Genomic DNA, 144,179 nt, shown 5'->3' with positions numbered 1-144,179 from the left:
ATAAACATAGGTATATTTACTCAATTATTTATTCTTCATTCTAGACATACCAATGTGACTCTAGATTCTGAATTTGTCTGTAACGTTATATAATATACAGGGATAGTAGCGGAGGCGAAGACTTGTGAGTCGCAGAGCCACCGGTTCAAGGGGTTATGCTTCAATAAGTGGAAGTGTAGTTTCATTTGCAGTACGGAGAGGTTTAGCAGCGGTCATTGCGGTGGACTCCGTCACTGTTGCTTCTGCACCAAACAATGTTAATTAATTAAGATTTTTTATTGGAGTTATTATTAATTATAAGTTTTTTGCTATGTTATATGAATTAATGTCATGAAATAAATAAAATTAATTATCGACCATTTGAACCTCAAGAAATAGAATTTTTCTTTTTTCTTGTGGAGTTAATGGTTGCTATGATTAATGTTATTGTCAACTTTTGATTTCAAGTTTTTTTTTTTTTTTTTTAGTTTGAATGGTTATTATCTGTTGTAATATATTGTATTGTATTTGTTTGGATTGAATTTAAATTTTATTGTATTATATTATGTTATGTAAAAGCGTAAAATTTCATTTTATGTGAATATTGTCCCGATGAAAGCAATGGTTTTAGACCTTCAACTTTTTATGGTCTCATTTTAAATTAATATTCCCTTCGGTCATTGTATATGAAATAATTTCACTTTATATGGAGTTGGAGTTGGAGTTTAAGAAAGAAAACTATAGTTGAATTTTGTGACTTAAAGTAAATTATGGAATTCTGTGTGACGATAAATTATTTTATTAATGATGAAAAATACACTTAAAGTATAATGTTTTTTATGAATTTCATATCTGAATTATAAAATATGTAAATTTCGTATTTGAACTATCACTAAATGTTTATTAAAACACATCTCTTTGTTTTTAAATATAAAAATGCAAAAAATAATTATTCGTGTGCCTCAATTTATATGATTCACCTCAAATCAATTTATATAACTTTAGTTTTATTTTTAGCCAATTCTAAAAATATATCACATTTCTATATTTAATAATAATTTGACTTTAAAATTTTTATTCTATTCTTAATTAAAATAAAGAAAAGAATCAAATATACCATTGAACTTTGAGAAAATGATCATATATGCTATTTGTTAAAAACATTGGTTTATCTATGCAACTCCGTTTGACAAAACACTCATCCACACCATTATTTTTTAATTAAAAATAATATTGATTTTGCAAATTCACTTTTTATACGTGATCAATTATAATGCGGTCACGTCATTAAAAATGTTCAAATATGTCATTAAAAATAAGTTAGATGAAACTTCATATTTGAGCCTTTTTTCAATAAAAAAATAATTATATTATAACCACATAAATAACTTATTTTAGATCATAAATTTTGTTTTACATAATATAAAGGCAGAACGCATAAGCGGCCCCTTGAACTTGTAAGGATTTTTCGTATAGACACCTTAACAAGGACTCCTTCCTATTGAACACTTAAACCACTCAAAAAGTGTACCTATCAAACACACCTGGCTGACTTGGCACTTATCATGTGAGGCATTTGTTTTAAGGTGGAGCGCGTGACATTACACATCTCCTATGTGGAAAATCTAATCCTACGTGGTAATACACATCACAAAACACCCAATCCCTCAGTCATTTCTTTAAATCCCCAAAACGTGTTCCAAAAAACCCTAGATATTCTTTCAAGATTCCCGCTCAATATGTGGTCGATTCAAGAAAGTTGATCAATAATCTTCATGTTTTCATCCTACGGCGTGGTCGATTCAATAAAATAATTCTTGTTGTTGTGTTTTAGGGCTGATTCAAGAAAGCTAGGAAATTTTGTGTTAAATATTGTGAAGTAAGTTCATTTTCGAATCTTTATGACTATTGCTATCAATTTCCCCTTTAAATATAGTGTCTCTTTTTGTATATTACTACAGTGATGATGTTTTGTACATATGTGAATAAAATTTGAATTTTTTAGGGTTTCCTTGTCAGTAATTTGTCAGATTTATTTGATTTTTTTTCTAGGGAATCTTATGGATATTATTATAGTAACTCGCTTTCACCATGGTGGTAAATTTGTGGAAGACACATCTGGTGGAGGTCTCACTTACATAGGGGAAAATGAAGTGGAATATGTAGGTATCGATAAAGACCACTTTTCTTTAATGGAATTGTTTTTTTATACTAGATATCTGGGGTATGTTACTGTGGGTGAGTTTTATTTTAAAGACCCTACAGCCAATAACTTTGTCTTAGTGGATAACGATTTCAGCTTACTAAACCTTATAAAAGACCTAGGCGATGGTGACTTTTTGGACTTGTATGTTCAACATGTTATAGATGAGGTAGAAATTATTAAAGATGGGGTCCCTACAGGTTATCTTTGTGGGCCAACAGTTGGTGAAATTATTAATGAGGATGGGGTAGAAAACTCACATAATATTAATGTGGATGAAGGGTTACAACAAGGAGCTGCCCAATCTGAGAATATTAGTGTTGAAGTTGGTGTGGATGAAGGGTTACAACAAGGAGCTACCCAATCTGAGAATATTAATGTTGAAGTTGGTGTAGATGATGCATTAGATCTTGAAGGTGTTGAAACAGATTGGGATATTAGTGATGATTCACAAGAGTTTGCTATTCCAGATGATGATGACTCAGAGATTGATGAAGAGTTGAGAACTCTTAGAAATGAAAGAAGAACCAAATTGCAGAGGAAAAAACCTAATTCTACAGAGGAAATAATTCTTGGAGTAGCTGGTGTTGATAGAAGATTTGAAGACATTGGAAGGAACAAGGCTGCTAGGTATGTAGGAAGATTGGGGGGAGATGAGCAATATATTGATAGTTCAGAATTGGATAGTGATGACAGTAGGGATGAATTTGATCCTGAAGCTGTGGAAGGTGTTGATTTACCAGCTAGAAGAAAAAGTAAAAAGGTTAGATTTGATCCTGATTGTGTAGTTGCTATATTTGAGCTTGGTATGGTATTTGAAAATGCCATAGAATTTAGAAAGGTTGTGGCAGAGTATGCTGTGGAATATAAAGTCAAATTAAAATTGAGGCCTAATGAAAAACATAGAGTCAGAGTTAAATGTCAGCATAAGAAATGCAAATGGTTGTTGTATGCTAGTCTAGACAAAGACTCTGGTGACTTTATTGTTAAGAATTACTATCCTGTTCATCAGTGCCCTACCACAACCAAAAACAAGTTATGTACATCTAACTTTATTGCAAATAAGTTTAGGAACATAATAGTTTCTCAACCTTATATAAAATTGTGGGAAATTCAAGAGTTGGTGAGGAAGACGACAGGATTGTATGTTGGAAGAACTCTTTGTTATCGGGCAAAATTGATGATTCTCAAGGAGTTTATGGGTGATTGGAAGATGGAGTTTGCAAGGTTGTGTGATTATGCAGACATGATAAAACAGACTAATCCTGGTAGTTCATGTTGGGTGAGGACAGACAGGGAATCTACTCCAGGAAAGAATATGTTTGTTTACTTTTATGTTTGTTTTGATGCATTAAAGAGAGTTTGGTTGGAAGGATGTAGAAAAATCATTGGTTTTGATGGATGCTTTCTGAAGGGTGCTTGCAAGGGTGAATTATTAGTTGCAATTGGTAGGAATGGAAATCAACAAATGTTTCCAATTGCTTGGGCAGTTGTTGATCAAGAAACAAAGCACAGTTGGAGGTTCTTCATCAACTTCTTGATACAAGATCTAAACTTAGGCACTGGACATGGATTGAATGTGATGTCTGATATGCAAAAGGTTAGTTTAATGTTCATTTTATTTAATTTTGATCTCATTGTCTATTTATTTAATTATTATTAGTCATAAATTTCAATTATTATGATATGTAGGGTCTTGTAGCAGACATAATGGAGTTGCTGCCAGATTGTGAGCAGAGGATGTGTGCTAGACACATCTGGTCCAATTGGCAGAAGAATTGGAGAGGAGAAGAAAGAAGAAAACAATTTTGGAGATGTGCAAAATCAAGTTTTGAGGTAAAATTTCAAGATGAAATGGACAAACTTGATAAACTTGGTAATAAGATCTGTGGAGACTTGTTACATTATGAAAAAAAGACATGGTGTAAAGCATATTTTAAGGAGCATGCTAAGTGTGATGTTGTTGAGAATAATATATGTGAGACATTTAATTCTTGGATATTAGCTACTAGACATAAATCAATTATCACCATGTTAGAAGAAATTAGACATAAGATAATGGATAGAAATGTTGAGATGAGAAAATTTGTTGACACTTGGATATCAGACATTTCTCCTATGGCAAGTTTAGTACTTGAAGAAAACAAAGATTATGCTAGAGATTGTCAAGTTAGGTTCAATGGCCAATTTGGATATGAAATTTTAGATGGTCATTATAGGCATATTATTGATATCAGAAAGAAGACTTGTACTTGTAGAACCTGGCAGTTGAGAGGCATACCATGTCAACATGTTGTTTTGGCTTATCAGCATGCAGGCCAAGACCCTGAAGATCATGTTGTACATTGGTATAGAAAAGATACTTTCATGAAGGCTTATAATTACTCTATCCAGCCAATACCTAACATGAAAATGTGGCCTCACACTAGTGATATAGTGATTGAGCCTCCTGAACCAAAGCAAATGCCTGACAGACCACCAAAATGCAGAAGAAAGTCAAAGGATGAGCCAAGAAAGAAGTATGGAAAGTTGTCCAGGAGAGGTGTAAAAATGACTTGCTCCAAGTGTCATCAACAAGGCCACAATAATAAAGCCTGCAAATATATGGTAATACTCAAGAAAACCTTTAATTACTTCAATTAAATAGATAAAATGCAATACAATTTTTCTTCTTCTTATTTACACTATTAAATCTTCTGAAATGGGTCAGCCTGGAAGCTCAAGCCAACCTGCTAGCTCAAGTCAGCCTCAAAGCTCAAGGCAACCTACATGTTATAGCCAACCACCAAGCTCAAGTGTAGGTTCTAGCCAGCCACCAAGCTCAAGGCAACGAAGAAGCTGTAGCCAACCACCAAGCTCAGGCCAACCTGTTGGTTCTAGCCAGCCACCAACCTAGAGAACATCACAACATGTTAGCTCAGGCCAACAATCAACTTCTATCTGTGATGATACTTCAATTGTTAGAAGAGTTCAACAAGCTGGAAAAGGCAGGGGGAAAAGGCAGGGGGAGAGAAGGTGATGATACTTCAACTGTTACAAGAGGGCAACAAGCAGGAAGAGGTAAGGGAAGAGAAGGAGCATCAACATCAACACGAGGAAACAAAAGGCCTAAGACTGTGGGATTTGGCATCTACACTGATGATCTAAGTGGCAGACAAACATTAAATGTAAGAGTATAACCAGCTTCAATTATTTATAATCTACTTTTATAATATGCACTTAGTTTAGTTTCTTGTATACAGCCTGATACAACAGGTGAAAGAGTTGTTACTCCAGTTGTTTTCAAGTGTGCAACACCAACAAATATTGATATTGGTTATAAGCCTCGTAGACTGAAATGGAAGGGTAAAGATGTTGTCACCACTCCACAATTACAACGCATGAGTAAGTCCAAAGGGGGTGGATCTGCAAACGTCTAGTGCAACAAGAGCAAGAACAGATGGGTGTGACTACTTTAATATGTTTTGGGTGTTTTTGATGTACACTTGGGGGTTGTTTTATTTGAATCTGTAATGCAAGCAGGAAACAATACTGAGACTGCTTTAATATGTTTTGTGATGTTTTTTATGTACACTATAACTAGTGGTTTAAATGTGGATTTTCTTACAAGGAAATGCTAAGAATTTTTTTGTTAACTATGTTTTTGATGTACACTATAACGAGGGATTCCTAAATTGATTCAACAAAGCAAGTTTGAGGCAGAACACTCCGTGGAGTGCCCACGTCGCTGAGATGAGCAATTGTGTGCGAATGGAAATTTAAAGATGCCTCCGCGTTGCGGAGATGAGCAATATGATAGATTAATGAACAACTTATCTCCATTCCTTCTTCCAAAATCAGTACAACAGAAACACAAGACTACTAATACAATCACTCTAAGACTACTAACATAAATATTTCCATATAGCGAAAATCACGAGTGCAATAACGCATATGATCCCGATTTTTCTTGCTTGCTTCCTCTCTTGTTCATAGGATTTTATTCTTTTCAATAGACCCCATATGATCTTTTTTGCTTGAGGTGGTATTTCATCATCGTACCATCGAAAATAATCGCATCCACCTCTTCTCTACATAAATTATCAAAATAATTAAACTATAATTAGCGATTGACAACGATTTGTTTAACCAGATTAGAATAATGATAAAAAGCTTACCTTTGTGTTTTTGCAGCAAAAAAATCGACATCCTGTATTAAGTTGTGTCCATGAAACTTTCAATTCAGCATTGACCCCACATCGACAGAACACATTTGCATCTGAAGAAGTTGAAATCGACAAATTGGACATTTCCTTCGCTGTGAAGAAGACGAATGAAGAACTTTTTTTTATCTCAACTGTAGCAGCAACAATGGTGAGATGTGGAGAAGAAAGATATGAGAAATAAATAAAGGGGAAGAATCTAGGGTTGGATAAATAAAAGGGGAAGATTTTGACCGTATGTTAAAGTGTGCCAATCAGACACATCAACTTTTTTTTTCTCACTTCACGCGCTCAAAAGGAGTGCCTCACACGATAAGTGCCAAGTCAGCCAGGTGTGTTTGATAGGTACACTTTTTGAGTGGTTTAAGTGTTCAATAGGAAGGAGTCCTTGTTAAAGTGTCTATACGAAAAATCCTTACAAGTTCAAGGGGCCGCTTATGCGTTCTGCTTAATATAAATTAAGACGGAAAAGCGGAGTGAGACGAAGGGAGTAGTTGATTGACTATAGGAGAAATGGAGCAAAGGGTTAGTTCAGAACCGCCGGCAGAAAACCAGAAGAAGAAAAAGATGGCGGAAGATGAAGGGAAAACAATTGCAGAAGGAGAAAAAATTGAAGAGATGAAGCCATGGGAGCAGCATTCTGCTGTGATAAGCATCCCTCGTTTCGATTACAACGCTTCTTCTTCCTTACTCCGCCATTCGCATTCTGGGTTTCTCATTACATGCCCAATCAGTCAGTTTTCCTTACTTCGATTTTTCAATTTCTTGAGTATTTGGGATTAAAAGATTTTTCAATTTTGTTTATTTTAGAACCTCTGCTGAACTTGTATTGGATTGAAAAAATTCAGCTGATTGGATAGTTAGGGTACTGACAGTTTAGGATTGAGGAATAGTTGATAGATTGAAATTGATTTAGCTTTTCAAGTATGTCTATTAAGGGACTGGAATTGTGTGGAAAATGGTGTTCTGTTGAATAAAGATTCAGTAGATTTCTTCTTATATTGAAAAAAAATGGTGTCGCGAGCTGAGAATCATGAGCTCTTAAAGATCAAATATCAGCAAAAACACTAGGTGATTTCTTCTCATGTGTCCAAGTAGGTGACATAGTTACTCGTTACCTGTGCTAGTGGGAGATAGCAGGTACCCAAGGAATAATTGATCCAACTGATTCATGGATTGAGGAATAGTTGATTGATTGAAATTGAATTAGTTTTTCAAGTATATTAGTTAGGGGACTGGAATTGTGTGGCAAGTGATATGCTATTGAATAAAGATTCAGTAGATTTCTTCTCATATTGAAAAAAGAGAAGTATTCTTGCTGGATAAAATGTGTCCATTTTCCTGTACTCAAGGGTGTGGCGCTGAGGTTGTGAGCTGAGAATCATGAGGTAACAGGATCATTTCTCAACAAAAATACTAGGTAATTTCTTCCCATGTATCCCCAAGTAGCTGATAGGGTTACTCGTTACCTGTGTTGGTGGGAGATAGCAGGTATCCCAAGGAATAATTGATCCCAACTGATTTTGAAATGAGGAATAGTTGATTGATTGAAATTGATTTAGCTTTTCAAATAAATGAGTTTGGTAGTTGATATTGTGTGGCAAATGGTGTGCCGGGTGAATGAAGATTCACTAGATTCCTTCTTACACTGGAAAAGAATGTAACCTTTCTAGCTAAGATGTGTCCACTTCTCTTTATTCTTTTTGTTTTTAGCAGCTGCTTAAACTTTGGAAACTTTGGAAAGGTTTATGTGGTAGTATTTGTCTGTTAAAAAGCTACCTTTAGGTACCCTCCTCAGGTAGTTATTATGCAAATTTCTTCAAAAACTAGTTGTTAGTTGGGTACCGTTTGTTCAAAGTTAAAGGGCTTCGTTTTTGGGCCACATCTTTTGAACATGTGACATTATCTTGTTGGCCTTGAATTTGACAGGACTGTCATGTCACTTGACACATGGCATTAGTTTGGGCCTAAAGATGGAATGGACCTTGAGCTTGAATGTTTGAGTGCTTGTAGAACATAGAAGAGGTGAGAAAGCGAAACTTTCTTAAATTCATGAAGTTAAGCAACTTGTGGAGCTTGTTGGTTACACTGTTATGTTGGTGTGCTTTTGCCTCCTAGTATGAAGTTCATTAAAAATCATCTACTATTCTCAAGGAGAAAATTGTAAAATATACTTAACTAGACACTTTCGGCTCAAATTTTGGATTTTTTTCACGTGTTCTCAACCGCCTATTACGTAGATAAGTTAACCACTATAATATATTACCTCCTTTAATTTAACAAATCAGCGTAATTTGAACAAGCATGAGGTTTTACAACTTATTGAGACTAATGCATATAACTAAGGGATGCTTCAAGCTGTTGATTTATCTGTGGAATGGGCGCTTGACAACATGCGCAAAAGTTTTTCCAAACTTTAAGTTGGAAGTGTAGGAACACATCATCATCTAGTTAGGTGCTCAATCGAAACAACCTGTTGTTCGAGTGTCTAACTGAAATTAACTGGCAAGTTTTAGGGACTATCGATGTGTTCCGCCTTAGATAAAGAATGTGTCTCATGAGGTCTCGGGTTCAAATCCCAGCAAAGAAAGAAAATGTTGGGTGATTTCCTCCATATGTCCTTGTCTTTGGTGGACAAAGTCACCTGATTATTATTGTTGGTAGGAGGTATGCCTTGAAATTAGTCGAGGTCCGCAAAAACTGATCCAGACACCATGATATTAAAAAAAAAAGTGTCTTTAGTGCTCTATGACTAAAAGGTCTAATGTGTTGGATTTTAGTTAAAGGTAGGATTCTTTTCTTAAACTTTGAACTTATTTCTTAAAATGGATAAGTGAACAACTCCATTACTTGCCTGGTAATCACAGCTACTGTTTATAGTGTAGCATGTCATAATACAAAAAGTTTATTTGTTTACTCTTTGGTATTCCTAAGAGTTTTTTCCTTTTGTCCTCAGAGAGGGAAAAAAGTGCAACAAAAGAAGCTATAAGTATCCTTGAAAAGGTTATTTGTTTACCTTTTTTTTTTTGGTATTTTCAATTCTTTTATTTATTTTGTTTCAAAAAAGTTCTGGACAAGTGACCTTTGATTTTGTTTTTCCATTGGATCTGAAATATGCACCTTTCTGGTGACTTATAGCTGGCTATGGAAACCTTATTCATTTCTATTCAAATGGTCTTTAAGTTTCCATTAAAAATCCATGTTATTTTGTATTGCACCTATAAGTTGGTGTTAAATTATCTTTGTGACCCTTGTGTTGGAAAGAATGCTAAATATAGTTGTTGCCGTTTGCCTGTCAGTATATTGTTTCAAATCATGATGCTAAGCGAAGGAAAACATGCATGGATGATGCTAATGAAGAATGTAAAGGATCAAGAGAAGGTGCAGCTAATGAACATGTGAATTTGGGTATTAATGCTTCTTCAACATTTTGATATCTGTGTGGACTTTTTTTTTTGTTAGTGTTGATAGTAGGGTGTGTATGACACAAATTAGGGCAGAAGGTTAGTGGAAGCAGGGTTGTTAGCGTTTGGAGTAGACCTAGCCTTATGTTGTTTACTGCGTTTCACGCATCGCATTACTTTCTTGTTGTTACTGTCTCATTTGTTGATTATACGCTATCGTTTGTATTGGCTGTTATGTTTTATATATATCTCTCCTGTCACTTAGATTTGTTGTTCTTGAGCTGAGGGTCTCCCGGAAACAGCCTCTCTACCTCCACGAGGTAGTGGCAAGGTCTGCGTACAATTTACCCTCCCCAGACCCCACCTAGTGGGATTTCACTGGGCATGTTGTTGTTGTTGTTGTTGTTAGTATTGTCCCTATAGTTTCTTGTCCTTCGATTGCTGTTCCTATGTGTTGTGCCTTGTACCTCAATTATCGTATTATTTTGTTGTAGTTTATGTTTTGTTACTATTTGTTGTTTTTGTTATTATCTGTTGTTTCTTGTACTTCCGTTACTTTTAGTTCGGGACTGCTTTTGATTGTTTTTTCTTGAGCGGAGGGTCTATCTGAAATAACCTCTCTACCTCTGAGGTAGGGGTAAGATTTGCACACACTCTACCCTCCATAGACTCCACTTTTGTGGGACTATACGGGGTATGTTGTAGTGTTGATATCTGTGTGGACTTACTGATACAAAGGTTTACTAGGAAGTGTCAAACAGTTCTTTGTTTTCCCCATGCAGAATCTGGTACTTCTATGGAGAAAAGTGACATTCTCTCACTCGTTAAGTTAACGAGAAGCGGATTAGTTCTCTTTAAATTTCCATTCGACAAGTCTCCAGCAGTTGTTGACATCGTTTCGCAGATTTTTCAATCCCTAGAATCTGGAATATTGAAGTCTCCTCTGTGAGTTGCTCTCGATCAATTTTTGAGCTCTTATCTACATGTAATATTGCTTTATGTGGTTATGTTCGTGGTCTTTCTCATTATAGTAGGGCACAATTGTCTTTTCTTCTTTCTATCCTTTCTTGTCTCGAAGATTACTTCTAATACCGAAGAAACTAAGACGATCATGACTTTTATCATGTTATGCAGTTGGTGCAATCGGATATTACCAATTCAAGGTACATGCTGTTTAGATGAGAAGGAACTTAAGAAGATTGTGACAAAGCTTGTTGAGCAGTTTATGAACAATAGGCAGAAGGAGACAGGAAACACTGTTAAGGTAAATCTTGCCTTTCGTAACATTGTGGTACCAGCTAATCCCAAGTTCTCTTACATGAGTATTACGTTCAGTAGCTCAACCATTTTTTCTTGTTTTTCTATTACATCGAATTGAATTTGAGTAGTATGTTCAGTAGCTCAAGCATTCTGCTCTCTGTGGGTCGATCATTCTTATATAACTTGTAGAACTAATGACATTATAGTTTGCAGTTGGGTATAACAGGAGAGGGATTGAAGAAACCGAGATGAAGAATCTAAGAAACACTTCCAGTGATCCTGATATATTTGCTTTGTTGGATCGCAAGAAATGCTTTAGCGTCGTAGCAGCAGCAGTGAAAGAAGTCGTCCCAGATTCGATAGTGGATTTGAAAGATCCAGAGGTTAAAACTATTTTGTCGTCAATGACAAGTTATAAGCGTTTTACTTCCTCCGTATCTTAAATGTACTGAATGTAGCTCCTCTTTTGCAGATCTGTGTGCTTGTTGAGGTACTTCCACTGTCTGGAGTACCAGATAGGACAGCCATAGTTGGTGTATCAGTTCTTCCACGAGCACTTGTTACTACAAAGCCTCGACTCTGCATCAAGGCCTTAGTCTCGGATACAAAAGAAACGAATAAGAAGAAAAGATAACGGTCTCTTCAAGAACAGGACGTATATTTGAAATTTTCTCTCTGTTTTTGTTATTTTGCTAGTAGGAAGAGTATAGAGAACTTATAGTACTTTTTATTTTTAGTTGTGTTTAATAACTCGGTGTATGCCCTACTGTACTCTCTCCATACATAAATATCGTTAGTTCTTGTTTAAGCTTGAAGTTAGTAGTATGAATGATAAATTTGAGGTATCAGTTACCATATGATATTAGTTGAGGTGTGCGCAAGCTGTCCCAAACACCATGACATTATGTGCACTTCTACTGTATTGATATTTCTGCAATTTTCTCGTGCATGGATTAATGTTTGCTGTTTTATAAAGAAATAGCTTAAAACCTCCCTTAAGAAAATCTGTGTGTCTTTCAGGAGCATAGGATGCGCCTTGGACAGAAGGCTATATTTCATCTTGAAGGTATTGCATAACCTTTTAATTAGAAATTAACTGTGAGCATTATCAGAAAACAGCTTTGACTGGCTGCTTTGTAGTGATTGAGCTCTATTTTCTCAGATACTGATTTTTTATGTTACCTTTACTTGATCTCTCAGTTGTTTATGCTCTCATACATTGTTTGAAATATAAGTTGCTGTAAGTAACTTATAAACTACAATGGTGGATCTATTGTTCATGCTTCTGTGATTTTTTGTATGCTTTTTTAAATTTTTAAGTGAACTTAATTTTTGAATACTGGTGTTGTTCTATTCGCCTAAGAGCTTTGGAATGTTTCTTTTGAAAAATCTTCTACCACATATTTGATTTGTAGATAGGATTTGCACATGACTAGTTCAGTCTGAAGGGGTTAATAGGATGCTAGTATTAAAGGGATTTTATAGTTATATTTGGATAGTGAGCTGATCGGAGCAGAATCCTGGGAGAATATCACACGTAAAGAAGCAGTTGGATTATTTATTGTTCAAGTCGATAATCCAAGGAAATGGGCGACTGACGATGTATACAATGTCTTGTGTGATAAGAATGTGCCACCAAGGGGTAAAGGTAACATTTATAAAGTGATTGTCAGACCAATTATGTTGTATGGGGCATAGTGTTGGCCGGTCAAGAATTCACACATCTAGAAGATGCAAGTAGCAAAAATGAGAATGTTGAGATGGATGTGTGGGCATACTAAGAGAGATATGATTAGGAACCAAGAAATTCCGGGAGAGGTGAGAGCATGTGAAGTGGAGATGCACAGATGCCCCAGTGAGGAGATGCGAGACGTTGGCTATGGTAGGTATGAGGATAGGTAGAGGTAGGCCTAAGAAGTAGTGCAGAGAGGTGATTAGATAGGATATGATACACATGTAACTTACTGCATACATGATCTTAGATAAGAGGGTATGGAGGTCGAGGATTAGGGTAAAAGGTTGATAGGTAGTTGAACGTTGACTAGCTTTCCTTATCAGTATTGTTCCAATTATTACTTTTCTACTATCTTATTCTTTGTTTTATTACCACCTGTTGTTTCCTCTACTTCGGTTACCGTATTTTTTGTTGTTGCTACTGCTCTCTTCTACTTTATTTTTACAATGGCTTCTTCACTACTGTATTTCCTTTCTATACTTGTTATTATTATGCTTTACTTGAGCTTGAGGGTCTATCGAAAGCAACCTCTTTACCTTCACAACATCAGGGCAAGACTGCGTACACACTACCATTCTCAAACCCCAGTGAGATCACACTCGGTATGTTGATGTACCTCCCTTGGGATGCCAAGGCAACTTCTAGAATATGCATTATACTGAAAGGAAAATAAGATTTTATCTTTGCTTGGAGATAGGGATGATTCTCATTCAACCTGTAAATATTTGCATGTATTGTACTTGTATCATGATTGTAATTTATTTATTTTTGAAATTGGTAAATTGTATTCATTCAGCATTAAGGCTATGTTGGCCACTTCCAAAACGTTTACAAAAAAGAAAAGAGAGATACCTACAAAGAGCCAATAAAATCCACTGGTTGGATTTCCTCTTCTATACTCTGTTCTTTACACCAAAAACCTAGTGAAGTAATAACTTTCCACTTAATCTTCAAAATAGAGGATTCTTTTCCTTCAAAGATCCTCTGGTTCCTCTCCTTCCAAATGGTCCACCAGATGCAGGCTGGGACTGTCCTCCACCATCTTTTTTGGCTTTTGCTTCCTCCTCTTTTGATCCAACAGCTAAGCAAGTCTGCAGTATGTTTAGGCATGATCCAGTTGATTCCAGCAATGGAAGTGAACATAGCCCAAACTTGCGTCGTTACTTTGCAATGCATGAAAAGGTGTTTGTTAGTTTCTAGTGCCTCCTTGCAGAGGAGGCATCTAGATGCTATGATGGACCCCCTTGTTTGCAATGCCTCATGTGTCAAGCATGCTTTCCTAGCTACTAGCCAAGTGAAGCATTTTACTTTATTAGGAGTCACACTCTTCCATATAGTATTCCAAGGTCCAGTTGACCTGCCTGCAGCTCCACTCAGTCCCCTTTTGTATACTCTGTTAACAGTGAAAATTCCATCATTGTGGTGCCTCCAAATGAGTTTGTAAGGGGAAGGTGAAGATTACAATTCCTGAACCAGCCATGTGTATGGGTAGGGTGAGAAATTATTATAAGAACTCGGTGTATGCCCTACCGTACTCTCTCCATACATAAATATCGTTAGTTCTTGTTTAAGCTTGAAGTTAGTAGTATGAATGATAAATTTGAGGTATCAGTTACCACATGACATTAGTTGAGGTGTGCGCAAGCTTTCCCAAACACCATGGTCATCCAAAAAAAGAAAGATGATTTTCAGTTTGTCATAAAAAATCATTTGATTTTAGTGCATAAGGAATATAAAAAAATTGTAGGTCGAGGAATGTGATGGTGGAGATATTGTATCTGTATGTATGATACAAAAATTGTATCTGGATGAGCACTCAATGGTGTGACCTCTAATAGTCAATATAGTGGGTTGAGAATCATAGGGTCTTAGGTCCAAATCCGGTGAAGCAAAAACACTAGGTGATTTCTTCCCATCTGTCCAAGTCTTGGTGGATGGAGTTACTCGGTACCTGTGTTGGTGGAAGGTAGCAGATGCCCCGTGGAACAAGTTGAGATGTGGGCTAGCTATCCCCCGCTCCACTGTTCTAACAAAGATATTGTCTGTATATGGATGATCCGTTGTAGCAGCTACTAATGCTTGTATTTGGGTAGACTATCTACTTCACACCCCTTGGGGTCCGGTCCTTTCCTGGAACCTTGCGTGAATGCAGGATGCTTTTTGCACCGGCATCCCCTTCTTATCTATATATCGATGAATTGCTAAGTAGTATTATTTATTATGGATGAGTTCACCAAATAGATTTCATGTCTTTTGTCATCCTACTAGGAGAGAAACTTGCCACCTCTAGAAAATGTTTTCAGTTTTTCGTTTTTTTCCTTTCCCTTTCTGTTTTGCTTGCCAAATAAGGGAAAGGGACATTGTTAGCAACTTTTGATTTTCTCATTTACTTCTAATGAGACACCCTAATATGCAAAGCATTTCTCTCTACTTTTCAACTTTACTTGAATCAAACTATATTCCAAGTTCAACAGTGCTCAATCTCGGAAGGTGTATGATGTAGATAGTCTATTGGAGTTCCTCAGTTACCTCACATGCTAAAGTAGAGAGGAACTGAGGTTTTTGTAATATCCCTGCTGTAATCTCCCAACACCACCTTGGTGCCATTTTGATGAATGAAACTTTTTACTAACCTATGAAAAAGAAATGTTGGAAAAGCTTGAAAGTGACCTCTGTAAAGTTACAGCCGTTATCATTGACAGTAATACCTTTTGAAAATTAGAAATTAAAAAAATGAAGTAAAACTATTTTTAATAAGGAAGAATTAATACTGTTAGCAGAGGCAGAGGAATGTCTAGCATGTGAACCGTTAACCTTTTGGGGGTTGATATGTAGGAGTTGCTTAAAAAGAAAAAAAGCAAGAGTCTCAAGGAACATTTTGGGAAGTACTAAATAAGACCGATGCCCTATTTGGGGTTGCATGTTAGGTGATTTAGGTGCATCTCACAGTTGAATGTTTGGCGCCAAATATCAATTTTAAGAAAACTGTTGATATACTCCAGATCCCTGAAATAGAATTACACTGACTTAAGGAAATGGATGCATGAATGGACTCCCAGAGTTGAGACAAACGTGAGTTAAGCTACTGTCAAGGACAACCAACCATTGCTCAGGATGTAAATTAAATTACCTAAGCTGTCTTTTCAATTATATTGCACATGGATTTTCTATGTACTCAATATGTTCCTTTTCTGTGAAAAAGACAAAGTTGAGTACTTGATTTGCTTACCCCTGTTAATGTTAGTTGCACCATTTCAGTATTTGGATATTCCAGCCAATGCCCTCCTTTCTCCATGTTATGTTGCTCGGGCTCTCCCAAAATACAGCCGCACCCGTGTGGATCCTCCAAATATGCACTACTTTTGAAGATATGACATTCACCTGTCAACATTTTTGAAGAGTCCGAGCAATATAGATGTGTGCTTTATTACTTCTCACATTTTATATCCCCAAGATATTGTTATGCCTTGCTCGGAAATCTTGTCAATAAAACAAGATATGGATATGGGATTTATCACCAACAGACAATACCAGAAGCTGGGAAAATGGCAGGGAAAGAAATTTTATGAGCTTTCTGCTTGTGGGATCAACTTTACAGTTTTGTGTATATATATTTGAGTTTATATTGTGTTGAACTGCGTGACTAAATATACTTAAATCCCATCACAGTGAGCACATCAACAAAGGGTTATCATATAAGCATACTTTCTCCGTTTCATGTATTAGTTGTGTTTATATGTGACTGGAGTGCATGCTAGTGTGGAAGAGTTTTGATGGACACCTTGAACAGAATGATTGAAGCTAAGGAATGTTTCTTCAATTACTAGGGGTGCCTGTTTGTAGGAAATAAGACATTAGTTTGTTGTTTTCTTATTAGTCTAAGTACTTTTAGTCTCTCATTTGTAACTTGGAGCAGAAAAAACTGAGGAATTTATCCCAAAGCTGTGCATATTAAATGGGTCATGGAGCAATTTTTTTAGTTTGGGATTTAACTCAAAGTTGGTCACTGAAGGGGGAGGAAGGGGCTCAATATACGTTAAAAGTTGATTTTGCTTTACACCCATAAATGATCCAATTAAGAGCCATCTACAAATTGAGAGTGAGTGACGATGACAGTCCATTTGTAACAATATTTGGCAGTAAGGGATTGCTTAATTCCATTCTTTAGCATGCATTTGCAGCAGGTGTATGACTGTATAGTCTGCTGTTTGGCAGAGGCAGATATACACTTAATTGGAGAAGCATGATAGATGTTCACACTTAATGGTGTCATAATGATTTAAGAGTAATCACAGTTTTTGTTGCTAAAGTTAAATAGTTCTTGTAGATATTTGTACTAGGACTGACTGACTGTTATTTAAAGATGTGATTTTGTTAACCTCCGGTTATGGTTTGATTTGTTTTTGCAGCATTTGTTGCCAAATTCTTGAGCATCTACAAGAGTTTCCTTATTTCAACATTTGGCTAAGATAGAAGATCTGAAGTAGTATAGTATGGAACTGTTTGGCAGTAGGAAAAAGTTTTCTTTGTCCGTTGTGCTCATGTGCTGTCGTGTTTTAATTTAAGTTGGGCCCTAGACATTACTGTACCAGAATCATACTCCATCAGAAGGATTTTCTACTGCTAGTATCTTTGCAATTGCCATGTCGCGGTGGGTACAAGGTAATGGTACATGTTGCAGTTATTTATTTTTCCCCCATCTCCCTAGCCCCTTTGATGAGGAAAGTGAATGAACTACAAGGAGTAGGCGTATGAAATTGTGGGTATGAGTTTTGGTGGTAAACAATTCAATTTGCAGCTTATTGCTGTTTCAAGATAAATATAAACACAACATTACACAAATGCTAAACAGAGTTGTAAAACTCAAGTCAGAACATTACGCAAAGGATAACAATCTACTTTCTACCACAAAGATAACAAGCACATCGTTCGTCATACTTTTACACGGGGAAACAAAAACAACTTATAATGGAAGTGAAGAGTCAACTTAGAGCAAAAGAAGGTAGATACAGAATACACCTACGTCTTCAAACGTTATATTATAACCTACATGTATAACCGTAAGCATTTGAGGTTCTAACACTTCCAAAATGTATGATGCACCATACAACAGAAACATACGAGTGTCTGACGCTAGAAAAATCACCCAAAGAAACTAGTAATTCTATATAGAGAGAGAGTTCCCGTCGAAACTTGTGGGTGGTGTGGCACCCCACAAGCCTTCACATTCGAACCTTTATTTAGGAGCTTTTCCTTTACTCATTAATGCCACACTATCAAATTAGCGATGTAGACATCAACAAATAGATACACACTTCTGACGACTTCCGCAATTTAATACTAAGAAGTGAAAATAGATACAATATTAAAATCCACTCCCTCTATAGAAAGGGGAAAAAAATATGAAGTGAAAAAAAAGAGTTCGTGTAAAAATTGAAAGTCGAACAAAATTAAAGTTGTTACCTTGTAATTCCTTGTGAAGATGAAGAGTAAAGTTGAAATAAACTGAAAAACTATCCTTTAAAATATGAAGAAGAGAGGATCGATGTATCCAGACCTAAGCGACATGGAGTTCTTTCATATCATAATTACATTCACACATAACAAGAGACCATTTTTGAAAATATGAATAGGAGTAACCCCTTGTGAAGATGAAGAGAATCAAGTAGTTTTGAGAGTGAAGAGCAAAAGACCATTTCTGGAATGGATTTTTATAGACAATAATTGATTGTTTGTTCTACCAAGTGAGGGGAAGATTTTTTCTTAGCCAAGTAAAATGACTAAAATAGCCCTGGTCGTCCCACAATTGACTCTTTATGATATACTAAATAGGTATTGCCCGTACTATCACGGTCCCAACATTTAAATATTGTAGTGGTTATAGTGCTTTTGAATGTGAAGAACAATATTTTCAACAATTGCAAAAAATAGAGCTGATATCAAATATACATTTAAGCTTAATATTACAAATGGTTTTATCGTATTATTAGTTTGAATAAATCAACCCATCCCATGTATTGATTTAGGATTGGACAAAAAATGACAGGAAAAAAATCAAAGAGGATGATCATTGTCTGTCACTCCTTGTTGTGCAACAACAATAACTGTCAATAACATGATCAATATAAATAAAGTGGTTGACATCTTTAAAATCATTCAATGTAATCCTAATGCCTCACTATCTAAAATATAAGATGAATTTTGGGATGTCGGTCTCCTCTCAACAGGAAGCAACAATACTTATTTGAAATGCTGAACACGTAGAACCTATAACAATAAAGTAAGGCTGAAACAAAGAAGACAAACAATAAAGAAACAAAAGTATCAGTCTCAACCTTTTAAAAAATAGAACATGTCAGAAGAAAGACACCCCTAAAAGACATATCAAACAAGTTATGTCACATGGGGTAGGAGGGAAAAAAAGGATCTAAATCCAAGAGGAAATAACATGAAAATTCAAGTAACAACCTTAATGAAATTGTGCTGAAATGTATAAACAATGAAGGATCCATGAGAACTCAATAAAAAATGGGGAAGATTAGAATAACACATGTATAACCAAAAATAACAATCACATAGGCCTCGTGCTATTGGATTGTACACCTCCAAAAATTCGAAGGAGCCTTAAAAGCCAAAAACTACTTAAAATAAGTCCAATCCAATTCTTACATTTGATAAATATAGAGTAAATGACATTTCATAAATTTAAATTGGCACAATTATAGAAATATTGAGACAACATATAACAAACATTACTTGATAAGAAAAATGATTCATAAGAAAATCAAGTCCCTCGGGGCCTCATCCACAACCAACATGGGAAACTTCACATGACACAAGATGCTTCTTTGTTATACTATAAAATAAGATTACAATACTTAATTTGATTATTTCCATTCAAATCGGCAATCTACTAATCTACAACTGTTGATGATTGGATCTTACATAAACTATTTGGTGAGTAACCATATGTAAAACTATATGAATACTATTGAAAGTAATACGTTGTCACAAGAATAATCCGGTAAATCTGAAGGGAGTTTTATCAAATCAACTATAAAATCAACATGCATATTCAAACAAGTCTTCAGTTTCAACTGAAATAATATTGCCTATTGCCAAGTCATGTTAACGATCTTTCTTGTGTCTCGAGAATCTGCTCTACATTGTATGCAATGAAACGTGACAATTCAAGCTTATGCTCCGTCTAGGTGCATAAATTGAGTTTGCTAACTTTGGAGTATTATCTTCTGCATTAGGACTTGCAAGATTTTTCACAATACCAGTGTCAAGCTGAACATTAAGGTGAGAAAGTGACTTAACATCTCAGAGTAAATGTTTTACCTTTATCTAGGAAAATACTTACCTGGGTAAATATTTATTTCCCTTGAAGTGAAACACTTATTAGACTTTAGCATGAATATGCTATCTCAACAAGGTAAACAAAAACCTTGAAGAGCACATATGAATGGTCAACAAAAACATGTAGCAACTTGTTCACACTTACGGAAGGATGGGAGAATCACAGAGGCACAATAGAAAATGACTATTCTTGTAATTATTTGGGCTCATGTACGATGTCTAATTCAGTATCACAAGGTACCCTGTTCAACTTTTGTTGCACAAGGTACAAAAATATATAGTTGTGGTCATCTTATCTTCATGTTTCTACTTGATAGGTAGTGCCCGTGCCACCCAATAGTAGTAATTGATTTTGTCTATGTATATTCAGGTGTAGTAGATATAGATACATGAAATGAATGTAAAGGAGCAAAAATGTAATACAAAGAAAAGCGGTGTGTATAGTAATAGATGTATTAATAAATGGATCCAACGACTGGAAAATTAAACTATAACAAAAGAACTTTATCGTAGAACTAATGAAAAATATACACATATAAAAGTGAGGTTAGACTATCTGGTGTATCTGCCTAGATTGTATAAAGCTCATTTTCATGTGTACTATTTTACTAAATACATGATAAATTCCCTAAAAGGAAAGAAAACTTGACAGGTCCTTAAGAAGCGATTTAGGTTAGCATTGTTTCAGTCACTGAAATTTTATAGGTGACAAAGTTGTCATCTTTATGGGATTGTATCCTTTTCTCCATTACAATACCTTGTTCCTTATGTTGAAACACTCTTGCAATTGGATGAGTATGGGTGTATTATACATGCTTCTAATGTTAGACCTTGGAGAGTGGAAATAGATTGAATTAAGTGAAGATGAAGTACTACCTAGATAGTGGACCCATTGGTCGACTTAATGGGGTGGTTAGGCTTAAGCACTACACTACATGAATATCCATCATGGTCGTACCTTGTACTACTCTAGCAAAGAGCCCTATACTTTATCTCTAATGTTATATAGTAATACATTAATAAAGAAATTTTGAAGAGTTGTACATAATCTTTTGTAGCAAGACCTTTTAGCAATGTTATATGCAAGAAACAGATTTCCTATATTTTTTGTTGTCCTGTCATATAAAAAGGAAGTCTAGTAAAAAATAAGTACTTTAGAAGCTGAAGTAATGTCTGACATTAAGTTGGAAGATATTATGATACGGAAATATAAATTTATGTTCCATTAGAAAATGATTTCTTATGAGGGACATAATTGAAGAGCAGCACGAAATAGGGGCTCAATGTGAAAATGAGCCAACACATAAAATTCAAAATTCTTGGTGATTTGACATAGGCAAATGTAAGAGTTAAAGATTAGGAGTTCATTTACAACCTGCAACCAACACTATAGATTCATCCTCAGTAGCATAGTCATTCAAACTTTAATTCCACTACCTATTATTAGAGAAAATGATTAAAAATATTACAGAGGGGCATATAATTTCAAGCAAACTTGTCAGTATGCTAACTCTTCGAATAGCAACATCAATATAATGTGTGATCCTGATCAAAACTCTACGAATCCAGACTATTACACTATTCAATATAATTGTTACTCGTTAGCATACTGACAAGTATTATTGACGATCTGGTTTGATATGTTTTTACTCATATTAACAAAAAAATAAAATATTAAAAATAACAAGAGAACTCCAAATTTAAAGTCTTAAACCATCATATATAAATATTACCAGGTCCAAAACTCCAAATATTATTCAAGATATTTGCATAGAATGACAACGATTTCAAATTAAAGTCATACAACTAAATCTTTCGTTGAAGCCCAACTTAATAAGTGTTGGGTATTTGCCTTGAGTTTCTTACCATAAATAGGTTTTCTTTTCCCTAAAAGGAAAACATAAAGTTTCCATGTATGGTGAGTCATTTTCTTGTAGGAAAAGAGTTAGGACTTTGTAAATAGAGGCTCGTTCATTCTAACTTAATCAGCATTTACAATGTAGTTCTAGGGGCTTTGAAAGTTTTGATTAGGGGGAGAATTTGTGGGACACAAGTGATACGTGATACATTATCACTTGTGTGAACCTCTTTGTATTTTGAGTGAATTGGATGAAGTTATTTCTCTTGATATTTTATATGGTGTATACGTGAATGCAAGTGGGCAATTGGATGAAAATGTCTAATTACTTGTGCTGGATGCAACAATCACTACAACATATGTTTTGTTATCATTTTTGTTTATTCCAACAACTGTTTATCCATTAAAGAAAAAAGTATCATTCAAATATTCCACAACTTTTGGACACCTTCTTTACGTTTCTCCTGATTTCTTGTATCTTTGGTTTATCGTCTATTTAATATTTTTGGATCTTGAATAATATAATTTAATCACAAGACTATTAGCAAAAAATAAATAAAAAATAAAAATTGGAGTCACTACTAGAGATTGTCATGTCAAACAAATTGAATTATACCTTTAACATTGATGTTTAAGAATAATATTAAATATGATGTATAAATAATGTCGAGATTAATTATACAAGAATAAAAGCAGAACATAACGGGTAATTCCATATCAAATTGCGTACCAGTATCAACCTTTATATAGGGCATCTCATCATTTTGTCAAAATCGTGCTGCTACTACTATTTCTAGTTGACTCTATGAAAAATTATAAACATAGGGTGTGTTCGGTAAGGAGAAAAATATTTTTTGATTTTTTTATGTTCAATAAATCAACTTTTAAAAATTATTTCTTCTGGGTAGAGCCGTCAATATGGGCTTGGTTCATTGGGCCGGCCTGGTCTAACCCGTGACTTGATAGGGCTGGGCTACGATTTGGAGCCCATTTAAGAAAAAGGTTTTTTAGTCCGGCCTGAATAAGCCTGCCGATTCGTGGGGATTGAGAAATATGGATAGGGTTAGCCTGTGGGTTAAATAAAAATAAAATAGAGCATTAAAATTAACCAGAGTCTAAACTCAAAATTTGTTTAAAGTTTAAAATATTACAATTTAAATACAAATTATGTTTATAAGATATGTACTACTTGAAATAAAAATTCACTAAAATTTCTAGGGAATCACTACATAGGTCATAGCCTATGGAATATTGTCATAGTTTTTGTGTTTTATTGTCACGACCCGAGAGTACCCCCTAGACGTAACACGGCGTACTTGACCCCGAAGGGGTCTCATACAAGCCTCTAGCATCATAATTACATAAGACATAGAAAATAATGTAGAAAATTTAAAACTTTTACAATAGAAGTCAAACTTCACTTTTCATAAAGGAAAATCATAGGAAATCTAGACTTAGTCTCACACCCCATCTAAAACATAGGAATACAAAGTTTGGGACTTAGCCCATTACATCAATAAAAGTCTCAACATGAGAAGTATAATAGAACTAAGAAATAGGCAATCCCGTTCGAGGAGTATAATACCACACTACCACCTACCACACTACCACTTCTATGAATTCCTCGGTTACCAATTATACACCGAAAAATGGTATTAGAGCTATGGATAATAAGAAACACGGTAAGAAACATACGAGTAGAAAAATAAGAAGAAAATTAAACAAATTATATCCGGAATATAAACAACTTAATATCACAAAGACTGATAACGAAAAATTAAATCAATTAATAGATAATATATCTAAAATAGAATATAAATATATTCAATACTTAAAAATACAATGAATAACAAGAATAGCGACTATAGACAAAAACTTAATGAAGTAATTATAGAAAAACGACAAGAATTAGAACATAGGCAAAATAGACTTAACAATAATATATTCGCAGGAATTTGTCACAAATCTATAATAGCACAAAGAAAGATTATTTTATATCTAGAAATACAAATAAATAATTTAGAATATAAACTACAACATAATTTATAAATAAATAAAGAAGAATACGCAATAGATGAAAAAACATATGAAAATTATGACGGATTAAAAATAAAGATAATATTTTCTAATCTAGGAAGAAGATATAAGAAAATAGGCGATAATATAAGTTTAATGTTAGAAAAAGAAACGGTAAAACTAGAAGATAGTTTAACTGTTATGATAAGAATAACAAAAGAAAATGAAGAAATAGATAGAAAAACGGAAATTGAAAAAAAAAAAAAAACAACAAGCAAAAAAGGAAGTACAACAATTAGAAGAAGTAAAAAATACCAAAATAATAGAACTAGAAAAAGAGCTAGCAGTATTAAAAGAAATGTATGAAATAAAACAAAAAGAAAAAGAACAAAAAACGAAATTAACAAATGAGATAATTAAATTTAAAGAAAAATTGCAACTAGAAGATGAAATAGAAGAAAAAGAAGAAAATGATAATCTACCCGAAATAACAGTTGATGAAATAAACGACGATGATCTAGAACAACATTCGGAAACAAGCGAACCATATACGGAACTTTTAGCAAACATAGATAATACAAAGAATTTAGAAGTAAATACAGAAGACTTAGACATGGACGAAAAACCTAGCACATCAGGAGTAAAAAACCCAAAAAAATTTAATCCAAAATATTATAATAAAAATTATGAACAATATAATAAATTCCATTTTTCCACAAATACCCTGACCATATATGTTCAAAATGTAACGGAGAAGATAATATAATCCCAGACGTCCAGCTGGAATAAAGAGATAAAGACGGAAGCAAATGATAAAAAGATAAGATGATGAAGATGAGATGCGGACAAAATAAAAAGATGAGATAAGAGTAAAATTATTTGTCTTGTAAAATAGTCAATAAAGTATGGTGTGAATAGTAGTGTCATAATGTTAAGTAGTGAGTCATAATGTGTGTCATAATAAGGATGGGTAGGTTACCAATTCCGCACCGAAAAATGGTATCAGAGCTATGGATAATAAGAAACACAGTAAGAAACATACGAGTAGAAAATTAAGAAAAAATATAACAAGTATATATATTTTCATATTTTTATTATACTAAAGCCCTTTTTATTATTACTCTTTTATTTTCATAATTTATTGTTAACTGTTTATCTTCTAGATTATATGGTTTTACTTGTTCTAGCCATTTTATTCCTAAAATGATATTTCATTTCCTTGATATATTTTGAATTTTATCACTATTGATACTCCTCCGATGATTATTTCCTTTTCTGTAGTTTCTTCGGTATACATTAATGTTTTTGGTAGTTCGGAGCATGATTGTTCAATAGTTATTATTTCATGTTCCGTCACTAATTCTCTTATAATATAGTTTTCTTCGCGTCCTGTATCTATTAATATTAAATATTTTCATTGTTCCATTATTCCCGTTATGTAGTAATGATGTGGTTTTATATCTTCCTCAATTGATTTTTGTAGAGTTTTATCTATTCTTCTTGAGGTACTCATTTTTATGAGATTTGTGGTATTTCACAGTTCATGTTTATTCTTTTTTATGTTGATGTACTTAATCTTTCTTTTACTATTTCTAAATCTTCTTCTATGTCAATTTCATTATAACTATAGTTATTCTTGTCTATGACTGTGACTATTCTTTCAAAAGGATCTTCTATTTTTATTTATTTTATTTTATTTTTTACTATTATTTTATGTTTTGTCGTTAAAACATATAAGTTTTTACATCTAGCTATAAATATTTTACTTCCCGGGGCTAGTTCTATTCCTGACATTCTCCAATATAATACTAACGATTTATCTATATTTCTGTCATTTATTGCTACTAAGTAATTAACACTTATTATAAACTTAAATTTTTGGTATATGAGGTTACCTTTTACCGCACTTATTATACTTTTTTCTATGGGTTGCATAATTCTATCATATGCTAAGTATATTTCTATGGGTGTATCTATTCCTTCTCTAAAACATGCTTTTATTAGTATTTCTGTTCCTCCTAAATGTACATATTTAATTGGATTTTTAGCCTTAATATCTTGTATTTCTTTATTTATTATTCGTTTATTTATTATTGGTATTTTGGCCTTTCCTTTAGTGTATTTGCAATCTATGATATGTTCTCTTTGACTTACTATATAATATTCTTCTTTTTGTCGTTTAAACTAGTTTCTTATTGTTGGTATTTCGAATATTTTTGCTACGCTTAGGTCTAATTCTTTTCCTTTTATTTGTTCAAATATATTATTATCAAATATTATTTTTTGTTCTGCTGATTCTTCATCTTGATATTTTTCTTTAGTTATTATTTGTATATCTTTTTAGTCATTGTTATCGTATTCATTATCTGATTCTATTACTGGATTATTTTCCATTTCATTTTTCGATAATTCATATATGCTATCATTGCTTTCTAATTCATAATCTACGTACTCTATTTGTGTATATTTTTCATCGTCTATTATTATTTCTGATATTTGTTTTCTCTTTGGATTTTTAGGTAATTTACAATCTCTAGCTATATGTCCTAATTTTCCACAATTATAACAAGTACATTCTGTTAGTTTTCTTTTTTTCTATATGATCTTTTGGTTTTGTAGTTTTTTACATAGTACTTCTTCTTGGTTTTTTATATTTATATTTTGATCTATATTTTTTATTATATTTCTTTCTATTTTTATAATACCTATCCGTACAACCAAATTGGGTGTTGTTTTATTTTTGCAACATGCTAAGTTCTTTATTAATATTTTTTCCATTTTTATTTCTTCTTTATGCTTTACACACAGCTCCATAAACCATCGTTGCAAGAATTTCATTCTAGCTCCTAAGGTGTCCGTTAATTCTGCTTCATTCCAACTTTTTATTATTTTTGAATTAAAAGGTCTGATAATTTTGTAAAATATAATTTTCTTATTTCTTTACTTTCTTCTGTGATATATGTTCCTTTATAATAATATTCTCTAAATGCACATGTATATTCATCTATGTAACACATATTGCATATTGCTAATTTTGTCATTAGATTTCGATTTATGATTTTTTCTTTATTTTGTTCTTCTACTTCTGTTGTCATACTACTAAATTCATTTCTTATAGCTATTTGTATTTATATAATATTCCATGGTTGTAGTGGTTATTCCACCATCAAATTTTTTATTATTTCTTAATGTTGTTAAGCTTTACTTGTTAAATTTTGTAGCCATAATTTTACTGTTCCTATAAGTGTTCTTTCTATGTATCCTGGTGCCTCTGCTATTACTATCTTGTTATATGTTAATTGTTTTGATATGTATCCTACCCATAATTGGATTGTTTTATTTATATCTGTTACACAGTCTAAATCTAAAAAATTATGTTGTCCAGTAATTGGTTTAGGCGTCCATTTTTTATTTAATCTTTATCCCATGTAGTTTTTTCTTTATTATATTGTTCATAATTTTTATTATAATATTTTGGATTAAAATTTTTTGGGTTTTTTACTCCTGATGTGCTAGGTTTTTCGTCCATGTCTAAGTCTTCTGTATTTACTTCTAAATTCTTTGTATTATCTATGTTTGCTAAAAGTTCCGTATATGTTTCGCTTGTTTCCGAATGTTGTTCTAGATCATCGTCGTTTATTTCATCAACTGTTATTTCGGGTAGATTATCATTTTCTTCTTTTTCTTCTATTTCATCTTCTAGTTGCAATTTTTCTTTAAATTTAATTATCTCATTTGTTAATTTCGTTTTTTGTTCTTTTTCTTTTTGTTTTATTTCATACATTTCTTTTAATACTGCTAGCTCTTTTTCTAGTTCTATTATTTTGGTATTTTTTACTTCTTCTAATTGTTGTACTTCCTTTTTTGCTTGTTGTTTTTTTTTTTTTTCAATTTCCGTTTTTCTATCTATTTCTTCATTTTCTTTTGTTATTCTTATCATAACAGTTAAACTATCTTCTAGTTTTACCGTTTCTTTTTCTAACATTAAACTTATATTATCGCCTATTTTCTTATATCTTCTTCCTAGATTAGAAAATATTATCTTTATTTTTAATCCGTCATAATTTTCATATGTTTTTTCATCTATTGCGTATTCTTCTTTATTTATTTATAAATTATGTTGTAGTTTATATTCTAAATTATTTATTTGTATTTCTAGATATAAAATAATCTTTCTTTGTGCTATTATAGATTTGTGACAAATTCCTGCGAATATATTATTGTTAAGTCTATTTTGCCTATGTTCTAATTCTTGTCGTTTTTCTATAATTACTTCATTAAGTTTTTGTCTATAGTCGCTATTCTTGTTATTCATTGTATTTTTAAGTATTGAATATATTTATATTCTATTTTAGATATATTATCTATTAATTGATTTAATTTTTCGTTATCAGTCTTTGTGATATTAAGTTGTTTATATTCCGGATATAATTTGTTTAATTTTCTTCTTATTTTTCTACTCGTATGTTTCTTACCGTGTTTCTTATTATCCATGGACTCACCACAACTTGGAGATAAGCAATTGAAGTCTTTCTTCAAAGGGAGAGTGAAAATCACCTAGCCGGAACCTACACTCATTAAGATGTAGAATAAGGGGTTAGCACAAATATGTACGAAGTATGGAAACATGCATAAAATCCTTTATCTATGATAAAAGAGACATTTTAGTTGCAAAGTATGCATTTATCAAGTTTGGAAATCAACATGCATTCACAGTGTACATTACAAGTCATAATCGCATTTATACTCATACATGGTAATATCAACACCTTAGCAACCTCTAAGGAACACTTGTGCAGTGTATGACTGGCATCCCATAATACCAACCCTACTAAGTACCCCCTTGAAGCTCCCTTGGTCATGCATATCATCTTTAGAACTCATTATAATCATTAGTCACCAATAAGGAAAATAGCCATGTACATTACTTTGAATATAAGGAAAGTCATTCATAATAACTAACCATTCAACACACATGTATGAATTTGTATCTCATCACAATATAAAGGAACCATCCCACAACATCCTACTAAGTCCACTTGTGCAATGTGGAAGTGAAGTCTCATACCCCCACTCCTACTAAGTAAACTCACCAAGAAGTCCTAGTATAGTTCAAGTCTCATTCATTATCTTTTATTTAGGGAAGAATAGCCATAACCGACATAGACCATGTGAGTTACATGAAATCCGGTGTCATGTAACCCCACACCAAAAGAAGGTGTCCTACTTGCCTAAGGTAGGACTAAATGTGTTAGCTTCTAGGTGAATCCACAAGCTAAGTCCTATGTTGGCACATAGTTATGGAATAGAGAGATTGCTTCTAGAAACCCGTCGTATTGCATTGGCAGAGAGGCCTTCCATCTCATGAGTTCACTTTGGATGACCCTTCCTTTTGCGTTGGCGGAAGGGTCTTTACCTCATTGTCCATATCCACTCGGTACTAAGTATTCTCTCCCAAATTATACATAATTAGTCATTGAATTGTATTTACATGTGTGAAGGAATGTTCTATCCCTCATTCAATTTAATTCATCCAAATAGCTCATAGATTCAATAAAGTTAGAACTAACTTTCAACCTTAGAATCATCATTAACATGTGAGTAAATCTTTCATATTATCGTTCATAGTGTTTTCATGAGAAATAGTCTTTCAATCAACATAACAATATCATCATCATCCTAGACAAGTTATTTATGAACACGTGTAAGGGTAAGGGGAGAACAATATTTCAACAATACCATACTTTACACATTAGCCATAGGATATTTACTTTCTAAATGAATCAATAGGTTATACACAACTTTCATCAACATGTACAAACCCTAGCAATTTACCCCTTTCAAGGTCATGAATCATGTCTCACAGTCATTGTAGATGTTGAATTTGCGAAAATCTATCGTCTTATTAAGACGTAAAAATAAGATAGTTGTTGAGTGTAAATATGTAGTAATATGTGATGTGTAATTTGAATGAAAATATATAAAATGGAGTTTTCTAAAATAAACAAACAAATACAATAAATAATAATGATACTAAATGTTAAAATATCATATAAAGGCTTGTGATTTTAAATATATTTATTATGAAGTGTAATATATACATATAAGTTGTTCAAAACATATGAATGTTTATCATTCTTTTTACATGTAGGGATAAGTTGATGATAAATTATATGTAATAAAGTAATATGTATATTTAGGTGTAGGCGTTTACAAATTATAAAATAAATAAATAACATTAGTAAAAGAGATAATAGATAATACTAGGTTATGTGAAGAAAATATAGAGTGTATACCTTTATATGTATGACATATATATGTGTACCTTGTATTTGAACCTGTTTGCATATCTAAAATTTGAAATAGCATGTTAAAAAAAGATTAAACTGTTATTAGCAATGTTCGATTCAAAAGAGTAAGTATAGTCAATACATTTTATACAGGGGTGATGTAAAGAGTATAAAAATGGGCCTAACTATTGAAACTTATTCTATAGTTACATTTGTTTTGTTAAATATATAAGCCTACTTTCTTACTTGTTTTCTTAAAAATGGGTATTTCTAAAAGGTAAATATCTTAACCTTAAATATATTTCTAAAGGGTAATTACTTTAGCCTTTAAACTAGTGTCAAATTTATTATGAGAGTCTTTAAATGATAAGTTTTTCTTAACATAAAGGCCTGAGTAAGGGTCGATAAGTAAAGCCAATAAACATTTGGTCCTTCTCAAAATAAATAACTTAAGCCGTATGTATCTTTCAAAACTACAAAAGGGTAATAATTCTAGCAAGCTTTATATCATCCATTTTGGCCTTTTAAAATCACGTTTCTTCTTCCCTTTTGAGAATAGTGTTTGAACACACTTTTGGATTCAAACTATTGCACTTTTAAACTCTCGAAGTATAGTGGTTAGTTCCAAAAAAAATTATACTTTCAGATCTCACAAAATGGTGTTCGAAACTAAGAGAAAAAGACCTCATTTTTACACAAAGAATATCCGTGATTTTAAAGCTAAAAATCTGCATTTTTGTACCTCAAAATCCTCATCATAAGACTCTCATAACAAAGCATTTTTTGTTTCAAAAATACACATTTTGCACCTAAAATCTACACGTTAAAAGCTGCAATTTTTATCTCATGAAATCTGGAATTTTTTAAAAGCTAAAATCTGCATTTTTCAAACCTGAAAATCTGCATTTTTTAAGTTAAAAAAAAATCTGCTTGATAGAGCATGTTGAAACTGCATTTTCCGCGCTAAAATCTGCAATTTTTAAGCTTAAAATCTGCACTTTTTTAACTAGAGATACATCATTTTAACCCAAACTAGCTTACCATAAAACTCTTGTAACGCAACATTTTTTGTGTTAAAAAATATACACGTAAAACCTGCACTAAGGCTGTTGTACAGCTGCAGTTTTTTAGCTCTCAAAATCTGCAATTTTACACTTCAAAGCTCACAAAAAAAAAGGGATTGTGTTTTGAGCCCCAAAACCTTGCAATTTATATACCGAAATTCTTCCTCTTTTGAATCCAAAATTCAGCACTTTTCAAGCTCGAAATGCTGTATTTTTGAACAATAAAAATGCACTAAAAAAAAAACCGTACTTCAGACACTTCTTTGCAACTAAAATGTTGAGTAACAAATAAAACTTAACTAGAAAGTAACGCTATAAGCTAAGTGGCTATACTAAACCCAATATCTAAAGGCAAACAAGGTGGGCGACTACGTCTTATTATCGTTCTCAATCGGTTTCTACAAACCCAAACAAAAAATAAAGCAAGTATAAATATAAATGTGGAAAACATTAGTATGGGAAATGTTAGTCAAAATAGCAACACACATATATATATAAAGCACATGAAACTTTGAACTAAGAAAGAAGTGTTGGACATTATTGACGCAATGAAGGCTGCTAGACACGAGTAAATAATATAGTAGGCTGTTGGTCGCTTCTCTGAATTGGACAGAGATGGAGTAATATCACAACTCCGAATGCGCTCCCGAGTGTACATGTGAATAAAAAAATAGAAAGATTAGAAAGTGTACTTCGAAATATCAGAAAAGAGTGTAAAAAAAGATCATGTAGTCGTCTTTTACCCAGGTTTCAATTGACTTATACCAACAAATATGTTCTGAAAGATGTGTGTTTTTTTTTTATTATTACGTACAGGTCAACATCCTTCTAAATTAGTTTACGTTAGTTAGACTTAAAGTTCAAGCTATGAAGGGATCCTAAATATTTACTGTAGCATAGGAGCCTTTACTCATGCACAACAATCATATCACATATAGTTTCTGGGGAAGACACAATTGATATTTACACCTAGTTTCTAATAAGTAAAGTGAGGATACTAAGGGTACTTCTACAAAGTTATTAAGTAAAGCTACAATAGACTTAATCCATCTAATTCAACAGGTAAAACAGCAGCTATGTACCAACTGATCAGATGCAACAGCTTATTGTTGTTGACATATCTTGATATTTCGAACTCTCATAGGAATATCCTCGATTAAAGAACATAAAGATACACACTACGATCGTTTTAAAGTTTAAATACTTATTAACATATGAAGGCCCAGATAATAAAAATAACAACTATTCCTTATTGATTCATAATATTATGAGATCTCGAGACACGAACAACTAGCAAGCTGATTCAAACATCCAAATAAGTACAAAGGGGTGGACAACAAGACATCGAACGTTGATTACTATCGCATATCTTATAGATTAATAACAAGGAGAACCATACTAAAACAAGCAGAGCAATCAAACTGAACTAATCCTAGTAAAACAGCGAAGACAAAGACATTAGTGCATTACGATCATAATCACAATATATATAACACCTAACTAATGTTCATATGCTCAATAAAAATGTTAAAGAACTAAGCATAGGCAGTGACTTGAATGAAACAAATAAGAGCATCTACAATTAGAACAAGACATGGAATATTTCACAGCCCACTTCATCATATTAATTTTAGGCATGCCTTAACTGAAAATAAGCTACCATTCGTGTGACGACTTGTTCTATGATTCATACCAAAGTATTAGATGCTCCATAGTTTGTTTTTTTTCATTACAAAGGAAAACAGAAAATTCCATAATTTAACCGAGATTCGAGAATTTAGACTCAAGGAGGATAACATTTATTCTATTTGGAAAGATGTGAACAACACAACTACACAAAGTATATCAAATTGCCAGCAAACAACTCAGATAACTATTGAATCTACTAATGCATTTTTTTTTTTAGATTAAGAATATTCTTCAGGTAAAATCACTATCCATATTAACTTTTCACACACATATATACATTAGTGAAATTAACAGGAGCATAGGGCGCCATCAATCAAAAACATATGAGAAACACTTTCACAACTACATTGTAAACTCAGAGGATATAAAAAAAAAAGTTAAAGACGAGATGGTTACTGACCTTGTGTAGAGCAGCAAACAAGAGCTTCAACGTCAAGCGATTTCAACTTCAAACTTCTTCGAAACTCAAATTTCAACCCAAAGAAGAACAAAAATAGAGAGCAGAGATCACCTTAGAATCTGTTGCACTCTCTCTATTGCTGGGTGATTTTTGAACCTTTTCTGGATTGTTTTTTGGATATTCATGAATGAATTCCGAATTGGAAAACGCCTGCCTTTTATAGGCGATTTTGGGAGAGGATTCCACTCTCATACTCATAAGATTAAGGGTAAGACGAACCAAAAATCCGATGGTTCTTCGCATCCCCCACTTTTCAGGCGGAGCAATGATGATGGTCGAGACTTCTAGGCCTTCTTTGGGTCAATATAAATCGGAAAAGATGTAAAGTTGATAGAGAAGGGGGCTGTGATTGATGGACGACGTGGGGAGATATATTGATGACCACCGGAAATTGCCATTTTCCGGTGGTCTGTAGGCGGAAACGATGGCAGAGGAGAGAGATCGATGGGAGAGGAGAGGAAAAGAGTTTGATGGGAGAGGGGCCATTTTTTTTGGGAAGAGAAACGTATGGGGAAGGAGGAGGTTCTGGAAAAAGAAAAGTATGCGGATGATGGGTTGTACTATTTGGAAAAGATGAATTTTTGGGATTTAATTTGGGCCGTCCGATCAAATGATCGGACGGTTGGTAAAAATAAAGAGTTAAAAAATAAATAAATAATATATATATATATATATATATATATATATATATATATATATATATATATATATATATATATAATAGTAAAAGAATGAATTAATTAAGGCCATTAGATTAGATTGTAAGGCTGAGATCGAATCTAAAGAAGCACAATCCATGTGCTCGCCTACGTGTCATACATGGATTGGCCGGTTTAATAAGACTTGGATTGCCAAATTTGCTCAAATTGAATTCATTTAAATTATAACTACTTTCTTTATTAAATAGCCATAAGTGATAATTATTTTGCAAGATTAGCTTATTTGATAAAATTAGTCACTCTTAAAATTAAATTAATATAAATTAGTAAATCATCAATTAACTAAGTTTTCTAATTTTAATAAATGTACGAAAAATATTTATTGCGAAAAAGGAATTATATTTGAACCCCAAAAGATTCAATATTTTAAGGAGAATAACATTTATTTTTAAAAAATGAGAAAGTAAGTAGTAATATAATATATTTAATTTTTATAAGAAATAACATTTAAGAAATAAATTTATCAAGTCAAATAAATAAAATAAAAAAATTTGTATTCCTATAAAAAAAAATCATAACATATATATATCTTTTATTTATTATTATTATTGTTATTATTATTATTATTATTGTTATTATTATTATCATTATTATTATTATTATTGTTATTATTATTATTATTATTATTGTTATTATTATTATTATTATTATTATTATATGTGGAGAGCCAAAATTGGGTGTCAACAGTCATACTGATAAATACTACTTTAAGCATGAATAAAACAAGATTCAATAACTATATTAACATAGATACAACTCTTAGTAATCATCTTGCATCAATACACCCATCACAATTCATGAAATTGGGGTCATGGGGTAGTTCATGGGTTCATGGGGAATTTTACAATGAAAATCACCAGTAAACATCAAAGCATCCATAGTATAATGCAATTAACATAATAAAATCGTTTTTAGGAAGAACCCATGGTTGGAATGAAAACCCTAGTTTTTTAACAAGTTACCAATTTCAAAATCAAGAGTTGAAGGGCTTCATGGAGAAAACTGTTCCATGAATCAAAGTCCCCATACCTTGATCGATTTTTTCCCACGAAATTGGAGTGAAAATCTTGGACCTTGAACCCTAATCTTGAGCTACTTCTTTGTTCTTCAATGGAGTTTAGAGAGAATATGTTTGGGAGGGAAGTTGGTTGAGTTTGAGTTTGTGAGTTATGAGAATTAAAAGAATTGTTTAATACTTAAAAATACTTTAATATACTTAAAACAACTAATAATAACCGTCCCCCACCCTAACTTAACTAATTAGTAATTTACTAAACTACCCATACATAGGCCGACTTAAGACAGCCTTCCCGGTCCCCATCCACGAGTCCCCGACCACGGGGAGTGGTTTGAACCACCGACCGTACTGGTCACTCATGGTTTGGGTCTGAGGCTTGTCATCTTGGCCAGCCTCCATGCCTCATCTACGAGACCCAACCACTGGGCGTGAGTTGGTCCACTGATTGTATTGCACGCTCGTGGAATGGGACTGAGACTAGGACATTTTGGGGAACACTTGAGGGAGTTAAGTCTTGACTCACAACTCACATCTACAGGATGTGAGTCAGTCTACGCCTCGTGGTCCCTATTTCGTGGATGAAGCTATTTTGGACAGCTTTTTGGACCTTCCTTTGGGTCCTCCTCATGGACCCTTGGGAGGTCCTAGGGGGTCGTGCATTGACATTTAGGCACTAAAACCCTAGTACTAAGTTAGGAAAATTATTTTAGGACTTTAACCTTACGTTTTAACTTCATGAGGCTACTAGACTACACATTAGTCTCTAACTTAGGTCATTAGATTTCTGAGGTGTTACATTATCTCCCCCTTGGGAACATTCGTCCCCGAATGATGATCAAAATACCAAACTAAGTTAGAAACTCTAGACTAACAGCCCATCATGTATGAAACATCAAAATGTGCAAAACTCACAAATGCACTATTCAAAAGAAGGAAACTCCAACTCCATTTCACAACATGGCCAAAGCAAATATAAGAAAGTAGGAACTACATCTACTAACTCAATATGTATGCAACTCATCAATTCACATAAGCATGGGAGGAACTAACTTCGCCAACTCAAGTAAGCTCAACACAACAATATAGAGTGAACATGTCATATCATCAACAAATTATTAAGCATGTTCATTATTTCATCTCATGGAGTCAAAAATGCAATCATCACACAAAAATGCAAGTCAATATGAGGAAACATAAGCATCATGAAAACTCAATACACACTAAAACATGAATTCTCACAAGAACATGCACAATATAGGGAAATCATGAAAAATCATACAACACACATGACTCCCAAACACTAAACTTAAGAGGAACTAGTTACCTCATGCTTGAATAGAAGTAGAAGTAAAAAGATGAGGATAACGGGACTTCATATCGGCTTCAGCTTCGGCCTCTCATGTAGCACCCTCAACTAAGTGATTCCTCTATAGAACCTTAACGAAAGCTACTCCCTTATTTCTCAATTTTGTCGGTCCAATATCTCAATCGGGACCTCTTCATAAGAAAGGTTTTCATCAACTCCTAAACCCCCTAAATGAAGGATGAAAACCGGATCACCAATACACTTCTTGAGCATGGAAACATGAAACACTGGGTGAACCGAAGCCAACTCATTTGGCAAGTCCACCTCATAAGCAACTTTCCCAATACGCTTTAAGATTTGGTATGGGCCCACATACCGGGGACTAAGTTTCCCCTTCTTGTCAAACCTCATCACACCTTTCATAGGCGAGATTTTCAAGTAGACCCAATCACCAACCTCAAATTCAAGATCCTTTCTTCAATTGTCGGCATAGGAATTTTGCCGACTTTAAGCCGTCTTCAACCTTTCTCCAATGAGTCAAACTTTCTCAATGGCATCATAGACTAGTTCAGGACCAATTAGAGCAAACTCACCTACCTCAAATCACCCAACCGGATATCTACACTTTCTTCCATATAGTGCTTCAAACGGAGCCATGGCAATGCTAGAGTGGTAACTATTGTTGTAGGCAAATTCTATCACAAGAAGATGATCGTCCCAATTACCCTTGAAATCAATCGCACACACCCTCAATATGTCCTCTAAGGTTTGAATGGTGCGTTCGGCTTGGCCATCCGTTTGAGGGTGAAAGGTGGTACTAAGTTTAACATTGGTACCAAGTCCTTATTGAAACCTCTTCCAAAAATGTGAAGTAAATTGAGTATCTCTATCTGATATGATGGGCAAAGAAATCCCATGCAATTTCACTACCTCCTTGATGTGCAACTTAGCACAGTCTTCTGCCGAGAAAGTAGTTTTGACGGGAAAGAAATGGGTTGATTTCGTCATCTTATCAACAATGACCCAAATAGAACCGTGTTGCCTTCGAGTACGAGGCAACCCCATAACAAAATCCATATTCACCTCCTCTCACTTCCAAGTGGGAATATTTATAGTTTGGAGCAAACCTCTCGGTTTCATGTGCTCGGCCTTGACTTGTTAACAATTAGGGCATTTGGCCACAAAACCTGCTATATCCTTCTTCATACCATTCCACCAATAGATTTTTCGTAGGTCACGATACATCTTGGTGGCTCCCGGATGAATAGAATATCGCGAACCATGAGCCTCTTCTAATATTTTCTCCCTCAAACCGTCAACATCTGGAACACACAACCTACATTGGTACCTAAGCACCCCATCTCCCCATTTGGAGAAAACCTCAATGGACTTATTGAGAACTGACTCTTTCAATTCCATCAAAATAGGATCAAGATGTTGTTTAGACTTTACATCAACCACAAGGGAAGATTCAGAACTATGATGAACCATAACTCCACCCTTGGTGGAATCCACAAGTTGGACACCTAGATGGGTCAACCTATGCACATCACGAACCAATTCCTTCTTCTCATCTTCTACATGAGCCACACTACCCATGGACAATCTACTTAAGGCATCTGAAACCACATTGGCTTCGCCAGGGTGGTAAAGGACACTCATGTCATAATCCTTTAAAAGTTCTAACAATTTTCTTTGTCGGAGATTCAAATCTTTTTGGATAAACATATATTGAAGGCTCTTGTGGTCGGTAAACACATCTACATGCACCAATAGAGATAGTGTCTCCATATTTTCAAAGCAAACACCACCGCCGCTAATTCGAAATCATGAGTTGGATAATTCTTTTTATGTACCTTGAGTTGCCTTGAAGCATAGGCAATGACTTTACCCCGTTGTATGCGAACACATCCCAACCCACTCGAGAAGCATCACAATATACCACGAACCTATCGGTACCCTCCAGTAAGGTCAATACCGGAGCGGATGTAAGTCTATCTTTCAATTCTTGGAAGCTTTTCTCACAAGCCTCTGACCACACAAACTTTGCTTTCTTTTGAGTTAAGGCCATTAATGGAGAAATAATAGAGGAGAAACCCTCAACAAACCTCCTATAGTAACCGGCCAAACCCAAAAAGCTTCTAATATAGGTGGGAGCTAAAGATCTAGGCAAACTCTTGACCGCATCCGTCTTCTTAGGATCAACCTCTATACCCAAGCCCGACATAATATGACTAAGGAAAGCAACCGACCTTAGCCAAAACTCACACTTACTAAACTTAGCATATAATTGGTGGTCCTTAAGGACTTGCAATACTATCCTCAAATGTTTTATATGATCACCGTTCACTCCTTGAATAGATCAAAATATCGTCAATAAAGACAATCACAAACGAATCAAGATATTGCCTAAATATTCTATTCATTAGATCCATGAATGCCGTCGGGGTATTTGTTAGACCAAAAGACATGACTAGGAATTTATAGTGACTATATCTTGTTCGGAAGGCCGTCTTAGGAATGTTAACCTCTCTCACCCTAAGTTGGTGGTAGCCCGACTTTAAGTCAATCTTCGAAAAGTAACTCGCCCCTTGGAGTTGGTCAAACAAATCGTCAATTCTAGGGAGAGGGTACTTATTCTTTATAGTGACTTTGTTCATTTGGCGGTAGTCAATACACATCCTAAGGGATCCATCTTTTTTTTTCACAAATAATACCGGAGCATCCCATGGAGATATGTTTGGTTGGATGAAACCCTTGTCTAGCAAATCTTTGAGTTATGCCTTTAATTCTTTTAATTCGGCTAGAGCCATCCGGTAAGGGGGAATTGATATGGGTTGAGTATCTGGCAAAAGATCAATGTCGAAATCTATTTCCCGCTCGGGAGAAATTTCGGGCAAGTCATCGGGAAAGACTTCCAGAAATTCCCTTACTATAGGGACCGACTTTAAAGGAGGAGTCTCGGACTCGATGTCCTAAACTCTTACAATATGATAGATACAAACCTTAGAAATCATTTTACAAGCCTTTAGACATGAAATGAATTGACCTCTAGGGATTGAATATCCCCCTTTCCATTCCAAAATGGGCTCATTTGGAAATTGAAACTTTACTACCCGAGTTCGACAATCAATGGAAGCAAATCTACCAAAGTGACTTTGTGAGACAAAGAAATATGACAACTCCTATATACTCTTTTAGCTACAACCGAGTCACCAACCGGAGTAGACACGGAAAAAGGTTCTTTTAACTCATTGGGAGATACTTCAAATTGCATAGCCACAAAAGAAGTAACAAAAGATAAAGTGGCACCGGGGTCTAATAATGCATAAACATCAATTGAAAATACTTGCAACATACCGGTAACAACGTCCGGGGACCCCTTTTGATCACTTCGGGATTGAAGAGCATAGAAACGATTTTTCTTGGGAGCATCAGGATTTGAACCACTTGGAGGAGCTTGGTTACCCTTTTTCCCCTTGGCCACACGAGTTGGACGATCATTCAATTGATGTCCATTTTTGCCACATCCATAGCATACACCCATTCTGGCAAGACATTTCCCCTCATGTTTCTTACCACACTTGGCACATCTAGGTCTCTCCATGGAAGATCCACCCCTATTGCCTCATTGAGGCTTAGGGTTAGACACCATATCTTTGTTGGGTCTTGGAGCATCGGAGGAGCCTTGGTTGGAAAACCTCTTCTTGAACATTGGTCCACTTTGACCCTCAAACTTGCACTTAGAAGAATTACCATCATCGGACCTTGTCCTCTTTACCTCTCTATTCTTCTTCCTAAGCCTTGATTCCTCAAATTGTTAAGTATAAACCATTAGACGTGAAATGTCCATATTGTCATGAAACATAGCCGTACGACATTCTTCCTCAATTGACACACCCGTCACGAATCGGCTTATCTCATCTCTAGGATTAGACACCAAAGATGGGGAATATTTGGAAAACTTAGTGAATTTCAAGGAGTATTCTTGGACACTCATACCTTCTTGTCGAAGGTTGATAATAATACCTCCACATTTGCTTCCCTATTTTCCCGTGGAAAGAACCTATCAAGGAATACCTTCTTAGAAATACTACTTTAAGCATGAATAAAACAAGATTCAATACACCCATCACAATTCATGAAATTGGGGTCATGGGGTAGTTCATGGGTTCATGGGGAATTTTACAATAAAAATCACCATTAAACATCGAATCATCCATAATATAATGCAATTAACATAATAAAATCATTTTTAGGAAGAACCCATGGTTGGAATGAAAACCCTAGTTTTTTAACAAGTTACCAATTTCAAAATCAAGAGTTGAAGGGCTTCATGGAGAAAACTGTTCCATGAATCAAAGTCCTCATACCTTAATTGATGTTTTCCCACGAAATTGGAGTGAAAATCTTGGAGCTTGAACCCTAAACTTGAGTTTCTTCTTTTTCTTCAATGGAGTTTAGAGAGAGAATATTTTTGGGAGGGAAGTTGGTTGAGTTTGAGTTTGAGTTTGTGAGTTATGAGAGTTAAAAGACTTGTTTAATACTTAAAAATACTTTAATATACTTAAAACAACTAATAATAACCGTCCCCCCACCCTAACTTAACTAATTAGTAATTTACTAAACTACCCCCACATAGGCCGACTTAAGGCAACCTTCCCGAACCCCATCCACGAGTCCCCGACCACGGGGAGTGGTTTGAACCACCGACCGTACTGGTCACTCATGGTTTGGGTCTGAGGCTTGTCATCTTGGCCAGCCTCTGAGCCTCATCTACGAGACCCAACCACGAGGCGTGAGTTGGTCCACGGACCGTACTACACGCTCGTGGAATGGGACTGAGACTAGGACATTTTGGGGAAAACTTGAGGGAGTTAAGTCTTGACTCACGACTCACATCTACGGGGTGTGAGTCAGTCTATGCCTCGTGGTCCCTATTTCGTGGATTAAGTTGTTTTGGATAGCTTTTTTTTACCTTCATTTGGGTCCTCCTCATGGACCCTTGGGGGGTCCTAGGGGGTCGTGCCTTGAGGTTTAGGCACTAGAACCCTAGTACTAAGTTAGGGAAATTATTTTAGGACTTTAACCTTACATTTTAACTTCATGAGGCTACTAAACTACACATTAGGCTCTAGCTTAGGTCATTAGATTTCCGGGGTGTTACATTTATTATGATTATTGGAAAACAATTAGGTTAATATTTCTATTTAGCTATTTATGCTTTGACTTGAAATCAAACTTAATAATTATTAGAAAGATAATTTTATTTGTTTGTTTGATTAAGAAGTAGTAACATTAACATCATGTAATATTGTCTTGTCGATATTTATGATAATATTTTTGAATTATAATTTCATTTAAAAATTATAAAAAACATATATTTTTAAGAAAAGAGGGTTGGTCTGACAAAGCTTGTAGCCCACGTACTTGTGGGTTGGGCCAATCATTTTCTGGCTCACACAAAAAATGGGCTAGCCCGGCCTGGCCTGTCAAATTTCAAAGTAAAAATTAGGCAAATGACATAGTATAAGAAAGAAATTACTTCCTTTCCCTATTCTTTCATTAATTACCAAAAATCCCTTTTTTTAGTATTTTTCGGATACTTAATATAGCAGCGCGGATACTTTAATTAATAACGGGCGGATACTTAAATTATTAAGTTGTTAGCAGCACGGATACTTAATTAACGGGCGGATGCATAATATAGCAGCGCATATACTTTAATTAATAACGCGCGGATACTTAAACTAATAAAGTATCCGATTAAGTTGAATTGGGGGAAAATAAGGGATTTTTGTATTTTAGTAAAAGAGTAGGGAAATATTGAGAATAGGTAAAGAAGGGTTGTGTATTTAAGTAATTTTTCCAATTTCAAAGCTTGTATGGGTTAGCTCGGATGGGGTGGGTCAGCCCATATTGACAGCTCTACTTCTGGGTCATCCTCACCCTCTTAAGATTCCTCATTTTCAGCCCAACTCTGTAGCCCTCATGCACCTCTTAACCGCCTCATATAGTATTTATTTATATTATATATACAAATACTTTAAGAGTAGTATTTTTTATTTATATAGAGAACACAAAAAAATAAGTAAATTAAAAAATCCACATATGTTTCTAAAAAATATTTTCCTGCACAGGAACACCTCCATAGTTTAGGGTTTTAAAATGGTCACTAGCCACCTCTCTAGAGTATGCAACAAGCCTCTCTGACTTAGTTATGTAATTATGTTTGACTCGATACAATTTTAAAAATAATTTAAAAATTATCATGAGGTTTCTATAATTATAATAATAATGATGTATTATTATCAAATAATTAAAAAGTTGTTCTTGTAAGAAGAAATAATAATAAAAAGTATCACATAAGATTTTAACCAAGTAGGGAGAGGAAAGGGTAGTAAGTATACGGAGATTATAAGTGAACAACAGCTAGTGCTAGATTAGGATAATGTTTACCCGTAAAATGGTACAGTTAAAATTTAAGAGAAATTATGGAATAAGGTCAATATATTTATAGAAAATAGCTATAATTTTAAAAAATTACAAAAAAATATTATGTTGTTTTTATAGCAAATTTTCTCCCTTGCCCCTCTCTCTTCGGCTATTAATAAGAAATCTATTCAAATGTATTATGTAGGATTATATTCAATCAAATAAGGTGAGATTTATATTTTATATCAATTGTGTTCGAAAAATCATATTTGTTTTTGTATTCATACGAATACAATATGCGTTCGTCTTCTCTGTTTAGGGGTGACAGAATAGGTAATTTATAGGGAAAATTGTACAGAATAGCAAACATTTATCATATTAAATGTTATAGCTACTGTTTAGGAAATTCTAATTCGCTACTACAGTTTCGCCCAATCTTGTTATTCGCCTGATTTGTATAAATCAAGAATTTGTATAATTCGGTTCCTGATTTGTATAAATCCATAATTTTGTATATGCTTACCCTAACTATTTGTATACGATTTATGAAAAATTCATACTAAACTACCTTGTTTGTATATTGGTAAGCGAAATATACAAATAGAGTTCTAAAAAATTTCTAAATGTATAAATACAGAATTCATATATACGTATAACCCTATTTGTATAGTCGCAAGCTATATATACAAACCGCAACCTCCATAGCAAACGGAATTAGAGCTATGGAGCGCAATTATCGAAACTATAACTATAGAGCCTTATTATGTGTATTATGTTTGTTATTTCTAAAATGTTCTCTAATTTATATGGGTATCCACTCATATTTACCCATTTTAAATGGGTTGAGTACCCAACTCATTTAAAATGGATAAAAATGACTAATACTCCTATTATTCATTTAAAAGTGGGTAGTTAAATGGATAAAAAATGTTCATTCATAAAAGAAAGAAAAGTGGTAGGGGGTTGATAGGGGATGGGCTGGTAAGAAAAACTTTTTAAAAGAATTAATTTTTTTAAAAAAAAAAAAAGGGGGATGGGGGAGGTCTAGTAAAGGTGGGGGCTGGTAGGGGGTGGGGTGATAAAAAAACTTTAATTTTTTTTTATTATTAAAAAACAAACTAACATTTTTTTTACATTTTTTTGGGAGAGGGGGCTGATAGGAGGTGTGGGATGATAAAAAAAAACTTTAAAAAGGTTTGTTTTTAAAGCTTTTAACAAGACCCCTACTATAATATGAGTACCCATATTATTCATTGGGTAACTCGTTTTTAACCATTTAAAATATGAGTTGAGTCGAGTACTTTGTCCATTTTTGTTTAACTCGATTTCGATCGACTCATATTCGACACGACTCACTTGTTTGTCACTCTTAATTGTATCCAATATAAGAGAGGATGAATACAGTTGTATTCGTTGTATTTCAAATACAATTGATACAAAATACAAAACAATTATGCATTAAATGAAAAATGAGCCCCACCTGAATTTTATCATTTTACTTGCAATTGTGGCGTTCATGTATATATATAATTTATTTCGTTCGTTTTTATGTCTCTTAAATTATGATTAATATGAGTATTCTACAACAATAATCATATGAATTGATATATAATGATATACCTTGAAAATGATTTGAAATAAGTAATTAATGTTGAGGATAAAATATAAAAAATAAAAAATAAAAAATTCTTCATGATATGCTAGTGAAAAGTAAAAGTAAAAATATATTTTAAATATAGTGGACAATAGATGTAAACAGAGGGATTCTACTATACGTCAATGGTAAGATTCACCCAAACATTGAAAGAACGAAGAAAATTTTGTTTAGCAACTCCGTATTCTTTTTGTTGACATAAAAAAAATTAAAGAAAATGTTTGTGCGGTCAGTCATTTCATTTAGCTTTGAAGTTATTTGTTTGACTATAAAAATTCCTATTCATATTTTCTTCAAAATAAATTTTAATCCGAAGTTAAGTGTGTTTGGATGAGAGTAGTACTAGGATGGGTGACCCCTTGGGAAGTCCTCATGTTGCCTCCCTCTTTTTTGTCAAAATTCGATTGTGAAAATTTAAAATTTAATTTGAAGTTATGTTGCAAATTTAGAAAACAACTTATAGTTTATTTTCTAACTCACTTTTAAAATAGCAGTACATTCAACTACAAAAATTATTTCAAAACTGTAAAAAAAAATACATAATCAATTACCATAAAAAAATATTGAGGAATCTTCGCTTATAGTCACTCAAAAATAACTTAATTATGCTTCATTGCTATAGTTTGCTAATTACAATTCGTAGTTATACATTAGAGGGAGGAAAGAGACGAGTGAGATTGGGAGAGGAAGAAGAGAGGCGAATTGTATATGTATATATGTCGAATTGTATATGTATATCTGCCAAATAATTGTATATATGTAACTGGTATGCATATGTATTTGCATATTTGGCGAGTGAGATTGGGAGAGGGAGGAGAGGCGAGCGAGAGAGGACATACAGTGGAGAGGAGTGAACTGTATTTGTATATCCATTAGATAATTGTATATATGTAACTGGTATACATATGTATTTGTATATCTGGTGAGCGAGATTGGGAGAGGGAGGAGAGAGGTGAACTGAATTTGTATATCTATCAGATAATTGTAAATATGTAACTTGTATACATATCTATTTGTATATCTAGTGAGCGAGATTGGGAGAGGAATGAAAGAGGTGAGCTAGAGAGGGTAGAGAGTGGATAGAGACTAATTGTATTTGTATATTTGTCATATTATTATATATGTACATGTATAATTTGTATTTGATAAATTTGTAAATGTATAAAAGAGGAGAGAGGCGAGAGAGAGGAAGAGAGGAAAGAAGCAACATAATTTTAACTAAAATTAAGTTGTGAGCCGTAATTAATTCAAAGTATAATTATGTTAGTTAATTTAATTAACTAGAATATGTTTGTTATTCGCGTAATTTCCCCTAAAAGATTAATGTTATTGAGCCGGTGCGCAGCACGGGCTACCGTAACTACTATATATATATATATATGAAGAACTAAATCCCTCCATTTTGAGAACCATTTTGATCATACCCTCCTTTATTCAAATTTAACCCAGCTGACATGCTCTGTTTTCCCTCAAAACTCAACCAAACTCAACCGACAATCTTGATTTTCGCCAGCTCGTTGCAACAAATGGCAGCAGTTGAACATTCAATATCGTACAAATCAGGATAACAGACATGGTCCATTGTCAAGAGAAGAATCTAAACTAAGTTGAAAAGTCCATGTCAACCATCTTTGACGAAAAACCTTGATAAAACTTCCCCTTCAATTTCAGTTCACCTCACTTTCTCATCAAACAATGGCGGCCCATTTTGCCCTCTTCACTATTTCCATTACTCTGTTAATCGTCGTTGCCGTTGCTGAAATCCGATCAACCCAGATCAGATCCGATTCACGCTCTACAATCCCATTTGATGAATTTGGTTACACCCATATCGGCCGTTTAAACCTCACCGTCACCGACATCTCTTTCTCCGCCCAGAAAACCCCTTTGTCCCAATTAGGGTTCTTCCTCTGCACCCTAGACGCGTGGGTACACGTGCTTGAACAACTCCAAGAAGGCGAAATTCATTGTCCCCTTGAATCCAATCTCATCAAAAAGGTCTTCACTTTCGACCAATTGCAACCATCCTCCCGTGAGTTCTCCACCTCCTTCATCGTCTCTGATGCCAATCAATTCACTCTTGCGTTCGCCAATTGTATGCCCAATTTGGAAGTTACCATGAATGTCCACTCTGTTATGTACAATTTCAACCCTAAAACTGGGGAGCTTGATTTTCTATCAACAGGCAAAACTGCACTCCCCGTGATATATTTATTGCTTTTTATAGTCTATGTGTTGTTAGGGGGTGTTTGGATTTACACACTTTACAGGAAAAGGTTAACTGTTTATAAAGTTCATTTCTTTATGCTTGCGGTTTTGATATTAAAGGCATTGGATTTGTTATGTGAAGATGAAGATAAATCGTATATTAAGAGAACAGGAACAGCTCATGGATGGGATGTTTTGTTCTATATATTTAGTTTCTTGAAGGGGATTACTTTATTTACCTTGATAATTTTGATTGGAACTGGTTGGTCATTTGTGAAACCGTATTTGCAAGATAAAGAAAAAAAGGTTTTGATGATTGTTATTCCATTGCAAGTTGTGGCCAATGTTGCACAAGTTATGATTGATGAAACTGGTCCGTTCGGTGAGAGTTCGTATACATGGAAGCAGGTTTTCCTTCTTGTAGATATTGTGTGTTGTTGTGCTGTGTTATTTCCTATTATGTGGTCGATTAAGAACTTGCGCGAGGTAGCCAAGACTGATGGGAAAGCTGCTGTGAATTTGATGAAGCTGACATTGTTCAGGCAGTATTACATTATTGTGGTATGTTACATATACTTCACGAGGGTTGTTGTTTATGGTTTGGAGACCATTACCTCCTATCGGTACCAGTGGACCAGCGTGGTGGCTGCTGAATTGGCTACACTTGCCTTCTATGTCTTTACTGGGTATAACTTTAGGCCTAAAGTGCATAACCCTTATTTTGCAATTGATGATGAAGAGGAAGAAGCTGCTTCAGAGGCACTCAAGCTTGAAGACGAATTTGAATTGTGATCACCATTGTAAGAAGGTAATTTTATACAGTCAAAGGAGAAAACTACACTATTCGGATATGCCTTTTTACATTTTAGAAACGATTTCTAGATTGTTGCAAGTTCTTCTGTATAGTACAGTTATAAGGTCCACCATATCTTACTTCATACAACAGGGAAAACTGCTTTGCATAGCTTCATTGCAAGTACCTTCCTTAGTGCTTTGAAGAATTTTGTTTTACATTTGGGAGTATCAAGTGTTACTTGTTGATTGTCAAATTCAAAAAGTTGGTGCCAAAATATCTGTTAAGTTTGCCATAAGCTTCTTGTGGTAAAAAAATATGAGATACTGTTTTTCTACTGCTCCAGTAGCATTATGATACCATGAATGTGAAGTAAAGGTTGGAGGGTTGTTCAGTAGTAACACAGTGTAGTCTTCAGAGTAAGCCATAGTCTTGACACGACATATTTAAGATCATATGATTAAAAAATATTTTGGTACATTCTACGTACTCCAGCTTATGCTACTATCCAAAGCCAATGTCTCTTTCCCTTTTTGAAACTTTTTATTTTCAATTTTCCACACAACATATTTAAGATCACCTGATTAATGAATGTTTTGGTACATTCTACGTACTCCAGCTTATGCTACTATCCAAAGCCAATGTCTCTTTCCCTTTTTGAAACTTTTTAATTTCAATTTTCCACATGACATTTTTAATATCTCATGATTAAAGACTATTTTGGTACATTCTACGTATCTTTATTTTGAGACCACAAAATTCAAGTCTTCTTTATATTTTTAAACTTTGTGTTATGTCAAAACTAGACAAACAAATTGAAACGTAGGAAGTATAATAATTGTTACTGATTATGTAAAAGGATAAATCGTCAAGGTTATAAAACTATAAATCTTAAATTAGTTGAAGTGTATCCAAGTGTTCGAACACATGATTTATAAAAGAAAATTTGGGAAATGTTAGAGCTATTTCTTCAATCTTGAGAAGTAGCCTCCCTCACTATATAGTTACTCTATCCATGTTTTTTAACAATCTCAAACTTATGATTCTCGATATCGGTTCATTATTAATGCTTTCTACTCTTTGTTTATCTATTGTTGTTAATTATATACTTAAACATCATCAATACACATATTTGGCAAGTAAAATGTGTACTATTTGTTAAGGTCATGCCTATATTTTGTAATGAGATATTTCACTTCTTAAATTAAAAATGTACCACCTACAAGCTGAAAGAATGATATAATATATGTTTCTACATATAACCATTAACTGTTGAGATGGCCGAGTTGGTCTAAGGCGCCAGATTAAGGTTCTGGTCCGAAAGGGCGTGGGTTCAAATCCCACTCTCAACATTTGCAGGCTTTTTTTTTTTCCTTTCGTAGAATATTTAGTAAACTTTTATTTTTTGTTTTTTTGTTCTTTCGTAGAATATTTAGGTTCATATCACATTTTGAAAAAAGAAAATGGCAAACAAGTTAAGTCACCCAAACTAGAGGTCATAATTTAAAATTGTTCAACTTACATTAATTTTTGCATACATAAGAACAAATATATTGGCAAATATACTTGTTTGATCATCATCCGTAAAACAAAAGGGTTGTGGTGCTCTCTATTTAATAATAATATCCTGATCGGCATTCATTTTGATTTCAGCCTTTATTTTCTTCCTTTGAAACGATTGACCTGACCGGCTTGAAACTTGATTTGATTATCTAAGGAATTAAAAACTTGATTTTTTCATTCCCCTCCCTCAAAACGAAAAACTCACAAACACTATTGGAACGGCACAATAGCAATACTATAACAGATATACTTACCGACAAGAGAGAACCTCACTATACGTGAAAAAATAAGCATTCTCGCCAGGAAAGTTATTTTCCTCATTTTTAAGAAACGTATTTTCCTTTAGAAAAAATGTTTTCCAAAAAGTTCAACTAAATCACTAATCCTAGGATAAATTTATACCTCAAACTTGGGTGTTATTTTATCCCATATGAGGAGATGAGATAAATTGATCCGTGAATTATAATCCCGAGATAACTTTGTCCGCAAACCAAACGACCCCTTTATTTGTCAACTTTCCTCAAGTATAGACATATTAGAAGTTGTGAAGTACATCTAAGTCTTTGTAGTGAAAATCAAAACAAGAAGAGATGAATTGAACCAAATTCCCCAGGAAAACATGTTTTGAAGAACCAAATGACATAGCAGAAAGCCAAGTAAAAAGAGCCAAACACATAGGAGGATCGAATTTCGACAAAGTTACTGATAAATATAACTGTAAATTAAAAACATCCATCTAGTATTGGTACCAAGGCATTGTCTATAGAAACATAATATACCAAACTTAAATTAATAAATCTACTTACCCCCTCATAAACCAGTCCAACTCTATAAGCTTAATGATTAGAAATTCCCAGCTGTGATTAAGTACCAAAAACTAAAAGACAAATGCCACAAAAGTACTCTAATACTATATGTAGTATATATTTAGATATGCTTATAAGCAAAAGACCAACTGAAAAGCAATGCCAAAGTGATTGATCAGAGCACTGCTTAACGAGGAAAACGCGGACGCACAGGAGTCTTTGATGGGCTTACCCTGCATACACCATGTATATATATAAAGATATAAATGAGAATCTCTGCAAATATGAGAGGAAGTTCTATGGAATCAGAAAGTAACCTTATGGGAAGTGATCCCAGGATTGCACCACTGCAGTTGAGTGCCATAATTGCGCTCTCTGCCTGAAACAGAAGAAAATTTAACATGAAACCATACATAAATGCGGCAAGGGAAAGTTGTACCAAAATCCATTAAGGAAATACGATGACACGAATAAAGAATTAGTAAAATGGAACAGTTCAAAATTTCTATTCTGAAATCTAATGAATATGCTACAAATGACAAAAGAAAATCTTCAGGAACTGAGGAATGTTGAGATCACAGCAAGCCACACCACGCACAGTCGCACACTAATATCAAATGACATTCTAACAAAGGCATCACATAGGTGTTGTCTGCAATGAAAATAAGCTGCAGAGTCGGAGAAAAATAGAAGACAAATAATAGACAAGAAGAACAGACACAAGTATGTCATATCCAAACTAAAAAGTGTTGTCCCGTTATATAAGACGCATCTCCTACTAGTAAAGACAAAACGTAAACTGAAAGTGTGTCACTAAAGAAAATCAGCATGTACTCTACAGTTAATGATCTCATTTTTTAAACAAACATTTCCGACAAATAACAGAAAACAGCTTCTGGAATTCATCAGATGAAAACCTCAAATGCAGACACAGAATCCAGTAAACGAAGAAATTTATAGAGGATTTTAACATATCCCTACCAATTCTTAACCCCTAAGAAGGATAGGATACAGTGGAAAAAGAAGAAACATACTAGTTGAAAGCAAATCATGAACTGAAAAGGTACAAATCAATAAAATGCAGGACCTGCATTTTTGGTCTTGATTAATATTATCGATTCTTTTGGACAAACAGTACCAAAAATACATAGCTCTTATATTTTTTTATCAAAATAACAGGTCTGCATCTATGTAAATTGAGAAGTCCGAACTAAAGGCAAGAGCTTAAAAGTTGTTCACAGACAGAAGCTAAGTAAACAACAATTTTGCCAGATAATCTGAGCGTAGTGCAAGAGCAAAAGTTCCGGGGACTGCTCATGAGAGATTCTGTTGCCACTTCCTATAAATCTGATTCCTCACCAACAAGTCCACTTGAGTTGGTCAGGCATCAAAAACATTATGATTGCAATTTTTCCTTGTTTCTACTTCTCTAGATTCTAAGGCTTCTGATATCTCTAGCTGCTGCAGATGAGCTACATCAAGACTTACCATGCGTAGATAGCAACTAAATATAGTCAGATGCCTGTTCAACTGATCAAATAGACAGAGAAGCAAATTTTGTTTCTGCTTGTCTTGAACCCCTTCAGCAAGGTCTTTTAATTTCCTAATTTTGTTTCTATGTAAAACAAGCTCCGTCAAATTGCTTATAGTACTGAGACCCTCCATTTCTTTATTTTCATAGGATGCAGCTTTCCTGTTCGTTTTTTCTATTATAAGTTCAACAATAAAAACTAATTCAATATGTATAAGATCCACAAGTCAACCTGAATCAACCATAATCCTTCATGTCAATGAAGCGCAAAAGGTGAAAATGAGCCAGTTTAATCTCGTCAACAGAGGGTGAATTCTTCTCAGCCCACGTTATTTTTTGTCAAGCATATTAATCTCATTCATCTCTCACTTTTTCTACAGTGGAAATGGTCAATGTAGTCATAAAAAAAGATAAATTTTTTTGATAAGTAAAGCAAACGTAAAATTAATCCTGCGAGTAAATTCTCTTGGGAAGGTGGACAAAATCCTATCAAACTGCGCACCTCTCTCATTTCATCTGCTAGTTAAGGAATTAAAGGAATAGTCCCACCAAGAGTAACTCTACCTGCACTATTGAGTACCTAAAGTAGGAAAACTAAACTGCAACTGGCTATCAATAGACCTACATTATCAATTAACCTGCAGATAAAGGACCTTGCTAAGCCAAAGAAAGGTTTCACTATAGAGAAACTTGCTCACAGAACACTGTAAATCTCAGATGGCAAACAAAATTAGAGTTAGTTAGTGGTGGCAAAGAACAACAGCAGTATATGCTTATACTGGGATAGCAGGAGCAAAGAAAGAAAAATTTAAGCCAAAACTCAGTTGTATGTGAATTCATTTTAGAATTCATAGGGGTGACCAATGCTAGCGACATTTTGAGTTAATGCAATAATTTCAAATAGGGACCAGAGTTGGTGTTTCTACACTTTTTTGACCGCAAGAGAATCACACAACATTCAAATAAGACACAAGAGTTCCCATTAATGTGACAAAAATGTTGTAAAGGAAAAACTTCTTCAGGAACTCAACAGATGAAACCTATAAGAGGGCTTGGATGAAAAAATTTAGAATTTTCAACAAGGCACAACCCGGGAAGTGGCTATAAGGATTTAGGATTGACGATTAGGCATTACGAATGGAGGTGATAGCAAGATATACAGAGTCGTGGAAAGGAAATGGAGGCTAGAACGTAAAATTACCTTATAGATATGTCTTTTCAGCAATATCATAAAGGGTTAAGAAGAATTTAGCAACTTTGTTACCTATTAGGTAGGAAATGAAAGAAGAGTCTTGTGGGATCAACAGTGGTCATGGAGAGAGCATGTTAATGATGACCATCCCTAACTCATTCACAAGTTCATGCAAAAAAGAGATGATGCCAACAAATCCAGGTGGTACAAGAGAGTTGGGTTCATGAGACTGGTGAATCAAAAGAAATCTAAAAGATTGGGCAGTAGTGAAATCCAAAGATTGATGGGAATGTTCTATTCTCGGGATAGCACTCACTGGTCAGGACTTGTGAAGGTGGGGGAAAGAAATGATGGTGCGTTTTCACAGAAGTCGTTGGTCGAAAAATGTCGGGCTCAATGAAAGATGCATTCAAACTAGGCTGCTAGAAGAAGGAAGAGAAGATGCAGGCACGGGATGTTGCCCCGCTAGCCATCATGTGGGGTTAGAAAGAAATAGGAAAGCTGTTGAGGGGTTAGAAAATTATATTATAAATTTGAGGAATAGCCTCTTATTAATTAGTTTTTGGTGCACCTATGAAGTTCTTGTGGCTGTCTGTGCAGAAGCTGTACAAACCATATTACTGTGTAAGTTCTCTACTTTTTAGTATAGATTGTAGATAACCATGTTACTGTGTAGGTTCTCTACTTTTTAATATACATCTTCTTACGGGAGCTATCCCACATTAATACAACTACTTACCCTCTCGGAACCACAAGAGCAAAGTAAAAGAGATAACACATTTTGAGCAGATAAAATGCTAAAGACAAGCATTTGCAAATAACAGGATCCGACATTGATAGCAACTATTGGAAGTTACAGTAGCTTTGATGATAGTAAGAAGAAGAGGTCCACAACTCAAGTTAATATAAACAGCAATGAAAAGTCAGAAGCTCATGAAAGTTACCATGACAAACTCAACAAAAGCTATACGAGTCGAATGTTGATAGTCACCAAGCAACCTCAAGCGATGAACCTATGTTAGAGAAGAAAATCCATAACATAGAGTTAGGATTTAAAAAGGAACAGCACGTCAGACTTGTTACATGAGCAGCTACAAACCTCTCCACAGAAGGACTCAAAGAACAGCTTGACATCTGCTTGAGTAACCTGCTTCATACAAACATACAAGTCGTAAATATTTTTCTTCATTGATGTCCATCAAAAAAGTAAAATTGTAAACCCAAAATACCTTCTTATCAATATTTGTACAGTATACAGTTCTAGCACACATCTCTCTTTCATCTTCAGACTAACATCAGCAGAAAAGGTGAAAAATTTAGTATTAGCAGCACTAAGTATGCATTTGTCACTCCTAGGACATTGTTACAAAAGGTAAACTACATGTAGCCAAAATTTCTCACCCTTGGAAGAAAGGTTGGATTAACCGGTGCAATCGCAGTTTTAGAAGGAAGCACTCTCACAGGATAACACCCAAGGATAGTTCCTGCAAGACTCAGAGCACTCTTTGCACCTTCTGCATAACATATTGGGGAAAATGTGGTGTTAGAGAACAAGCGCCCTAACGATCTAGCAAGAATATATAAACGAATAATCATGTGTCAACCTACCTTCATCTGTAAACTCAATAAAGGCGAATCGAAGTACAGAATTGGTGTCACCACATATACGACAGTCGACAACCTTCAACACATCAATGTTAGTCAAGATATGAAAACAAAACATTTCCTCAACATAATTGAAAGGCAAACAGTGACAACGAATAAGTACAGAAGCTTGACATAATGGATAGATATCCACCTGTCCACAATCAAGAAAAAGTGATGCGAGCTGCTCTTCAGTCACCTACACAAAAGAAGAAACAGAATTATTAAAATAAAAAAGATGAAGGTACAGTAACCCAATTAACAATAACACCGGACCTCTCTTTTTTACCTGATGATCAAGGTCAGATACATAAACCGTCCTCCTTATAACATCTTCCCTTTGGGCCATGCCTGTTCGAGTATTCATCCTTCTCCTTCCATAACTGTAGCCATTTTTCTTCTGCACGCACAATTTAAACTCCACTAATCAGCTCAAACTCACAGACGTAAATATATTACCAAAAGAAAAAAACAAGGAAGATTTCTTTTTCCGAAATAAATGGTAAAGAAAGGTATAAAAGAAACTCAACACCCTTCACTTTAACACTAAAATGACTAAAGCCCTCCTATTACTTTTATGCAAAATAACAATTGGACTATATGAAATGTCCTCCAAGTGATCATCTTACCTCTACTATACTACGATAATTCTGAAAAATAAACAATGTTCAGAGTGGAGAGCCTAACATATACATATTCCATCGCAAACAAACAAACAAATATAAATTATCAACTTTTGCTTTAGACCAAACGAAAACATGATAAATTAGAAAGGAAATAATGACTAATCGACATCCTTCATCTTGAAATTCCATAAACTCCTGAGATATAAAGAGATCAAGACATCAAATACTGTCTTTGTCAAAGCTGCAACCCAATGTTCCTAGCGATCAAATACATCGCAAGTAAGTTCAAATCATCCTAAATTCGAGAAACACACTACTAACAAACCTCGATTCATGGAGAAAATTCATCAAAAAAATCTCTATTCTATCAATAAAAATAAGTTCATACCCTTCTGTTGGAATTTCCATTGGCCTCAGTCTGCATTAGAAAATTGTTAGCATCAAAGCCAAAATGCACTGCGCCAGGTGTAAATGGCACTAGCATGTTGTTGTTAGCCATTGAAGGAGGCACAAACTCTTCTGCCATGGGATTCAATTTGGAAAGCATCTCTTCCAAATCCCTCATCTCCCTCTTAAACCCTTCATCACCACCATCAACCACCCCTCCATTCCTTAAATCAACACCGTTCATTTTCTGATGCTCATGCTGAATACTATGATTACCCAATACTCCATTACCATTGACGCTTTGCTCTTTCTGCTGAATTCCATTATCTTTCTGGGGTTCTTCCTGCTGCTGCTGCTTAACAGACATAATTTCAAAATTCTGATCGTTGTTCTGTTTCGTTTTCACTGACTGATGATCAACAACAACATCTTTCTGTACATTTCTTCTGGGATTCGATGAGACAACAACGTTAATAGCAGCATTCTCAACCACAGCCATGATTATTCAAGAATGCTCCTTTTTCTCTTCTTCTTCTTCTTCTACCCTTCTTCCGTTCTATCAAAAACCCAACAACAAAAATAAACAAAAGATTACTTTTTTTCAAGAAGATCAAATTGGGTTTTTGAATTTATTACTAAATCGAGAAATAAATACAAGAAATCGTACCTGATACTCTCTAATTGACACCCATTCTTCTAATACAAAAAACAGAGCATCAGCTACAAAATGAAAATCAAAAAGCTATGAACAAAACAGGAAATGATTCTTTGTTTCTTTGTTGGAGTGTGTAGTGTGTTATTTTTACTGATTCTGCAGAGAGAGAGAGAAAAGATATGAAATAGTGCTCAACTCCACTAGTTTATAGCAGGAGAGAGAAGAAAGAGGTGGGTTGTTCGGATCGTCCGTTTTGACACACTTCCTTTTTGGACTTTGTTCACTACCTCCCAAAATCTCTTTCATTTTCGACCTGATTAAAATTATACAGATATTAATAATATAGATATAAGTTATTCATGTGTATAATTTTTCTTATATAACTTATATATATATATATATGTTAGTTATACTCGTTAATATATAACACCTTCATAACTCATGTTAAAGAAAAAAAGAGTTAAAATCAACATTATCATTATGTTTATTACTACCATCTTTTAACTTATCTTGATATTATGACGCTTCATTATAATAATATTGTTTGTTCGAATATTTTTCACTATCATAATCTGATTTAATAAAATTTCTTTATAATAATGTTATTTGTCTAAATATTTGTTAATTGCTATAGTAAAATATTATTATACAAAATATATAATATAGCATAACATGAAAATACCAAGTCTTTTATTATTTTTATTTTTCAATTTATCGATCACTTGGTTATACACTCCTTGTAAAGAAATATAATATGTCTTAATGTTTGGTTTAAATGTTGAGAAAATCTTTTAATATAAATGCTAAGCAATAAATATAAATGGTTCCACATGAATCCTCCGCCTAATACCATTGAAAATTGTGGCATGGTATAGTAAATATTTCTTTATCTTTAACTCAAAAAAGTCTTAAATTGAAATTTCATTTTTAATTAAAAGTTTTAAATTTTCATTTCATTTTTAATTGAAAGTCTCAAATTTGTGTTTTGGGTATAAAGTCATTAATACCTCTAAAGTAAGACTTTACCAAAGTAAATAAGAATTAGTCAAATTTTAAAATTAGTACCTTAGACATCCATTAAGAAAACAAAAAAATAAATTCTCTACATAATGTCACTTCTTATTGAAATACAAGGTCGTTCAAAGAAAGTATATTACAACATGGCAGTATTTAAAGATTTTTTGGTTTTAGCATCCAAATCATATAAAGTCAAAGTGAAAGATATTATAATAATCAAAGGAAACGTGCATTAAATTGCGAATTTCAATATTTTCAATTTTAAAATTAATCAAATTTTGTGAGTTTGCTAGTTTTTAAAATTGTGCGTATAAATTAATATTTTAAAAAAATATATTCAAACTTTAAATATTCTTTATAAAAATATGATCATATATAACTTGAGCTTTAAAAATTACGAATAATATAAATAATATTTATTTTTTATGATCAAACGCTCACTTAATTATTATAAATATAATTGTTATGTAAACATTAATTAGTATCTATTTTAAGAAGCCTATATATCTACGATTAAAATTAGCTTCTGTGTTTATCAACCATGTTAAAAAAGAAAAAGTTAGATTTGGTGTCCCTTTTACTTTTTTCCATCTATAATACAGTAATCTACATATTAACGTAAGTAATGATCGCCTGTGATATTATTATGAGTTCATCTATTAAAATCAGTCATAATTTAAAGAATTAAATATTTTTGAATTTCATATATAAATTATTGAAAGTATGAATTTCTTATCAGAATTATCATTTAATAGTTAATGAGACATATCTCGACTAGTTTCTAGGATGTGTGCACTCTCTATTTTGTTTAAAAAATTTGTCAAGTGTCCCTCCACGTGAAAAAGGCAAATTTAAATAAATTAATATTAGTTTAAAATTAAAAACCACCTTATAAATTATTTTATTTCATCTGCCATCTTCTTCCCCACCTTCTTAGTAATGGTCTTGTCTTTGCCATGTCATCTATATTTCCAACTTGAAATGGGACAGTTTAGAATTTTTAAAGAATTAATTAAAAATATATCAAAAAAGTAATTGTGTAAGCAAATAGTGTTGTTATATATATATGTATATATATATATATATATGGACAAAAATTTTATGGACAATAACACTTAAAAAGCATTTCTAGATAAATATTTGAACTAGTCAATGTTAAAGTATATTTCATTAATCATTAGGTGATAGTTCGAATAGAAAAGTTACACTTACAATAATTTAGTTATGAAACTCAATAAAATATTATTTTAATACTTAATTCTAATTTAAATACATAAATAAAATTTAATGACAAATTTATAACTTATTTAGCTTTAAAAAAGAGTATGGGGGTAATAGTAGTATTTTAGAATTAGTCACGTGCAATTATGTACGTGGTCACATAACATAGGCATGTGTCATGGCGTTTTGGGGTGCTAAATAAGCCAGCCTATCGCAGCTAACGTTTACTTGATAAGGCCATCTCACGTTTTATTTTTTATTTTCCACCTGTTGAATATTCATGTTAGAACTGGGTTAAATTCAGCTTTATATCGAGAAGTCCCATATTGTGAATAAACAGCCTGATTAAATTTGGATTTTTATCGAGAAGTCTCACGTTAAGGATAAATTGCTCCCTAATAAAGATGACTATGTACCCAGCCTGTTGCAGCTAACATTTTCTTGTTAAGGCCATTTCTTCAATAGTGTGCATGCTATCTACACTATCACGTTCTCTCTCTCTCTATATATATATTATCTTGGTATAGTAGAGGGAAACCTAACTTATACAAAACTCCTCTTTACATATTATTCAAAATATTGTATTTCACTCAAAGATGTTGATTTTAATGATGCATTAAGTTTACATTTTCAGATCAAAAGAAAATATCTATTTAAACCAGGTAATCATATAATGAGTATCTATTACCAAGCTTTGTACACAGTTACAAACTCAAATTATGGTAAGGTTTATAAAAACAAAGAAATGATCGAAATAGATCAAGAATGTGCAGAAATAGTAAGAATTGTTGAAGTAGAAATTCAGCAAGCTCAAATTCCAGACGAATATGAGATTCAGTATATATATATATATATTATTATTATTATTATTATTTAGTATCCAGTACTTCTATTAAAGTTTGATTATATTTGAATTTGCCCTTCGTAGGACTTCATTCGGGAGGAAGCCCTCCCTACTAATCACTTTTTCATACTTAGGGCTCAAACTCAAAATCTCTAATTAAGGAAAAAATAACAACCTAATTAACAGTACCACATTCTTTGGTTGTCAAAAATATAAAAATAAAATAAAATAAAATAATAATAAAAAATAATATATATATATATATATATATATATATATATATATATATAAAAGAAAAGAGGGAGAGGGGGGGATTACGCAGCTAATTAAGTAAACATATACTAGTTAATTAGCTAACATAGTTATAGTTTGCATTAATTACAATTCGAAACTTATTTCTAACTATAATTACACTCCTCTCTCTCACCTCTCGCCTCTCTTCCTCTCTCTCCCCTCTCTCTGGAATCTTGCTCGCCTCTCTCCTCTTTTTAGTCATCTCTCCCTCATCTTTCTCCTCTCTCGATCCTCTTATGTCAATCTCTCTCACACTTTAAACAAACACAAATATATACTTTGTGTCTGTGTTTGTAGAAAGCGAAAAAAACTGGATATATAAATATAAATACATATTTCTCCGCCTTATACACTTGTAACTATAGTACAAATACAAATCTTCCCTTGCCCAGTTCTCTCTCTCGCTTTAAACAAACACAAATTATACAATACAATGTATAATTTGTATTTGTATAATGCGAGAGAGATTGAATATACAAATACAAATATTTTAACTCGATTCAATTGTATACGAATTAAAATTGTATGCAGATTTACAAATGCAATCATTGATACATGTGCATAGTAGTTACACATATACAATTATCTAACCAACTGATATACATATACAATTTACCTCTCTCCACTCTCTGTCATCTCTCGCTCACCTCTCTCCTCCCTCTCCCAATCTCAATCGCCACTCTCCTTCCTGTAACATGTAGCTACGAATCATAATTAGCAAACTATAGCTATAGAGCATGATTAAGCTATTTGAGTGACTATATGTGAAAATTCTCCAAAAGAAAACTTATATTATATATATATATATATATATATTGTATGATTTTACCAAAAAGTGAGGATGAATATCCTCGCCCTTCCTACACACACCCATGTTTTATATTATATAACTAGAGATATGTGCTTGTGCTAATACGGGCCTAATATCTTAGTATTTTTTAATTTTAATTTATGTGATATAGATAAAATTTAGAAAGTTGATTAAATTTTAATATACTTTTTAGATATTTAAGTTGTTAATTACTTTTTATTTGCACAAATTTATAGTGAAGAGGTCCATTAAGATGTCCATAATTAAAGTATTTTTCGTCATCAATTGATTTTTTACTCAAAGTAGTTACAAGATATAAACAAATATTACCGACATTCAAAATAATAGAGCAATAACTAAAGAATATGAATTTAAAACTAAAAGTCATACCTAAGACGGATTCCATAATTTTGAAAAATTATACACTAATTAAATTAAAGTAGAACAAAAGAAATAATTTAAAAAAAAATAAAATTTTGAAACACGATGAGGCATGCATGTCAACAGAGACGTGTCTGCTTCAGCGTGAAGTCTTGAATTTAAAACTAAAAGTCATACCTAAAATGGATTCATAATTTCAAAAAAATTATACATTAATTAAATTAAAATAAAATAAATTTTTTAAAAAATTCCGAAATACGTTGAAGCAGGCATGTCGACGAAAACGTGTCTACTTCAGCGCGAACTCTCTCTTATATACATAAATATATATATAATAATAATCTGTTACACTATCAAATCAATACTATATTCTATAGTAATCCAAAAGTAAGCCTCTATCATAAGTCTAATTTATGAAAAGAAAGGAAGTGATTTATTACTTAATGAAAGTTAATATATATTAACAGTGTAAATATCTTTTACACAATGTTCAATTCATTTTCCCCAATCATTAGAGAGTATATGCGTACATAATATCGGATATAAACTTACTCTATGTGACTCGAAAATATAAATGAATATATGATGATAATACTCTTGTCACAACAAAATAATGGATGCTTAAATCTAAATTTTAGAGGTAAAAATTATAGAATCATCTTCTTCTTTTTTATACTTATTTGATATTCAAAATTTACTAGTTCAATTAAATTCAAATCTATTTCACATATGACTCATTAGAAGATAAGTGTTCTTAATCAGATATTTTTGTTTTAAAACTTGAACCACAAATTGCAAATTAAGGAGGGAAGTGCATAGATATCCAATTTTGTTCCTAATCAGAGATTTTTCTGTTTTAAAACCTGAACCATAAATTGTTGATTAAGGGGGAAGAGCGATAGATAACCAATTTTAGTGCGACTATTTAATTTTTGTCCTAATTTTTTTTTTTAAATTGTATGTTTATCCACTTCAAAATAATTTTATAGGCAATATGTGAAGTTTTATACTATTGAAGTCCATACTAAAATGAATCAACTCTTATCAGAATTTATTAATATCAGCGTACTAATTGACCAAGTTTCCCTAATTAATTTCTTAATTAGGAATAAAAAATCAAGTGGGTGCTCACATAATACACGCCATGTAGAAGTAGTGCTCACCTATTAATTATAATTTACCCATCCTTTTCTTTTTTAATTTTTTGGGGAAAACAATATAATGTCAATTAGCTATTATATAGTTTAACTATATTAGGACAGATTATGACAGAACAATAATAATTACAATAAATAATTAAAAAGTAAGCTGAAAGCAACAGAAAAGAAAGGAAAAAACGTGAGCCTTGGGCTCTGCAGATGACAATTAACTATTGATACTGTATGAAAACAGTTTAATTAATTAAGTAATTCAGCCATATACGAGAGTCGATTTTTCGGTATGAATTTAAATTAATTTAAGTTCAAGAAATTATTAGAGTGGAAATAAAAAAAATGCTACGCCAACTAAAAATATATTAAGTTGTCATTACAGGCAGAAAATTCAACAACTTACGGATATTTCTTAGAAAATATTTTTCATTTTCTTACGTTTGATAGGTCAACTTTTTTGAAAAATATTTCTTCTCAAATAGCATATTCCTTAAAAATGAGGAAAATAACTTTCCTAAAATAAGTTCACAAATGGTTTTCACATAAACACACCTGGTCTTCATCCCCTATCCTCCACTCCCACCTCCTATAATATTTGCCTAGATTATAATAGAGAAACTTACATAAATCTACTAATTTAGAAGCTAATTATTAAAATACACTCTAGTTTGTAATATTACATATCTTACCAAATTTTGGTGTGTCCAAACACGTTCAGATTTGTTCTAGATACATTGTATCCAAGTGGGTTCGCATGTATCAGGGATACAGAACAAAACTTGCTCGCCTCCTTTGCCTCTCTCTCATCTCGCTCACCACTCTCCTATATATCTGGTATACAGATACATGTGAATCACACAAGATACATACAAATACATGTATTTGGTGTGTCTTTAGTGTGATTCACATGTATCTGAGATGCATAACAAAATATCGCTCGCCTCCCTCCCCATCTCGCTTGTCTCTCTCCCTATTTTAGTGTATCTGATAGCAAAAATACATATATATATATATATAAATGTACCTTTCTAAATATATGATAGGAAATTCTCAATTAGTGGTAAAATACATAATATTTTGAAAATATAGATAATTTGAAAATCATTGCAATTGATGATATATTTTAATCATATATTATACTTATATTTGTTCGTGACTTAATTAAGAAGGAAAAAGTAAGTACTAAATAAGTAATAATCATGACTTAAAACACAAGCGAGAGTATATAATATGACACGCGCTTCATTTTTGGGTCCTTGAAATACTAATTAGGTAGTAATATAAATGTAGATAGAATAATCACAAGTCACAAAAAATCACACATGTTTTTAGTAATTCATATTCTTTCTGAGCGGCTACTTATTATACTTGACTTTTTTGCTATTTCATTTCAATTTTCGTTTACTTTTCGCTTTTTAATAGTCAATTTAATTAATCTTTAAAATTAATTTGAATTTAATTAACTAAATATTTTAAAATTATATAAAAATATCATAAGTTGAAAGTATTTTCATACTGATATATATATATATATATATATATATATATATTAACACAGAATCACAATTGTAAAGGGAATATATGGCACTTAACTAAAGTTAGTATTGAGCCAAGCCCTAAGGGTTGATCGAATTGGTCAATAAACACATTTTTTTTTAGTATGTGGAGAGAACAAGATATATTATATGAGATCAACATAAAATTGAAACAATCTAAGTTTTTAAATTTTGATACTAGTGATCTTTTCATCGAACAACTTTTCAAAGAGTACATTGTTTTTCTATTTTTGAAGGGTTAACCCATAGATTAGAGGGTTAAAACTCTTGCTTTCTTTTTAAATCTTAGAAAGAAAGCCCTTCAATTCGTATCTTTTCCCGCCTCCTTAGCATGAATTTATTTTATTCTTTTTTTTTGTTAACTACTTAACTTGAACTCTACTTTCATTTATAGAATTTGAATTACAAATCATGCCATTCATGTAAGTTTGAGAATGAATTGATGTTTTCAACTAATCATGTCATTCATGCAAGTTTGAGAATGAATTAAGGTTGATCAATGGTGTGAAACCATTTTTGTGATTCCTTTTATACAATTGGTTGGACCATATCCAAGTCAATAAATCAACCGGTTACAATTGAAAATTACGCGAAAATACTTATTTTTTTTTAAAAAAATATTAATCTATGCCTATTAAAGAAAAATATCTACAAAATACACCATATTTATATATGTTATTATACACCTATACAATTTACATGGTTGTATATCTTAATGATATACCACAGTGTAATTGAATATCTTAAATATTGTATATTTTATTAAGATACATACGAAATGTAAATTTTATATCCTAATATATACATGGTAAATAATTGTTAGTCTAAGTTTTCACGGAAAGAATTATATAAGTAAATACAAGCTAATAAATATTTTGTCCCATCTTAATAATACTGAAAAAAGACATAAATAAAGAAGGGGGCTAATCCCAATTCTCAACTAAAATGAATAATGGACCAAGACTTGGCCACATTAATCTGCGCTCTTTTGACTATCATTCTCCAGGCGCAACAATTTTTTCTTAAAATCTACACAATTATTAAGTAGTTATAAGCCTTATTTTACTCCTTACAGTTCCACTTTAAAATAAGTATAATTTACATAAATCTCATAGTGTTAAAGAGCTAATTACAAAATTTCATAAATAACATGTATAAGCCTAATAATTTCAAGTTATGACAGTATAATAAAACTTTCAAGTTGTAACAATAAAATATTTCAGGTTATAACAATTTATTAAAAAAAAAGTTTTAAAATAATAATAAAAAATGAATTTTAAAATATAATAAAAAGTAAAAATAGAATTAGTTGTAGTAATTAATTTGAATACATTAATGATAATTCATAATTGCCATAAATTTAGGAGATTCAAAACAAAATAGGAATATTTGTTTTCCTTTTTTTACTCTAATCATTTAAAAGTATTTTAAAAACCAGATTTTCTTCTTTTGTTCAAATTTTTCTCTCTCCTCGATTTTTATTTTATTTTATATCAAAAATTTGATTTTCTTCTTTTGTTTTACATTGTAAGATTCATTTCTTCGAATATTTATACAGGTTGGATACCAACTTCATACATTTTTATTTTTTTAGTTTTTGTCTTAGATTATGAAGTAAAAAAAAACAATCATATATGAATTGGATACCAATTGAATATCAATTCTATGACACTTTTATTTCATGCAATCTAAATTGTTGTTCATTTGGCTTTCAATTAATATCCAAAATTAAAACTGTTTAATGTTGAACCCAATTGGTATGCAGTTTTTATATAACTGGTATCCCTGAATTATAATAGACAATCTGTAATTTATATGTTAAGTTTAACAATGAATATGAATTATTTGGTACTATGTTTATGAGGTTTTTTTCAAACTAAAGTCCAATAAAAATGTTGATATCCAAATTGTGTACTGTTAGTATTCAACTTGAGAAAACAGTGCATATTATATATAGTTGGAAGAAAACAGTGAATATTATATATCATCCAAAACTTAAAATAGTAGGAAAAAACAAAGATATATCATCCGAAACTTAAAAAAACTTCTAATACTTAAGAGTATAAGCTCCAATCAACTATCTCAAATTAGATTTTTGTGGTCTTGGTGTAGGGTAATTGATGGTATTCGGAGCATGTTCTTTTGCTATGCGGGGTCTACCAAATTTGCTAGCAACAGTTTCAGTTACTTCACTCTCACTAATCGCACCATCATCGTTTTTTTATTTTTTCGTACTGCCATATGATTGTGGTGTACCTTTGATTATGATACTTTGCATCGATATCAATGGAATCCGTATTAAAAACTTCATTGCTAATATATTCAACAAATAAACATGTGTATATACCACAATCAGTGAAACAAAAATGAAAGAAAAATAATTTTAAGAAATAAAGTGAATTAATTTTTATGATGAAATCACTAAAAGATAGAAATACATACTTTGAACTTAACTCTTGTTGAGGCACATTTGTCAGATGCATGACTTCAAGTATTAAGTAGGCGTTTGGCCATGCGATACCATATCACGATATGGTATCGTGAGATGAAATCAGCGTTTGAATATGCGATTTTACGCTGATTTCATCTCATGATTCCATATCATGAGAGGTGATATCATATTCTCCAAAAACCATGATATGGAATTACATGGTGATTTCATATCATGATTTGAGATATTTTAATACAATACTTGATCCATTAGTTTATATTTTGTTAAAACAACCCACATTTATATCTACTAACCATTTGTTTCATATGTAAATAAAATTTATAATCACATCATTATTTTTTAAAATTTATTATTCTCACTGACATAAAATTTATTATTCGCACCCACATATAGTCACTTAAACTCACACCTCACGATTGTGAAACTTTTCAACATTCACTTGAAACAATTAACCGGCATGTTAAAATAGTTGCCGAGGCAATTAGTAAGATAGCACAACATTTATACAACCAAAAAATATGACTGGTGTACATTCCAAAATTCGACATAATACTCGATTTTGGCCTTGGTTTAAGGTAAAATTTCAATCACATTAATAAATTTATTTTATGGCCTTAATAAATGCACATTTATATTTTATGTGTAAGTTATTAGTATTTAGTTACATATTTCTGTCACATGGTAACTTTAAATTACATCCTTAGAATAAATACTATTTATTTACACAAAACTGTCTCATTTACGTCACATATGCTTTTAGTAATTCTTTATAAAATATTTTTTGGTAGATAAATATTATGTTGTTGATGCAGTTTCCGAAACACAAAAGGATTTTTAGTTCCATACAAAGGACTACTCTATCATTTGCAAGATTATCGAGGAAGTGAAAGAGAGCCTCAAAATGCCAAAGAACTATTTAATTATAAGCATTCATCTCTGCGCAATGTGATTGAACGGACTTTTGGAGCTTGGAAAAATAGATTTAGAATATTGAAACAAGGCATGAACCATTATGATATTGATACACAAGTGAAAATTGTCATAACTTGTGCAGTGTTACATAATTATTTGCGAAAATATCAAAGTAGTGATGAAATATTTATGGTCTATGAACATGAAGATATAGTTGCGGAGGATATTGACCAACAAATGGCTCAAAGTAACAATGTTGGTTCGTCTTCTTGGTCACATGATCGAGAAATGCAAGTTCAACGTGAGGAAATTGTTTGTACTATGTGGTAGGATTATATTAAAGACTAGTACACTACAATTTATGTTCAATTTTTTTTATTAAATTAAAGTTAGATAAAACAATTACTTAAGTGGAGAACAAATAACTTTGTAATAATTTATTATGCGATTTTATAATTTTTTATTTATTTGATAAGATTGAATAAAAAATTGGGGCTATTTTAATAGTTTTACAACTTATGGGATTTTTTTGTTTATAAGAAAATATACAACACAAAAATTTCATATCGCATGTCCAAACAAACCTTCAATTTCATCTAATTCCATATCATAATACCATATCATGATTCCATATCATGATACCATATCGCATGGCCAAACGGGCCCTAAGACTGTTTCATACCAATATTATTCCTGTTTCATACCATATTCATATACAGTTAGATGACAAACTTCATACAAATATTAAGATAGTTTCATACCAATATTATTCTTGTTTCATACCACATTTATATATAGATATGAGAGATTTTGAATAATAACTTCCCTGCTAAAAGGTGTATCAACTTCATACCAAAATTAAATCAGATTCATACCAATGTTAAAACATATTGCATACCACATTCCTAAATCAATATTAAGACATTTTTCATATCAATATTATTCATGTTTCATTCCACATTCATAGACATAATGAGAGATTTTGAATGATAACTTTTCTGCTAAAAGGTATACAAAGTTCATACCAAAATTAAATAAGTTTCATACAAATGTTAAACATACTGCATACCACATTCATAAACCAATATTAAGTCAGATTCATACAAATCTTAAACATGCTTCATACCTTTTTTGATAAAAAAATAATAACCAAATTAATATCAATTCCATGATAGTAACTATACATATGTATGATTATGTCACAACAATTTCATGTCAAACATCAAAACAAAATTCATGCCACAAATAATATGCATAAATAAACTGTTATAACAAAAATTCTACTAAATTTAATAATTGGAAAATAAATAAAATAAAATATTTACCCTAACCACTTTTTTGCCCTTTTTGATATTAGGGTTTCTGAAGCCTTCTTCATTATTGCTCTTCTTTTGGAGGGTTTTGATGACTGACCCATTTCTACATTTGTAGATTTTTTTAATTTTTTTATATTGTTCTCGCTTACAAAATCTGAGTCTGAATCAGAAGGGGGTTCCACCACTTTCCCCTTCCTCTTTTGTCCCTTCTAATTTGAAGGACTTTCAATTTTCTTTGCTTGAGTTTTCTTCTCATTTTCTGTAATCTGCTTTTGCTTGAGTTTTCTTCTTCTTTCCTGTAATCTGCTTCTTATTTTAAGAAGTACCAACCGCTGGAGTTGCATTCTTGTTATGCAGTGGCGTTTGACTCAATATGTTAAACGTCAGAGGCTCTATTCCAATCGTAGAACTCACTTCTACTAATCTGAGACTTTTTCTGGAAGTATGTTATGATTTCTGACATGTTTTAACGAAAATCTTGAAAACTTGAATCTTAATATTGTGAAATCGCCCTTTCTTTCTGATTGTAGACTGAATATTTTCTGATTTAGGAGATGATATTGAGATGTAGAAACGATTTGAATGGAAGATGATTAATGAGGTGAAAGAGGAATGGGTAATTGTTACAACGGAAAATTTTACTTTTTGAACGTGGGGTGGTGGGTTATTGACTAGAAGAGGCATGGTGACATTAGGGGTGTGGGTTTGACGTGTAAAAGTAAAAAAGGAACAAGAATCAAGGTAAATTTCCTATAAATGTGTAAGAGATAATTATGGTAGATTATTTATTTATATCATTTAATAATAAATATAAAATTATAAAATACTATTTATTTAATAAAGTAAAAATTTAATTGATTTTTAAATAAAATGTGATCTGTTAAAACCCGTAATTAAACTGTTATAAGTCAGAATATTTTAAAAGTAGCTTTAAAATCCATAATATTGTCTCTTAAATATATATGTGGAGTGATTTTTCCTTACATTATTTTCCTACTATTTTTTAAAATTATAAGAATCCCTTAAAATTTATGGATTCTGAATACATCACTGGACTTCCAGATAAATCAACAGACTTCCAGATACACATATGGGAGGGATGTATCCGAGAGGAGAGGGATGTATCCGAGAGGGAATAAGACATTCTAACACATAGAGGAGAGATTTATCAAAGAGGGAAGAGATGTATCAAAGAGGGGATAGATGTATCCGAGGAGGAGATAGGGATGTATCATTGAGAGGGTGGTTGAAAATTTTAGAGATTATGATAAAAATAAAATGTGTATTTAAGTAATTTTTCCTTAAAATAATCACCTAACAAAGCTATGATATTTATTTTAATAATAATTTTACATGGTTATACCCAATTTTCTGTCTCAAGCATAATTAGATGTTGTATTTGACTTTTTTTTTTCTCTCATCTATACTATCTATATTTCTCTCTGTCGTGACTCCACTAATTTAACAAAATTTACTTTTAATTTCTTTAATTTCTAGTCAGATATTTCCCTAAATTCACATTTCGTGATTATCCATATTAGGTAAATGAATCATTGTGTAATGTATCGAAAATGTATCATGATACATCATGTATTAGATAAGAGGGTGTGTTGCTTGGATGATAAGAATCCCTCATTTTCAACCCAAAATTTTTGAGTTCGAGTCACGAAGGGAGCAAAAAGGAGGGAGCTCCTAGGAGGGGTAAAAAAAAAATTGCATGTATCGTTTCATATCCCAAAAATGTTGCATCAGAACTTGAATGTTGATACACCACAACAATAGACCAACTCTGATAGTTCAATCCACAACCCCCAATAAACAAGAAGGAAATGAAGTCAACAAAGTAAATAAAAATCATCAAAAAATTTTCTGGGACAAATTATTACCGATGTCTCATTTACAGTTATATGACAAACCAATTGTGTAAATCCCGTAAATTAATATAATTGGTCATATTATTATTTTAATTATTCACATAAGTTAAAAAAATGTGCATTTAGTGAAAATAACCTGAATTTTATCAATGATACAATTGCGTCAAAATTATGATACCATTTTGTTTAGCATTATTACACAATAACAAAATTTAGCTGAACAATATAATGTACATCTCTAATATTTTATAAATTTTTCTCAATTTTTATTTCAATAACTAATCTCTTTCTTATCTCTTCCAAACAAATCTTTTAAATATCTAACCTTCCACACATAGTGCATATATTGTTTTAGCAAAATATAGTTTAATATTCGGAAAATACATAAAACCCCCTGAACTTGACACGAAAATTTACTTTAGTACTTAAACTACACGGGTGTTTATATACCCCCTTTAACATATTTGATGTGAATTATTTTCAACCCTCCGAACACCAGCCTTGTGCAAGTGTTGATACAACTTGGAACGGCGCGTAATTCATCTTTTAACATTTTAAAAAAATAAAATTTGACCCTCCAACGATAATATCCGACCCATTACGTATTTGAAGATCCATCTTCACTTTTAAAGAACCCGAATTTCCTCTTCTCCCTCACCAACCCAATCATCCAAAAATAGTGACCTAATTCATTATTTTTTTCTTGATTTTTCTCAAATCTTAGCTCTTCAAACCTAAAAGTTGAATCTTTGAAGGAATAATTGTTCTTCAAAATGTAAGATTCAAACCTATTCTTCTTCATCTATTAGTTTGATTTTCTTTCCTCCCTTTTTCTTATTATTTGTTTTTTCCAGATTCTCGTTACTTCTTGCACAAAATTGTAGCACACAATACGATCAATTAATTTGACAAATCTTTGCATGGAAGAAGATGATTATACTATGAAGAAAAAAGTTTATTGTAATCATGGACTTGTGGTGAGTTTGAAAACATCTTGGACTTCAAATAGCCCCGCAAGAAGATATTGGTCATGTCCTTATTATGGATAAAGATCATTTTTGTTTAATTTTTTGGCCGATTAAGAATTTGTTTAACCACTAATTCCTTCATCCTTTTTCATTATTGAAGGGTCCTAGATCTTGTAACTTTTGGTGTTGAAAGGATAAAGAAAATATTGATCCGAGGTCGAAATTTGTGACTCCTAAACTAATACAGAAATTGGGTGAGCTTGAGAATATAGTAGAATCCTCTCAAACCTCAGCCACTGCATTTGAATTGGTTGAGGTTACTGCAGAAGTTGACAAGCCGGGAAATTTCAAACAAAGTGATGATTGTCTAGGTATGAAATTGAAAATGTTGCAAGAAGAGGTTGAGAAGCTGAAAGTAATGCAGAATAAATGGAGAAGAACATGACATAATGTGCTCTTTTTTGTTGTAGCTTGTTGTTGTGTTGTGGTTATAGCTATAAGCTATTGGTTCTGGGTGATATATATGAAGAAAGGTTCAATGAAGTTACCTTAAGCTCTTGATGTAGTGAGATCAATGTTGGTGTAGTGTAGCACTGTTTATGTCGTAATCAATTAGGTGCAAAACTTTTTTGTAATGAACTGTGTGTTCTTCTTATTCGCTTAATGTAATTTGTTGGTTTGTGTATTTCGTTTGTGTTTTATTTACCATTGCATTCACTAAATTGTAGTCATAACTGCATAATTGTACACATAAAAGTAATGCAAAACTGGTTGCATAATTGTTTCAAAAAGAGACAGCTAAAATATCAAACTAATGCAGTCACAACTGCATAATTGTTTCAAAAACAAATATAGATCAAACTAATGCAGTCACAGCTGCAACATAATTTTTTCAAAAATAAACAGATCAAACTAATGCAGTCACAACTGCAACATAATTGTTTAAAAAACAAACAAATCAAACTAATGCAGTCACAACTGCATAATTGTTTCAAAACAGCTAAAATATCAAACTAAACCAGTCACAGCTGTATAATTATTCCAAAAACAGCTAAAATATCAAACTAAAGCAGTCACAACTGCATAATTATTTCAAAAACAGCTAAAATATCAAACTAAAGCAGTCTTCATATCAAACTCTAGCAACATTGGACCTTGTTCTCATTCTTTTGTTTTCTCTCATCTTTTGAAGACCTTGTTGAGTTACAACAACCTTTCCTTTTCATTTTAAGCCCGATCTTGGTTTGTGATGCCCAAGATATTCAGTCACTATTGAAGAGTTCATAGGCATTCCAGGCTAGATTCACAAAAATATGTTGTCTTAGATGCTTCATAAGTTAAAATTGAAAAGTGTGTAAATAATTAAGACAACTTACATTATGGATTGTAAAACCACTATGTGTATGTAGTATCCCCATTCCAACCATTCTTGGCCTCTTCCCTCCTCCAGTAGCACCAGGAACATTAGTAGTAGTAGCAGCTACACCAGTTCCTCTTCCCCTTCCAGCTACACCAGTTGCAGTTCCTCTTCCCCTTCCAGCTAAACTAGTTCCTCTTCCCCTTCCAACTAAACCAGTTCCAGTTCCTCTTCCCCTTCCAGTGGCACCAGAACCATCAACAACACCAATTCTTGTTCCATTACCAGTTGTAGTTCCTCTTCCCCTTTCAATAGCACTAGCCTATAACATAAGTTGATCAACAAAAATATTAGACTGATTAAAATGTAAATTAACAACTAAATGAATTACTATAAACATGACATGTTTTGTAGAACCTCTTGGTCGACCTCTTCATCTCTTTGTGCTTGATTGTGATTCAGTTGGTGATGTAGAAGAACCAACACTTGACCTTGTTGAACTAGTCTCTCTTCATTTGCCTGAATTAGCTTGATTATTCAAATGACAACCCCTCTTATTATGACCCTTTGCATGACAAAAACTGCAAGTCATCTCAACATCTTTCTTGGATAATTTTCCTGTTTTGTTTTCATTCTGCTCCTTTCTCCTACACTTTCTAGGCCTTCATGGTAGTGTTTTTATAACAGGTGATATAACAGAAGGGTCGGTCGACTGTGGCCACATTTCCATGTTAGTAACTGATTGAATGTAGTGACTATAGACTTTGAGATAAGTCTCCTTGTTATACCAACATGTGCACCATGGTTAATGGGCTCCAATTTTCTAAAATGAAGTGCAACTATAGCTTGGCAACAAGGTATACCTCTTAGCATCCAAGATCTACAAGTACATGTTTGATTGCCTAGATTCACAACAAATGTGTTACCTCAACTGTCTTTAACCTCAAAACCATATTCACCATTCCATTAAAGGTTACACTTCATTGACTTTGTTGTGTTCTTCGTCAATACCTTTAGGGCTATTGGAGATATGTCTGTTATCTAAGTATCACAAAACTCCCTCAATTGTCCTATTCTTCTCATCACTTTGATCCTTATTTCTTCAAGCATTGTGATGATAGTTTTATGTCTTGGCCCCAAAATTCATGAATTAAAGCTTTCTTATTGTCAACACTATCACAACAGCTAAAAAACTTAAAGTATAATTTAGACCACCTTTTTATACTGTACCACAATAAGTCATCACATATTCCAGTGCCTACCTTCTCCATATGATCCAAATTTCTTGTCAATTCTTTTTCATATGTAGATTTGACACATCTCCAAAAACAGTTTCTTCTTTCAATGCCTTTCCAATTCTTAGACCAGTTGGCTAGAACATGTCTTGCACACATTCTTTGTTCTGCATTTGGCAGAAGATCTTGAATAGCTTTGTCAAGACCCTTTAACAACATTTAGAATAACATGAGATCTAACTTAATGAATAAATGAAAAAGAAAATAAAAATACCTTCTGCATACCAGTAATGGTTGTCAATTCTGTTCCATCTCCTAGCTCAAGATCATGTATTACAAGCTTGATAAACCATTTTCTAGTGAATGTGTTTTCAACCTCAACAACTGCCCATGCTAGTGGTAGCATTTAGTTGTTCTCATCCTTACAAACAACCACAAGTAATTGACCTCTAGAAACACCTTTCAAGAAGCAACCATCAAATCCTATACATCTTCTAGCTCCAACTTTGAAAGCCTTCTTTAAAGCATCAAAATATATGTAAAATGATTGAAACATTTGTCTGCCACCTTCAAAAGTTTCTTCACTAAGTCTCACCACACATGTGCTGCCTGGATTAGTCCTTAAGAGCTCATCTCTATAATCTAAAATTCTTTTAAACTCCTCCACATGATCACCCATAATTTGTTTCAACGTAATGTTTCTAGCTTTCCTTGCTACAGTCCTCCCCACATACACATTCAACTTTTTCTTCACTAAAATTTGAAACTGAAAAACTCTAATGCCAGGCTAAAAAATAGTTCTGTCCTTGTACCTTTCTGATAAGTACTTTAAATTCACCAATTTATTTTTGGTTGTGCCATAAATATGTACTGGATTATAATTCTTCACCACAAAATCTCCTGTTTTTGAATCAATACTTCCAAACAACAACCATGGACCACCAGCTATACACTTTACCCTCACCCTAGTTGCATCATTAACATATTTATCTAATTCAACATGTTCTTGAACTGCATATCTAGTAATAGCTTCTCTAAACTGCTTAACACTTTCAAAAGCAAGACAGTCTCCCAAACTATTAACTGACAGGTAGGATCAAATAGAACTTTTTAAAAAATTTATTTTTGCTCTTCTTTGTCTTCTTATAGGTTGTTCAACCTTATCTTCCTCACTAACATCTTCATCAATATTTAAATCAAAACTAACAGCTTTATCTGAATCAAAGTAGGTCTCATCTCCAACTATCTTACCCTCAAAAGTAGTTTGTTTCTTGGATAAATATTCATCATATCCCAAATCAACTCTTTTTTTCCTAAATCAACTCCTTCAGATCTAGGGCCCTTTTTTACTTTTTATTTTAGCAGTCCTTTTCTCTTTCCTAAGATATATAACCTCCTCGTGAACATCACTACCATACTCATTTTCTCATTTATAAGACAAATTTGCATTGTCTGAATCATCACTTGCTTCTGTTTCACTTTCCCAATCAGACCCAACTTCTGGAATATCAGATGCATTAACAGCAAAAGAAGTACCACCCAAGTCTTCTCCAACACTAACATAAGTCCTACCCAAGTCCTCTCCAACACCAGCAGAAGCCCTACCCAAGTCCTCTCCAGCACTAGCAGAAGTCCTACCCAACACTTCACGTAACTCTTCACCCACAATAGGTTCTTCAGGTTGTGCAGCCTCTTCAAACCCTAAACCTTCACTACCCTCAAAAGTTTGACTAGATTCCTTATCAAAAGTAGCATTAGATTTCCCACCCACATCATTTAGATATTCAATTTCGGGGGTGGGGGGGGGGCAACAACTTCTTCAACTAAATGAGTCACATAAAATTCAACAATATCTCCACTTTTTAATTGAGGTACAATACCCATAATATCCCTATCACTTTTAACTTCAACAACATGTCGACATTTAGGTGGTTTAATATAAACAACACAAGCAGAACAATTATAGCCAATTTCTTTAACTATGTCAACAAATTCAAAGTAGGACAATTTATCAACATCTACATCAAAACAATCAATGACAATACCACCTTCATACTTAATACGAGGTTTTTGTTGTAGTTTTCCACCATGGTGAAACCTTAAGGTAACATACACATCCATCGTCAAACTGAAAAGATAAAAAAAACTAAGCTTTACAAAAGTCCTAAACTCGGTCAAATGCTACAATCATCTAAACGAAGATTACTAACCTGGTAACTTTGTTTCTTCACGCAAATCCTTTGTTTCTTCACGAAAACCCTAAACTCAGCAAATCCTTCACTCTAACGAAAGAAAAATCTTCAAATTAGGTCTTGTAGATTTGAGAGAATAAGAATCGAGCTTAGAGATTTAGGGATATTTGTTTAGAAATGAGTTGGGTTGTATTTTAGGAAGGCGTGGGTTATATAAAACGGGTAAGATATTTTTTAAACCCTTAGCGACGTAGACCAATGAAAACACGAGTGTGTAACAATGCCCAGCCTTTAACTGGGCTGGTGTTCAGAGGGTTGAAAATAATTCACATCAAATATATTAAGGGGTATATAAACACCCGTTTAATTTAAGTACTAAAGTAAGTTTCATGAAGTTCAGAGGGATTTTTATGTATTTTCCTTTTAATATTCTTTCTACTTTCATTTATGTGGCATATCATTTTTTAAATTTACTATTATCTTTTTATAATTGAAAAATTAGCTTAAATATTTTTTTTACTCTTAATAAAAGTAATAGTTGCACAAATTTTTAGGTTGGTTTTATTATATTTCAAAAATCATGTTGTTTTATTTTAAAGTACATAAAATAAGTTGATCCAAAGAATTGTGTCTCCTTCAATTTTTTTCATGTTTAATGATGCCTTCATTGCGTTGCCTAGGTTAATGGAGACACGTCTTCATGGTTGGTCCCACTTGAACATGACTCTAAAGAGTACCATTGCTCCATATTCGAGGTAATTATAGTCCCACGTGTACCTTCACCAAATACTCATACAAACTTCTTCTTTTGTTTCCCACCTGTGTCCGGTATCAATATTGGAGCCCGATTAAATTTAAATTCACGCTGAAAAATCTCATATTGGAATAAAATACTTTCTAACAAAGGTGATTTCATACCTAAGGAGACTTGAATTCGAGATCTCTCGATTAAGGATAAATGAATGCTTACCACTCTACCACAATCTTTTTAGTAAGCAACAATTAATGTTATTGTTCTTTCCAGGTCATATATATATTTCGACATTCGATATCTACATTAAAACTAAATTAAATTTGCATAAAAAAATCTCATATTAAGGAAGAGCCCTATATTACCTCAAACTTGTACATAAGGAGAATAACTTTATTCATCAAACTAAAATAATAAATAAATTAAACATTATCTATTTTTTTTATATATAATTTAAACTCAAAATTTCATAATCTTTTTATTGGTGCTAAAATATTTAGGCTCTTTCTGACTTTTTATGTTTAAAATATAGAATCTATAATCAGATTTTTTTCACTTGAATTTTTTAAAAGATCTCGAAAACGACATTATTATTGACTTGGTGTGATTTGAATAATCACTCTATATGTTTAAATTTTGTTTTCTCTTTGTCGATCTATTTGGAGTTACTTTCACAAAAAATAATATCAAGATTTTTGGGAGATTTTTTATTTTTATATAATTATGATATTTAAGTAAGACTTTTTGTAACTTGATAATTTCACGAAATATCTCACACTTCCTATTAACAACAAGTAAAAGATAATTTTGTACCTAAATCACCTAGTGTTTTTTTGGTTGAAATTTTAACTTGACCTCATGACTCTCAATTACTTTAATAATCACTAGTTCATGTTCTATATTTATGGGTCTTATCCATTAATATCAAAATTAATAATGATGAAACTTTTTTTACAACTTCACAATATAATTATATTTTCAAAAAAATCCAATTGAAGAGCAAAATAGAAAATTTAAAATTGATTATTTTTTATTTATCGACATTCTAATGTGACTTGCACTAAGTATAGAAAACATAGCATATTCTATTTTTTAAAAAAAATATCTTTTATGCCTTGATGTGATACTCCTAATAATTAATTAATTAAGTATAGTGTTTTATGTTAATAGAAGTGAGATAGGACTAATTAATAAAGAGTCCGAAAAGGCGAAAACAATCTGCGTGTGAAACTGTGTGCCAACCCACCATTGCCGTCCTCTACACATCTCTTTACAAAACAAAACTGCAAATGCTAAATTATGCGAACTTTCTCTAAAATTGCACCTTCCGCCATGGCTTCCTTCCCTTGTTCTAAGGTTTTTCTTCTCCGTTTTGTCTATGCATACTCTTTCTCTACTACTCTAAATAGTCTGAATTATACTAGAGATTTTTTTTCTCGATTTTTTCGGTATTTTTTTTTGAATTATTCTGCGGTTTGCGAGGAAATTCGAAGTAAATTTGAGAATCTGATTGATTCGCTAAGCCTTTGTGCTTTTTGATGTACCTAAATCTGAATTCATGTGTATTCTTGCTGGTTGTGAAATTGATGTGAAGTCTTCATCAACTGTTCAACTGTTTTTTACTGGTTAATTAGCTTTTCGATGATTACTATACTGTTTAGATGATTACGATGTTGAGACTGTTTGAGATTTCTTAAATGATATTTTTTCCTAAGTTGTGTATTAATTTTGATCTGATTTCTCGTGGTACTCAGTTAATGCAATTCATAATTAGGGTTTTAAAAGGGGAATATACTTTGTTTCATGTGATGCTTTAATTAGTGTGTAGATTCTTCGTCTTTTGATTGCATTTCTATTTAATTTAATTCTATTTGTGGATTTTCTTAGTCCCGGACAGGGGTTTGTGTATGGCCTGACATGAGGCAACTTTCTCTTAGGAAGAATCTATTGTATGGGTTTATGCAGCTCCTTTCAATGCCATTCAAGACTGTACGTGGAGTTAGTCGAACACTTCGAGTTTCTAAACTCTGTAGCATTACCAGTACGTCTTCATCTTTGCAAATCGAACTGGTGAGTCTATAGTATTGTGCTTTTTTAGGTTCTTATGTATACTGCAAGTTGTGTCTTTATTTTAATAGTATACGCATAGCCTGTAATAAGTTCATTTCTTGCTTGATTTCAATGTTGGGTACATTTAGAAAGAAGAATGTGTTTAGCAGTAAATGGTAATGAGCAAAAAACGATACTTTATATGAAGACGCTCGGTGTGACTGGGGTGACTTTTTGATGTGGTATTAATCTTCCTTTGTGTATCTAAAATCTGGCCGTATACCCTGAAATCACAGTGATTGATGATAGTCAGCTTTACAGACTTAATACACACTGTCCTAATCATCCTGGAATTTTCTGTGCATTTCATCGACTTTTTTGAGTCTTACACCTAGTTGGACAAAACAGGGAGTATGTTGCCTCATGTAGAGTATTTCAAAAGGACTTCACCTTATGGCTTAGGAAAACTGCTCCTCTATGCTCTAATTTGGACTATAGCTTATTCCAGATTCAATATTATTTAATTTATACTTTTGGAGCGCTCATGACATTCCAATTGGATGAACTTTTTGACTGGGAATACCTTTCTTTTAGTGCTTTGTATTCTCTGGTATGCAGATGTGTTCTCTTTTTTGTACTGGATAACATCCTTTTTGTCTAAATTTTACCATAAATAGGCAAAATGTTTCTTCATGTTACCTTTCTCAACAAAAAGAAAAGGCAAAATGCCCCTACGTTAGTGTTGCTAGAGTATCAAATGATTAAATAAGTCTCAACTCAAAATATGGTACTATGCTACTTCCATTTTGGGTGGAGAAGATGTTAAAGCTTGTTGGGTCTTATTTTCAGGAAGCCGGAGAGATTTACTAGCTGAGAAAGAATAAAATAATTTCTGCCCTTTCTGCTTCTCTTCCACTTCTTTTCTTCTGTGGCTTTCTTTTTATGGATGCGAGAGCATAAAAGAAATCATCTTCTTGACTTTATGTTGTAACAAGGATCTCCACCTCTACAATGAGAAACCCTGATGAGTTTTGCTGATCTTTCTGTTGTCAATTGTCAGGTACCATGTCTCCAGGATAATTATGCATATCTATTGCATGACGTGGATACTGGAACAGTTGGTGTTGTGGATCCTTCTGAAGCTGTTCCTGTTATAGATGCACTGAGTAGAAACAACCGTAATTTGACTTACATTTTGAACACACATCATCACCATGATCACACTGGTGGCAACATGGAGTTAAAAGCAAGGTATGGGGCAAAGGTAAGATGATGTTTTCCTGTTGCCACTCTCATTTGAAATTGTGATGTTGTATAGAGATAAAATATATTTCCTATGGAGTTCAATAGCTGCTCTTGTGTTGGATATGTGATCTATCTGTTTATATTGTAGTCACAAATACCATCTTATAAAAAGTGTGGTCTTATACTTTTCTTAAAAAATAATACCTTTTAGTTACATGGAGCTATTCTAGGGGTGAGTTGTGGTATGATGGAAAATAAGTGCTCGTCTTACTTTTCTTAGTGTTTGGTAAGTAAGCAAAATAATATTGTCCCAAGAGCATTTATATGTAATCTAGCATAATATTATGAGGTTAAGATGGGTGGGGAGTGGGGTTGGAATGGTTGAGGGGTGGGGGCATTGGGTGGGTGGGGAGGAGACAATGAACATGGAATGTCACTGTGGAGCTTGTTTCCCTACTTTCATTAGGAAAGTCATTTTCCTCATTTTAAGGAACTTGTTTTTCTTAGAGAAAATGTTTTCCTAAACATTTTGACCGATTGAAAACATTTTCCTCAAACCAAACACACCCTAAGTCTAGTTTTTTCTGAATTACTCCAATCCATTTATTTTTCCTTTCCTGTTTTAAATGTTTTTTTCCTCTTTATTTTTTGTGTGGGGTGGGACTGGAATGGGGTAATAGGTAGGGAAGCTTTACCTGGTTACAGGTTTTGGTTTTGGTTCAACAGAGTGATCTTGTAAATGGAGGCGTTAAATTAGATCTTGGGCTTAACTCACACCCCAAAAGCTAGCTCAAAGGGAGGAGGATTGCCCAAGCCTTGTACTGAGTCCACCCATCTCATTAACCATCTGTTATGAATCTTAAGGGAAGGATCGATTCACAGGACGATGAACAGGGAAATCAAATTCAACTGCCTTTGATTTTCCCTTGCTTTTGTTCGAATTCCTAGATTGACCTATTTTTGTATATGAATTCAGCTCATCAAAGGGAAGCTGAAACCTTAGAGTTCATTAAAAGAGAGAACTCCGATCTCTTCAGCTCTTTAAAGGGAGACAAAAACCTTAGAGTTCAATGGAAGAGAGAACTCTGATCTCTTGTTTTTTGCTTAGTTATGACTTACTGATTTATTCATCAAAAGCCCCCTTAAATAGGAGTCTTATTACATCAGTAGGAAGTCTAACTCTTATGGAAGTAGGAGACTATAATCCTATTCCAAACTAATAACTATAATTTAACCTAATCTTTATGAAACTCTGAAACATAAATCCTATTCTAGAATAATAAATAAAGCAACTAAAAATATAATTAAATACTTAAATTAATGACTTCCAACGCATCCCTAACACCATCATTAACCACCAATGTGGGACTTTTTGCTTTAACAGGAGGAATGTAAAGTTTCTTTACCACTTTGCTCTTGTTGCCATAAATCTCAATGAAATGCTTTAAGAACTGTTGGGGCAACTCTCTGTCAGTATCTCTTCCAAGTTTTATTGGGGCTGACCAGTTTAGAGTACTTTGTTGAGAAAAAACCATAAAGGCCCAGCTAAAAGCACCACACATTTTCAACATATTAACCATTCTTTCAAGCTCACGATTTTTTTTTGAATTGGATAGAGATTAGGATATAACTTCAAATTGATATTGCACTTAAAAGATCATTGGTAACTATAATGGGCATTTCTCTTTGATTAACAGATTAAGGGTTAACATGTTTGCGTCAATTGAAATTTTGTCAGAAGAGGCTTTCATTTCGTACGTGATTTTGTAGGTAATTGGATCTGGAGTAGACAGTGATAGAATACCTGGTATTGACATAGCCCTAAATGATGGAGACCAATGGATGTTTGCAGGCCATGAGGTGTTTGTCATGGAAACTCCTGGTCATACACGAGGTTGTATTCTAATGCCTGATATCATTTGAAAATTGCCTTGAACTGTCTCATAGTCTTTGTTGCTTTTAACTGTTTAAGCTATTTGACGAAAAAAATGTCTATTTCCCTGTCAAATAACACACTTCGTATTGTTTTGTTTTTTTCCTTTGTTTTTCTGCTTTTGTCATGGTTAAACATCGGGTTCATTTTGGGAGCACAGCACCATTTATTTCTGTGTAAATTTTCTTGATCTACATGTGGTTTTAAGAAGTTACTAGTTTTTCAAGTTACTTGCTGGTCATGTGCTGAAGGAACTATCCGTTTAGTATAGGTGTTTGAACTCCAGTTGGGAGTTGGTTGACAAGTGCATACATGTTGAGAGAATTCTTGTCCCATAGTATAATAACATCTAACAAGTGAGAGCTTAGACTTTTACCACGATAATTATTGTCTTCTGTCTAATTACTCATGGAGGGATAAAGGAAAGAGATGACAGATCAAGGAAAAAATTATGTCTATCAGAAATGTATTCCACTAAATGGAGCTGTAAAACCTTTTGAATTGTTTACTTACACTGTTCATCTGATCCCATTTCATGTAACACCATTTGATTGGACATGTTCGTTTTATGTTACACTATTTGGTTGGGTACAAAATCGAGGAGATATTTGTCACACTATTTGGTTGGGTACAAAATTAAGGAGATATTTGTTTGACGGGTAAATATATATGATATATAAATTTGAACTTTCTAAAGTTTCTTCAGCTCACATCAATCTAACTAATCAGTTTAAGATTTGATGGTTATCTATTTCAAAAGTATCAAATATTATGCTAGTATAGACTACAGAAACTTTAGAAAGTTAATATTATTAATAGAATGATGTCAAACATGTTGGTATGTTCCAACATAAAGAGTGTGCTTTTGAGGTATAGTTAAAGTATGCCTCTTCTATATGGATCACAGCTGTTGGTTCTTTTCACATGATTTATAATGAGAAATCATAGATTTAGTTAAATTTAACTTTTTCAGACCCCACTTGTGGACCATACTGGGTATGTTGTTATAGATTTAGGACCAAGTGGGGAATGGGGATTACTTCTGATTTAAATTGTTATCTTTTAGATGATCTTATGTGCGATTTTATTTGCTTAAAAAATCTCCTCAATTTTACTAATACAAAAAAATGCATGACAGGGCATATCAGTTTTTACTTCCCGAGATCTAAGGCAGTTTTCACAGGAGACACACTGTTCAGCTTGTCCTGTGGAAAACTTTTTGAAGGAACTCCCGAGCAGGTAAAGTATAGTTTTATTTTGCGGGCTGTAACATCTGTTTTTTTCTTTTATTGGGCTTCTATATTGATTTTCTTTTTATTTGGAGAATCAAATGTTGATGGTTGTCAACTATCAATCTGAGTTGGACTAATTAATGACAATAAGTAAAACCAGTAGTTCTTATTGTTTAACCTAAAAACTTGATGTTATCTGACGCAAACGCGTGCTATTTTCTTCTCGTAAAATAATGGGATACATATTGTCAATTTGCTGATTGTATCTTTTTTTTGTGGTATAAAAATCGAGCCTTGTTTGGGTTAGCCGACTAAAAGTAGTTGATAGTGCCAAAAAATACTTTTTAAGTATTGAAGCTGATTTGGATAAGCAATTTATGTTTGTAGATAGAAATGGTGAAACTGATGAGCACAATTTTTTTTTTGTATGTTTGGGAAAGCTATGCTTATAAGCATTTTACTTTATGGAAAGAGGTGATCCTTAGCAAATATGGGTAGAGTTCTTAATGGTGTACAAACTCAGTTACTAGCACTTGCGGCATTGCAGTATAGAGGTCTATCAGAAGCCTTTGGCCCTTATTGGAGAGGAATATCCAATATAGAGTGGGGAATGGCATCGAGATTCTTTTTTGGAAAGAGGTTTGGATTGGCTCTGAGGCCTTAATGAATTCTTAGCCAGATCTTCTTTCTCTAGCAGTCCATGACTTTAGATAAGAGGGTTTGGAGGTAAAAGATTAGGGTAGAAAGCTAGTTGGTTGTTGAGCGATCTCTTGCTTTCCTGCGGGATAGGATTGGTGTCGTACTTGTACCTTTTTTCTTACTAGTGGTATTAGCACTTTTCTCGATGTTTTTGGTTCTTTGATTTTGTTTATCACCTGTGTGTTTTGTGCTTTAGGTTATCGCATTATTTTCATTGTCATTACTGTTCTTTCTTTTGTCTGTTGTGTAATGTTCTCCATTTCACATTATTTCGTTGTTGTTACTACACCCACATATGTTTTTCCTTTTTCAACCTGTTTGGAAATGCTTTATTTAAACTGAGGATATCGGAAACAACCTCTCTAGCACTACAAGGTAGGGGTAAGGTCTGCGTACACATTGCCCTTGCCCTCCCCAGACCCCAAACTGGGTATGATGTTGTTGTTGTTTATAGTTAAAAACATTGCCAAAGCAAAAGTGTTTGTAAGCTGAAAAACATTAGTTGGGGGATCAACTTATGGTTTAGAGGGTGTTTGGATTGGCTTTTTAAAAATACTTATAAGCTAAGGGTTGTTTGGTACAAAAAATAATAGCGCATGGATTAGTAATGCAGGGTTTACTTTTATCAAGTGTTTGGTTCATTGTTTCAAACTTCATCTTGTGTTTGGATTAAAACTTTTTAAAAAGTTTCTTTCCAATTATACCCTTGAATTATTATGTAGTTGAGTCAAGGTAGATAATTGTCGAACAATATTATTTTTTATGGCCTTCTAACTAGCTATGAGAAGAACAATTTGTTGTCATGTTTCCTATTTTTTCACTTGAATTATTTGAGGATAAATAATTGTCATCTTAATAAATTGATCACTCACAAAATGTCAATTTTCAATTTAAAAAAGATAAACCATCTACTTTTAAAATTGAAAAGGCGGTCAACAATGGTAAAATTGAATAAACCAACTACATTTATACATAAAAATTGCAACTTATAGGTTTAATATGTATGTAATTTCTTAAATTGTTCAAAATACAAATAGTTAGAAAATCACACACACACACACACACACATATATATATATATAATCCATTCAATTAAGATCGCAAACGTCATGTAGTGATATATTTGCCTTTTTAATTAGTAAATTATAAATAACTCACATTTCAAATTTGTATTGGATTTATTTAGTAACAAACAACTCTCTCTAAAGAATTTGTAAGCTAATTTATTTAAATAAATTTTACTAATACAAATATAAAACATAAAATCAAGAAAATAAACAAAATAATTAAAATGATTTGAGGGATATTTTTGTCTTTACATAGACTTATCCCATGGTATTATATCCTATGTATTACTAATACCTCCAAATGGAAGGTATTAGTAATACATCCTATAATACCATGTAGGGGATGTATAACTAATCCATGGATTAGTTATACATAGGCTCAAATTCCTACCAAACATAGTACTAAATAATACCATACATAATACATGGACTATTTCTTTTAATGCGGCCTACCAAACGACCCCTAAAAGTCATAAGTTGGTTGTACCCAACTTTTAGCCTTTTAACTTATTTTTGTACTTCTTTGGCCTAAAAGTAAGTAAGTGCTTTAAAACACTTTTTTATCTTTCCTAAACACCACAAAAAATAGAAAAAGAGCTTTAATGCCAAAAACACTTGAAATAAGCTATAAGCCAATCCAGATATCCTCTTAGACATATTTTGACTTATAAGCACTTTGATCTTTACAAAATGCATACATGAGCCGTAAAGTGCATATCAGCAAAACAATACTTGAAGCAACTAGCTGTCCTACAGTATTGTGATTTTTCTGTTTCTCTTCATTTTGTGATTCCCATGTGTTTCACTTTCACCCATTATTTTCATTTTGATTTTCCCCTTTTTTTTTGTTCGTGTATTCTAGTTTCTACTATTGCCTTCAGACATTGACGGTAGGTCAATTTGCTTGATGGAAACATATTTAATTGTAATCAAACCCAAAAGTCATTGCACCTTCGTTTAATGTAAAGAATGTGATAGGATGGAGTAATCCACACTAGAACAAGACCAAATGTTGTAATGGTAAAAGCACTACTTCCAACCAAGTGGTTGGGAGTTCAAATCACCTAGGGATAGAAATGGAAAAAAAGCACTGATGGTTCTAGGGAGGGAATTTTCGGTAGGTGTGGTTATTAGGAATAAGCTTACAACCTATCCGAATCATATACATGGTTTGCAGTGAGCTAGCCAAGTCTAAAATGTGGTTGTATGAGAAAAAATATCTCTACCTATCCTAGGCTGTTGCTACCTACTGTGCAGATTGATCGGGTTTGTGAAACAAGAAGTTAAACTCTGTCTGTTTATAGTGCTATCTTATTTGCAATTGAAATGTGAACAAATGATGCATCAACCTATCTGAGCAGAGCTATGTCTGTTGGGCAGAAAACATTTTTGAGTGGATTACTTGCCAACCAAAAATAATGAATAGTAGAGTATATATTCCCGTTTATACTTATCATGTTAATGCTACAGATGCTCTCTTCACTTGGGAAGATCACATCCTTACCAGACGATACAAATGTCTACTGCGGCCACGAGTATACATTGGTAAATTGAGTTTTGAACAACTGTTGCTTGTTATTGATAACTCAGTCCTAGCATTGACAGTTTCTTCTGACCTGACTATTTGACACGTTTTAACAGAGTAATTCGAAGTTCGCACTTTCTATAGAACCTGGAAATGAAGAATTGCAGTCATATGCATCACATGTTGCCAATCTCCGCAAGAAGGGCTTGCCAACAGTAAGTTTCTTTTGCTGAAAACTGTAATGAGAACAATTTTTTACTTGACCTGAATTTTAAACCTTAAAAACTTTAGGGACACTTGCATGAGTCATGAGAATGAGAAGCTTAATTGGACTTGCTTGGTTGTTTTGTATTTGACCCTGTTAAATATTTTCAACTTACACCTTTGCCCATTGGTGTGCTAAGGTGCCCAATAATATCTTAGTAGGATAAAGAATTTATTGGTAACCAATGACATCACCAAGAAGACGCTAAAATTTCCAAAGTTATACCATAGAACTCATAGACTGAGGAGTCTAGAATTAAGTTATTGACATCTTTCATTTTTAACCAAAAAACTACGTAGATAAAAGCATGTGTATTATCTTTTTCCGCTAATTTTGGGGAGTATATTTCTGTTAATAGTCAATATATGCTAAATATTTCATTCTATGGTGCTAGATTCCAACAACCCTGAAAGCAGAGAAGCTATGTAATCCATTTCTTCGAACTTCAAGTACAGAAATCCGGAAGTTGCTTAACGTTCCAGCCACAGCCAATGATGCAGAAGCCTTGGGAGCCATTCGCCGTGCCAAGGATAACTTTTAGGTCGGGCATGGGAATTGGTGCCATAAACGACCCAGAAAATGTGTTAAGATAAATAGTGGCTTGCCATTTTTTGTATAGGAATAGTACATCTACCAGCCAAAAAGCAGAAGTGGAATATCTGATTCCTGTTCATGCTCACAATTAGCTTGTGGAGAGTCCAATTGTTGCCTTGAACAGTCTTGATTCAACCTGGTTAAACTAGACCCTTTATATATGTTATAGTGACAAGTGCTGCTTTTTTTTTCTTTCTTCAAATTACTAATGTTTCTTTTGTGCATCAAGTTTGAGATATAATTTTGTATTTTGTAATAAAGATAATGTCCATTTCTCTCAATCCTTCAATTAAAGATAAGGAATCTGCAAATCCAAGAAAATCCCATTCCCACATCCCATCTATTAAGCAAGAACATAAGGTATTGTTAGGGGTCGTTTTGTATGTTGGACAAGCATACATAGTGCTCGTCTTATTTGTTTGGTTATTAATTATTCTTGCGGAGGTCGGATGATAAAAATACCTTTGAGGTTGCTCAATTTTGTTTTCTACAACTTTTTCTGTTCATTTTTATTTGTCATGTTTCATGACCAATTGAATCCTGACATAATATTAGGTACCAGAGGAGATCGCTATGATCGTTACTGTATTCGTATCAAAGAGATGCGACAAAGTGTTCGGATCATTGTGCAATGTCTTAATCAAATGCCTAGTGGCATGATCAAAGCCGATGATCGTAAGCTTGACTTCACTTAGAAACTCTATACCCCCTATTAGAGTAAGGCATGCTCTCGAAACTAGATTCACTCGTTCTTGTCTCCAATGATTAACCTATTCTAGAGCAGTCAGGTGATTAGCCTATCCCGTGTTTTTTCGAAAGTTACTTTGATTAATTTTCAAAATTGTATTAGTTCGATATTTTAAAAAAAAAATTAGATATTCAAAAATTATACTAAAAGTACTATAAATTGCAATTTTACATCATAAAATGTTAGTCAAAGTTTTTGTAGTTTGACTCTAAAAAAGGAAACTATGAAAATTAAAAGTGGACGGAGATAATAAATAAGATACCTCCTTATGGTTCGGTTTAGTCCGTTTTATGATATTTAGTTATGCAACCGTTCTAATTAGGATATTTAAAATCAAAATGTTATAGACCGTTGCCATAATATCTATTATAGGCTAAAATGTTTGCTATTCTGCATAATTTTTTTAGATTCGAGCCTTAGAATATATAAAAAAAAATTATTGATAGTGTTCGACTAGAAGATGTAAGGATGAGAAAAAACAAATATAAATAAAGAAATAAAAATGAGAGAGAAACCAAAATTAAAAAGAGAAAGGACAAAGTAGAAGGTTAAATTTGTCTATTACACATACAAGCACATGTAATCCACCTAGAACTTTGTCTTCAACCGATAGCTCTTGTTTCAATCGTCGCCTCTTCATCTCATTCTCCTCTTTTAAGATAAGAAAAAAAACCCAAACGCCATTCACAAACCTTAATTTGCTTCTTCTTCTTCATCTCCGTTCTATCTTCTTCTCGATCTATTTGCTTCTTCTTCTTCTTCATCTCCGTTCTATCTTCTTCTCGATCTATTACTTCTTTTTCTAGGGTTTCGTTTTCGTGTTTGATTAGTTTTCTAGGGTTTCAATTATGGCACCGCCTGGAGAAATACCGTCGAATAATCTATGGGTTGGTAATCTAGCACCCGATGTTACTGATGCAGATCTAACGTCTTTGTTCCAGAAATACGGACAGCTTGATAGTGTAACCGCTTATTCTTCTCGCGGATTCGGTTTTCTCTATTTCAAAAACATCAACGATTCTAAGGAGGCTAAAGACGCGCTTCAGGGATCCTTCTTCCATGGAAATCCTCTTAGGATCGAATTCGCTAAGCCGGTTTGTGTTTTTGATTTTCTGTTTACTCGTTTCATTCTGATTCTAATTCGGATGGATTTTTGTTGTTTATTCATCAATTATTTGTTGATTTTTATTCCTAAAATTTTCAACGTTGTGTTTCTCCTCCCTTTTCCCTTTATCATCTAGAAGAAGAAGTTCGCATCAGAATCAAAACAAAAAAAAACATATAAAAAAGACCAGACGTACGCAGATCTGCGAGATTATAAGTAGATGCGTAGAAAATAGATAGAAGATACAGAAGAAATACATTAGGAGGAACAGAATCACAGAATTCCTACTCGTTAGTAAATGAATATGAATGAATAACTGATAGAGAAACGTATCGATTTGGATATGATATGCGATGAACAAAGAAGAGAAGCGTACAATTATTGTATTGTTTTCATATATCTGAAAATTAAAATTCAACATTTTGCAACATCTATGCGTCTGGTATTCAATACCTTTGCGAGATCTATGCGTATGGTGTTCAATTCCTTCCCAACCATTGACCGATCTGTTTGTTGGAAATGTGATTGGTAAATTTAACTTGTAATTGAACAAAATTAACTCAATAGAAAAGACAATTAATTGTTTTTGAACCAGCAAAGGATGTGGTGCACTCGCCTCATCCACGGCTCAAGAGGTCTCAGGTTCGAGTCTTGGGTATGGAAAAAGCCTTGGTAGGGAGCTTCCCGCGAATCTGGAATAGTTTGGCTCCAATGCGGGCACTGAACACCAGATGTAAAATAAAAAAAACTGTTCTTGAGATTGCAGATAAGTGATTGCACTGGTTAAAGGTGTTAAATTGATTTTAGTTTTTACTGTAGAGAGCTTCATTTACGCGTAACAGATCTGAGATGTAAAAATAGTACTAAAGTTTTCTTCAACCATTTTCTCAGATTTTTAAAGTTTAGACTGCGAAACGTGCTCATCAAATTTGGGATCCTAACATGGTAGATAGATATATATTGTTCTGGCAATGAATAAATCAATTCTAGAACGTTACAGACAGCTTCAAACATTGAAGCACGATCTGCAAATATAGGCACGATCTGCAATTAATCCCCTTTTGCTTCCCCAAATTTGATGCGCTACCATCCTACCAAAAGCAAAAACAATTGCAACGTGAGTTTCACCCAGTTTTAATTTACATATTATAGATATTTATAATTTATGTACAGTGTAGTGTAACAGATGCAGTCTTCTGCGACTTAGATTTCAAGTCCTTTTTTAAGTGTTAAAAAATTTAATCGATGTTGGCGTGTTGTAGAAGAGTTGTTTTGGGAAAGATTCAAGTTGCATAAAATTTTTTTATACATTTTATTCTAGCAACCATTGATTATTACTTATTAAAAGTTTAGTACCTCGTTGAACAACTTAAGAAATAATTCGTCGTTTCTCCAAAAGAAATATGTATCTATATGTCAAGAAAGTCCAATACAGGTCAGAATAGACAAAAGCTTCACCCATCAATGCAATGGGTATATCGTGTACCCCATCCCTAAATAAAAAAATAAATTAAATATAAATAATAATAATAATAATAGAATCAAAGAGAGAACAATATGCTGTGAATGTTCAGGCGGTATTTGTTAACATATGAAAATAATTATTGTATAAGCATTCCCTTTATCAAAAAAATTATTGAATAAGCATTTTGGGAATGAAGTTTAGGAGGTTCTTAACACTTCCCAGAAGTATGATCAAGACTTCATAATATTCTGGAAATGACCCTGTTTTGTCACCTATTTGTTTATGGAATAAAAGAGAACCAGGGCCTTTATGAAAATAGGCACCTGAAGCAAAGTTAAGATACTCTATTCAGTTATAAACATGTGTGGGATAAAACAAATTATATGCATATTTGACGAATCCCTTCATATACGTTTGGACATAGAGCCTGTTTGGATGGGCTTATAGGTTTTGACTTTTTTGTTGTTGTTTTGACTAAAAAACAAGTGCTTAAAAACTATTTTGGCTTAAATGCACCTAAAATAAGTTTATCCAAACAGACTCTTAAGAGCGGGGTGAAGTTTGAATGTAGAGGGTGTCTGGTGATACTGTTTTTAAATTCTGACTGCTAGAGGTCTAACTAGATATTCAAAAAGGTGGTTATGAACTATTACCAAGAGCTAATACACTTGCTAAGGAGATACGAAGAATGAACATCCTAGAACCAACTTCTCATTCCTTGGAACTAGTCATCAAACCAACTTTAGTTGGATTACATGCACTTCTGGTGACTAGAGAGCTCTCTCTCGCTTTAAATAATGATATGTAATATGTTTATCCCTCAAAGGAGGCTATATCTTTTTCTAGTTATGATTAATTAGGTGTGGATCTCCATGTATTTCCTAATGTCCTTATGTACTAAATGCATCCCGCTTCAGAGGTAGCTGGTCCCTCTGGGATCCTTCAGTGATCTGCTTATTAATTGAATTGGTTGGCAAAAGATGCATATGTATATGAATAGTTTGGGAAGGATTCAAACTGAACTATAGATGTCATGGAATCAATATTTACTTGGAATAGATAAAGGGCATGTCCATACAAATAAATTTGAGTTCATTTGTTTGTTGAGATTGTGATTTTGGCCAGTATATGTGGCACAAAATTGTTTTGAGATATTTAACTTGGAGATTTCTGTGAAGCTCCCTTGTACTTAATGCCTTCATTGTCTTTACTGATGGTAAAATGTGCACTATGACGCTTTGTGTTCATGTGGAATTTCTATAACACTACACCTGTTGGTTGAATCATTGTTCTGTGTTGTATGTACTTGTAGAGCCTTTACCACTATGGGTATCTTAACTCTTATCACTTGATGACTGAATTCATTTTATGATTTTTGTAATAGTAGTCTAAGTGCTGGTTTATTTGCTCGGCATGATTCTTCTTGCATTATGTTAGTTACCTGCCTGTTACTTGTTGTGTTGTGGTTCTCATTGTCTATTATTGTGTCAGGCAGTTAGTCTAACACCAGTTATGCTGTCTGGTTTGCAGGCAAAGCCATGCAAAAGTTTGTGGGTAGCTGGGATTAGCAAGTCTGTGTCAAAAGAAGAATTGGAAGATCTATTCAAGGGATTTGGTACAATTCAAGAATATAAGTTCATCAGGGATCGCAACACCGCGTACATTGATTTTGCTAGACTGGAAGACGCAGCAGAAGCGCTGAAGAACATGAATGGAAAAAAATTTGGTGGCGAACAGATTCGTGTGGATTATCTCAGGTCGCAACCTACGAGAAGAGTAAGTTGTTTTCTCTACAGAAAAGTTTACTCTTACTAAAGAGATTTGATTCATTTTCTGCAGTGCTACATTTTGTAGAGGAAAATGTGTTATGATATGGAAGTAGATGTGTCAACCTTAAGAATGTTGGTTTTAGCTTTGGTAAATGAGGTTTGGTGTCTATACAGAATTTCTTCTGCGCGACAGTCACCTTGTTGGCACAAGACATATAGAGTATAGTGATAAGAATCAGAGTCTGACTTGAAGAGGAAAGTATATTGTTAGTTTTTGGTTGAGACAAGGATTGTTAAACTCTCGCATGTAAGCTTAGCAAAACCATAGGTGGTCCAAAGTCTGAATAAGAGAGGAGCATCATGGTAGATTGTCAACAGGCTTAGGATAATCTAATTATGATGAAGTTTATGAATACTGAGTTCTATGGGGCTTGCCTACATAGAATGCGTTCTTGAATAAATTCAAAAGGATTTATAAGTTGAAAAAAAAGGATGTAAAAGACTCATATATCCGGAATCAACTAGTTTGGGTGGAAGCGTAGTTGATTGATTGATTGTTTCTTGCTAGCACAACTTTTGGGTTCACCCAGTAATCTTCTTGTTGAATTGTGGATATTTATGTTGCATGCTTCCATGAATATGATGGTATCCTAAATCTTTCAGGAGCAAGGACCGGAGTTTCGGGAAATGAGGGATGGACAGTATCCCAATAGGAATGTTGGCCATCCTGACACTCGGCTTATGCCTCAAGATTTTGCCAGGAACTACTCTGATCCTATGCATGCTGGCTTCAGAAGGCAACATGTAATGCTCCTTTGTCTTGAAAGATTTCCAATGTTTTTCTTAAAAGTTGTTTGAGTCTAGAAACACGGGATATGTTTGAGTCTTTTGTTGTGTAAGATTGTCATCTGTCCTCCTTTTGTACTGTTTGGTATACCTTTATTAATAAAATTACCTTACTATATCCAAAAAAATGAAGGAAAATTAGGCTGTTAACATGGTTCTATAGTTTGAATGAAGTATGCATGTTTGTTAGTCCTAATGTTCTCTCCGTTTTCTTCTTTTGTGCAGCCATTTCAGTTGCCAGTGGGACAAGGACATGGACAACCTAGTAAAGTCTTGTGTATAGGTTATCCTCCTTCTGTCCACGTCGACGAAGATATGCTACACAATGCTATGATTTTGTTTGGTGAGATTAATGGAATAAAAACATTTTATGATAGAAATTTCTCATTGGTTGAGTTTAGAAGCGTGGAGGAAGCCCAGCGTGCTAAAGAGGGTTTGCAGGGCAAGCTTTTCAATGATCCGAGAATCACAATTGAATATTCTAGCAGTGGTCCTGCACCTGGCAGAGATTTCTTGGAGTATCATCCTTCAATTATAGGCTCAACAACTGACTCTTATCCCAATGAAAATTCATTCCAACCAGCACAGATGGGTATGTTTGGCCATAATCGTCCTATGTTGGCCTCTAATGTACCTGGACGTTTGCCACCTTACGGTATTCATGGTCCTGACATCCCAGCTAGGCCTTTGGGCATGCAAGGTAGGTTTGACCCTATTATTTCAGGCCCAGAATTTACTGATTTGCCAGTAGCCAGTAAATTGCGAGATACAAGTCCTCATAATGTTGTGGGGGGCCCAAACTGGAAGCCGGCATCTCCAACACCGGGAGTGCTTTCTTCTCCTTCAGGTGCGCAGAAACCACCTAGTAGATCTGCCATACCTGGCTGGGATGTATTTGATTCTAGCCAACTTCAAAGAGAATCTAAGAGATCAAGGATTGATGGGGCATATGATAATTCTTATCCCCATAAAAGAACAAGTGACCGAGCTGAACAATATGGTTTGGGACCATTTGGTAGCAATGTTCCTTCTGGTCCCGTTACAGTCGGTCAAGCAAATAACAGTGTTAGCCCTCTAGATGCAAGAATTTCTCCAGGACAGCACCTTCCTGGCCACAATTATGTATGGCATGGCACTATTGCCAAGGGTGGAACGCCGGTGTGTCAGGCTCGCTGTGTTCCTATTGGGGGAAGTATAGAATTTGAGATGTAAGTATCATTTGTACTTTCCTTGTTGCTTCTTGAAGGAGATATCAATTTTTGGGATTGTCTTTATGATTTAACGCTGTTTCCAGATTTCTCAGCTTGTTGATGTCAGTCAGTAATCATCTTTCCAATTCATTTTTTCAACTGATGGTCTCTACTCTCTACAATTTTTCTAACCTATGGGGGCCTGGGGGTTGGGGTGGTGGTGGGGGGATTCTTCACAAAATTTATTATGAAACTCCTTCCTAAATTCTGTCAAGGAAAGCTGTTAGCACTGGCATATGTTTGATTTTTCTTTGGCTAATTGAAGTTCCATGATAAGCTTTCTTCTTTAATAAGATTCATGTTTGTTCAACTAATTTGGAACTAATATATATGACTCTTATTGTTTTTTCTTCACTCAGTTGCATGCACCATATTACTTGTAACAGATGTAATATGCTCAACTCCTGCCATGTTTCTTTTTGCAGCCCTGAGGTAGTCAATTGCTCCGCGAGAACGGGACTAGACATGTTGACCAAACACTACACAGATGCTGTTGGGTTCAACGTTGTGTACTTCTTGCCTAATAGCGAGATAGATTTTGCTTCATACACCGAGTTCCTGAGGTACCTGGGTTCAAAGGATCGGGCTGGGGTGGCAAAATTTGCTAATGGAACCACGTTATTCTTGGTGCCACCTTCTGACTTTCTTACGAAGGTTCTGAAAGTTGTTGGTCCAAAACGTCTGTATGGGGTGGTTCTAAAGTTTGCACATAATATGCCTAGTGGCACATCCTTGCCGCAAGAGTCCAGTCAACCTCAGTATGTCGATGCACCACGGATGCCATCTTCACAAGCTGCCTATGATGCAATGCCTTCCGTGGAAAGGGTTCCTCAGATGAACTATAATCAGGTTACTCGAGAAGATGTGAAGCTGCCTTCAAAAGATTACGGTTCTCTAACTGCTGCATACCCTGCGAATACTGTGCAGCCAAGTAATTCTGCTGCATACCCCTCGAATCATATACACCAAAGTAATACTGCAGCACCAGCCCAAGCAGGGGTCTCTTTGACCCCTGAACTTATTGCAAACCTGGTTAAGATTCTACCAGCTAACCAGTTACCAAGTGTGGAAGGAACGACCATTCCTGCAGGAGCTTCTGCTGGAATGCCTGCATCGGATGTTGCTGTTGGACCTGGTAAAGTGCAGCAACAATCTTGGAGATATGACCAGCAAACTGCTGGTCAAGCTGCTGATCACATGTTTTCCAGCCAATTTAACAACCAAACACAGGTTTTACCACAGCTCCAAGCTCATCCGCAAGTCTTGAACACGCCTAACCATTATTCTCAAGGGGCAACTAGTTTTAACCAAATTCAAAACCATAACCTCAACCTGCAAGCACAAGGCGGTCCTCCTCAGACATTGCCCTCGACCATCATTTCTCAAGGTACACAGCTCTCAGCCCAGCCCCATATTGATCGGCAGCTTCAGCTTGGAAGGCATCAAGATGCTGCGAGTGGTTCTGGGATAGCTCATGCCACAGATGCCGTAGGACATTATGGTTCATCTGTTCCTCAACAACAAACAAATCTTGCATCATTGACCAACCAGACTCATGGTGCTAATGTTTCCCAGTCACAAGCTGGCATGCCTGTTGCCTCTGGGATGGGGCTTGCAACTCAAATGCAGCAGTTGCAGTCTGCACTTTATGGGTCAGCACAGGAGGGATCAGAATCAGAGGTTGACAAGAACGAACGCTACCAGGCAACTCTATTATTCGCAGCTAGTCTCCTCTCTAAGATACACAACCAGAAGCCAAGCAGTCAAAGTGGGCAAGGGTCAGACAATCATTGAAAGGATCTCCTTGAGCTAGGTAACTGTCCAACTCTTGACTTGTGGATTGCTTTTTAAGATTTTTCACTTTCGAGGTATTTTTGTGCTTAATGGGCTCTCTCCCTTCTTTTTGACTAGTTATTTGGTTTCAGTGTCTAGTCCACCTCTTTTATCCCCCCTTTTTTTTCTAAAAAAAAAGACTGCTACAATCCCCCCTCCAAAGAGAAGAGAGAGGATCAACATTCTAGCTAGTAATTCTTTTTTGGAAGTGTAGACCTTCAGTATCTGTAGGCCTGGAGATGAAAGTGATCTAGATGCTTAATGATGGTTTGGGTGTTAAGTTTAGCATCAATTAGAAGTATTGCAATAAGTGAAAAGCTTTAATGGTTGCAGAAAGATTGCGACAAGTTGGAAGTTTGCTTGTGAAGTTAGTTATTATTGGATATTTTTACTGTAGTCTTGTGAGAAATTTTCCAGGAGGCACTTTCTTTGTCCGTATGGCTATATTAATAGGAGAAATTAATGGGACAAGTCTAAATGATTCATGGACATTTGAACAGGACTCCATATTCAATTGGTTTCTCAGTGGTGAAAATTGACGAGGGTCATAGATGTCTAGCATGTATTGTTTGCATCAGACGTTTTAGGTTGAGCTTTAGTGGTGGAGTAGGAGTTCTATTCTGAATTTATTGCCTTTAAACCTTCATGCTCTGGAATTCTGTAGATCAGGTGTTCCTCAATAGGGATCCTCTCTTTTCCCGTGACACATTTCTTTTTGTGAGGCACTCTCTTTTTTTCAATCTGACCATTTACATCTACTGATTGTTGAACCAAAAAAAAAAGAGAAAAATATCTATTGATTGTGTTCGCCATGTCCAGTTGTTTACCATTTTTAGAGCTTCGCCTTTATGCCCTCTAAGCAAACATAATATTATGTGTTAATTATTGCCACCGTCTTATTGGTTTAGTGGGAGCATTCTTCGTTTTGCCTGCATGATTATCCTAATTTCTCACATTTGTTTACTTTTTCACCATAATTTTGTTGCTACTTTTATTTTGGTGTCATGTTTTTCATATGCATTAGTTCCTAATCTGGTGGTTTATACTGATAAGATATTGTAGCTTTCTTTGGATGAGCTTCAGTATTTTGACTGTAGTTGATTTATATTTTCTGTTAGTAGAATTCAAATAACAAATGCTTAATATTACTAAGTTTTGTAAATTGGCGTTATGGAAACTATAATTCTACTGAATCCTGGAACATCTATTCCTGCAGTATCAAATATGCTTGCTCTTCAATATATATTTTAGGGAATATACTAAGATAAGATATATGAGATACAAACTCATTACTAATACCCAAAACTGTACGCAAGAATATCAATATCCATGTTTTAAGTAATAGGAATCTCTACATCTAGACACTTGTCTTTTACGACTAGAGCTGTTTGGCTCTGCAATTAGTTTCAACAGAGCTGCACATGGACTTAAAATGCTATCTTCCAATCGCTTAAATGTTGTTCTCTCAAATTAGTAGCTTGCCGATTGCTTCCCCCTCCCAAAGAAAACCATTGTTGACAATGTGATGGGAGTGCAGCAAACAAAATTATTATTATCAAAGCTGGATAGGCTATAGGCTAGGCAAGTTCTTAAGTAATTGAGTCTATTCCCTTTGGAGGATGTTTGGCCTTTGCATGGGCGACTATGGCTTTAGTAACCCATGTAAAAATGAGGCAAAAGAGTCTACACATAAGAAACTTTGTTTCAGTGTGAAGCAAAATAATTGTGGATAAATGAACTTTGTAACCTTAAAAAGATAAGTCCTGGAGTTTGCGAGCTATTGCATACCAATACCAAAGGGTAGCGGCTGTCCTTGTCATTTAAAAAAAAGATAAGCACTAAAACTGGAAGACCAGAATCCCTCTTGAAATATAACATATCATTCGATCCAAACGTACCTGCTTAAAATCTTAAACTATACTAGGTGTTGCTATTATATTAGCGCATAACTGTTGTTTCTGCAAAACTGATAAGTAAAACATTATGATGATTTGTTGGATAACAGTAGATGTCTTTCAGTCAAATAGGTGAGATCTTCCTTCCCATGTTCGTTATTGAGCTCCATTCTAATGTTGCAAACACAAATCATCTTCCAAAACTCCTTTGAATAAAAAATTGGAGGACATGTATGTATGGTTCAGTTCTATTTTGAAATGTCTAACTAAACCTTTCGCAACGTCTCTAGCCTCTTACGATACGATTTAGGGGCTTTATCCGTCTCTTACGTAAATGGTTATAAAATGAGGGATGTTACTAGACTTCCAAATTTAAAAACTATAGACAGGCAAATATTCATATTGAACATAAGTATGGATCTGCATTTATAGCAGCTGGGCGAGTTTTATTACTATTAAAACACTGCTCATCACTTGGTTGTTCGGTCCCAAGAATGTGGCTAAGTGATCAATGAAAAAATGTTGTAAGATTCGGGTTCATTTCCTAGAGAGAAAAAGTACTACTCCTTTTCTCACTTCTCTTTCTAATTTATATCTTAAAAAAATTTCCTAGATTTTATAATTTAGAGAGTCTAATTTTGACATTGTACCTGACTTGTTTATTATTATTATTATTATAGGGTTCAAAAGGGGATTTTGGTATAATATATTAAGGAGGAATATGACCAGAGAATTATCCACTTTATATTGGGATAATTCTTCAAAGTCAATGATTGATTTCAAATCTGATTCAGTTCAGTGATCTAAATTTGTTTTTCAGCTCCATCTTCATAAATTTCAAATAAAGTACTCTCGTCTCCTTTGATCAAACATAACTTCATTTTTTCAACTCTAATTTCATAAATTAAGTAAAAAAATTAGAATCTACAGCCAAAAGCCTGGTTAAAATTCTTGAATCATAGTCAATAACTTATGTACTTGAATGGCAATCATTGGGGACTCCTCCCATATTTACGGCAAATAAAAACTAAATATCACGGTAATGAGTGGGGCCGTTAATAACGACGTTAATGTTTGACCCTTTTGGTGTTGACTTGTGGGTCCCAGTAGCTAAAATATTAAATAAGAAAAAAATGACGAAGCTAAAGCATATATTATTATATATTAGTTAGAATAAGCTTAAAATTAATTTTGGTGAAAATTCCTTTTTGCGGTGAGATGTAACATTTTGTATTCTTATTTCCAGTGAATAAATAGTTTAAGAAAAGACTGACGTGGATAGTAGTAACCAGAAAATTTTAATTCAACTGACTTTATTAAATGGCCTTTCTTCTAATTCAATTGATTATCAGTACTATTTGTACATTTTATATGTCACTAAAAAACCAAAATTTGCAATTTTCTCTCCTCTTTTTCTATTTTTTTTGGTTCTCCCTGATATATAAATTAAAAAAATCTCTTTTAACAGGTCGATGCTTTGTAGGTAGGGATGGCAATTGAGACAGAGTAGGGCAAAGGCTAAATGGACCGAGGCGGATTAGAACTTTATACTCAGAAATTAAACGGAGTAGGGTAGATGGTAGAGCTAACGGGTCTAAGCTCAGCGTTTTGTAGTTTGTTTTATGTAACTTTCTTAAAATTGAAACAAGTTTTACTTAATGTTGGTTTGCTAGCATGAGTTGGAAACAAGAATGAATTGTTTTGTAGTCTTTTCGAAAATATTGATTTTCTTAAATCAAAGGGGTAGTGTTAAACTTGTTCAACCATAAATGTTGCTATCAAGTTTGTGTCCAATAATTTATTTCGTTAAATGATTTTCATTCAATTAAAATATTGTCAAAAACTATATCATAGGGACTAAATGATTTTAATTCAAGAAAATTAAATGATTTACCTTATAATGATTTTAATTCAAGAAGTTTATAACTATAAAGTACTTTTGATTAGATTTCGTAATATCAAATGCCTGTTGCCTTGGGGTAAAGTGGGGGTTTGTGTGTTCAAACAAACCTAATAACTTTTTCGTAGACCATATATTTGTACCAGAAAATTAAACAAATATATATATATATTAACTTGTGAATCCTAATAAAAATGATTGACGGTTCAGCGATAAGGAAGAAATCGTTGAAATGCATTTCATGCTAGAATTGTGGGTTCAACCCCTCCCCCCCCTCTCCCTTTTTTTTTTTTTTTAAAAAAATGAAGTTTAAAACTCCAAACCCTTAATCCTAGCTCCGCATCTGGCCACCTTTAGTTGAAAAGTTGGAGGTATTATATATTAAAACCCCATATACAGTTCATTTCTTCTCTATTTTCTCCTCTTTTTTTGGTAGTTGCTGCTAGATATGAAATTTGAACTCATAATCTTCCTCCACGACTTGTAAAATTATAAATATTTTTCTAGTAAAGTGTGAGATTATTTTACACAAATAGAAGGAATAACTATAGTTGAATGCATTCACTTAGAACTGTCAATATGGGCTGGCCCACCCCATCCGGCTAACCCATACATGCTTTGAAATTTGACGGGCCAGGCCGGGCTAGCCCATTTTTTGTGTGGGCCAGAAAATGATCGGCCCAGCTCACAAGTACGTGGGCTACAAACTTGCCGAGCCAGCCCTCTTTTCGTAAAAGTATATTTTTATAATTTTTTAAATTAAATTATAATTTAAAAATATTATCATAAATATCGACAAAATAATATTAGTGTTACTACTTGTTAATCAAATCCACAAATAATATTATCTTTATAATATTTATTAAGTTTGATTTCAAGTAATAGCTAAATAAAAATATTACTCTAATTATTTTCCAACGATCATAATAAAACACAAAAATTATGACATATTCCATAGGCTACGACCTATGTAGTGATTCCTAGAAATTTTAGGGAATTTTTATTTTATGTAATACATATTTTATAAACATAATTTGTATTTAAATTATAATATTTCAAACTTTAAGCTGATTTTGAGTTTAGACTCTTGTTATTTTTAATACTCTATTTTATTTTTTATTTTTAATTAATTTATATTTGACCCACGGGCCGACTCTATCCATATTTCTCAAGTCCCACAAATCGGCAGACTTATTCATGTCGGGCTAAAAAGCCCTTTTCTTAAATGGGCTCCAAAAATCGTAGCCCAACCCTATCAAATCACGGGTTAGGCCAAGCCGGCCCAACGGGCTTAGCCCATATTGACGGCTGTACATTCACTTCCTATTATGAGGCATGCGCGACACATCATTCATCATGCATGATATGTCTCTGATTCATTTTCTATTAGAGATTAAAAAAAGTCTTCTTTTCGCAAGTGCCTTACGTTTCCTTAAAAAAGAAGGTACTTTTTTTTCCTTCTATAATTTGCTGACTTCTAAGTTCAAACATTTGTTGGGCTTATTTAAGATCATAAGGTTGATTTTGGTATGTTACACGTATCTTTGTATAATATTACTAAGAGTTGTTAGATAATGAGAATTATTAACTATTATGGAATAATTCTTCACTTTATTTCAAAAATTTGTGTAGATATAAGGTTTTCAAATCCTATTTGAAGTTGGATTCCAATTTTGATTCGGTGCTTTAAAACTGTTTTTCAACTTCATCTTCATAAATTTTAAATAAAATATTTATAAATTTTCAATAAAGTATTTTAGGGAAAAGGTCAAAAATATCCCTTAACTTTCATTTATTAGTTGACTTTACCCTTACCGTTAAAACAAAGTTGTTTTTACCCCTGCCATTACAAAACTTAATAGATCTACCCTTTAATTTGACGGTTTCCCCAAATTGACCAAAATTATCTAATTTCGATCAAAATTACCTCATTTCATCTTTTTTTAACCCAAATCCGAACTCAACCCACGAAACAAAATTCATGATAAATTAAATCTCAAAATCAATTTTTCATCTCCTTATTCCTCCATGAAAATTTCATACATTTGCAACAACAATAACTTATACTATATTCTTATGAATTCGCTGGAATCTCATCTGCCATATTTGGTATGAATTACCTCTTATCTCAACTGCTCATCAGGCTTGGCACACTCCCCCAATTTGCATCTAAAAATTGTAAGAAAAATAAAATTTAAATAAATACATATGAAGTTTGTTTAAATTTCAAGCCTCTAAATTGAAATTTTGCTTTAAGCCTCAAATTATATTGAACGGCTCCTGACAACAGAAAATTTGAGACGGAGGGAGTATTAATGATCAAAGACCTTTTAATTTAATGGTCTGATTATTATTTAAATAACTATGGCATATTATCTTGAATATGGCAAATTGGCAATTATGTTTTACACATCTAAGATTTTTAAAAAATGATTTGAAAATATCTGTGCAGAAAAATGGTTATAAAGATCATTAGGATGTTCTTGTTATAGGAAATTTTAATGATCTCAGAATCACAATTGAATATGGATCCTGACGTTATTGATAGTGGACTAATGTCTCTGATCCAAAACTTTGGCCCATTTGATATCGTAACCCCATATACCTCCCCGGGTTCATATTTATTAGCAAACTAGTCAAAAAATCTAACTTAATTAGTAAAAACCTCCATACTTTATAAATATTAATAAAAATGTCAAAATGTCATTATTTTAGAAAAGATTGTGTATCCTAATTTACTTCCTATTTTATCTCACCTTAATTACATGTTTTCCATTAATTCTCTCTCATATGTTTTTAAAAAATGAATATTTTTTCTCTCTCATATTTTCATCTTCCAATTCTTCTCCATTTCAAAACCCGCCTCTCTCTGTTCCTTCTTTTTGTTTTTTTTTTTCTTTCAGAAATTGAAAAATATATTTTATAAAGATATTCACACAATCTCTTTGATTAAGGTATGCATCTCTATCCATTCTTTAAGATTTGTTTTATGATTTTGTTTTTGTTTAAATCGTTCAAAATTATTGTTTGTAGTTGAAATCACGTTTAGGGTTTGATAAACTCTAAATCACTCTCCAATGGCAGAATCTAAGAGAATTACTAGAGGTATCCAACTTAATCAACAATTTTCTAGCAATTTTCCATCATTTAATCTACGTATTACTCAAGAAATAGAGGATAATGTAGGATCCGCTGCTAAAATGATGGAAGAGAGACGATCAAAATATTGTTGTGGATATTTTGTTAGTTTTGATAAAAATACCACATATTTGGAATCACCCTTTTCTAGGTATGTACATTGGTATTGTTAAAGTCTCTAAGTTTTGAAGAATGACAAAGTGAATAGAACAGGTCGTGCATGTGTGATACAAAAGTGCTTTGTCAAAAACGTATAGAAGAAGGAGTTCACGGTTTAAGGATGTTTTCCAAATCAATTAAGGAAAACTACGTAAAGTAGGACAACTACTATGCATAAGTTTTCTGTGAAAGAAGTTGAGTACAAAATAGGAGTCCAAGTTGAGTTCAACAAGGCTTTGTAGATGCAAAGACAAAGTTGAGTCTAACAAGGACTTGCGGGACTTCTGATCTATAAATAGGGGGTTATTTTCATCAGAAAGATTTGCACACTTACATTGAGAGAAATATCAAAACACGATCAAGAGTTTGAGAGAGTTTTGATTTCTATTTTAGGGAGTGCTGCGAGTTGAGAGAAATATTGTATGATTGCAATCAAGAATTTTTGAATACAATCAAGAGTTTGTGAGTAGGTTTCGTTTGACAAGTTGAATAACGTGAAGAACGATATAACACTTAAACCTGGGGTTTTTTGTCTTGGGTAGTTGTAATGACCCTCATGGTCATTTCTGTGTCTTGCCTTCTGTGTGTCGTTTAAATCGTTCCTATAACTGCAAATTAGATTAAGTATTAAAGTAGCCGGGACCATAAGCCACTGTAGATTCTATCGAACCCATAAGAGACTGACGAAAATTTAAATTTCTAGCGTCACGAAGCGCAGCTAAAAAAGTCTCAAGTAACCCATATTGGTTATGGAGGGATTCTTAAATAGATCGTGCTGCTTCGTTACATACTATCACCTCAGATAGCAATTTTGTAGTGGAGAAGGTAAAGATTGACCCACGAACGGATTATTAAAAAAATTAATCCCCATGACAAAAATGAATATCTCATCAGGTTTCATTTTTTTCATGGGAATTAATTTGTTTAAGAATCCAGATTGACCCACGAACTAATATAGTTTAGGTGAATGATAAAATTTCTGAAAAGGATATTTTTCGATCTCCGAGATGGAGTTTGACCCCAACGATTCTTAATGTTTTCACACAAAATTGATTTTAGCCCTGGTTCCCTGGTAGGAAAACATATTCAAAAAGAATTTTTTGATGAAAAATGGAATCGGTTTAAAACTTGGTTCTTCGATTCTTATAGCAAAGAGATCTTAATAGTATTTCTCAAGAGTTTTATGAAACTTGTGCTTTGCATAATCAAATTATGTATTTTGTCCCATGGTTTATAACCACTTATTTAATTGAAAGAACTTATAATGATGGGAGTGGTAATCTTACAAAAGCTATCTACCCTCATCAGTCGTCTTTTGTGCTACCAAATAATAATTGTATTACTTTCTCAGATGATCAAAAATTTATTGAAGAAGATATTACTTCTATCAGTATTGCTGAAATCAATAAACTTATTTATGACTTGCTGGGATTGACAGTTCGGTCACCTGGTCGTTCGTTTGGTCTTGGTGCGAGTTTTTGTGTTTTGAAGCTTATGAACCTCGAACGATCATTTTCGATCAAAAGTTAAAGAAGATGACATCGGAATCCAATTCTGACGATTCTAACAGCTCTGAAAGGGTCATTTTAGGCTAGTAGCATGGTCGTCATGACTCCCGTAGTTTTCAGTGTGAGTCGGTGCGATTAGGCGTTTTAACTTTAAGTTTAAGCCTAAGTTTGACTTTGGTCAACATTTTGAGTAAACGCGCTCGGATGAGAATTCCGTCAGCGTGGTTAGCTCCGGAATGTCGAGTTTGGTCTAGATTGACCCTTCTTTTGTGTCTGGAGGTTTTCGATATCTTTCCGAGCCCTTTTGTGGGTTTTGACTTATAATGACTTTTGGAAGTGGGACCCACTTTTTATCGAAATGACCTCTGATGAAAATTTGGACTGCGCCGTTGAGTCTGGAATGTCGAATTTGGTATGATTGCATATCTCGTTTGCATACACGGGGTTCCGAACGAGATCGGAGCACCTCGTCGAAGTTTCTAATTTTGAAAAAAAAAGTTGCAGAAAATCTGCTATTTATTGCAGAAAAACCAGCAACATTTCCAAAACTTCAAACCCTCATAACTCTCTCATCTCTCAACCGATTTGGGCGATTCAAAAGGCAAAGTTGTGAGATTTTTCGAGGACAACGTGTTGGTGAGCTCGGATAGTGATTTGAAGTCCCCGCTTGAGGTAATTTTCGAAAAATACCTGTTACCGCACCCTTTTTGTGAGCTTAATTTTGGAAATTTTTGAGACTTGTTTTCTCAGCCATTTTAGGTCCGATTTCAGTGATTTTTGAGGCTATCTTCAGTGGTTTTTCTAGGAAAACATTGTGGTGTTGTCAGAGTTTACTGTAGACCGCCCGTTTTTGGTAAATATGCTGAATTAGCTACTGTCCTATTCCTTTAGTTCTTGAGGAAAATTTGGGTTTTGGTTGTATGTTGGTACTGTGTTGTTTCTGAGCACCGAATTATGTCCCATCATGGAACACAAGTTTGGGGAGCTGTTAAGAACCTACTTTTGGGGTAATTTCGAAATTTTCAGCGCGGGTCCCACGATTCCTGTTTTGACTCCAAAATTGACCCGTCTTCGTTTGTTGTGATTTTGGTGTCTAAACGACTGTAATAACGTTGTGATTCTATTTTTGATAGCGGGACAGCGTTTCGAGGACGTTCAGAAAGGGAAAGCTCCGGAGAAGTGATTTTGGAGCGCGTGTGATTGGCCTACAGGTAGGCTACGGTTTTCCTCTCTTAGATTGAGCTCGAGAATGTGAATGCATGTTGATTAGTTGGGATTTGGGTTGGGTAGTTATTGAATCTTGCATAGGTGTTAAGAAATCATGTTTTCGGCCTATTTCGAGAATTATCGGGTAACTGTGAGCATGCTTTGTGTTATTAACGGACCGTCCTCGCTATGTGGAGTGCTTGCATGCTTAATTATTGTTTATTTGAAGCATGTTGAGCCTTAGTTTAGGTTTGACTAGGGCTTGTCTTAGAAATACATTATTCGGTTCCAATAGGCCTTAGTTTTGCCCTGACGTCGCTCGGCCGGCTTAGATCCCTGTAGACTGGTGTAGCAAACTTGAGTCTGATAGTTTGGGCCTTAGTGAGGCGATACTCTTTCTCCGACTATAGTTATCCTTATTTTCCCCGATGTTACGGCTTCACGAGTTACATCGGCGACACTAGTTCTACTTCGCGATTTGAATTTGATTTTCGATTTGGTTCCAAGGACTTACATTGATTGGCTAAGTATGGACGGCGTTCCACAGACATTTATGAGTGTGGATTGATTGGGACTCTTTCAGCAGCTACATTGGCACCTTTATAGAGCATCCGATTTAAGTTCCGGCTTCTATTGCCCAGATACTTATATTGAGCATCCGGTTAGAGTTCCAGCCTCATATATTTGATATTTGTGATTGGTTACTTGGGTACTTCTGGTGAGCATCCGGTTTGAGGTCCGGCCTCCGTACTGTCAGATTCTACTAATTAGGGTTGAGGTTCTGGTTCGATGTTCTTCGTTCTTGGGTTCTTTTATGCAATTCTTTTTAGTTATAGTTATTCTGTGTACTCGTCGGGCTTATGGGGGTCCGTTCGCGTTTTTATTTAACTTGCACACGAGTGTACCTTCTGGGCTTATGGGGGCCCAATTAGGTGTAATTAGCTTATAGATTACTTTAGTTAGTTCTTTCTACACTCGTGTGCATTCCATTGTTAGTTAGATTTCCGCTCTTGACCCTCGGTTTGTATTATTCCTTCTTTTCATATTGCCTTTACTTTTCAAGTTCAGTCGACCTATGATGCCTACTGGGTACCTGTTGTTTTGGTACTCTTGTTACGCTCTGCATCTATTTTGTGATGCAGGTCCGGGCACTAGTAGTCAACGTTGATCGAACTTGGAGCAGACTGATCCGGAGACGGTAGTGAGCACACGATGTTTTGTACTATTTCAGTCTTCATTTGTATATATCGACTTGTCTTTTACCTTTCGAGACAGTCTAGTCTCTGTTGTCCACTTTTGGGACTTGTACTCATTTTGTTAGTAGCTATGTACTAGTGACTTCCAGGTTCTGGGAGGGATCTTTATTTGTATTTATGTTTTGGTTTGCTTCCGCCTGTGTATATTGTTGTTTGCCTACTTTTGTTTAGTTTCTACCCTCAGACCCATTACTTGTTGTTCCGGGTTACGGGTTGGCTTACCTGCTGGTGGGTTATAGTAGGTGTCATCATGACTTGAGAAATCAGGTCGTGACAGTAGTTAGGAATTAGAGTTTATAATTCCTTAGGTTAGATAAGTTTGTAATCGTTGTGTTATTTGAAGTTTTATAAATAATACACAGTGCTGAGCAAGTTGTTATACGAAATTATTTATTATTAAACTTCAAATAAATAGGAACGAGTAGTCAGTACGTGTTCCTTTATAGAATTCAGGAGGGTAGAATTCCAACAAGTGGTATCAGAGCAGATTATCCTAATCAAGAGTCTAATAACTCAAGAGAAAGATCATTATGAGTTCTGCACCTCCTCTCGGACATGGTCAAGGGCAACACATCAACAGACCACTATTATTCAATGGTCAATACTACTCATGGTGGAAGACAATGATGGAAGACTTCATTCAAGCCGGAGACTACGAACTATGGGTTAGAATCACCGATGGACCATTAACTCCTACTATTACGGATAGTGAAGGAAACATTGTACCAAAACCAAAAGATAAATACGGAGAAGCTGACTACAAGATGCTGGGAAAGAATGCAAAAGTCAAATGCATTCTTGTATGTCGACTAGGACCTGATGAGTTTAATCGCATCTCAAGTTGTACCTCCGCGAAACAAATATGGGACACTTTACAGAATGCTCACGAAGGTACAACTCAAGTTTGAAAATTCAAAATTGCCAGACTATGCTCTGAATATGAAGCCTTCAAGATGAAATCCGTAGAATCACTTCAAGATATGATCACCAGATTCACTACCGTGGTAAACAAGTTAATCTCATTGGGGAAAGTATACACCACTAAGGAACATGTAGACAAGGTGCTTAGAACCTTGCCTAGGTCATGGGAAATAAAAGTTACTGCAATCAGAGAAGCCAAGGACTTAACAAATATGACTTGGATGAACTGATAGGAAATCTCAAAACATATGAGATGAATGTTGACAAAAGAGGTGAAGGAAACAAAGAAAAAAAATATTGGACTCAAAGCAACTTAGAGTGATGAATCAGATATAGATGATGAGGATTTAGCACTGATAAGCAGAAACTTCAAGAAACTCTTTAAAAGGGGAATGAATTCTGGAAAAAAGTCACCACCCACCAAAGGAAAAGACTACAGAAAAATCACAAAGTGGAGGATGCTTTAAGTGTGGTAAAACTGATCACCAGATTAAGAATTGTCCTATGTGGGAAGCAGAATGGAGAAAGGAAAGGGCTGAAAAAGAGAAGAGGGAACTTTTAAGCAAAAGAAAAAGCAAAGAGAAGGAACAAACGATGTATGCATCTTGGGGAACAAGTTCAGACATGTATGAAGAAGATGCTGATGGCATTGCTATAATGGCCATAGAAGAATCAGAACCTGAACCTGAACCTAAATCAGATTCTGAAGGAATGGAGGTAAATCTCTTTGATCTTAAAGATAAGCTAACTAAATTCTCTAAGAAAAAATTAACCTTCTTAACACTCACATCTATAGATACAATTCTAGAACTAATTGAAACCAAGAAACAATTGCTTGCCTCCATGACTAGTTTAAAATTTGAGTATATCGATCTCGAAAAACTCAACAGTGAACTACATGAGAAAACCAAGCAATTGCTACAGAAAATTCAGCAACTTGAAACCTGTAATCTAGCACTAAAGTCTGAAAATATAAAACTGAAAATTCTTGGTAAAGAGAAATTGTGGGATCAACCCAAGCATGAACATGAAGTGAATAAACTCAAAAACGAATTAAGCTTGGAAAAATAAAAATCTAGGAGATTGAATCTTGAATTGTCTAAGATAAAAACTTATCTGGAAAGGGCAAATAAATCGACAAGATCATCCATGATAGTCACACATCTGGGCAACAATATTAGAAATATTAAGGCTGGAATAGGTTTTGATAAATCTCAATATGAAACTCCATTATTTTGTAGCCTCTGTGGTAAAACTGGTCACCCTAAACTAAATTGTCAAAGAACCAAAACTAACACACACCTAAGGAACAAACACTTACTAAACAAAACAGGACTTCCAAACTGGATAAACAAAGATCTTATTCATCTTTTTAATCAAAACAAAGGACCCAAGTTGATCTGGGTTCCTAAAACTAACCTTTAATTGTTCTTTCAGGAAGAAGTGAGAGGAAGCAAGCAACATTGGTACATGGACAACGCTTGCTCAAGACACATTATTGGAGACAAAGAAATGTTTCTCTCACTTGAAGAAGGAAAATGTGGAATGGTAGCATTTGGTGGTGGGAAAAAGGGACAAATCAAAGGCATTGGTAAGATTGGAAGATCTGATGAACACTCAATCGAAAAGGTGTACTACGTAGAAGGACTGAAACATAATCTGCTTAGAATATACCAACTATGCGACAAGGGAAACAAGGTAACTTTCCTATCTACCGGTGTTGAAGTAATAAATCTGATCACAAAAAGGGTAGTCTTAACTGGAAAAAGGGACAAACATGTCTACACTGTAGACACTTCAATCACATCTGATGAGAATCTAGTATGTCTAAGTGTGTTGGATAAATATCCTCTACTTTGGCATAAACGACTAGGTCACGCTAGCCAAGCACAACTAAATAAACTCATCACTAATGATTTAGTAATAGGACTACCTAAAACAAAGTTCAAGGAAGAAAAGATATGTGAAGACTGTACTCTAGGGAAACAAATAAAATCATCATTTAAATCAAAACAGGTGATAAGCTCAACCATGTCCTTAGAACTAATACACATGGATTTATGTGGACCAATGAGAGTCAAAAGTAGGGGAGGTAAAAGATATGTGTTCGTATTAGTTGATGACTATACTAGGTTTACTTGGACACTTTTCTTGACATCAAAAGATGATGCATTTGAAGCATTCTGCTCATTAACAAGAAAGCTTCAAAAGGAATTTGATAAACAATTAATGGTAATCAGATCTGATCACAGAGCAGAATTTGAAAACTCAAAATTTGCCTAATATTGTGATGTCCATGGAGTTGACCATAATTTCTCTGCCCCTAGAACCCCACAACAAAATAGTGTGGTTGAAAGAAAAACAGAACCTTGCAAGAAATAGCTAGAACCATGATGATTGCAAATAAAATCACCAACCAATTCTGGGAAGAAGCCATAAATATTGCTTGTTATACCATAAATAGATGCATGTCTAGACCTATGCTAGATAAAACTCCCTATGAGTTGCTAAAAGATAGAAAACCTAACATCTCTCATCTACGAGTGTTTGGGTGTAAATGCTTTATTCACAATAATGGAAAAAATCTGCTAGGTAAATTTGATGCTAGAAGTGACAAAGGAATCTTTTTAGGATACTCTACACATAGTAAAGCCTATAGGGTACTCAACAAACGAACAATGTGTGTAGAAGAGAGTGTGCATGTTATATTTGATGAAAGCAATATTATGTCTAACCAAGATTTGCAGGAAAACAAAGCAACATCAAAAAAAAATATTGATCCTCTATAGGAACAGATACAAGAAACAGGTTACACAGAAACAGTAAATGAACACAGTGTTGAAACTCATGAGAAAGATGATGCCTCTGAAAAGGTTCCTGATGAAAACCAAATAGATTTGAACAATGGTCAAGATACAGAACAACCAAATTTGGTTCTAAAAGATTATAAATACCAAGGATCACATCCATTGGACAATTTACTTACTGATCTTAGTTCTGGAATAACCACCAGATCAGGGATAAAAAATCATTGTGCCTTTAATGTATTCCTATCCATGATGGAACCAAAGAAGATTAGTGAAGCTCTCCAAGATGCAGACTGGATTATGGCCATGGAAGAAGAACTAAATCAGTTTGAAAGGAGTATAGTCTGGCATCTGGTGCCTAAACCATCAAATAAAACTATAATTGGTACAAAGTGGGTGTTCCGAAAAAAGTTACATGAACATGGTACTATAACAAGAAACAAAGCTAGGCTAGTAGCCCAAGGGTATAATCAAGAAGAAGGGATAGATTATGATGACACATTCTCACCTGTGGCCAGGTTAAAGGCAATCAGATTACTCATTGCATTTTCATTCACCCTGTATCAAGTGGATATTAAAAGTGCATTTCTTAATGGTTTACTAAAGGAAGAAGTATTTTTCAAACAACCTCCTGGATTTGAGAACAATGACTATCCTGACTATGTCTATAAACTTGATAAGGCTCTTTATGGGCTAAAACAAGCTCCAAGGGCATGGTATGATATATTGTCAAAGTTTCTCCCAAGCCATGACTATTCAAGAGGAAAAAATTGACAACACACTTTTTCTCAGAAACAAAGGAAAGGACCTACTGATAGTACATGTGTATGTTGACATATCATTTTTGGAGCCACAGACAAGACTCTCACAAACGATTTTGCCACCCTTATGAGCAACGAGTTTGAGATGAGCATGATTGGCGAATTAAACTACTTTCTGGGGATTCAAATAAAGCAAACATAATCAGGTACCTTCATTCATCAGCAAAAGTATGTCAAGGAACTACTCAGAAGGTTCAACATGGAAGATGCTAAACAAATTGATACCCCAATAGCTACAGCTACAAAATTAGACTTGGAAGGAACAGGTTCTGCTGTGGAACAAAAACTGTATAGAGACATGATTGGGTCACTCTTGTATCTTACTGCCAGCAGGCCTGATATTGTGTTCAGTGTGGGATTATGTGCTCGATCTCAAACTAGTCCTAAAGAATCTCATCTCCAAGTTATTAAAACAATTCTCAAATATTTAAAAGGAACCACTGATTCAGGACTATGGTATCCAAAGGGAAGTAACTTCGAATTAGTAGGGTATGTCGATGCAGATTATGTTGGTTATTTAGCAGATAGAAAAAGTACCACAGGCATGGCTCACTTTCTAGGTTCATGTTTAATTTCATGGGGATCAAAGAAACAGAACTCAGTTGCACTATCCACCGCGGAAGCTGAATATGTAGCAGGAGCCTCGTGTTGTGCTCAACTACTATGGATAAAAAAACAACTCAATGATTTTGGTCTTAGTATTAAGTGTGTCCCAATTTTTTGTGATAACACAAGCGCAATTAACATTGCAAAGAATACTATCCAACATAATAGAACTAAACACATAGATATTAGTCATCATTTTTTAAGGGACAATGTAGAAAATGGGAAAATTTCCATGAATTTTTGTGCCACTGAACAACAAATTGCAGACATTTTCACAAAGACATTATCAAGGGAACATTTTGAAAGGAACAGGTTGGAATTAGGAATGATGAAGATCACCTGAGTATCTCTACTCACGAGAGTAAACTATGGCACTTGATTATGTACTATTATACTAAAAGTTTTCATACTCATAACGAATTTTAACTAAACGAATTCACCATTCTCAGGTAATCAGGAACTCAAGGATTTGGACTTCAAAAATCATCATCCTACAGTAAAAGGTATATCTACTATACTTATTTAAGTGAGACCAAAATATTAAGATTTGTGCACTGGTAACCGTTCCCGCATTAAATACCTGTAAGAAGGATTTTTTTTAAAAACCGCCAAAATCAAAATAAATCTGACTTCTCCATCAAATCAACATGTTCCTCTTCTCCAAAAACCCTTCCACTTCCCGGTAATCATTCTCAAAAATCAAAAACCCTTTTTATTTTTTTTCACTCTCTACAGAAACTCATTCTCCTTCTTTTGTCTCTTTTCTAAATTCATCAAACCCTATTTTCAAAATCATAGTGTCTCCCTCAAATTTAAACCTTGTCCTTATCCCCTTTGAAAATCCAGAAAACCTCTTTAAATTACCTGTTGTCATGTTGATTGACCCTTGCAGAATAACCCATCTCGCATATCCTCTTATGGAAGAAGCATCAATTCAGGGGGAAAGAAGAAACCAGAGTTTGAGGTCTGATTTAGGAGATGAAATGATGGCACGTAGTGAGGGGGAACAAATATCCTCAAAGGAACAAGCTCATTCTTATTGTGATGATGACGATGATATTCCGTTGGTCCAGCTGGTTTCTAAAAGACTTTGTACACGACTGAGTATAATCTTTTGTCGACCCATTGCTATGATTCTTCCAGATGCTTATGACAGTCTTAATTCTAACCCATCAATGGAGGCTCCGGTTCGAGTGACTCGATCTGTACAGCGTACTCAGGATGCAATGCTTCTTGCTAAGTCGACTAAGAAAACTCGCCCGGTGCAACGTAAGTTTGTTCTCCCTTCAAATCCTATAGAGATTGATGATGATGACATTATTGAACCCAAAAAGAGTAGAAAACGAAAAAGAAATACATCTAAACCAGAAGAATCTGGTCCCAAAGAAATCTATGAAATTGACTCTGTTAGGGCACTATCCTTTAGGAGAAGAAGTGTGATTAGGGGTAAGGTAATTACTGGATTTGAGGGTGACGAGATGAGTGAATTACTGGCTCTTGTGCAAGCCCAATGATGGACTGAACTACTTAGTCAAGGAACCCTTAGGCGTAAAATGGGTAGAGAGGAAACCAGAGAGTTCTACCTTAATGCAACAGGGTCTGCTACGTCAATTTCAAGTACTGTTTGTGGTGTTTCGTTCACCCTCAATGCTGAGATTTTATCCTCTATACTCGGGGTACCAAATAATGGATGGGGTCACTACGTTAAGCGAAATTGGCCACCTCTAGAGGGTAACATCTCTGCTCTTGAAATATGTCACCGATTCTCAAATGATCCTACACTGAATAAGTATACCAGAGTTGATAAAGGAGCTATGCCACCCTTGCATCGTTTGTTGTTTGATGTTGGGCATAAAATAGTACTACCTCGAAAGCAAAAAAAAACGGAGGCAAATTATTTGGATCTTACTCTTATGGAGTTGTTGCTATCTAAGATCCAAATTAACGTACCTGCCCTGATTCTCAGTCATATGCATGGTCTATGTGTGTTTGATAAAAAGGAACGTGGACTGGCGTATGGGTTCTGGCTTGGTATGGTGTTTGAACATTTTTGTGTTCCTGTTAGAGAGTGGCAGATTCAGACAATTAAGGATGTATTAGGGGTTGTGAATCATGAAACTATATCTGCTACAAAGAGAGGGGCAAATGCACCTATGCAACGGTTGAGAGCCTCGTTGACTGCTAAGAATAAGAAAATTACTGCACTATAAGGTTCTCACTCTGCTGCAATATATTTGCACATTGATTATGGATTGAAGCATGCTAGGTTGGCTGAACAAAATTCAAGGCTTACAGAGGAGCTTGCTCAGACTCAGGCTGCGTTGATACTGAGAGATTATCTAATTCCAATCGTCTGAAGCATCTCTATGAACTACTAACCAAAGACTTCCTTTCCTCGTCCTCTGCTTTACCACCATCTGTCTAAATATCCGCTTGGTTGTGCTATGTCTTGTGTTTTGGGTCATCACTTTTTCAAGTCTGTAGTAGACATTTCTATTTTTGTGGATAATGGTTTTTGTTTCTGATCTGTGATGTACCTAATGACTCAGTTTGGTGTGTTTTTGTTTGTTATAGCTTGTTATGACATTATTGCTTGTGGCATGGATATCTCTTTATTTTCAGTTATTTTGCCTAATGTCAAAAGGGAGAAGAAAGCGTGCATATGTGTTTACCTGTTCGATGCAAGCAGAAAGAATTTGCCATAGTCAAAAAGGGGGAATTTGTTAAAGTCTCTAAGTTTTGAAGAATGGCAAAGTGAATAGAACAGGTCGTGCATGTGTGGTACAAAAGTGCTTTGTCAAAAACGTATAGAAGAAGGAGTTCACGATTAAGGATGTTTTCCTAATCAATTAAGGAAAACTACGTAAAGTAGGACAACTACTATGCATAAGTTTTCTGTGAAAGAAGTTGAGTACAAAATAGGCGTCCAAGTTGAGTTCAACAAGGCTTTGTAGAGGCAAAGACAAAGTTGAGTCTAACAAGGACTTGCTGGAGTTCCGATCTATAAATAGGGGGTTATTTTCATTAGAAAGATTTGTGCACTTACATTGAGAGAAATATCAAAACACGATCAAGAGTTTGAGAGAGTTTTGATTTCTATTTTAGGGAGTGCTGCGAGTTGAGAGAAATATTGTATGATTGTAATCAAGAGTTTTTTAATACAATCAAGTGTTTGTGAGTAGGTTTCGTTTGACAAGTTGAATAACTTGAAGAACGATAGAAGACTTAAACCTGGGTTTTTTTTGTCTTGGGTAGTTAGGAATTAGAGTTTATAATTCCTTAGGTTACATAGGTTTGTAATCGTTGTGTTATTTGAAGTTTTATAAATAATACACAGTGTTGAGCAAGTTGTTATACAAAATTATTTATTGTTAAGATTCAAATAAATAGGAACGAGTAGTCAGTATGTGTTCCTTTATAGAATTCAGGAGGGTATAATTCTAGCAGGTATGTATTCAGTAAATTAAGGATATTTTTATACTTTAGATAGTGATGCTATTTTAGATTGTATTAATGAATTCGTATTGGATGGTTTTGTAGTCATCATGGTATATTTGTTGTATTTGTGTTGTGTGATTTTATATGTTACTGTACTTATAGGTTTTTGTATTCATTATGCTCTGTATATCATTTTCTAGTTATGGACATTGTAAGACTATTGCTTGTATCCAATTAAGTAAAGATACATATTAACTTATACATTGGTATTCCTTTAAAACAAATAGTGATGATATTCAAGATTGTATTCACTCCTTATTATTTGATTGTTTTGTATTCATTATGGCATATTTGTTGTAGTTGTGTTATGAGCTTTACAAGTTATTATATTTACATATGTTTGTATTCATTATGCTCTGTGTATCATTTTCTAGTTATGGGCATTGCAAGAGTGTTGTTTGTATCCAGTCAGGTTAAGATACATATTAACTTTATACATTTGTACTCATTTTAAACAAACAGTGATGATTTTTCAGATTCAGTATGGCATATTTGGTGTATTCATTAGATCTTAATAATTATTGTATCTGACTACTGTGGATTATAAGTTACATTATGGTATAAATTTGTATTTTGTGATGTGGTTTCTAACTTACACTATGACATACTTTTTTTATTTATATCCTCGCCAAGTTAAGTGTTTTTTCTTACAAAACTCATTTATGCGGGGAATTGCTTTTGCCTGCAAAAAATCTATCCAAGAATGCACCCCACTCCACATTCATTGCTATGTTAACCATGAAATTAAAACTCATCTGACTGATCTTCTTACTGAACAGAGGATTAGATATATCTCTCAGTCAAGAAGAGAACGAGTTCTTTGAGATAGCCTTCATTGAAAACATACCTCAACAGACACATGGGAGCTTGTAAGTTGGTGTATTATTTTGAATTTAATATTCTCATTTATTTATGTAATTGAATTTTTATTTTCTCTTCTCCTAATGCACATAGGGATTGTGGTATTTATATGCTTGCTTATGCCGAGTGGTTGTCTTATGGACAAGGAAATCCAGCCTGTAACTTCGATGTAATGTTTTTAAGGTCGAGATACGCTACACTTCTTTGGAACTATGGCCAACAGAAGAATGATGTCGGAGCCATTAGTGATAGTGAAGCACCCCCAAGGTATAACAGGCCTCAGATAGCTCGTGATGATAGTGAAACAATTGAAATACAATAGTTTGTAGTATTGTTAATCTTTCTTTATTCTAAACTATTTTGTCTATTATACATTAAATTTTTTGTAGCAGTTTATTCTGCAAAATCATCATTTTGATCTTATGAAGTGTTGATTTATCATTAAAAAGTTTTGATACATATTATTTTATTTCATTGATTCTATATGTAGTATGTTGTATCTCTCAATAGAGAATTTAAATACAAATGGTTATGCTTTCAAATACACTAAGATAGGTCGTATTCATTAACAATCTTTCAAATACGGATACAATTTGTGTTGCCACGATTATTCATATACAATCTTAATTAAAATTTGAAGTCATAATGAGTTTACCTAAATTACCAAATTGTAATATGTATTTGTTAATGTTCATGCAGTCTCTCTATTCATCATAGTTCTTTCTCAACATTTTTTTAGTATTTTAATTACCAGATGTTAGTTTACTTTTTGTATTCATTTTGCATATACTGAACTTGAATAGTTTTGTAGTTCGTCTTGATCATCTTGTATTTAGTCTTCGTAATTATATACCTTGTATTTTATAAATTAAAGACTTATCAGATCAATATAGTTGTATCCACTGTTACTTTCAGAAAAGCAAGTCAATTACACAAGGACAGTTCGAAGTAATATATTAAAAGGAATACATAATAAATGACAAATACAAACTGGCATCTGAATACATTTCGAAATATAATATTCATTAAAGATGATCAAAATAACAATTACATAAAATAAGGACAAACAAAATTATCCAACACTTTCCAAAAAAAATACAAACATATCTAACTATTCAGTGCGTGGTCTATTCCTGCATGACCGCCTATTATGCCCCTTACATCCACAGGTAATACAAGAATTCTTGTTCTTCTTCCCATATAGCTCACTGTACGATTTATCACGAAACTTCTTTGATGGCCTGCGATATAGTTTATTGAATTTTGGTGGCCTCACTACTTCATTCTCTATATATCCAGGTACATTCAATCGATTCGATCAGATAATGGAGTAATTAGATTACTGTATGTAACAAGTGATGTATTTGATTTATAAAGGTCAGAACAATACGGTTCAGGATCAAGAAATTTCTTCTTTAAAACAGCCCAAGCATGCGAACATGGTATTTCATCCATTTGAAATCTCCTACATGTACAAGTTTTCCTTTCCAGGCAAACAATAAATGTTGTACCTTCATGATGAACATTGTGCACATAATTACTTATTGCAACTACCTGTTAAATAAAATCAAATCAAATTGCATGATACAAATTTTACAGGGATATAGAATAATGTATGAAATGCAAAATAAAATGAAAAAACACAATATACTGTCATACGTACTGATCGTTTTTCATTTTCAGCGAGCATTTCTTGAGCTTTACCACAAAGTGTCGTGAATGTATTTGTATATACGTTAAAATACTATTTATTTAGAATGGTGATATTATCTTGTTTTGAATTAAACAGTTTCAAATGCATTACAATTCTTTTTGAAGTCTGCCAACATATATGTATCCTAAACAAATATTGAAATAGTATTCAGATCTAGCACTTACAAAATACATTATATTGATCATATCCTTTTCGATAAGAAATACAATGTTGTTCAATAAACAGAAAACAAATATCCAAATAAATAAACGAAAATACAGTACAATTGTCATAAAAAATTGTACCTGCTCTATTATTTTTCGTAGGGATACAATTTGATTCAAAAAACTAAAAACAAACAGCCTATGAAAAAAATATGTCTTCAAACAATTCATTATTATTTTTGTATTCAACAAGCAAAAAAATTCAACGAATCCACCAAAACTAATTATTCATATGTTGTTCATAATACATACAATTTACAATGAAAATAGATACAGTTTACAATTATGTAAAAAATTTCATATCAAAATTATAATCAATTAGAAACAGATTAAGGATGAAGCAATTAACTAATACCTGGTCCAATTTGTATTCCACCAATTTTATTGAACCAACAGAAAAGTCCTTGTCCAAAGCTGCTTGTCAACAATTTTTTTGTCCTATTTCGTTCAAATCTATCTTATCAAACAGAAAAAAAAAATAGATTTTAATCAAAACAAATTGATCAGAGATTGAGTATTTTCAATTGAATCTTGAATATCGATAATGAGAAAATTGATCAACAATGGGGTGGCCGATGAAGTATTTAGTTTTGATTTTTGTAACTGATGAGACTTTTAAGCGATTTTTCCTTTTTAAAATTATTATCTCCCCTAAATTTCTCATTTCTGTTATTTTACAATTGTATTCTTTCAATTAAAACAAATAATAAAAACTTAATTAAGATACATAATAAACTATTTTTTTGACATTTTTACTAAATATTGAAAGTGTTGACAATGGATCCTATTAAATGTTAAAATATTGACATTTTGAAAAATTTCCCGTCACTAAATCGGACTGTGTTTTTGTGTATCTCTAAGCCGGCTTAGCAAATTTGATCCTAAGAAGATTAATTGGATTCACTTAATCCTCTCTTCGAAACCATCTGCACATCTCCATCTCATATAAGATTAAAAATTCTAAAGAAAGAAACGTCACTCACAAAGCTTCAATTACTTAATTACCTCTTCTTCTCCACCATAATCAACAATATATATATATATATATATTCTCTTTTCTTGTTTGTCCAAATCTCGTTTTAATAATTTTGTGCTCTAGGTTTCATTTTTTGTGCTGACTATCTTAACAGGAGAAACTGCAAATCAAATGTAATATAAAGACCATGCACTACAAGTTTTCATATCAGAAATTCAAGTTTCAACTTTCAGTTCATAGGTATTCAAAATTGATGGCAAACAAATATGACAAAACTGACAATCTGAGAACGCTGGTATTTCATGGGCTCTCAATGCCTGAGGTTACTGTTAAAACCGAATCTACCTTCTTCTCTTTCTCCTTACACTTGGAAATACAAGTGGAACAGGAAGAGTAGCCAACACAACGTTTTTCTCACGAACAAGCTTGCAACCTAAGTACTCATAGAAAGGCCGCAATGCTACAGCATTAATTCTCAAATCTTTGGCTATATCAGATGGATCACTACGAAAATCATCAGCAAAGAGAGTAAGCACCAACACATAGTTGATAAGAAGAGTTACTTTCTCTTCAGGCAGCCTTTTTGAATCTGAAATGGAAAACATTGAAGTGAACTTCTGGGACAAGATGCCAGGAAACTTGTGATGCTTTGCCGATGATACACCATCCATAGAATGTTTATCCTTGAACTTAACAAGATGAGTAATGAATGAAAATATGCCTGCCAGCCTTTTCTTCTCATCTTCATCCTACAACAAAGCAGGTGAATTTGGCACGCCAGATAAGGAAAATATGAAACTGTTGATCTAATACGACAAGTGTTCACTGATAATACAAGGAAAAGATGATATTATACAATTTTAAGCATTTAGTACCTGTATATGTTCCAATTTGTAGGATCTATTGCAAACAAAGCTTGGATAAAGATCAGGTGTCATTTCTGCTCCAGCTTCCGTAAGTTCAAAAATATCCAAAAGAAAATCCCACTCTCCTTTGGAAATAATCCTGTCTAGTGGATATGCCAACTGGGGTATTGTGGCATCTAGATCATGTGGTGGTATATTCCGAGCACTGTCTGTGGCAACAGCTACTTCAAGAGCCTCTTTGTTTATTGCTCCGGCTATATTCCTGTCAAATTCCTCTTGATTTCCAGTATCTTCTTGTTGACGTAGGGAATCAAGCTTCCTAGCCTGGAAAGCAAAGACCAGAACTATATAAAAAAGGCAACACTATTACGAAAGATTGATGACAAATTTATCTGCTCTTTCTTCTACATGGTCATGTACTTATTCGGAAGATATAGCTAACAATGACAGCCAGCTTTGCTTTTCCCACAATTGAATAAAACAAAGATACACATAGATTAAGAAACAAATAACCTTTTAATTTGGAGTCCCCACTTTTATAGTAAGAAAAAGAAGGTGTATTTTCCAAGTTAAAAACCTCATTCATCGTCTATAAAGTCACAAAATTACACCCAACATTCTTTGTAATAAACTTTGGTAATCATTGCAAGACAAATTAATAGAGTCCATTAAGCGTTTCCATGACACTTCACAAGAATCGAGATGATGTAGGGATGTCAAAATGAAATTGTTGGAGTTTGTACAGTAGCCTCACTGATTTTAAATCCAAATGCAACTCTATTCTTCAATCTTACAACTTTTAAGCATGTTTAAGAAAAGACTACTTGTAGATACCAGTTCCTTACAAATGCTCAACCACTCTGAAAGCTGCTCCGGATACTCTGGCCATTCAATAATTTCAAAGATTCTTTAAAGCATGATATCTTAGGCCTCATTTGTTTAAACTTAACAAAGGTCTCCATATCTTAGGTCATTAGTGCATTTGTTTACATTAAGATTCGCACTTATTTGGTCTAAATAGGTCTTAATCATTAAGATCTTGAACAAAATCTTAGGGAGTGTTCGGTACAAAGGAAAACATTTTCCAGAAAATATTTTCCAATTTTCCCATGTTCGGTTGGTCAAATATTTGGAAAAACATTTACCTAGGAAAACAAACTCCTTAAAAATGAGGAAAATGAGTTCCCTAATAAAAGTAGAGAAAGCAAGCTCTACTAGTGACATTAAACATTGATTGTATATCTTCAACCCCACTCCCTATAGCCCTCATCCCCACCGTCCCACACCCTTACCTCCCTACCCCATCTCTCATGTATTTGTCTAAATTATATACAAATGCTTATAGTATAATAGTGTTTGCTTACCTACTGAACACAAAAAAATAAATAGGAAATTCACATCTTCCTTTTTTGACAAGGATAAAATCCACATATTTTCTAGAAAACATTTTTCAAGAAAAGATTTTCCTTCATACCGAACACACCCTTAATATCATTCAGTGGAATTTTTATATGGATAATTTCACCACCACTCTATCAACAATCATCCGACGCCACCATTAACCACCTCTGCCGCTTTGCTTTATGGAGACCCCTAATGTCATTAACAAGGAGTGGAGCAAGATCAGGCTACCTTTAAGCTCACTCACAAGATCTGTAGTAATGGAAGTCTCACCCTCATCAGCATCTCAATGGATAGGTTCCAATAGCACATGAAGTTGAACCCAAGGTCCAAATACATCTAAATTTTTACTTGTTTTTGTTTTCATAATTGATGAGTCTGCTGTTAAGTTTTATTAGTTCCGTTAGTTTAGTTATCTTCATGGACTAAACACGGTTGATTTAATTGAAGGTTAAATATGCTCAGTCGAGTGACATGGGGAAAAAGAGATTTAAAAAATAACTCAAGGACTAAAATAGATGACTTTGGCAATATAACTGCAGAAAAAAATCGGGCTCGACTGATGCAGAGCTCTTTTATCATCATGCTATAATGTTCAATCAGACAAATCTCTGTTTCGCCACTAGGAGACTATTAGGACACAAAAGGCACTAGTGATGGCCCCCTGATTATTTTATCAATTATATAACATTAGGTATCTGTGAGACTATAGAACGAACTGTTAAGTCTTCAGGAAGAATTTTGATCAAAAGTTAATAATCTGCTACATACAACAGAGTTCTTTAAGAGAAATGTGCAGGATATATACACCTCATGATGAAGACTTATGTAAAGAAGTAACTATGCTAGGTGATCTCAGTACTTGTGCTTGGAGAGTGAGATTTCTCACCGATGAGCGTTAAATTGCGTAAAACTAATGTTTGATTAAACTTAAGAATACCCCCAACCAAAAAAGAACACCACGATTGATAATATACATACCAGTGATTCATAGAAGTTTCAACGGATAAGAATGTTTTCTGCTAAGTAAACAATAAAGGAACTTACAAGTTAATAATTTGGAGATAGATATCTACAAGGATTTAACCGGGAAAAATAAACAGAACAAATAGAGCAGCACCGAAGTTCTGATGATCAAGTACACAAAATGGGTAAGAAAAGTGAAAAGGGAAGACAGCTGCTTGGTGAAAGAATACGAAGACACCGAATCTGAAGTCGATAATAGAGAAGATGAAACTTTGTTACTTCTTAAGAAAAAATGGAGAAGATGAAATTGAGAAGATAGACATGGGGGAATTGATTTCTAAAGACGGAACTAAACGGCACAGCTCTTGCCGAGGACAGCATATTAGAGATGCCTAAAGACATGACGTTGAAGACCAAATAGAAACTAGGAAAGGTTAGTTAATTATGACAGAAGGGTATTTCGCTTAAGTAGCTTTATTAGAATGGTATTTAGGGAATTTAACTTTTCAATTTGGGGTTCTTGCTTTTATAATAATATATACAGATAGATAGACCAACTTTTTCTCTTCAACGATTTATCTTTGTCATTAAAATAAAATCTACGAATTTCAAGCAACTGAAAAGTAGAGAATCCACAATGTTCTTTATGTCGGTTAAGGATTACGGAAAATGGGAGGAGCATACCTGTCGTATAGACTTCTTTGATGTGTACTTTTGAGTTAATTCTCTCATTTTGTCATTCCTCTCTTCTGCAGTGATTTCTTGCTTGGCAGTATCTGGATCTTCAGTTTCCTGCACTTCTAACCCTCTAACTCTAGGTTCCAACCTAATTATCTGTGATCGTAAGCCAACAAATATGAAAGAGAATAAGATATTGAAACAGCTATTACACTCATCATCTACTTAAAGTTAATGAAAATCAGGATATACGAGATCACCCAAGCTATGTATGATAGCCTAGATAATATCAAAACTATTGGTTAGAGAACAAACTGAGTTTATGTGTAAAGTAGAATACTCTCCAGTTTTAAGCATTTCAAAATGGTAAGCTCACTGAAGCTTCCTTTGCAAGAACCCTTGAGCAAACAAATTAGCAACACATAACACTCCCTGTTTTATGATCACATTCAAGAAAAACTAAAAGAATGATATGGATCAATTACAATAAACATTCCATCCAATCATAGTTCAAGTGGACATTCAATTTTGATAATTATAAGACTAGAACCAGCCATACCGTAACATATTCACACCATCATTTGATTGCTGTGTTAATCTAATAATATATCAGCTGCTGTGGCTGGGATTTGATTTTATTTTCATTCAAGTGGATTTGAGAAAAGAAAAGAACATAATAATGCAAAAATGATTCCATTCTTTATTAACATCTACATAAAATCAGACGAAGGAGCCAATTGACAAAACTTACTCTGCCCAGTTATAGACGAAGTAGCAAAATACCTTCTTTTAACTCTCACCAATCAAATCCTTCAGAGCCATTTACTTTGTTTATTATAATAGTGAATATTTCTATGAAAAAGTTCCTTTTTTGATAACCGAGGTGTCCCGGCCAACATGTAGGGTTAGGACTGATGAAAGGTAATCACCTAGTGTTTTTTTTTGTCTCTATAGGGGTTTGAACCTGAGAATTCTCAACTCAATTCATCGACCACTAAGCTACACCTTTGGTGCAAAAGTTCCTGCCTTCTAACTCACCAATCAATTATACTAACCTTCGGAATCAAATTCACCTTGTTTGCTGCAACAGGGATAAATCCTCAAATAAACTAGCTTCTTTTACTCACCAATCAAACACAATAACCAGAGAGAAAACAAATCTACCTTGCACACTAAAACATAAACAATTCCCATGATACAATACATTCCAATCAACCAAAAAAATTACCTTGTTAGCTGCAATAGGAACAATCTTGAGAGTTTGAGTTTCCTTATCCAGTATCCCAAGCGAGTAAGTACACAATTGAGCAGACGTCGCCTCGCCAGAATAATTAGTCCCAACAAAATCGACCTGTGACCCATTAGGGCTCACCACAAGCTGTAACCGATTATTCCTTTTAGCATTCCTATATAACTTAGTACTCAATTCCTCAAAACCGTCGTTGTTGTTCGTTAAAGGGTCATAACCTGACGGAAAATAACCAACAATCGGAGAAATATTATTAGGATTTTCAGCGATGGTTTCCATTGTGACAGTATGCGTCTCCTTCTTCTTCTTCTTCTTCGTCTTCTTCTTAGTCGATTCGCCCATTTTGCCTTCTACTTCGCTAGGGTTTTGGTCCTCTAGGTTCTTCTTTTCTTTGTGTTTAGCCATAGTTGTTCAAAGGAGGAGGAATGTGAAGAGCGACAAACTTATAGAGCATAAACCCTACTGTAATAAAATGAAAAAAAATTGTAGTTTGAGTTGATTTATTAAAGTGGTCCTTAATCAAGACTTAGCAACTTTAATCCTTTACTATATATTTACTAAAAAATGAGCACCTTTTATCTTATTTTATTAAAACAAATTATAAAAAAGATATACTTAGAAAGTACTTAAAATATTTAATTTTAGAAGATCAGAATGTTAGTTTTTAATTTAATTGAGTCGAAACTTTCTTGCTCTTATATCCGTTGAACAACCAATAAGATCAGAATGAAGGAGATTGGATCCAATGATCATGACCTTCGAACCCCGATGCCGGTGGAACATCCACGTTAGCTTCCGTTGTAGAAGATTGTGTTTTTGTTGGAACTCTCTCCTTGTCGAAAAGTATTTAGAATGCTTCTCAGTTATCACAAAGAGGGAAATGTTGATCAATCGAGTTGGAACGATAATCTTGTTGAGAGCTTTTCATCATACCCTGTCGAGCTTGCTTTGCTAGGATGTTCTTACCTTTGCCCCCCACGCCAGGTTACTCTCTCATCCCTCCCACCCTTGCCTATACCTAGGATTCACATTTGGTTCGGCTTTTCATAGATCTAGAAAGGGATCTCCGTTAGATCGATCATGTTATTAGGGTCAATCAAGCAAGATATAGACTATCTCATTCTTTATTCTATACAATTTCTGGAGGAAAAAAAAGGGTGACTCAACTTCTTAACTAGAGTTGGTGATGGGACATGTTGGCATAATGCACGCTAGAACGTCCTTTGATTTGAATGGACTTTAATTGTGATTTTTACTTTATAATGATACACTCCTGCATCGCAATAGAAATCGAGAATGAAGGTGACTTCGTTACATTTGTTTATAACTGGAAATTTCTAACTCGAAAGCTTTGGTGCTATTGACTTTGCACCAGATTAAAATCAAATCTTAGACAATGCATGTAGGTAGGAACTCACTAATCCAAGCTCAAATATCAAATAATATGAATTAAATACATGGAACGGTAGAAGCAATAAAATAGACATGAAATTAAATAAGATAGGATTACCATGACTAGAAATAGAACGGAAGCGTTAGGGTATTCGCAGTTTGATTTTTCACTAAAAAAATGAAATCAATTAAACTAATTTTCTAAATGTTGGAATCAAATCAAACCAATTAAGTCGATCAATTTTTATCGAGTTTTTTTGAGTTATTTTTTTGTCTTTTTGAATATAAAATATGATAATATACTTTTAAGTACGTTTTAGATTGATTACATTTCAATATAACACTGCTAAATAAGAAAAAAAATATATATGTATGCATTATATTAATCAAGTTATCCATCTAGCTTTCTTTCAAAATTTGTATGTTGTGTCCATGAATTTTAGCTATTTCTAAAAATATAATAAAATTGTGCATCTTGAACAGGAAATTGATAATTAACATTATCAGAATAAAAATTACAAATCAAACTAGAATTAAAGGAAAATACTTGGATTATTACATATAATCTATTTGGTTCAAAAAATAATTATTGTTTTCTTAAGACAAAAATCAATTATGTCGATTTTTAAATCAAAACCAAATCAAACTAAAAGATATTGATTTTTTTTCTTTAAATTAGTTTCATTTGATTCGATTTTTTTGTGAACACCCCTAAGAAAACTTTTAGACAGAAGAAGACATAAAGTAACATAAACTCACACATTGAATACCCCACTCGTTACTTGATCAATCAACCCAAGAAATGTAGACTAAAAAAAAAAGAAAAAATAGCATAAACTCACATATTGAATATCCAACACGATACTTGATCAATCCAAAAAAATGTTCAAAGAGAGATGCAAAAGAACAATCCCCAAAACCTTATCAAACAAAGTAAATCTTCTACTCCATTCAAAATATAGCTAATATGACGAAACTACAACTTAGCAATTTTATATTGTAGTTGCTTAAAACATAAAAAATGCCTTAATTGCACATTGCAGTTTTCGATTGATTCTTGAATAGACCTCTAGTTGCAATCCAATGCCTTAAAGCCCATTTGGACAAATTTTTAGCTTATGACTCGCAAGTCAAAAGTAAGTTAGAGATATTGATTTTATGACTTTTTTCAATTTAGTTTTAAAATAAGTGTTTACAATTTATTTTTTTAAATCAAATATTACATAAAAAAAATTAGGCCAAATAGCATAAATCTCACTAATTAAATCCTAATTATTAGCATTTATGATAGTTTTGAATATTACTTTTGTACCAAATTTCATTGATTGGATACATGTATCCAAGGAATTGTCAAAACATAGATACATGTTAATTAAATGTTTGTAATTAATTTCCTTAATTAAAGTAGTAATTCATAAGTAATTGACTACTCTAAAAGTTTTGGAGCATCTTTCAGCATATCAATGTTATGAAATTTTTCAAAACTATGAAATTCGTATAATTCCTTTAGCAGAACAAGAATAATTGTATACTTTTTCTTCTGGCCAATAAATCAATTTTATTTCTTTACTTTTTGATATTGTGAGTTCTTTCACGATGGTCAGTATAATTAAATTGTTGAGATATTTGGGTTCATGAATTTTAGATACTAATTACGAAGATTATAGAATCGATGAAATACTATTAAGATAATGTGACCTACAACAATCTCGTTGAAGTTATTTCAACACACAATTAAAAATCGATTGTACACAATTAGTCCATTTTATTAAAACAAAAAGAACGGTCAAAATAGACTTAAGTTAAAAGCTCAAGCTCAAAAAATAGACAAACACAAAGAAAGGGAAAAAGAACAAATAGAGACAAAAACAACTAAGAATAAGATATCTGAGAAAAGAAACACCTAAAAACTCACGCGTGTCTTCATCCTTGTCGAATCCAGTGAAAACTCTGATACGCCTTAACTAGATTAACGACGACGAAGCAATGGTCCAAGAGCTTGGGTGTATTTCATTTGGCATTTGCCATGTCTCACTATTGTCATGAAATCAACCCCTTTGAAGACTTCTTCAGGTCCCAACTTGACTTAAACCATAACACCTCCAAATATGTCCCTTCTTCTACCAAATACTCCTTAACATGGTCATTCTGAGGCTGATGTTAATCTTGTCCATGTCTTGTGTAGGTTGAGCTCCGAGAAATTGATATAACTTCCTCAAATAATGTCCAAGATCAACACCCTCCTCCATGTTCACTGACCGAGGTAACCCTTTTAACATTTACAAAAACAGGCAGCCCATGTACATCTGACTGACAAATTTTAGTTTTGATTGTTTCTTTCATTTTTTTTGCTTTATCTTGGTGGTCTAAAAAGATTATTGTTTTGGCCTTTCTTGATTCGTATACTTGGTTTTCCTTGCTTATCCAACTGTAGAATAGTTTTTGCAGATCATTGGTATGATCAAAATGAATGGAACTTCTGCCTGCAAAATTAACAACCATGTTAGTTAAATAATTTGCGAGCTTGTTTCCTTCTTGAAATGTATGAACTATTATCACATCCATGTTCACCCATAATTCCACTAATATCTATTGAAATAACTCAAGGCACCTCCCAAATTTCATCCAAAATCGTCTTAATGATTAAAGAACCAATTTTCATAATTACAGGGAAGATATTATGACAAATGCAATATAATAAACCCCTTTTACTTCAACCTCTAATGCAGAGCAAAACTCAATTTTGTAAGCTTCAACATAAACCAAATCTCCTTATCCATTTCTGATGCAAAAAACATTTGAACCAATGCCATAATTTACTAGACTATAACCATATTTATTTGTAACCCTACAAACAACTTACAGAAATAGTTAGCATAAAAAAATAATACAAACTAAATGGTTAAATGACACTGGAGTGATAATATTACTACAACAATTTTACCAAAAAATAAAATAAAAAAAATATTACTACAACAATACTTTATGTGATATGCTATCCTACTTCTAACCAAGAGTTCTTCAATTGAAATCCTTTTAAATCATATCCTCCACATTAGAGAATATATTTTGAAAGGTAAACCCTGCTCCCATACAAACATTATATTCAAAATAAAATATTATTTATAACAAAGAAAAAAACATCTTATAATATGTTTTTTGTGATATTTTAAGAGGAAAGACATAAAATGACACATGAACTTATTTCGAATTTTCAAAAAGACACATTAACTATTCCGTCCTATTACCCTAATAAACAATCTTGAACTGATATTATTACGATATTTTTTATACTCCTAGCATAGAGAGTGTGTGCACTCTCTCAAAGAGAGTGATCAATCTAAAATAACTAATATAATTTTATTTTTACAAGTATTTTATTATAAAATATATTTTCTTATTTTTCTTATTATTGTCACTTTTTTTTTCATTGTTATTTTTTCTCTTTCGTTCTTCTTCAAAAATTCATTGTCACCTCCATTGAAGTTTGTCACTTCAATATCACCATTTTTACTACAACTTCACCTTACTTTTTTTACTACTATTAGTTTTACTCTCTATGTTTTTAAAACTTTATCCAAATACTTTCTTATATTTTGAACAATTTGATAAACCCATTAGATTTCAAGATGATTAGGAAGTATCATATAGTTTTTTTATCCGATTTTAACTAAGTTCTTTCAATTTTCGGGGAATTCATTGATTCTTTTAAAATTATCATTTCTAATTTTGAAGTTATATGAAAAGGATTAATTGATGATACCTTCAAAATTTTAAATTTTCTTAGAAAAATAATTAGTTTTGTTATCAATAAAGTCTAGAAAATAGTATGAATTCTTTTTTATAAAAAAATCACTGAAATAAAGAATTTGATAGGAGAAGAAGAAGAAAAAGAAAATAAAAAAATGGGAGAGGGGCTCAACTTGACGTAGGAGTGGGGTGAGGGTGGGAGGAGAAGAAAAAGAAAGAAAAATGGAGGGATGGATCTCACTTGAAAGTGGGGTGGATGATGAGTAAAAAAGTAAGAGAGAGAGAAATAAAGAAAAAATTTAAAATGAAAAAAAATTATATTTTAATTAAATTAACACGTGTCATGTAATGATTGGTGTATGAACACACTTGCTTCTTAAAATATGAGGCTGATTGAAAAGTGATATAATAATATCTGTTCAAAATTATTTAATGGAATAATAGAACGGTTGCAAAGTTAATATGTCTTTTTTAAAAGAACAACTTTCACATATAGCAAACACAAAATTCATATTTGAATGTTATAGCAAAATTTGCATAATTGCGCTCCATAGCAAACATAAATATATATATTTCGCTATACATATACAAAAAAAAAGCAGTTGTATAATCTTCTTTGGTATACATATACAAAAAGATCAATTGTATAAAGTGAGAGAAGCGAGTGAGCGAGCGAGATCTGGGAGAGGGGAGAGAGGGGAACGAAAATATATGTATATATACAATTTTCACGCATTTTATACATTTGCGTTTTTGTATAAAGTGTGAGAGGCGAGTGAGAGAGTAAGATCTGGGAGAGTGGCAAGCAAGATCAGGGAGAGGGGAGAGAGGGGAACGGAAATATATGTATATATACAATTTTCTCTCGCTTTATACAAACACAAACACATTTTATACAATTTTCGTTTTTTGTATAAAGTGAGAGAGCGAGATCTGAGAGAGTGGCGAGCGAGATCTGGGAGAGGGGAGAGAGGAGAACGAAAATATATGTATATATACAATTTTCTTTCGCTTTATACAAACATAAACACACTTTATACACTTGCGTTTGTATAAAAAACGAGAGAGGCGAGGAAGAGAACGAGAGTAGAGAGCGAGATTCACCAGGAGAGAGGTGAAATAACAACAATTTGCTATGAGGTACAATTAAATTAAATTATATTTATAGCATTTCATTTAAATTAATAGTTTGTTATTATATACAATTTTTCCTTTTTAAAATTTGAGACAACTGTAATAGTGACTTTAAGGTGGGGGATAATAATACGGTTGCACGATATTATTTGATGAATGCGTTGTACCTTTGCACTTTGAACACGTGGCAGAATAAGGGGCGTTGAAGAAAAGTGACAAATTGACAAGCGGTTGATAGCTAGACTACCAAGTTGGCATGCTTATTTACTTGGTCTGCATGTAAATAAAATATCCTTTTGGGAATGTAAAATTATAATATGTAGGAACTTTCTCCCATTATAATAAATTTAATTATGCTTTATAGTTATAGTTTGCATATTTACGAATTATAGTTACAGTTTAAGCTGTTTCGTTTGTATAATTCATGGATTTGTATAATTTGCAGGTTTGTATAATTTGCGGGTACATTTGTATAAATCAGTTATTTTTGTACAAACTCGAAATAATGAATTTATACAATTACAAACATCAGAAGTGTAAACAGTTATACAAATTTCGAATTATACAAAAGTTATACAAATTCCGAATTATACAAAACAAAAAAGTTGAGCCGCGTAATTATAGCTAAAAGTAGATCGCGAATTATAATTAAAGTAAACTATAGTTATGTTAACTAATTAGCTAGTATATATTTGCTTATACACATAATTTTTCCTAATATATACTATGTAAATAAAGAATATTCCAATGAAATATTCTCTCTTCCCCCTTCATCCTTTTATAATTTTTTTATTTTACATTTGTAAGAGCTTTTTTTTTTTTTTTTTTTACTTCATGGCTCAAAATTCACAATCGTAGAGTTGAAGATGGAGAATGTTTATTCCATATGTAACTAATTTGGATAATGTCATTATTAATTTTGTTGCGAAGTGATTAGTTTAAGTAATACCTATTTACGTAATAACATTAAAGACAAATTTGATTTAATTGACAAAAAATTAAGTTATATTTTAACCCACTTTTTTTGTTTTAATTTATTTGTCTTATTTTTAATTTTAATTTTAATTTTACACATATTATATTTGAGATCACAAAATTAATTTTACAAAAAAAATTCAAAATTTTATTTTCTTATACCCAAAATCAGACGGATTATTTTTACCCTTTTTTGTAAAAGAAAATACTGAAAATGATTATTGTCACATTTGGGTTTGTAACCTAACAAATATATACATAGAGCATATGACAAAAAAAAAAAAGGCCAAAGTCATCTGTAGCCACTCAAAGTTGTCCTCATTATTCATTTAGACACCTCAACTACACCTAGTACCTATTGAACACCTCTACCACCCCAGATTTGAACCATCTAAGCATTTTTTGCCTACATGGCAAATCGTTTGTGATTCACGCAAATCAGGCGCGTGAATTGTTTTTTCTCCCATTTTTTACCCTGCATTTAAGACATCCAACGTTAAAATCTTCTTCTTCCCCCAAATACATTTTAGAACCCTAATCCCCAATTCTCTCTTCTTCCTCTAAATATCCAACATTTCTCTCTTCTAAATCAGTTGTGTTTTATCAAATGTCACAAAGTTCAGTGAATATCGAGGAAGTCGATGTATGTAAGTGTGGTTATTATTGTCGACTGAAAACTTCGAGGACTCCATTGAACCCAGGTCGTCGATTTTTTGGATGCAAAGCATCAAAGGTTTGTAGTTATTTGAACAAAGGCTACTGTTATTGTATTATTTGAAAAATCAACATTTTTGTATATTTATTACTATTATGTGGTTTGTAGGAAAATGGTGGATGTGGCTATTTTAGATGGATTGATCCGTCACTTGAAAATGTTGATGAATCATCCTTAATGAATAGATTCATAGATGGTCATAATCCGATTGATCGACTAAAGAGAAAAGTGAAAGAGCTTGAAGAAGAAAGGGATTCTTTGAAATTTCAATTGAATGAAAATGAAGAGAAGATGATGGTATTGAACAAGAAGCTCAAGGAAGTTAAACTCCAAAGGGATTGGGAAAATGTCAAATTTAACCGAGTTGTGATTGTTTTTCTTTGTCTGCTAACTATAAAATGGTTCTTTAATATTGTGTAGTTCAAAATTGTAGTACTTAATTGTTTAGTTTTGCAGTAGTTAGGATGCTATTTCACGTAATTAGTGTTGTACTTTATTGGTCTGTTAAGTTCATATTTTATATCAAATTGGAAGTTTGAATGTGAATTGATCAGTGTCTCTTTTGTAACTTCTAGTGTGAATTGATCAGTTTCTCCTTTATAACTTGCCTCTGTTTTATAACTTGCCTATAACTTGCCTCTGTTTGTTAACTTGCCCTGTGTTCTGAAATTAGTTCTGGGATCGACTTGCCCTGTGTAATTGTTGTTCAAAAACTGAGCTAATAACACAAATGCATGGCTGGAAAATACATAACACAAAGTCATGGTTGAAAAATACATAACACAAATGCATTGAGAGGTAATAAACAACCATTGTCTTGCATGGTTCAAAAATACATAGTCTTGCTAACACAAAGGCATGGTTCAAAAATACATCACACGAGTGTTCAAAATAAACTAAAGAGTAGCTTGTTGAAGACCCTTTTAACATGGGCCAAAATCATAACAACTTTCTAAATGAACTACTTTTAGTTTTTCCTGTTTGCTTTCATTTGTTGCAACTGTGAGGTGCTGACTGCATCTTTTCCCTTCCATTTTAGGCCACGAGGTTTAAAGCCAATGTCTATATTGGTTGGTGAAGCACTCTTCAATTTTGTTGGCCCATGTAGAATCTTCTCACTTGATGTACCAGGCTGTAATATAAGAAAGAAAGTGTAAGATAAGGTAAGATCATAATATAGCTATCAGAATATACACCAAAACAGAGTAAACATACATTAAATACTTGGGCTCCAGTTGTAGGATTAGAGTAAACACCAAAACCAGTTGCAGGCCTTCTGTTACCTCCAGTAGCAGCAGCAAATGAGGCAGAATTGTACGGTCTTTTGTGACCTGATAAAGGTGGCAATTGACTAGAAGAACTATCACTTTCAGTAACAATTGGGGTCCCTCTTACATTAGCTTTTTTTCTTCCCAATCCTCTTCCAGTCCCAACTTGAACCCTATTTTGAGGACGTCTTGGCACAGATTCTGTGTCAGCATAAATAGAACTTGGTTGACTTGATTGTGTAGTTGCATATGTGGTTCTGAAAGTAGAATGCGATGGACCTCCCATTGTAGACTATATAGCATAAATAAGGATATATGAATAACTTGTAGATCAATCAGAAAATGTAAATGAATTATTAAATCTAATCTTACTGTTGTTTGAGTAGTTCTTGGCACAGCAGTGGTATCAGCACAAACAAAACTTTGTTGACTTGATTGTGTTCTAACCTATTGAACAAAAATAAGGAGATATGAATAACTTAGACAATGAAAATTAACGCAAATGAATATGTAAATCAAATCTTACTCCTGTTTGAGAATAACTTTGTTGGCTTGAATTTCCTTGACTTGTAGGTTGAGAAGTGCTCCCCCTCGTATACTATGTCACCACAAAATAAAATATATGATTATAATATATATAAACTTTTAAGCAATTTACAAATGTGAATATGAAGTATTACTTACTCTTGCACACACAGCTTTGTTATGACCAGTTTTCTTGCATATGGTACATGTCATCTTTACTCCTTTTCTTGAAAGTTTCCCCCATTTTTTTGGCTCACCCTTACTCTTTCTTCTCTTCTTGCCAGGTCTGCCTGGCATTTTTCTTGGTTTTGGAGGCTCTATTGATGGATTTGTAGTTTTAGGCCACATCCTCATATTGGGAATAGGTTGGATAAAATGGATGTAAGCCTTGAGAAATGTTTCCTTCTTATACCAGTGCTCTACATGTTGATCAGGATCTTGATTCAAGTAATAATAAGCACAAATAGCATGAGGGCAAGGAATACCTCTCAACATCCACAACCTACAGTCACAATGTTTCTTCTCCAAGTCAACAACAAATGAATATTCCCCCTCACTAATCTCAAAACCATTCAACCCATTCCATTGAACATTACAATTATTTGAATACTCCTTGTTTCTTTCTAGTATTGCCCTTGCCATAGGTGCAATGTCTGATATCCATGTTTCAGCAAATTTGATCATGTCTATATGTCTGTTCATCATTTTATGCCTAATATCCTCTAACATGGTAATAATTGATTTATGTCTAGCAGCTAAGATCCAAGAATTGAAAGTCTCACACATGTTATTTTCTACAACATCACACTTGGAGTGAGTTTGGAAAAAGGCCCTAGACCAATTTCTGGGATCATAATGTAGCAAGTCCTCTGTTATTTCCTTCTTACCTAGCTTGGACATTGCATGAACTTCTTCTCCAAACTTGACTTCAAAGGAGGCCTTTGAGCATCTCCAAAACTGTTTCCTTCTTTCTTCTCCTTTCCAGTTCACATGCCAGTTACTCCATATATGTCTAGCACACATCCTTTTCTCAGCATTTGGTAACAACTCTGACAAGACAGGAATAAGTCCCTAACAAAAAATATGTACAAAATAAGTAATTGAAGAAGTAAAGATAAAATTAAAACTAAAATATAAAAAATTGTATAATCAATACCTTTTGCATATCTGACATTACAGTCAAACCTTCACCAGTTCCCAAGTTTAGATCAGCAATTAAATACCTTATGAACCAGCTCCAACTATGTTTTGTTTCTGTATCCACAACTGCCCAGGCAATGGGATACATTTGATTGTTCCCATTCTTTCCAACAGCAACTAATAGCTCACATTTACAAGCTCCCTTAAGAAAACAACCATCAAATCCAATTATATTCCTACACCCCTCCAACCATCCTTGCTTAAATGCATGAAAGCACACATAAAAATACACAAAAAGGTTCTTTCCTGGTTCAGTTTCCTTATCAATTTTTACCCAACAAGAGCTTCCAGGATTGGTTTGTTTGATCATATCTGCATAGTCACACAATCTGGCAAATTCAACTTTCCAATCACCCATGTTTTCCTTCATAATCCTCTGTTTAGCCCTGTAACAAAGAGTCTTACCAACATAAAGACCCAATGTCTTTCTAACCAAATCTTGAATTTCCCAAATCCTTATGTATGGTTGAGATACAATTCTGTCCTTAAACTTTCTAGCAATTAACTTTGAATTACATAACTTGTTCCTGTTTAATGGAATACACTTATGAACAGGATGATAGTTCTTCACAATGAAATCACCTGAGTCCCTGTGAATGGAAGCATATAACAACCACTTACAGTTAGCATTTTTGCACTTCACCCTCACTCTATGTTTTTCATTAGGTCTTAACTTTATCTGCCTCCTGTACTCTACAGCATAATCTGCCACTGCTTTCCTGAACTGATTTGCACCCTCAAAGACCATTCCAAGCTCAAATATTGAAACTTCACAATCTTCATCATACCTAACTTTTTTGCTTCTCCTTCTAGTAGGTATATCTACTCCCCTAACAACATCCACATCTAGTTGTTCATCACTATCATCACTCCAACAGTCTGAGCTATCAATCTAATCCTCATCTCCACCTAATTTTCCTGCATATTTGTCAGTTTTATTTTTTCCAATATCCTCAAAGCCTCTATCTATACCACCAGCCTCTCCAACTGGTATTTCTTCAAATTCAGTAGCCTTTTTTCTCTGTTTTTTGTTTCTTCTTTCTTGTCTAAAAGCTCTCAACTCCTCATCAATATCTGAACCATCTTCTGAAGGTATATCTAGATCTGAATCACTACTCAAGAAATCAGATTCACCTTCTCCACCTAGGTTATCATCCACACCATCTCTACCTAGGTTATCATCCACACCCTCTTCACCAATGTTAACATCAACACCCTCACCACCAAGGTCAACAGCCTCACCTTCTCCACTTAGGTCAACAGCCTCACCTTCTCCACCTAAGTTAACAGCCTCACCCTCTTCACCAAGGTCAACATCAACACATTCACCAAGGTCAACATCAACACCTTCACCACCAACATTAGTTAGATAGCCTCTAGGTCCCTCAGTGTCAAGTAAGGGTTCATCTAATACATGACAGACAAATACTTCAAAAGTGTCCTCATGTTTTAAGTCTTTAATTAGGTGTAGGAGATGTTGGTCAGTTGTAATTAGGACCCATTTTTTATTCAATAAATCCTTCACATAAAAGCCTCCAACAGTTTCATACCCTAATTCTTTAGTATAATACAGTAGTTCCAAAATGGAAAAGTGGTCCTTAATAATATACCTGAGTGCAGACACACAGTTTCCAACATAAGTAGGGACAGATATCTCGGATAAGATTCCACCGTGGTAAATCTTTGTAAATATAACGCTTTCCTCCATGGTCAATTGTTAGCCCTACAAAATATCAAACAAACCCTAGCTTAAGATAACGGAATATACTCATATATCCCATACAACAACTAAAAAACAAAGTTTTAAAGCATATTTTCTGGGTAATAGTAAAGAATGGACAGAATATTCGCAAAAATCACAAACCCTATATTTTTACAAAACCCTAGCTTTTTGGAATTCATTTAACAAAGCATGTAAAAATCATTAACAATCCTAACTTACACAAGGAAATCTTCAAGATTGTAACACGAACAAGACGAATCCAACTTCAATCTGGAGGAAATCGCGAAGATGGAGAGCTTCAATTTGGAAAAAATCGCGAAGAGAGAGAGAGAGAAGTGTTCTGTCAATTTTAACGATTTAGGAATCTTCCCCAATTAAGACATTTACAAATACACGTCGGATACACGTGGTAGTTGTTAAATGGTTATTCTATACACGTCGGATACACGTGGGAGCTTAAATACACGCGCCTTGGCCGTTTATGAAAAGTGATAAAAAAATGCTTAGATGGTTCAAATCTGGGGTGGTAGAGGTGTTCAATAGGTACTAGGTGTAGTTGAGGTGTCTAAATGAATAATGAGGACAACTTTGAGTGGCTACATATGACTTTGGCCAAAAAAAAACTCTACTTAAATAAACCAGCTTATCTGTTCTCTTTCATCTTCACTCACTTTGGCGTTTCTGTAACCCCCGGCGGCCGGCCGTAGACGGCGGAGGAAGATAAAAGATGGATCTAGAAAGGTTAGGTGGGCTGTCGATGCATATAATCTTATCGAAATTGACGCCTCAAGATGCTGCATCTGTAGCTTGTGTTAGCAAAAGGTTTAGGAATTGGAGCTCTGATGATTTGCTATGGTCCAAATTCTGTGCTGATGATCTTGACTTATCTTCTCCAATTGACCCACTTGGAAATCCCTTGCCGTCTTTCAAGGTATAGATAGCTGCTTAATTTATGCATTTAACTGAGGTTTTAGTCGAAAGTACTCTTTTTTCGTCCTAAAAAGAATGAGGGTCGAAAAATGTGATTTTTGGAATGGGAATGTAGACATTTCTTAAATTTCTTTCTTTGAATTTGAAATTAGGAACTTTTTTTATTTTATAACTGTGGTGTTCTGCCCATGGCAGAGCAAAATCTGAAGGCGTAAGTATACGAACTAGCCGAAGAAGCTTAGACACCTACTATATATACAAAAAGAAAATAAAAAATTTAGTTATAAATAATATGATTTTCCGCCAAAGGGGGGTTCGGATGAACCCCTGACCCTTGGGCCTAGGCTGGCTCTGCCCCCTGGTTTGGGCCATTTTGCTTGCCTCGACTAATTACAGAGGATACCTACCACTTTCACCTCCCACTACCAACAGGTACTGCCAGCTAACTCTCTTCACCAAGGCTAGAAGAGATAGAAGAAATCACCTAGTGTTTTGTCTGTGTTAGGATTTGAACTAAGACCTCATGACGCTCAACCCACTTCATTGACCAGACCTCATGACGCTCAACCCTTGGGTTCTTTTTTAGAACTAGAAATATAAAGGAAATTTGGGAAAATGTGATAATTTATAAACTGTTTGACTCATCAGATGGTGATAGAGTTGTATATGCAGGGTGTAAAGAATTGCAAGTGATTGTAGCATTCTTGAGCTAAAAATATGCTTGTACTAGAGTAGCTTTTATTAACAAACAAACCCAAAATAAAAAAGAAGAAACAAATAAGAAAAGTAAGTCATTATATATGCAATGATCATGTGAATATGCACCATTAGTGTGCATTCCTGAAACACTTTCTGACATCTTGGCATGTTTATGTTGTTTACTTAGGCATCTTATCAAACATGGCGGGAGGATTTCAATCGGTACCCATGGCCCTTGGTTACTCGCGTTAAAAGATGTTGGGACAGGCTAAAAGAGTGGCTAGCCATAAATTTCCCTGAAGTCTTGTCTACATTGCGTAAAGGTGCATCTGAGGAAGAAATACTGGAGTTGGAGAAGAGTTTGAAAGTAAAACTGCCTCTACCTACTAGGGTTCTCTACCGGTTTTATGATGGTCAAGAACTATCAAGTGAGGAGTCCAGTGGGAGCGTGCCTGGGAATTTATTAGGTCTCATGGGAGGTTACTCCTTTTATGACCATCTGGTGAATGTATCTTTGTTGCCTTTACATCAAATGATAATAGAAACTAAAGAAACTATCAGACATATCGGACTCGGCAATCGATCTAAGTATGTTGTTGTAGCGGCTTCTTGTGGTTACAATGAAAAGGTTTTCTTTCTGAACTGTTCCACTGGTCAACTTAATGTTGGTACAAGGAATCTCACAACTGACGGAGAAATGATTCCTTGTGTACCGAGTGCCTTGATAAGTTCAGTGCATAATGTAAAAGGAACTCAACCCCAAGATGCCATGCTGTTGTGGCTAGAGGAACATGTCCGTCGCTTGCAACATGGAGTGATCAAAGTCCGTAAAGAAGGAAAAGTGAGAAGTATCAGTCTTTTTCCAGAAGTACCTCCACTTTGTTCTCTTGCTGTTACAAATGGTGTAAAGGTAATTGTTCTGATACCACGGAGCAAATAAAATGAACATTGTTCTTGTCAGTTGTTTCTGGTTTTAATTCCATTCTGTAGACTAGACTGATAGTTAAATCATGTCAGGTCCGCGCTTCTTCTGTGTTTGTCCCAGAGCTCAGTACCATTCAAGATGATTATGAGAAGTTTTTTTTTGCTTATTCTATCCGCATGTCTCTTTCACCTGAAGGATGCATAATGAATGGGATGACCTTCAATTCCTGCCAACTATATCGTAGACATTGGATCATCCGCTGCAATGATAATATTGTAGATGATGTAAATGGAGAAGCGGTGATAGGAAAGGTATCATTTTTGTTAAGTTTTTTGATGAGGAAACCACCCTTATTAATTAAAACGTTGAGCTTCTGCTTTTGATCATGTTTCTTTCAACTGTTAGCTTGTTAGCAAGTTCTTCGTTAAATAGTTTCAAAAAAAGCTTGTTAGCAAGTTCTTAGTGGGCACCTCTCTCATGTGAAATGCCAGTATATTGTTTTTTCTTTTCCAAAGACAACAAAGAATCTACTGCCACTTGGGATCTTCTATTTTGTTTTTCGCTCAAGCTAAAGAAATAATAATGATTTGCTTTTTTTCTGAAATGGAAAACAAAACTTGCTGGAAAGAAATAATAGACGAGATGATATTCTTGTTGATCAGATTACATAAAGGACTCATTCAAATAATATTTCTGTAATAACCTAGTTATATAGCTATCTTTATTTTGGGGAAGGATGGTTATGAATTAGCCTCTTTGCTCTTCTGCTGTCAAACTACAGAAGCTGTAGAAATGATGGAAAAACAGCCCTAAAAGAGACATCTTCATCAAAAAAAAAAAAAGACATCCCTAAAAGAGACATACCAGCTCTCATGAAGTGTAGGAGTTCAGGCTTTCATAACCGGGGTTTATGGAATTACAGATAATATAGTTATGATAAGACTGATAAATAGGTTTTATTTGTTCAATAAGTTTCTTTGGTTTTCTTTTAGATAAGAAAGGAAGCTACTAGGGAAAAATGTATTTTTTTTAATGCCTGGAACGTCATAGCAAATGATACTTCTCTAGTTGAGGCTGAAATTTATGTGGTCTTTTCAGTTCATGACGAAAATGGATGTGCTCAAGTCAGTTGGGAAGTATCTTTACATTGATCTAATAAATCAGTTCAGTTGTGTTAAACTTAAAGAAATATGGAAACTAGATATTGCTTTGATACAGAGAGAGAGAGAGGGAAAAGCATTTTAAGCTAGCTGTCAAATATTTACTTTTATGGCCCAAAATCTGAAGTTCTGGTGGATCTCTTTCTTGACAGCATGTCAAAGTCCTCAAAGTTCTATGTCAAACTTCTGCCGAATAAATTAACTCAACTTTAATATCAATGAACTCCTCCCTTGATGAACAGCTCCAGGCTCTTTTCCTTCCCCAGTAGCCAGGGGTGGAAAATGGTGGGGGATGATTGAAGGGTTATTGGTTTTTCTTTTTCTATGACGATTATGTGATTCTTCTCTGTATTCTGTTGACCTGAATAATTTCAACACTTTATCAGTATAGTATTTTGAGAATTGAGATGAAATCAGAACACAACAGAAAAAAAGAGCACAATGTTGAGGGTGGGAAACCTCTTCTGTTGTAGATAGTTTTTGACCCCATATTGGCGTGATGTTAATGAAATGACTATTTGATTTCCTTCATCAAAGAATGAAATGATACTTGATTTCACAAAAAAAAGAAAGAAGAGTAGATGTCAGGGAAACATGTTTGTTTATTGTCAAAGAAACGAAAGAACAAGCAGATTCCCTTGTGCTCATTTACCACTCTCATTATAGTGCTCCTTTAGCTGCACCAATGACCTCTTTTGACCAATATCCAAAGCTTGATGTGCTGCTTCTTTTTTCCCAGCGATAGTTTAACTATGGCCTATGGGAGCTGGTGCCTTAATTTTCTATTATAATGTGCATTATTGTACAAATTGGCTCAGCCGCCGTTTGTACTGGAGATTATCTATTTTTTTGCGCTTCTGATGATACTTGCAGTATCCACTGCTACGACCAGGGGAGGAAGAATATGTCTATGAGAGTTGCTCATCACAACCACATTCACCAGGCTCGATTGAAGGATCTTTTACTTTCGTACCTGGAAGGTATGTCACATTACTGCAATTGTTACACCATCAAAATGACATTCTATCGGTTGTTCCCTTGTTAATGAGTCATTACACCTTCACATACACCCTAGTATGGATGGTAATTGCACTTTCATGTGTATACCCTTTTTACATGGCCAACCTGTAGATCCTAATCCGACAGATTCTTATTTTGATCCTGAAATGATACAATGGTTATGCACTCTTACTGGGACTTTTAGCTTCATAGAAGACATTTCTTGAATCCCCACCACCCACCTTTTCAAAGGAAGGCAGCAGTGATCTAGTCGAATAGCAACTTCAAGTATGTGTCCTTGGAGTGACATGATTTGACCTGAATAATCAGGTGAGCATTTTCTAGGCTTTTAAGTTGTAGGGCAAAGTTGGTTTGGTGTGTTCGAGCAGAACGGACCATATTGATACAGTCATCCAATTGTTATATTTTATAACAGAAGAAAATAAGTAAATTTGGCCATGTGTTTTTTCATTTGATTGAAGGCAATACTCAGATTTGAACTAGGAAATTAGGATCTGCTTTTCATTCTAATGCTTCTTGCAGAATTCTTGTATTAGGCTGATTGATGTTAAGCCTCATCCGTCGTGGTCTGCCTGCTGCATACTTCTCTTTCTGCCTCTATTATATTTTAAGAATGGTTGTTTGATAATAAGATTTTCCTCTTCGATAAATGATTAGCATGGTCCCTAATCAAGGATGACATGCACAAATTGAGATCTGGTTCAAATTTCTGTTGATTAATAAAGAAATTTCCATTTCAGTAAAGGATTCATTTGCTCTCACAAACTAAGTTTGGAGAAAAACTTGATATTTCAGAGCCTAACATGTTTTACGAAAGCTTTCACAATGTGATAGTATTGCACTTTATTGAAGCTGGACTATAGTAACCTTAAAATTGTAGGAAATCCTTTCTGCAGTGAGAATCTGAAACCTCCAATGCTGTATCATTGGTCCAGAGGATTTTTGTGTTTGTTATCACTTTATGGTTCTCTTTACAAAATTTAATCGGTTGTTACTTTGTGATGGCTTTTTTCTTTTTGTATGTAGAGCAGTTTACGTATTTGAAAGAGTTGGGGTTACTTTTTTCTTGTCTGGATACTTAGAACATTACTGCATGTTCCCTTTTTCCGCAGATTAACAGATCCAAAAGGTAGTCCGTTCGAAGCTGTGGTGTCAAGATTTACCCTTGTGATGCCGGACTATATTTTCTGATGGAACTCATTCGAAGTTCACTCTTCTGTGTTATGCGGTTGTTTTTGTAGTGAATAAGCGCTATCATTACTCCTGTTAGTCTATGTGTGATTTTCATCCTTTCCCCCTTCCTGTTGTGCTTCTTTGGTTTACTATTATGTTCTTTTCCTTTGAGAAGAAAGTTATTTGGACTCTGGCCAACGTACTGTCTTGTAGAAAAGGATATACAACATGTAATGCCAAACTTCGCGTTGTGCTAACCCTTGCTCTTCCCCCTGCCCTGACTATTCGTTTGGTTGTGTCGAAACTGTTAAACCCCTAGAAATGTTGTGAACAAGGAATGCTGTATATATAGTGTCAGCAACAAATTTATCCTCAAGGGTTAATGCCAAAGCCACAAGGTTATGGCCTAATCAGATTTTGCAGCTACAATACATGGCTAACAGACATGTCAATATTTCTGTTGAAGGCAAATAAATGGAGTTGAAAGCCTCACCAAATGGAATTTTGGACTCTTGGTTTCCAATTGACTTTATCTTAGGTAACACGGCCGGGCGGGAAAACACTTTGCAAAATGCGCTTTGACAATGAGCGAGATCTCTGAAATTCAATCCGAACAATACTGAATTTTTCTATCGGTTGAAAAGTCGATCATTTTGTCATGTTTTTAAGTTCATATGTTAGTTGGATCAAATGTGCTTTCCTTTAGTAAAGTTAACGGACTACAAATGCTCAAGGTCATATTTACAAGACCAAAATTGACCTACTTTCTATAAATAAAGGACAATTTTGGCTAAAAACTTCAGCAATTAACGCTAAACAAGTTCAATATTATAATACCTAATAACGTTTGAATGTTAATTTCCCGCCACTCCTTTTTCTTACATATGGTGTCTCATTCAATATTGTTTAGTATTAAGATTTTGAGTTTAAAGAAAATAAATAATT

General features: G+C 33.7%; 9 protein-coding genes, 1 non-coding gene and 1 pseudogene across 10 annotated transcripts; 6 read left to right on the top strand and 5 right to left on the bottom strand.

The window, feature by feature from the left end:
• Nucleotides 1–6,886: 6,886 nt before the first annotated feature.
• LOC125838187 (uncharacterized) lies at nt 6,887–11,747 on the top strand. Its single transcript, XM_049517261.1, has 7 exons — nt 6,887–7,117; nt 9,341–9,387; nt 9,684–9,792; nt 10,571–10,733; nt 10,923–11,052; nt 11,255–11,431; nt 11,521–11,747. The coding sequence occupies exons 1-7, from the start codon at nt 6,898–6,900 to the stop codon at nt 11,680–11,682; spliced, it is 1,008 nt and encodes a 335-aa protein (XP_049373218.1). The 5' UTR covers nt 6,887–6,897; the 3' UTR covers nt 11,683–11,747.
• A 34,572-nt stretch (nt 11,748–46,319) lies between these two features.
• Nucleotides 46,320–47,771, top strand: LOC125838145 (protein CANDIDATE G-PROTEIN COUPLED RECEPTOR 7-like). Its single transcript, XM_049517201.1, has one exon. It carries the CDS (start codon nt 46,350–46,352, stop codon nt 47,652–47,654), a length of 1,305 nt encoding a protein of 434 aa, XP_049373158.1. The 5' UTR covers nt 46,320–46,349; the 3' UTR covers nt 47,655–47,771.
• A 1,155-nt stretch (nt 47,772–48,926) lies between these two features.
• On the top strand, nt 48,927–49,007 carry TRNAL-AAG (transfer RNA leucine (anticodon AAG)). The gene has a single exon. It is a non-coding gene; the product is annotated as a tRNA-Leu (tRNA).
• A 909-nt stretch (nt 49,008–49,916) lies between these two features.
• LOC125838184 (polyadenylate-binding protein-interacting protein 11-like) lies at nt 49,917–56,223 on the bottom strand. The gene is made up of 11 exons (XM_049517257.1): nt 56,072–56,223; nt 55,406–55,960; nt 54,681–54,791; nt 54,546–54,590; nt 54,356–54,428; nt 54,149–54,261; nt 53,977–54,036; nt 53,847–53,894; nt 53,692–53,760; nt 50,342–50,403; nt 49,917–50,257 (listed from the first exon to the last, which is right to left on the bottom strand). The coding sequence occupies exons 2-11, from the start codon at nt 55,901–55,903 to the stop codon at nt 50,212–50,214; spliced, it is 1,125 nt and encodes a 374-aa protein (XP_049373214.1). The 5' UTR covers nt 55,904–55,960; nt 56,072–56,223; the 3' UTR covers nt 49,917–50,211.
• Nucleotides 55,910–73,854, bottom strand: LOC125838031 (uncharacterized; annotated as a pseudogene).
• Nucleotides 73,855–75,569, bottom strand: LOC125838030 (uncharacterized). Its single transcript, XM_049517081.1, has 4 exons — nt 75,324–75,569; nt 74,913–75,186; nt 74,320–74,531; nt 73,855–74,235 (listed from the first exon to the last, which is right to left on the bottom strand). Exons 1-4 carry the CDS (start codon nt 75,567–75,569, stop codon nt 73,855–73,857), a joined length of 1,113 nt encoding a protein of 370 aa, XP_049373038.1.
• Nucleotides 75,570–77,593: 2,024 nt separating this feature from the next.
• LOC125838168 (hydroxyacylglutathione hydrolase 2, mitochondrial) lies at nt 77,594–87,281 on the top strand. The gene is made up of 8 exons (XM_049517232.1): nt 77,594–77,747; nt 78,279–78,461; nt 79,501–79,704; nt 81,456–81,579; nt 82,757–82,857; nt 86,087–86,161; nt 86,258–86,356; nt 86,801–87,281. Exons 1-8 carry the CDS (start codon nt 77,691–77,693, stop codon nt 86,945–86,947), a joined length of 990 nt encoding a protein of 329 aa, XP_049373189.1. The 5' UTR covers nt 77,594–77,690; the 3' UTR covers nt 86,948–87,281.
• A 1,243-nt stretch (nt 87,282–88,524) lies between these two features.
• Nucleotides 88,525–96,135, top strand: LOC125838032 (flowering time control protein FPA). Its single transcript, XM_049517082.1, has 5 exons — nt 88,525–88,842; nt 91,849–92,094; nt 92,751–92,891; nt 93,159–94,141; nt 94,609–96,135. The coding sequence occupies exons 1-5, from the start codon at nt 88,597–88,599 to the stop codon at nt 95,975–95,977; spliced, it is 2,985 nt and encodes a 994-aa protein (XP_049373039.1). The 5' UTR covers nt 88,525–88,596; the 3' UTR covers nt 95,978–96,135.
• A 23,517-nt stretch (nt 96,136–119,652) lies between these two features.
• LOC125838191 (uncharacterized) lies at nt 119,653–125,114 on the bottom strand. The gene is made up of 4 exons (XM_049517265.1): nt 124,625–125,114; nt 123,403–123,552; nt 120,361–120,675; nt 119,653–120,234 (listed from the first exon to the last, which is right to left on the bottom strand). The coding sequence occupies exons 1-4, from the start codon at nt 125,048–125,050 to the stop codon at nt 119,827–119,829; spliced, it is 1,299 nt and encodes a 432-aa protein (XP_049373222.1). The 5' UTR covers nt 125,051–125,114; the 3' UTR covers nt 119,653–119,826.
• A 9,419-nt stretch (nt 125,115–134,533) lies between these two features.
• LOC125838028 (uncharacterized) lies at nt 134,534–136,352 on the bottom strand. The gene is made up of 2 exons (XM_049517080.1): nt 135,561–136,352; nt 134,534–135,475 (listed from the first exon to the last, which is right to left on the bottom strand). Exons 1-2 carry the CDS (start codon nt 136,350–136,352, stop codon nt 134,534–134,536), a joined length of 1,734 nt encoding a protein of 577 aa, XP_049373037.1.
• Nucleotides 136,353–137,941: 1,589 nt separating this feature from the next.
• On the top strand, nt 137,942–143,491 carry LOC125838179 (F-box protein SKIP16). Its single transcript, XM_049517253.1, has 5 exons — nt 137,942–138,258; nt 139,144–139,866; nt 139,974–140,192; nt 141,915–142,021; nt 143,174–143,491. The coding sequence occupies exons 1-5, from the start codon at nt 138,055–138,057 to the stop codon at nt 143,250–143,252; spliced, it is 1,332 nt and encodes a 443-aa protein (XP_049373210.1). The 5' UTR covers nt 137,942–138,054; the 3' UTR covers nt 143,253–143,491.
• The last annotated feature ends 688 nt before the right edge of the window (nt 143,492–144,179 follow it).

The sequence above is a fragment of the Solanum verrucosum genome, unplaced genomic scaffold (assembly GCF_900185275.1).
Source record: "Solanum verrucosum unplaced genomic scaffold, falcon-dt-bn FXZP01000079.1, whole genome shotgun sequence".
Taxonomy (NCBI): domain Eukaryota; kingdom Viridiplantae; phylum Streptophyta; class Magnoliopsida; order Solanales; family Solanaceae; genus Solanum; species Solanum verrucosum.
Note: the sequence above shows the minus strand (reverse complement) of the source record. Positions and strands in the feature narration are given on the sequence as shown.

What these genes read in the sequence shown, in the direction of transcription:
- LOC125838187 (XM_049517261.1), top strand. Translation starts at nt 6,898, where the DNA reads ATGGAGCAAAGGGTTAGTTCAGAACCGCCGGCAGAAAACCAGAAGAAG. An exon ending in AGACAGGAAACACTGTTAAG is followed by an intron (nt 11,053 to 11,254) that starts GTAAATCTTGCC and finishes ATGACATTATAG; the next exon opens with TTTGCAGTTGGGTATAACAG. An exon ending in TGGATTTGAAAGATCCAGAG is followed by an intron (nt 11,432 to 11,520) that starts GTTAAAACTATT and finishes CCTCTTTTGCAG; the next exon opens with ATCTGTGTGCTTGTTGAGGT.
- LOC125838145 (XM_049517201.1), top strand. Translation starts at nt 46,350, where the DNA reads ATGGCGGCCCATTTTGCCCTCTTCACTATTTCCATTACTCTGTTAATC.
- LOC125838184 (XM_049517257.1), bottom strand. Translation starts at nt 55,903, where the DNA reads ATGGCTGTGGTTGAGAATGCTGCTATTAACGTTGTTGTCTCATCGAAT. An exon ending in TTGAGTCCTTCTGTGGAGAG is followed by an intron (nt 53,761 to 53,846) that starts GTTTGTAGCTGC and finishes TCTCTAACATAG; the next exon opens with GTTCATCGCTTGAGGTTGCT. An exon ending in CTTTTGTTGAGTTTGTCATG is followed by an intron (nt 50,404 to 53,691) that starts GTAACTTTCATG and finishes CTTCTGTTTCAG; the next exon opens with GCAGAGAGCGCAATTATGGC.
- LOC125838030 (XM_049517081.1), bottom strand. Translation starts at nt 75,569, where the DNA reads ATGGATGTGTATGTTACCTTAAGGTTTCACCATGGTGGAAAACTACAA. An exon ending in ATAGGGATATTATGGGTATT is followed by an intron (nt 75,187 to 75,323) that starts GTACCTCAATTA and finishes ACTTTTGATAAG; the next exon opens with GAATCTAGTCAAACTTTTGA. An exon ending in TGGTGAAGAATTATAATCCA is followed by an intron (nt 74,236 to 74,319) that starts GTACATATTTAT and finishes ACTATTTTTTAG; the next exon opens with CCTGGCATTAGAGTTTTTCA.
- LOC125838168 (XM_049517232.1), top strand. Translation starts at nt 77,691, where the DNA reads ATGCGAACTTTCTCTAAAATTGCACCTTCCGCCATGGCTTCCTTCCCT. An exon ending in CTTCCTTCCCTTGTTCTAAG is followed by an intron (nt 77,748 to 78,278) that starts GTTTTTCTTCTC and finishes GGATTTTCTTAG; the next exon opens with TCCCGGACAGGGGTTTGTGT. An exon ending in AACTCCTGGTCATACACGAG is followed by an intron (nt 81,580 to 82,756) that starts GTTGTATTCTAA and finishes AATGCATGACAG; the next exon opens with GGCATATCAGTTTTTACTTC.
- LOC125838032 (XM_049517082.1), top strand. Translation starts at nt 88,597, where the DNA reads ATGGCACCGCCTGGAGAAATACCGTCGAATAATCTATGGGTTGGTAAT. An exon ending in GGTCGCAACCTACGAGAAGA is followed by an intron (nt 92,095 to 92,750) that starts GTAAGTTGTTTT and finishes TAAATCTTTCAG; the next exon opens with GAGCAAGGACCGGAGTTTCG. An exon ending in CTGGCTTCAGAAGGCAACAT is followed by an intron (nt 92,892 to 93,158) that starts GTAATGCTCCTT and finishes TCTTTTGTGCAG; the next exon opens with CCATTTCAGTTGCCAGTGGG.
- LOC125838191 (XM_049517265.1), bottom strand. Translation starts at nt 125,050, where the DNA reads ATGGCTAAACACAAAGAAAAGAAGAACCTAGAGGACCAAAACCCTAGC. An exon ending in CAAAGAAGTCTATACGACAG is followed by an intron (nt 120,676 to 123,402) that starts GTATGCTCCTCC and finishes TTTGCTTTCCAG; the next exon opens with GCTAGGAAGCTTGATTCCCT. An exon ending in ACAAATTGGAACATATACAG is followed by an intron (nt 120,235 to 120,360) that starts GTACTAAATGCT and finishes GCTTTGTTGTAG; the next exon opens with GATGAAGATGAGAAGAAAAG.
- LOC125838028 (XM_049517080.1), bottom strand. Translation starts at nt 136,352, where the DNA reads ATGGTCTTTGAGGGTGCAAATCAGTTCAGGAAAGCAGTGGCAGATTAT. An exon ending in TAATGTCAGATATGCAAAAG is followed by an intron (nt 135,476 to 135,560) that starts GTATTGATTATA and finishes ATTTTTTGTTAG; the next exon opens with GGACTTATTCCTGTCTTGTC.
- LOC125838179 (XM_049517253.1), top strand. Translation starts at nt 138,055, where the DNA reads ATGGATCTAGAAAGGTTAGGTGGGCTGTCGATGCATATAATCTTATCG. An exon ending in GAGAAGCGGTGATAGGAAAG is followed by an intron (nt 140,193 to 141,914) that starts GTATCATTTTTG and finishes TGATACTTGCAG; the next exon opens with TATCCACTGCTACGACCAGG. An exon ending in TTTACTTTCGTACCTGGAAG is followed by an intron (nt 142,022 to 143,173) that starts GTATGTCACATT and finishes CTTTTTCCGCAG; the next exon opens with ATTAACAGATCCAAAAGGTA.